The sequence below is a fragment of the Amblyraja radiata genome, chromosome 8, assembly GCF_010909765.2.
Source record: "Amblyraja radiata isolate CabotCenter1 chromosome 8, sAmbRad1.1.pri, whole genome shotgun sequence".
Taxonomy (NCBI): domain Eukaryota; kingdom Metazoa; phylum Chordata; class Chondrichthyes; order Rajiformes; family Rajidae; genus Amblyraja; species Amblyraja radiata.
In genome coordinates, this window is record NC_045963.1 from 47,129,391 (window position 1) to 47,249,422 (window position 120,032).

The following is a 120,032-nucleotide window of genomic DNA, read 5'->3' on the forward strand; positions in this document are numbered from 1 at the left end:
CTTGTCCATGCCAAGCAAGATGCCCCATCAAAGCTAGTCCCATTTGCCCACATTTATTATGGTACTCTATGTGTGACATGTACTGAGGTACAGTGAAATTCAGTTTGGTGTACAGTTCAGTACGTATCACTATGCATAAGCACTTAGATACATCTTAGATAAGCATCTCAGATACACGGCAGTGCATTTGGCTCATGTCCGTCTATGCTTTTCCTATCCATGTACCCGTCCGTGTTTTTAAAAGCACTGGGCTGAATGTGGGTCACCAGAGCTTGTGAGACAGCTGCACTACCTGTAACGTCATTGTGAACCTTTGGCAACCTCTTCCCTTGATAGCCATGGAGGCCCAGTCACTGAATATAGCCTGGAATAAGATAAATAAAAGTGGCATTCAGAGGATCTAAAAATACAAGGAAGGATCTGGCAGGAAAATGGTGAGGGAGAGTGACTGTACTAAATGGTAGTGGCATCGTGAGGGGCTGCACTTGTTTCTATTATGGCCCTATTTCAGGCTACGCTGTTTACAAATTATTTTAAGGATCCAATTTAAGAGATCAATATAAGTACAGCGGACTTTTGTAGATTTCCAACAAGACAAAATGAAATGTGATATGATATTGAGGAGCTTTGTTTATCTCACAAATAAAAGCTTTGTTTTGCATGTAAAATATCCCCTTCTAGTGGAGAATGCTAAGGCTTTGTTCTGTTTTCCTTTGAAACATTTCCTGCCTTTGCTATTTATCCCAGGCAAAATGAAAAAAAAAAAAATGTGTGGTAGTCCTATTTATAGTTAGGTAAAGGAAAAAGGCTGTGAATTCAGCAGGAAAGGACTAAGTTAGGAAAGAATAGGAGGAAGTGTGACTGCCACTACACCAAGCAATCTGGAGCCAATGCAGCTCAGAACTGTTGGAAACGACGTGCAAAACCCTCTACCGAGTTGTGTGATGTGGGTCATGCTACAGATCGATCTCTTCCCAAACAGACCCGATGCTTTATTGTGAATTGTGATTTTGGTCTGGCCTACCGTCACAGGAGGTTGCTCCCTGCTCTGTTTGCTGCTGTGGAACGTTGGAGTAAATCTCTGGAAATAAGTGTCACCAGCAAACAAAGAGGAAAAAGGTAAGTCTAAGAGATACTGTGATCTGTTCTGCGGATATTTTGAAAGGCAGAGGGCGGAGGGGGATGAAGAGCACGTGAGTCCACACGCACGCACCCACAAGCCACACACACACACACACACACACGGACGTACACACACACCACACACACACACACGCACCACACACGCGCGCACACACACACACACACACCACACACACACACACACACACACACACCACACACACACACACACACACACCACACACACACATACACATACACACACCACATACACACGGACGTACCCACACACCACACACACCACGCACACACACACACACACACACACACACACACACACACACACACACACACACACACACACACACACACACACACACACACACACACTCACACACTCAAACACACACCACATTACACACCACATTACACACACACTGAGATGGATGCAATTACTGTTGTCAAGTTGGGCCGAAGGGCCTGTTTCCACACTATATCACTCTATGACTATAACTATTATAGCTTGTCTGTCGATTTTGTTATATCTCTTGGATTTATTTGGGGAGGTAAGAATTTATGAATTATTAGCACAGAGCAAATTCTGCATGATCTAATTGAACAAGGTAGTAGGTAAAATGTGGATGGGAGAGTGTCTTTCCGCATTTATCTGATCAAGAGACAGGGAAATGTTTTGTTTTCGTTTTAGAGATACAGCGTGGAAACAGGCCCTTTGGCCACTGAGTCTGCACTGACCAACGATCACCCATTCTCGAGTTCTATCCTACACACTAGGGACAATTTATGGAATTCAACTAACCTACAAACCTGCATGTCTTTGGAATGTGGGAGGAAACCAGAGTACCCAGAAAAACTCACATGATCACAGGGAGAACGTACAAACTCTGTGCGGACAACATCTGTAGTTAGGATTGAACATTGTAAGGCAGCAACTCGATTACAGCAACACTGTGCCATTTGTTCAATTCAATTGTATAATCTTTCCCAACTTGACATGCAATGTTTGCTCACACAAACTAAAATTGTAGATTAATAAATGAAAGTTCCCTCTTTTTTGCCAACAATCTATCCGCATTCCTTTGACTGAGACTAGATCAATAAGTTGAAGGATAAATAAGGAGAGAGAGATTGGATTACTCTGCTGAGAGTTGACATCTCAATGGGCCAAATGTCCTCCTTCTGTGCTTTAGTAAGTAAGGTCTGATTGTTCCAGGTAAGGAAGTGATTTTGAAAGAACCAGTGAGAAATTGCCACTGGTCAGATTATTAAAGAATCTGTGTGAGCCAAGAATAATTTCCCAGGTTGCAGAGAGTGGTCTGTAGGCAAAAAACCCAAATAAAACATATCAGGCCTGTACATGAAGATGGACTTCCCATTGTTTCTATTGCCATCAAGCTCACACACAGAATGGCCTTATGTTCTGATGTATGTTGGTAGGCTGGTCATCTACATCTTCAGAGTACAAGGTCTCCTAATGGCCTTTGTCTGTGGCTGTTTCTCCACCCCAGTAGAGATGAATGTCTTTATAAATAACACAACCCAGCATATAGGGAGCAGCCTGGTTCTTGGTACATGTATGGGAGTAGGGGCTGGCCTACTATAGAGCACAATACTCTCTGATGTTACAAACAGGGGCTGGCGTTTGTAAATAATGGGGCGGTGCCAGGGGAAAATTATCGGTTTAATCAGGGGGCGTGTACAGCATTATCAGCCCAAGATAATAATTGTCATCTTGTTGAACTACCCACTCATAGCAATGATCAGCATTGTAATGGCCCTGTCTCACGGTGCGAGTCCACCCACGAGTGATCCCAAGTTTAAAACAAATCAAACTCGTGGTAATCACGTAGAATTAACGTAGCGGGAACGTCGGAACTCGTAACGCTAACGGCAGGTACTCGGGAAACTTGTTAACTTGTGAAAATCTTTTAACATGATGAAAATTTCCACGGGTCAAATTTACTCTTGAAGTTAAAAATTTTAACTTTTAATCTCGTTGTAAGAACGTAGTAGCCCGTGAGTTTACCGTAGTGACTCGTGAGTCTACCATGGGCACTCTTTAACTCAGCGGTACAGGCAGCATCTCTGGAGAGAAGGAATGGGTGACGGGATGACGTTTCCAAAATTCTGCTGCGTCTTTGTGTTACTCCAGCACTGTGTGTTCACTTTTTGTCAACCAGCATCTGCCCTTTCTTGTGTATGACATTATTTGTATCCATGGCAGTTGATTGTCGCTCCCTTCAGTTTCCCAGGGGGTCGGGACAGGGGGGGGGGGGGGAGGAGGGAGATGCTGCCTAGTGACGATCTCATTTATCCAACGAGTTACGATCTCTTTAAGGATTAATTTCTAAATAACTCGCCAATTTCTCTTCGTTCGCTGTTATATCCGAGAACTGCTCCAGATGAACTCCTGGATTTGATTTTTTTTCCTCCCGGGGGTAAAAGTAAAAACAAATGCACTTAAAGCACCAGGGGTGGGGTAGAGCCGTACGACCAATGAACGGGGCGATATTATCCAGAATGAGTAAAATAAAACAAAAATTGGAGTACTGAATAATGGCTCAGATTTGAGAGGTGCAGGAAGGAACTGCATATGCTGGTTTAAACCGAAGATAGGCTCAAAAAGCTGGGGTAACTCAGCGGGACAGGCAGCATCTCTGGAGAAAAGGAATGGGCGAGATTTCGGGTCGAGACTCTTCTTCAGACTGCAGTCTGCGGTCGTCTAGTCCATTTCTCCACAGATGCTGTCTGACCCGCTGAGTTACTCCAGCTTTTCGTGTCTCTCTATGGATTTGAGAGAGTGAGATTCACTGCCAGACATCGTCGGTATATTAAATGTACAAGAGTCGTTTCACATGACCGTAGTCAAGGAAACAGCAGTGTACCAATAGTCCGATTATTGTAGCGGTATAGCAAAGACATCTCTGCTGTCCGTTTTTGGTGTTTCATATATTTGTTCTTCCCCCCTTCCCCCCCCCCCCCCCCCCCACCTTTCCCTCCCAGCTCGTTAACAAGTTTTCATGAGTTAACAAGTTTCCCGAGTACCTGCCGTTAGCGTTACGAGTTCCGACGTTCCCGCTACGTTAGTTCTACGTGATTACCACGAGTTTGATTTGTTTTAAACTCGGGATCACTCGTGGGTGGACTCGCACCGTGAGACAGGGGTTTAACTGCACATTTTACATGTTTTCAGTCAGGAGGAGTAACTGGCGATTTCAAATTCTGTTTGAAAATCTTTGAGGAATTAATTTGTTTTTACTCATTGACACCAAATACAGCACATGTGAGATTGTCAGCTGCAGATTGTAAGCACCTCCACATATTGACTGATTGACAATGAATGTGGAAGAAGTGACTACAGTCAACAGTTGATACTTTGTTAAATGTTTTGTGCTGGCAGAAAAACATCAGAATGCTCCGTGGCTCTCCTTATTTTGGACCTTAAATGCTAAATTACAAGCAATGGCAGATTTGTTGATGGGCCAGGTTTCGGACGTAACAGTCAACCCAGTTAATAGACACAAAATGCTGGAGTAACTCGGCAGGCCAGGCAGCATCTCAGGAGAGAAGGAATAGGTGACGTTTCGGGTTGTGACCCTTCTTCAGATTGAGAGTCAGGGGAGAGGGAGTCTAGAGATATGGAAGGGTAAGTTCGGAAAACGCCAGATCAAAGCAGTTGATGATAAGTATTTTATTGATAACTGTCAATGATAAGATTTTGGAAGCCAAACTTAATTGCCTAAGTGTATCACGACAAGTACCAATAATGTCTTTCCATGATAGGTACATATCTTCCAATTCTTTATTATAAACACAATGGGAAAACCAAACCTTAAATTGAAACTAACAATCAGGTGGATGGTATGTTGATTCTGTTTATTGAGTTACATGTTTGAGCATGGGCTAATCATTCAGATGACCAGATGTCAGCAATCCTGCCTGGTTAAGTTATTATCATATTCTCTCATGAAAATGGATTCTGTACCTTTTGTTAAAATACAATAGAAAATTGATCATACAGATGGAATTAATCTGCTGATGTAATATTCAGATGTTATGGAAAAGGCTGGCTGATTTGCATGCTCTTCCTGAAGTCCTAATCGGTGGGTAATCCTACGGGCTTCCTAAAGGGGAAAAAAAGTTGATTTACATTCTAGAGTTTGATATGTGACTCACCAAAGTACTTTGATATCAAACTTGAAAAGTTTGTTCTTAATTTTTCCTTTCAATGTATAATAAGTCTACTCATAACTCTCATTGTATCCTGTGAATCTCATACAATGGAAAACTGGATTCCTCAAAGTTTAGGATTTAAATTTCGTGACCATACAATAGTGTAGGCACTGGATATTTGATAGTGTTTGTTTAGAATTAAACATAGTTTTTTCTGGATTCTTTATTGAGTATTTGATGTGGATTACTGAGTGTTGGTGTTTGATTCTTGTTATGGAGTGTAGGGTTCTGTTTGTTAATCATTATCTATTGGGCTTTCTTCATTGGTGGCAAAGGCAGGTGAATGAGACCCTAAGGCTAAATGCCACCCTTTACTGCTAACTTACATTGGGTCTTGACTGACTATAGATAATTTCAAATCCTCAGCCTGATCATCCGGCCATGGCCTTGTTCGCCTTGGTTTCTGTAGCCTAATTTAGCTTCAAATATTCTATATAATCTTCTATTCCTCTCATTTTGGTTATTTCTACATCACTTTGTTCCTTCACAACAATATTAAAGGTGCAGAATTCAACCTCTTGCAACATTGCTCTGCTCACCTTCACTAAAAATCCTCTGAAAATCCAATCGTTCACCTCCTTCAAAGCTACTCCCCTGTAATATTTACACATTTAATAATTTCCATTAGATTTGTCAACTGAGTTTTTGAAAATAATGATTGTGAATATTATTTCAATATTTAGCATTGGCATTCAGATATTGGCTACATGGTGTTCGTTACAGTGTCTGTCTCCTATACTATATGTTGGTGAGCCTGGGGGAGGTGCTAGAAGATGGCTATTGTGCAAACTGGATATTTTATTTGTTGTGATAGACAAAAAAGTGCTGGAGTAACTCAACGGGTCAGGCATCATCTCTGGCGAAAAGGAACAGGTGACGGCCTCGATCCAAAATGTCACCTATTCCATTTCGCCAGAGATGCTGCCTGACCCACTGAGTAACTCCAGCACTTTGTGTCTATCTTCGGTATAAACCAGTGTAAATTTGATCCAGGTTCAATATATATTGTGTGTATATAATTTGGTATTATGCAAGCTAAATTTGAGGAAATAAATATCAGGATAAACAAAGGAGAGTCAGTGGATTTTGTTTTCCTGGATTTTCAGAAGGCCTCTGATATGGTGCTGCACGTGAGGCTGCTAAAAAAGATGAGAGCCCATGGTATCAGAGGGCAGATACCAGCATGGATAGCAGGTTGGCTGGATGGCAGAAGGCAAAGAGTGGCAATAAGGGGGGCTTTTTCTGGTTGTCTGCCACTGATTAGCAGTGTTCTGCAGGAGTCGCTGCTGGGGCCGCTACCATTCATGTTGTATGTCAATGATTTGGATGAGGGAATTGAAGGCTTTGTGGCCAAGATTGCAGATGATACGAAGATAAACTGGAAGGGCAGGTAGTGTGGAGAAAGCAGGGACTCTGCAGAAGGACTTGGACAGGTTGGGAGAGTGAACAAAGAAATGGCAGATGGAATACAGAGTAGCAAATTGTGGACTCATGCATTTTGGTAGTAGGAATAAAGGTGTAGATTATTTTCTAGACAGGTAGAGAATACAGAAGTTGGATGTGCAAAGGGACTTAGGTGCTGGTAGGATTCCTAAAACGTTAATTGCAAGTCGAATCGGTAGTTAGAAAGGCAAATGCAAAGCTAGCATTTATTTTGAGAGGACTAGAATATAAAAACGGGGATGTAATGCTAAGGCTTGATAATGCACTGGTCAGACTACATTTGGAGTATTGTAAACAGTTTTGGGCCCCATATCTGAGGAAGGATGTGCTGGTGTTGGAGAGAGTTCAGGAGAGGTTTACGAGAATGATCCCCGGAATGATTGGGTTAACATATGATGAACATTTGATGGCACTGGGCCTCTTCTTGTTGGGAGTATAGAAGGATGAAGGGGTTCCTCATTGAAATGTACAGAATAGTGAAAAGCCTGGGTAGAGTGGATGTGGAGAGGATTTTTCCACTAGTGGGAGAGTCTGGGACTAGAGGTCAAGGAGATGATGAGGAACATCTTTAAAATGTGGTGAATCTGTGGAATTCATTGCAACAGAAGGCTGTGGAGGCCAAGTCAACAGATATTTTTAAGGCGTAGATTGACAGATTCTTGATTAGTGCGGGTGTCAGAGGTTATGGGGAGAAGGCAGGAGAATGGGGTTGAGAGGGAAAGATAGAGATCAACCATGATTGAATGGCGGAGTACTCTTGATGGGTCGAATGGCCTAATTTTGCTCCCATAACTTATGAACCTAAATCCAGATTGCTCTATCTTAGATATCTGATACTGGCTACAGGAATCACAGAGGAGGTGTAGTGGGAAAAGTTCTCTCACTGACTTTTGTATGCTTGTTGCTGTTTGCTGAATGATTGATGTGTGGATATTTGGTGTTAGGTGAAAAAAATGTTTTGGATACTGAAATGGATATTCAAGACTGGCTCTTGGATTTGACTGGTTACTTGAACCCATCTTGGATATTTAGTACCAAATGCTGGAGGTTACAAAGATGAGATATTCACAATGTGTTGTCTAACATTTGCTGAGTATTACATGCAGTATTTAAGATCAAAACAGAAGCACTCAGCAGGTCAAGGAGCATCTAATTGAGAGAGAAACACAGTTAACATTGCGGGTCATTCACCCATCACCTAAATCATCTCCACAATCTTGACGATTTGCTTTTGAATCAGGCATTTGATGTTGGATGTTATCTGCTCAGTGTGAAATTCTTCCTTCCTTTCAGCCAAAGGAACTCATAGAAACATAGCAACATAGAAACATAGAAATAGAAAATAGGCGCAGGAGTAGGCCATTCAGCTCTTCGAGCCTGCACCGCCATTCAATATGATCTTGGCTGATCATCCAACTCAGTATCCTGTACCTGCCTTCTCTCCATACCCCCTGATCCCTTTAGCCACAAGGGCCACATCTAACTCCCTCTTAAATATAGCCAATGAACTGGCCTCAACTACCTTTGTGGCAGAGAATTCCAGAGATTCACCAGAACTCATATGCCACTATGCTCTGTACTTTTCCTCTTGTCTGTTATTAGCGATTGTTCTTATATTTGTTCAAACATTTGTGTCTGCCTTCATGGAGGAAGCCATCGGAAATCTTCCTGTTTTGTGGAGAAGAACAGATCTAGAATAAATGAGAAGCTGAAAGTAATTACTGAAAGTTTATTTCTTGGAGCTCAGGAGACTGAGGGGGATCTTATAGAACCATGAGGGACATAAATAGGACAAATGCGCACAATCCTTTTTCCCGGGCTTGGGGAATCAAGAACGAGATGGCATGGATTTAAAATGAGAGCAAAAAGATTTAGGAGGAACTTGAAGGGCAACCTTTTTTTACACAGAAGGAGGTGGGTACATGGAATGAGCAAGTAGTTGATGCAGGGCCAATAACGATATGTAAAAGGGATTTATGCATGTACAGTATATTGATAGGAAAGGTTGAGAGGGATATGGGACAAATACAGGAAAATTAGACTAACTTAGATCTTTTGACGACTGCATTGGTGCTACCTCCTGCACCCATACAGAACTCACTGACTTCATCTATTTCACCACTAACTTCCATCCAGCACTCAAATACATCTGGACCATTTCCGACATTTCCCTACCATTACTAGACCATTTCTATCTCCATCGCAGGGGATAGACTACTGACCGACATCTACTATAAAACCATTGACTCCCATAGCTATCTGGACTACACTTTGTCCCACCCTGCTTCCTGTAAGGACTCCATCCCCTACTCCCAATTCCTCCGTCTACGCAGCATCTGCACCCGGGATGAGGTGTTCCACGCTAGGGCATCAGAGATGTCCTCATTCTTCAGGGAATGGGATTCCCCTCCTCTACCATAGATGAGGCTCTCACCAGGGTCTCTTCTATACCCTGTAACTCTGCTCTCATTCCCCTTTCCCCACTTGTAACAAGGGCAAAGTTCCCCTTGTCCTCACCTTCCACCCTACCAGCCGTCACATACAAAAATAATCCTCCAACATTTTCGCCATCTCCAATGTGACCCCACCACTCGCCACATCTTCCCATCTCCTCCCCGTCTGCTTTCCACAGAGACCGCTCCCTCCCTAACTCCCTGGTCAATTCGTCCCTTCCCACCCAAACCACCCCCTCTCATGGCACTTACCCTTGCAACTCAATTCAATTCAATTCAATTCAATTCAACTTTAATGTCATTGCACAAATACTAAGTATGGGTACAACGAAATGCAGTTTTGCGTCAGTCCGTAGTAGTAGTGCATATAGAAATTTAAAAAAAAGAAGATACAGAATAATCAAAAATACAGAATAATTAAACAATGGGGACGGAGGGACCGGAGAAATCTATCGGCGGGACTCCGAGTTCAGCAATGTGATGGTATAATTGTAGAAGCTGTTCCTCATCCTGCTGGTACAAGACCTGAGGCTCCTGTACCGTCTCCCTGATGGGAGGAGGGCAAACAGTCCATGGTTGGGGTGGGAGGGGTCTTTAATGATCTTCCCAGCCCGTCTCAGACACCGTTTCCGGTGGAGGGCATCCATGGCAGGGAGCGGGGCACCGATGATGTGCTGCGCGGTTTTCACCACCCGTTGTAGTGCCTTCCTGTCCGCAACAGTGCAGCTGCTGTACCATACCGTGAAGCAGGTGGTCAGGATGCTCTCGATGGTACAGCGGTAGAAGTTGGTCAGTATCTGGGGGGACAGGTGGGCTTTCTTGAGCCTCCTCAGGAAGTAAAGCCGCTGCTGTGCCTTTTTGATCAGCTTGGAGGTGTTGAGGGACCAGGACAAATCCTCCGAGATATGTACCCCGAGGAATTTGTAGCTGGAGACGCGCTCCACCTCAGTCCCGTTTATATGGATGGGGGTATGACTGCCTCCTCTGACCTTCCTGAAGTCGACAATAATTTCCTTCGTCTTCTTGGAGTTGAGGACGAGGTTATTGTTGGCACACCAGGTTGTCAGGTGCTGGACCTCCTCTCTGTAGGCTGACTCATCGTTGTCACTGATCAGTCCTACCACCGTGGTGTCGTCAGCAAACTTAATGATGGCGTTGGATCCGTACTTAGGGATGCAGTCGTGGGTGAAGAGGGAGTAGAGGAGAGGGCTGAGCACACAGCCCTGTGGCCCTGTGTTCAGTGTTATAGTGGAGGAGGTGAGGTTGTTGACCCTAACAGACTGTGGTCTGTTGGTGAGGAAATCCAGTGTCCAGTTGCAGAGGGAGGTGGAGATGCCAAGTCCGCTGAGTTTGGTGATCAAGCTGGCGGGGATGACAGTGTTAAAGGCAGAGCTGAAATCAATGAACAGCAACCTGATGTAGGAGTTGTTGTCCAGGTGGGTCAGGGCAGAGTGTAGAGCCGCCGATATGGCGTCCTCTGTAGACCTGTTGGCCCGGTAGGCAAACTGATGGGGGTCCAGTGTGGGGGGGAGGCTGGCTTTGAGGTGAGCCAAGATCAGCCGCTCAAAGCACTTAGCAATGACAGGGGTGAGTGCCACTGGGCGGAAATCGTTGAGACTCCCTGTGGCTGACTGTTTGGGCACTGGCACGATGGTTGATGTCTTGAGGCAAGTGGGGACAACACCCTGGGCCAGTGAGAGATTGAAAATGTCGGTAAAGACTGGGGATAGTTGTCCAGCACATGCCCTAAGCACCCGGCCAGGGATGCCATCGGGGCCGGCAGCTTTGCGCTCATTCACCTTGCTCAGTGCATCTTGTACAGCAGAGGTGGAGAGACTGAGGGGTTGTTCATTCGGGGGTGGAGCAACTTTGATGGCTGGGATTTAGTTGTCCCGGTCAAAGCGAGCATAGAAATGGTTTAGCTCGTCAGGAAGGGTGGCGTTGTCTAGGGGAGGGGTGTTAACTTTCTGGTAATCGGCAAGGGATTTGATTCCTTGCCACATGCGCCTGGGGTCAGAGTTGTTTTGGAAGTGCTCCTCAATCCGCCGTTTGTGATTGAGTTTGGCATTCCTAATTCCCATTTTCAGATTGGCCCTGGATGAGCTGTATCCCTCAGCGTCGCCAGATCTGAAAGCGGCATCGCGAGCCTTCAGTAGGAGTCTGACCTCCCTGCTCATCCACGGCTTCTGGTTAGGGAAGGTCTTTATCTCTTTGTGGGTAGTGACATTATCGGTGCAGAATTTTATATAGTCCATAACTGTTGAGGTGTATGAGTTGATGTCCACTTGTGAATTGAAGGTGAACTGCAGGAAATGCTACACTTGTCGCTTTACCTCCCCCCTTGACCATTCAAGGACCCAAGCAGTCTTTCCAGGTGCGGCAGAGGTTCACCTGCACCTCCTCCAACCTCATCTATTGCATTCGTTGCTGTAGGTGTCAGCTGGTCTGCATTGGTGAGACCAAGCGTAGGATTGGCGATCGCTTCGCCCAACACCTCCGCTCGGTTCACAATAACCAACCTGATCTCCCAGTGGCTCAGCACTTCAACTCCCCCTCCCATTCCGAATCCGACCTTTCTGTCGTGGGCCTCCTCCATGGCCAGAGTGAGCAGCACCTCATATTTCGCTTGGGCAGATTACACCTCAGCGGTAAGAACATTGACTTCTCTAATTTCAGGTAGTCCAGGCTTTCTCCTCCTCTTCCCAGCACTCCTTCAGCCCACTGACTCCGCCTCTTCCTTTCTTCTTCCCGCCCCCCACCCTCACATCAGTATGAAGAAGGATCTCGACCTGAAACATTGCCTATTTCCTTCGCTCCAGAAATGCTGCCTCACCTGCTGAGTTTCTCCAGCATTTTTGTCTGCCTTGGATGGGCATCTTGGTCGGCACAGATGATTTGTGCTGAAGGGTCATTTTCTGTGCTCTATGACTCTAAATAGCATCAGTAAGAAAATCGCACCAGAGAAATGAATGGGACTAAAGGTCAATAAATCCCCAGGGTTAGGTAAGCTGCATCCCAAGATTTTGATTGAGTAGGTTCTGGTTGATATACTGGCTGTCATCTGCCAACATTCCATGGATTCTAAAAGGTTGCTCACAAATTGTGTGATACCAAACGCAACCTCCCAATTTACGTCATGGAAAACTATAGCTCAGTTAGCTTGACATCTATAGCAGGCAACATTGTTAAGTGAGTGATAACAAGGAACTGAGGAAATCTTAACAGGAACAGGCAGAGTCAACATGGACTTACGAAAGTGAAATCATGTTTCACAAATATGTTCACAAATTTTTTTCAAGGTTGTAACCAGATAATAGATAAGCATGGACCAGTGGATGTGATATAAAATCAGACTTTCAGAAAGCCTTTTATAAGTCCACATGCAAGAGGTTATTAAAGAAAATTAAATGTAATTAGCGGCAATATCGTGCGATGATTGAGGATTGGTTAACATACAGAAAACAGAAATAATGAATAAACCAGTTATTTTGGGGAAATGGATCCCACAGAGATTGGGGCATCAGCTATTCACAATATGTTAGATATAGCACTTAGGGTTAACGGAATCAAGGGATATGGGGAAGAAAGCAGGAACGAGGGACTGATTTTGGATGCTCAGCCATGATCATATTGAATGGCGGTGTGGGCTCGAAGGGCCGAATGGCCTACTCTATGTTTCTATCTTTCAATATATACACCATATATAATCTATCCATATTTGCACATACAAGACTATTGATAATATGGATTGTGAGACAGATGTAAAGAGGCTTCAGTGGGCTGTAGACAGATACGTGGGTGGAACATGGTGTAGATGTAGAAAATGTGAGGTCATCCACATTGACAGAGAAAACATTGAAACTAGGAATATTTTTTAACAGTTGGAAGCTGGAAGTGTCTTTGTGATCAGAACGATCTTTGGTCCATAGAACATAGAACATAGAGAAGTCAGCACGACTTTGTCCCACGAAGTCTGTGCCGAACATAATGCCAAGACCATCTCTAAACATGTACATAATCCATATCCCTGCATTCCCTGCATATCCAGTATGCCTATCAAAAAGCCTCCTAAATGCCTCTAATATGTCTGCCTCAACCATTAACCCTAGCAGCGCATTTCAGGCACTCGTCACCCTCTCTGTAAAACACATGCCCTGCACATCTACTTTAAACTTTGCCCCTCTCACCTTAAAGCTCTGCCCTCTAGTATTTTCCATGCTGGCAGAAAGGTTCTGACAGTCTAGCTTATTTTAGTTTAGTTTAGTTTCGACATACAGCACGGAAACAGGCCCTTTGGCCCACCAAGGTCACATTGACTTTCGATCACCCATACTTTAGTTCTATGTTATTCCTGTGTTGCATTCTACACACGGGGGTCAAGGAAAGAGCGTTCACGTCGCGGCCCTGTTTCCACCAATCTTTCCACCACCACGCACAAGAAGCACAAGAAGCGACAAGACAGACACCATTGTATGCAGATGAGGAGAAGTGTGTTCAGCTCTGGCTGAACAACTTCTAATCTTGTGAGTGGACTCAATAAGAAGAAGATTCTACACACGAGGGGCAATTTACAGAAGCCAATTAATCGTTAAACCTGCATGTCTTTGGAATGTGGAAGGGAACCGGAGCTCCCAGAGAAAACCCATGCAGTCACTGGAGAATGTACAGACAGCACCCATAGTCAGGATCAAACCTGGGTCTCTGATACTGTAAAGGGCCTGTCCCACTTACGCGACCTTTACAGGGTACTGCCGGCACACGTCATAGGTCGCCGAAATTTTCAACATGTTGAAAATTCAGCGGCGACCAGAAAGACGCTACGACTATTTGGAGACCTCTCACAACCACAGGCTGTATGGTCGTGAGAGGTCTCCTATGGTCGTGAGAGGTCTCCAAAGAGTCGTAGCTTCTTTCTGGTCGCCGCTGAATTTTCAACACGTTGAAAATTTTGGCGACCTATGACGGGTGCCGATAGTCGCCTGTAAAGGTGGCGTAAGTGGGACAGGCCCTTAAGGCAGCAATTCTACTGCTGCGTCACTGTCTATGCTGACATAATTATATATACTTCTAACAGGTTTCTCTGCAACCTCTGGTGTTCCAGACTAAAAACAATCCATCCCTGTAGCTAATACTCCCTAATCCAGGCATCATTCTGGTAAACCTCCTGGGCACACTTTTCAAAGCCTCCAGATTCTTCCTATTATGAGGTGACCAGAACTGCACGCAGCACTTCAAATCCGGCCTTACAAGAGACCAGCAAAGCTGTATCATGACTTTCTGACTCAATGCCCCAAACTATTAAAGCAAGCATACCTTATGCCTTCTTTGCCACTCTATCGACTTGTGTTGCTTCTTTCAGGGAGTTATGGACTTCAACCTCAAGATCCCTCTGTACATCAATGCTGTTAAGGATCATGCCATTAATTGTATTTCTTCCCGTTACATTTGACCTCCCAAAGTGCAACACCACACACTTGCTTGGATTAAATTCCGTCTGCCATTTCGCCATCCATTTCTGTAGCTGATCTATATCCTGCTGCATACCTTCAGAGCCTTCCTCACAGTCTGCGGCCACAGCAATCTCGATGTCATCTGCAAATTTATTAACCAACACACCCACATTTACGCCCAAGTTATTAATATATATATATATCATAAACAGCAGATTTCCAAGCACAGAACGGAAGGAGAAAGTTTACTTTATACAAATATAGCATGACCCTTAACAGCATTGATGTGCAGAGGGATCTTGCAGTCCTAATTCATAGCTCATTGAAGGTGGCAGCACAAGTAGTTGCGGCGGTAAAGATAGCATATGGTTTGCTTGCCTTCATTGCTAGGCCGCATTTGGAGTAATGCGTGCAGTTATGGCCATCCCATTTAAGGAAAGAATGGGAAGCTTTGGTGAGGGTGCAGAGGAGGTTTACCAGAATGCTGCCTGGATTAGAGAGTTTCAGCTACAGGGAGAGGTTGACAATAGACAATAGACAATAGGCAATAGGTGCAGGAGTAGGCCATTTGGCCCTTCGAGCCAACACTGCCATTCACTATGATCATGGCTGATCATCCACAATCAGTACTTGGATTGTTTTCTCTGGAAGGTCAGAGATTGAGGGGAGACTTCATAGAGGTATCTAAAATTATGAGATGCATAGATAGGGTAGACAGTCAGAATCTTTTTCCCAGCGTAAAAATGTCCAACATTGGAGGTCATAGCTGAGGGGGAAAGTTTAATGGAGATGTGCATGGTATCATGTTTGTTACAAACAATGTGGGCCGAAGGGACTGTTTCTGTGCTGAACTGTTCTATGTTCCATGTCTCCTTGGTCCCTGTGGGACCCCACTGGTCACAGACCTCCAGCATGAATATTGCCCTTCCATCACAACCTAGCACCTACCATGGGGACTTTACCAAATGCATGTAAAATCCATGTAGAAAACATCCACCGCACCCCCCGAACCAATCACACGGTTCCTACCTCCTAAACAAGCCAAGACCTTGCATGTACAAAGACATGCCGACTGTTCCTAATTAACCCATTCTCTTCCAAATGGGAGTAGATCCTATCCCAAAGAACCCTCTCCAGTAGCTTCCCTATCACTGACATGAACACTGAATGTTAGCAATCAGTTAGCAAAGCAAATGTAATATTGACCAATTTTACAGGAGGCAGTCAATATATTAAAATTAAAAAGGGCCCTGATGGGATGACATGCAATAATGTGTACACCAAAGATAGATACAAAATGCTGGAATAACAAGTTCACAACTTCACAAGTTATAGGAGTAGAATTTGTCCATTCAGCCCATCGGGTTTACTCTGCCATTCAATCATGGCTGATCTCTGCCTCCTAATCCCATTTTCCTGCCTTCCTCCCATAACACTTGACACCCATTCTAATCAAGAATTTGTCTATCTCTGCTTTAAAAATATCCACTGACTTGGACTCCACAGCCCTCTGACTAAGGAAGTTCTCTCTGACTAAGGAAGTTCCTCCTCACCTCCTTTCTATAAGAGTGCCCTTTAATTCTGAGGCTATGACCACTGGTCCTAGACTCTCCCACCAGTGGGACAGGCAGCATCTCTGGGTAGAAGGAATTGGTGATGTTTCGGGTCGAGACCCTTCTTCAGATTTTCTACTCCCTTCAGTGTAAACCAGCATTTGCAGTTCCTTCCTGCACAATAATGTGTACAGGTCTGGTTTCCCTACCCAAGGAAGGATACATTTGGAATTCTTCTTCTTTCGTGTGGCATGCACAGCTTAAAGTTGTAGGACAACTTGTTGTATTTGATCTTCTGTTTGTGCACGTCTAGTTGATTGCATTAGTCGAAACAGGGCGGACCACGTGAAGGTTGCAATCTTCCACCCCATTTGGAATAAGGGAATGGCATGAATGTCCACTAACTTGATTCTTGCGGTTGTGAGTTTGTCATAATATGATAAATTAAGTAGGCTGGGCCTATTCCCTGGCATTTAGACCAATGAAAGGAGATTACATTAACAGAGTGGATGTGAGGAAGATGTTTCACCTGGCTGGGCTCTTTAGAAACAGGTGAAAACACTCTCAAATTAGGATGTAAATACAAGGAACTGCAGATGCTGGTTTACAAAATAAGACACAAAGTGAAGTAACTCCACGGGTCAAGCAGCATCTCTGGAGTATATGAATAGGTGATGTTTTGGGTCAGGACACTTCTTCAGGGTCTACAAAAACCCTTCTCCCTTCTTCTCCCAATCTCCCCCATTCCCCCCCATTCCCCGATTCTTTCACCTACATTCCTTCCTCTAGCTTCCACAATTAGCAACTCTTCAATCCTATTGGCTCATACCTACTGTTATTTCAACACTGGCCTTTGTCCACCATCTGCTTATGAAAAACTCCCCTCATCTGTAAAAGCCTATTTGCCAAGCTTTGTCCTGCCCCTCCTCTCTTCCTGCTCCTCCCCCGCCCCCCCCCCCCCCCCCCGCCGCCCCTTCAACAGTCAGTCTAAAGAAGGATCCCGTCTTGAAACATCACCTATCCATGTTCTCCACAGATGATTCCTGACCCATTGAGTTACTGCAGCACTTAGTCTGTTTTCTATCAAAATAAGGGATAGGCCATTCACGATAAAGATAGTAAGACATTTCTAACCATGAGTTATGAATCTTTGAAATTATTTATCTAGGAGAGTCATGGAGACTTTTTTTTTTCCGTCCATGATCAATAAATAATTGAATAGTAGGTGAATCAATGGATGTGAGTGTATGAAAATAGCACTGAGGTAAAAATGTAGACATGTGATTATTGAATGGTAGTACAGATACGAGAGGATGAATAGCTGACTCCTGAGTCTATTTGTTATGTTCTTGTGTTCTTATGTACTTCAAGCTCAAGCTGTGCAAAGGATTGTAGATCAGTCGCAAGTAGCGTGTTGGTCTGCATCTTGGGAGGTATTAGAAGCTGGAATGGACCAAACATGTCCTGGTTAAACACATAGCGGTTGGGAGAGAAAATAAATTGATATCTCTTGGTGGAAACCAAGGAGGTAGCTTGTGGTGAAACAATTGTCTCCATCTGTATGTGCATCTGTATGTCATACATACACAAAGTGTGTCTATATGAAGTCAGTTTGTGCATCATGTGTGTGCGCATGTATGTGTATGCAAATGTGTATGCATGCATGTGTTAAGGAGAGAGGGTGATATATGTGTATGTTGGGGTGGCAGTGGTTATGTGGGTGTATATTTGTGCATGATGGGGGTGTTTCCATTTATGAAGGGAGTATGCTTGTACATGCATGTGTGCTGTGTGTGTGGGTGTATGGTTTGTGTGTGCACCTTGTGAGGGGGGTGAATGTGTATGCATTGTGTGTGTATATCTGAAGTGACTATGTGAATTATTCCAGCATTTCTGTTTTTCTATCGTGTACATGCATATGTTGGTGGGGATAGCTGGTGCATGCGTGTGAATGTGTGTGGAAGTATGAGTTTGCATGTGTATGTGTATGTATGTGCATGTATGTGCGTATTTGTGTGAGGCCGCTGGAGGTGTGTATGTGCATATGTGTATGAATCCATTCAGCTGAGCCTGATCTCCAGTTGTCTCAGCTTTTCTTGCCTTTGGACCAAGATCTCATTCCATCAAGACCATGAGATTGTGGTGTGCAAGTGCCCTTTTGAAAGAAATCTTTGACAAGTATCTACCACAGTTCAACAAGTTATCGTTAGCTCTGCGTGACTGTGTAAGAGAGATGGATACAACAGGATGATTAAAGCAGTGCTGTGGATGTAAAGACTCAATATTAATGAAGAACAGCACTCATTCCTGTGAAGATTGTGCATCAGATTAGACTTCATCGCAGATGTCAATGCTGACATTTCACCATGGTACTTAAATTCGTCATTGACTTGTAAAATCTTTAATATGGTGTAGAAATATCAACCTTTTTTATTGTCTTGACTGAGTTCTCTGCCTGCAGCATTGTGGTTGCAAAGTTAGCTTTTGCAGATTAGCAGCCTTTAATGTAAAAATAACTTTTAGTTTGAAAGTTTAGTGTATTCTTGGAATAAGGAATGAAAACAGTTTGCTAAAAATGACTTGTGATGGATATTACCACATGAGCTGAAAGATGGAGCCTGTACGATAAACAACAATTATGATGAATAAACCTATGATTAAAATTGCACTTTCCTCCAAATATTTTTGAAAGGTTCTTGTGCTATTTCAGCTGGAGAGAGATTGGTGATTTGGCATAAGAAGAAAACGGTGCACTCCACCATAAAATGCAGCACATTTTGTCTCATAACTTTCAAGGATGATACAATGAACTGCAGATGCTGCTTCAGTAAAAACAGACACAAAGTGCTGGAGTAAGTCAGCAGGTCAGGCAACATCTCTGAAGAAGAGTCCCGACCCAAAACATCACCTATCCATGTTCTCCAGTGATGCTGCCTGATTTCACTGAGTTACTCCAGCACTTTGTGACCATTTAAATGTTGATCATTATCTGTAAATTTGCCTATTGGCCTCTTCTGAGTCATTGAGTCATACAGCACTGATATAGGCCCTTTGACCCACCTTGTACATGCTGACCATCAAGTTTCCATCTATATTGTTGGGCCGAATGGCCTAATTCTGTTCATATTACTTATGATCTTATGATTATATTAATCCCATTTACTATACCAATACAGCACAGGAACAGGCCCTCAGCCCACAATGTAAAATGACTAACACTTGTGCTTTTTATTCCTCCCAAGTACTGCTCCCTCATTGCTCTGTCAACATTTGGCACCGATAGAAAATAATACCACTACCCAATTGTACACGTCACAAATGATCAATAGATCAAATAGCATCAGAAACAGCAGCTGGACGTACCCTCTGGAGTTTAGAAGGATGAGAGGCGATCTCATTGAAACATATAAGATTGTTAAGGCTTGGACACGCTAGAGGCAGGAAACATGTTCCCGATGTTGGGGGAGCCCGGAAGCAGGGGCCATAGTTTAAGAATAAGAAGTAAGCCATTTAGAACGGAGACGAGGAAACACTTTTTCTCACAGAGTGGTGAGTCTGTGGAATTCTCCGCCTCAGAGGGCGGTGGAGGCAGGTTCTCTGGATGCTTTCAAGAGAGAGCTAGATAGGGCTCTTAAAGATAGCGGAGTCAGGGGATATGGGGAGAAGGCATGAACGGGGTACTGATTGGGGATGATTAGCCATGATCACATTTGGCTCGAAGGGCCAAATGGCCTACTCCTGCACCTATTGTCTATTAAAAAATATGAGCATCAGTGCTATGATCAAAATCTAATTCAGAAGCTCAGAAGCAGTTATATAATTATTTTCCACACCTCTTGACATCTCTGCGGCAACTTACTTTGTTTGAATGATTGGCTAGATTGGCCCAAGACACTTTGCAAGGTCATTATAAAACAAGGTTAGATACTAAATGTAAGAAGTTCTTGCATTTATATTGCATCTTTCACTTCCTTGACAAGATGTCCTAAAGAGCTTTACATTTATTGAAGTGCATTTGTTGTGCCGAACAGTTGATTTGAAAGGTTTAATAGGAGGGTCAACTTTATTGCAGTGAGGGTGGTACATATATGGAACGACCTGCCAGAGGACGTGGTCGTGGCATGTACAGTAACAACATTTAAAAGATATTTGGACAGATATATGGATGGAAAAGATTTTATGGATGTGGGTTGAAATGGCATCTTGTCAGTAAGGACGAGTTGGGCTGAAGGCCCTGTTTCTGTGCATTATGACTCAATGATCTATGAATGTGTACGTGTGCATGCAATTGTGAGTGCACACGTATGCCTGAAACAGGACAAAAAATGAGGGACAAAACATCAAGGGTGCAGAAATTGTTGATGCTTTTCAAAGGAGAAAGAATGCATTTTACATTTCCTTGGCAAGGAAACACAATTTTGTTAGAAGGTATTTATTTTTCACTTCAGTATAAGTTTATGGTACAAGCTGTAGAAGAGAAAGGGGCCACATATGGAGGCTTCACTTACACCCTGACCTGATTTCCATGTTTTTCTCCCTGTTGTTGTTTAGTTTGGGGTAATTGACCCATGAAATTCCATTTAATGGTAGAATCAGAATCAGAATGTTTTATTGTCATTGCATGTGTCACATACAACGAGATTGCTGTGTCTCTCCATTTAAAAGAACTTCAAACATTCACATACTCATACTTTTTACACTCCCTCCCACCCCAAACCCACCCATGGATTCACATTTACATAAATTAACACTGTCTCCCACCCCCCCTCCTTCCCCATAACCCGCTCCTGAGACAGAGTTCAGTTCCAAGATTGCTGATGGGTAAAAGCTGTTCTTGAGTCTGGCAGTGCGTGACTTTAGCGACCTGTACCTTTTTCCTGAGGGCAGCAGTGTGAAAAGGTGGTGACAAGGATGTGTAATGTCTTTCACGATATTACAGGTCCTGCTGCGGCACCTGGAGTGGTAAATGTCCTCCAGAGGGGGCAGGGGGAGTCCAATGATACCCTGGGCAGTTTTTATCACCCTCTGGAGAGCTGCTCTGTCAGCTGCTGAACAGTTCCCAAACCAGGCAGTTATGCAGTAAGTCAGTATGCTTTCTACCGAACAGCGGTAGAAAGACTCCAGCAGTTTAGCAGACAGATGGGCCTTCCTCAGTGTTCTGAGGAAGTAAAGTCTCTGTTGCGCCTTTTTTACAACTACAGCAGAGTTCACAGACCATTTAAGATCCTCAAAAGAAGATTGATGCATGTTGAGGATCACATGCAAAAGGAATTTTGCAAGAAGAACTGACTAATAGTCTTATTACAACTGTAGAAAAGCTTTCATCAGACCATACCTGAGGTCCAGTTTCTGTCTATTTATGTAAGGAAGTGTATCTTTGTCTTGGGGAAAGTGCATGGATGATTCATTGGATTGATTCCTCGGGTGTGGATTCTTTTTAATAAGGAAATATAAAGTAAATTATGTCTGTAATTTCTGGCGTTTCGAAGATTGAGAGATGATCTGATTAAAACACGTACGATTTTGAAGTTATCGCTCCAAATCTTTGGTGCCTTGTGAGGCTGCATCTGGAATATAGTGTACAAGTTTGGTCTCTCTACCTGTAACAGAGAGTACAATAAAAATTCATCCAATTGATTCCAGGAATGGTGGGGTTTGTCATATGAAAGAAAAGTAAGCATATTTAGGCGTATAGTCTCATGAGTTCAGACAACTGTGAAGTGATCTCATTGAAATGTGCAAAATCCTTAAGTGGCTTGAAAGTGTAATTGTATTTTCACTGGTCATTGGGTCTAGAAAAGGCTGACCATTAAATAAAGAGATGAGAATAAATTTCTTCACACAAGAGTTCTGTGAGTCTTCAAAATGTTGTTAGGGCTTTCCAGGCTAAGTCATTCAGCAGATTTGAGAGGGAAGTAGATAAACATTTAGATATTAAGGAAATGAAGGGATACTGGATTAGTGCAACAAAGTGACACTGAGATTACAAAATCATACATAGAATATAGAACAGTACATCATGGGAACAGACCCTTCAGCCCACAATGACCATGCTGAACATGATGCCAAATTAAACTAATCTCCTCTGTCTGCATGTGATACTTATCCCTCCATTCCTTACATATCCATGTATCTTTGTAAAAGCCACGTAAAGACCATTATCAGATCTGCCTCCACCACCACTCCTGGCAGTGCATTGCAGGCACTAACCACTCAGTGTAAAAAAACTTTCCTCACACATCCCCTTTAAAGATAGCGCTCTCACATTAAAGCTCTGCGCTCTAGCCTTTGACATTTCCACCCTGGGAAATTGGGTAAAAGATTGCCCATTGAACTTAGTTTAATTTAGAGATACAGCGCGGAAACAGGCCCTTCAGCCCACCGAGTCCGCACCGACCAGCGATCCCAGCACACACTAGGGACAATTTTCATTTATACCAAGCCAATTAACCTACAAACCTGTACGTCTTTGGTGTGTGGAAGGAAACCGAAGATCTCGGGGAAAACCCACGCAGGTCACGGGAGAACATACAAACTCCGTGCAGACAGCACCCGTAGTTGGGGTTGAAGGGATCGAACTTGGGCCTCTGGCATTGTAAGCACTGTAAAGGGCCTGTCCCACGAGCATGCGACCTGCATGCGGCAAGTGCGACCAAACCGGAAGCGGGGGCCGCGCGGAGGTCGAGTGATCCCCGTACAGGGCCGGTCCCACCAGCATGTGCCTGCATGCGGCGAGCACGACCAAACCGGAAGCGGGGGTTCCGCGGAGGTCGAGTGAGTGACGTGAAGTTCGAGCGAAGTCCGCGGGAAGTTCGCGCGTGACGTACGGCGTCAAGACGCTGCGTACGGCGTCGAGACGCTGCGCACGCTCATCGAGGTGGTGCGTACGGCGTCGAGGCGACTGCGGGCTGGCAGGCCATTGCCGCGCGGAATTTTTGAACACGGTCAGTTTTTCGGAGCCCTGCTCGATGTTGGGACCAGCTCCGCACAACTCCATATGGCTCCGGCGATCGATGTGGGACCGGCCCCGCGAGGCTGTACGGCTCAAGCGACCACGTTAGGTCGCGCTTGCCGCATGGAGTCGCATGCCCGTGGGACAGGCCCTTAAGGCAGCAACTCTACCGCTGCGTAACCATGCCGCCATACTGTACTACTGTATCTAGTTTTTCCTTTTGCATCTTATATCCTAACAACCATAGAACACCCGCTCACCGTCACATTCTTGCCTGTTTTCATCAACATGTTTCTGTCTACGGTGATTACACTGCAAAAGAACAGTTTTAGTGTGCCTTGGGATAACCTGGGGTTATGAATGGCAATATATAAATGCACATTCCTTTTTTAATAATGGTCATTATCCTGATAATTTGTAGTTTAGTTTAGTTTAGTTTAGTTTATTGTCACGTGTACCGTGTACAGCTTTTGTTGCGTGCCTACCAGTCAGTGGAAAGACGAAGCATGTTCCAAGTCATTATACAAGTGGGTTATATAGCAATGTTACAAAATTTTGAGATTTAAAAAATCAAGTCTGCAATTTATCTCATCAGATAAAGCATAAAAATAAGTTTAATTTGACACCTAATTCACTTTCATATATTCAGTATTAAAAAAGTTATGGCCATTTTCATACTCTGAAATTAGCATCTTGTTCCCTATTGCTTTTCCATTGACTTAATTCAAAAGCTGTGATCAATGACAGTCAAAAGCCCATAACTTTCTTAAAAATTAAGAGAACTGAATGAAATTTTCAGTTATTATAGATTGAAGCATTCTGAAACAAATATGAAACAATCTTACTTGGATGACCTGAAATTAAAGCATATAATTATTTGTTACCTAATTGTAGCTAATTACAAAATTCAATTAGTAGATCTAAACATCTATCCATTTCTTAAGAAAAGGTTAACATTTTTAAATAGCCTAAATGTCCAAATAACATTCACACAAGAATTCACAATATAACATGATTTTAAAATCTCATTGTCATGAATTTATAGGCCAAATGGAAGGAATTTAATGTTTAATTCCCGTAAATTAATGGCCATTATAATCATCTTGCGAATGGGTTTTTGTAGAACGCGATCGATTGGAACGTTGCGGTTGCAGTGAATTTGAAACCCATATCGGCAGGAAAAATACTGCCGGTTTTATGGGGCCAAAATCACATTATCGCCAAGGAAATTTTGATTAAAGTCATCCTAAGAAGCAAGTTTATATGTAAAATAAATGACTTACATTTTGTTTTATCCCCTACGTGAGATCCGTCCCGTTGTAGGCGTTGACGGCGTTAGAAGTAGCTTTTTATTTTACTCCAGGGATTAAATTCCCGCGATTTAAAAAAAACTTCCGAGAACGGAGGTCGGAACGATTTTTCTGCAGCAGCTTAACAGCCTGAGGAAGTTCGACTCAGACAGGCAGGAGAAAACGTCATTTTAATCCCGCCCCCCCCCCCCCCCCAGGGCGCCAAAGTCGTGCACACGGCCAGTGGCAGAACTGCAGCGCCGCTGAAGGTAAGTATTGTAACATCGCTAGGTTATAGTAAGGCAAGGGTCCCCAACCTGGGGGTAAATTTCACCGACCCAGGAGGTAAATTTGTTGATTCTGGATTGGAACATATTTTTTTCTCATTGACTGACTGTGTTTGGTTCTGGTATACCAGAATCTGTTTATCATTTAGTTGTTCATAAATAAGTGAAATAATATTGTTATGTGCTACTAAAGTTGCCTGGGATAAACGGGACGAAAAAGGTTGGGAACCCCTGCAGTAAGGTCCTTATAAACCCTAGGGCAACGTAATATTGACAAGTTTGGCTGTACCTTTCTGCAGAATGATTAGATGCTCCATAGATGCTGCTGCACCCGCTGAGTTTCCCCAGCAATTTTGTGTACCTTTGATTAGAGTTTATGTTGGGTTGATTGGAGACCATTTCAGCTGAAGGAATTTATTAATTTTAGCATCACAAATGTGATTGTAATATTGAGCATTACTGAAGATTCATGCTGAGAAAGTCTGTAAGATTTCTGGACATGACAAAAACAAATAAACCTGGAATTCAGGGCAGTTAGAGCAGGATATATATAACATGTATTTAGATCTGAAATGGGAGAAATAGAGCAATACTACATGAGAGTGCTTCATTAAAAGACATCTCTGGAGAAACTATGCATGAGAAAATTTAATATTACGATCTGCTAGTTGATGATCAAAAATTTTATAAAAATCTGCCAATTTTGATTTTAGATTTGACTAATATTACATTTTATTGACCAATAGCACGTTTTTGGTTCTTGGATAAATTTAGTATATCCCACGCACCCATTGGAAATCTGATGCCAGTCCATTCTTCAAGCATTGCATCTTGTCGGGGTTGCTGGAATGGTGATTATATCCTTGTTCACCAGTAAGTGAGAAAATGTATCACATCTAGATTTGAAAACAGCAATTGATTGCTGTGAATGCTGTCTCCTACTCATGAGGACGCAGGTGTACATTGTTCGAGTTATATTTCAAAGCTGCTCTTGGGCTTATTCAAGGTCAGACCTCAAGCTGTTTACTAAATTTCAGGCAAGTGCAGTTTGCATAAGAGTTAGGGTTAGGCAAATGCATCTCCAAATATAGCTCTTTCTGTTCTTGCAAATGAATCACAAATCACTGATTTATACACGTGGCTTTGTACTCATCTGCTCAACTAAATCTTATTAAGTTCTTAATAAATGTTTGCAAGGCTCTGGAATTAATGGGTTTCTCCTGCCTAGTAGGTAAGATTAGAGCAAATGCCGAATGTGTTGTCAAACACAGAGAGCATTGTTTCTGCTAAGACTCACAGGATTTCCTCAACAAGGGGAAGTGAAAGATGTCGCCACTGGCCACCGAGAACTTGCGCAGCATCTAATCCAGGTGTTTACTGAGTTTGGGATGTTTAATCAAAGTCAACACTTCAGTTAGTCAAAGTATTCTGGAACTGCAAATATTTGCAATCTCTCACAGTTTGCCATTCACTCTTGCATAATAGACAATAGACAATAGACAATAGGTGCAGGAGTAGGTCACTCGGTCCTTCAAGCTAGCACTGCCAATCAATGTGATCATGGCTGATCATCCCCAATCAGTACCCCGTTCCTGCCTGCTCACCATATCCCCTGACTCCGCTATCTTTAAGACCCCTATCTAGCTCTCTCTTGAAAGTATAAGGGAGTCCAGTGACCTCCACATTTCAGTAGCTGCCTACATTTCACTCTCAGGGAAAGCAAAAGGCAGGGGGATTACCCAGCCCCCTGAGGTTTGCAGGCTTCCCCATTGTGCAGGGTGACATTGTCAACTTGTGTTATTTCTCGGACTGGAGGCCTGTGACTAGTGGTGTGCTTCAGGGTTCGGTGCTAGGCCCATTGCCATCTATATCAGTAATTTGGAGGAGAAAATGCAAGGCATGGTAAGCAAGTTTGTAGTTGACACTAAAGTAGGTGATATTGCAGGTAATGAATATGGTTGTCAAAAATTGCAGCAGGATCTTGATCGGTTGGGCAGGGGGGCTGAGGGATGTTGATGGAGTTTAATACAGAGAAGTATGAGGTGTTGTATTATGTGGTCCCACATAAGAGATTAGTATACAAACTTAAAGCACACGTTATTGGGGGTTCAGTATTGATGTGGATAGAGAACTGGCTGGCAGACAGGAAGCAAAGAATAGGAGTAAACGGGTCCATTTCACAATGGCAGGCAGTGACTAGTGGGGTACCGCAAGGCTCAGTGCAGGGACCCCAGCTATTTACGATATATATTAATGATTTGGACGAGGGAATTGAATGCAACATCTCCAAGTTTGCGGATGACACGAAGCTGGGGGGCAGTGTTAGCTGTGTGGAGGATGCTAGGAGGCTGCAAGGTGACTTGGATAGGTTGTGTTAGTGGGCAAATGCATGGCAGATGCAGTATAATGTGGATAAATGTGAGGTTATGCACTTTGGTGGCAAAAACAGGAAAGTAGACTATTATCTGAATGGTGGCCGATTAGGAAAGGGGGAGATGCAACGAGACCTGGGTGTCATGGTACACCAGTCATTAAAAGTAGGCATGCAAGTGCAGCAGGCAGTGAAGAAGGCGAATGGTATGTTAGCATTCATAGCAAAAGGATTTGAGTATAGGAGCAGGGAGGTTCTACTGCAGTTGTACAGGGTCTTGGTGAGACCACACCTGGAGTATTGCGTACAGTTTTGGTCTCCTAATCTGAGGAAAGACATTCTTGCCATAGAGGGAGTACAGAGAAGGTTCACCAGACTGATTCCTGGGATGTCAGGACTTTCATATGAAGAAAGACTGGATAGACTCGGTTTGTACTCGCTAGAATTTAGAAGATTGAGGGGGGATCTTATAGAAACGTACAAAATTCTTAAGGGGTTGGACAGGCTAGATGCAGGAAGATTGTTCCCGATGTTGGGGAAGTCCAGAACAAGGGGTCACAGTTTAAGGATAAGGGGGAAATCTTTTAGGCCCGAGATGAGGAAAACATTTTTCACACAGAGAGTGGTGAATCTCTGGAATTCTCTGCCACAGAAGGTAGTTGAGGCCAGTTCATTGGCTATATTTAAGAGGGAGTTAGATGTGGCCCTTGTGGCTAAAGGGATCAGGGGGTATGGAGAGAAGGCAGGTACAGGATACTGAGTTGGATGATCAGCCATGATCATATTGAATGGCGGTGCAGGCTCGAAGGGCCGAATGGCCTACTCCTGCACCTATTTTCTATGTTTCTATGTTTCTATGATGTCTGTCCCTCCAATTTACTCCAGCCTTTGATGGGATTTCTGGAACGAGAGACAAAAATTTATACTTAAATGTCACCAATCCAAAGTGAGAATTCTTTTCATGAGGCTGTGGGTATTGCAATCACTTATTGATATTCACAAGGCTGAAATTAATAGATTTGCGAGCACCAAGAGAATTCAGGGCTATGTGGATTGGTCAACAACAAAGTAGTCTCAAATGACCAGCTGCCTATTTCTGCTGGGATTCTATTTGGTCTGAAGAAGGATCCGAGCAAAAATTACCTATCCACGTTGATCCGCTGATTTACTCCAGCGCTTTGTGTCCTTTCTTTTGCCTGCTTCTGCCAAGAGATTAGTGTGCAAAATTAGAGAACATGATATTGGGGGAAGGGTATTGACATGGATAGAGAACTGGTTAGCAGACAGGAATCAAAGTAGGAATTAACAGGTCCTTTTCAGAATGGCAGGCAGAGACTAGTGGGGTGCCGCAAGGCTCGGTGCTGGGACCCCAGTTATTTATAATATTTATTAACGATTTAGATGAAGGAATTAAATGTAACATCTCTAAATTTGTGGATGACACAAAGCTGGGTGGCAGTGTGAGCTGCGAGGAGGATGCGAGGAGGATGCTATGAGGCTGCAGGGTGACTTGGATAGGTTGGGTGAGTGGGCAGATGCATGGCAGATGCAGTATAATGTGGATAAATGTGAGGTTATTCACTTTGGTGGCAAGAACAAGAAGGCAGATTAGAAGTAGAATGCCTTTATTGTCATTCAAACAAACAAAGGTTTGAACAAAATGTTGTTCCCTGCAGTCATAACAGCAAAGTAAACATAACACACAATTAGCACAGTTCCACACAAACATCCAACAGTGAATCTCCAAACACATCCTCACTGTGATGGAAGGCAAAAGTCTTATCTCTTCCCTGTTCTCTATTCTTCTCCCGCGGTCAGGCAGTCAAACTGCTGCATCGAGGTGATCGAGGCTCTTGATGTTAAAACCCCCGGCGGGCGTTGGTAAGTCCCGCGGCCGATTAAGCCGCACCGGGCGATGTAAGGCCCTGCGACGGGCCGATTCAAACCCCGCGATTCGGGGCGGGCGAAGTTGCCGTTGAGCTCCCATAAATCGGTCTCCTACCAGGGATCTGCGAGCTCCAAATTTTACCGTCCACAGGGCCTGCGGCCGAAGCCTCCGAAGCTCAGAAGTTGGGTCGCAACTGCCGCACCACCACAGCCTCCAAGTCAGCCAGCTCCGTGATGGTAAGTAAGTCCGCAGGCTCTATGAATGGAGCCCTCAGGTCGATTCCAGTTGGAGGCCGCCAGCTCCACGATGTTAGGCCCCAGCAAAATGGAGACACGACAAGGAAAAGGTCGCGTCTCCATTCAAAGGAAGAGATTAAAAAGTTTCCCCCACTCCCCCTCCACCCCCCACATATACACAACTAAAAATAAACCAAAAACATACTCCTAATAAGACAAAAAGAAAAGAAAAAAGATAGACGGTCTGCAAGTGAGCCGCAGCCACAAGGCACCGCCACCAAACTTGGTGTCAGATTAGGAAAGGGGAGATGCAATGAGACCTGGGTGTCCTTATACATCAGTCACTGAACGTAAGCATGAAGGTGCAGCAGGCAGTGAAAAAAGTAAATGGCATCTTGGCCTTCATAACGAGAGGATTTGAGTATGGGAGCAAGGAGGTCCTACTGCAGTTGTACAGGGCCATGGTGACACCACACCTGGAGTATTGTGTGCATTTTTGGTCTCTTAATTTGAGGCAGGACTGACATATGATAAAAAATCTACCACCAGGGGAGCCAAATTTATTTTCAGTGCATTTTATAAGTTTGTGTAGATGTTCTCCAGTTTGTTTTATGTGCGGGGGGGGGGGTTTGGGGGAAACATTTTTTGTTGTATCTTACCTTGCTGGAGACGCGATGTTTCCAGGTCACGTCTCCGGTCGCTTTGTGGCCTATCATCGATGGAGCTGGAGGCCTCCTTGGACTGACCTTGGGCCCCACTGCGGGGCGCGGACTTAATATCGGAGCCGATCCCTTGCCTGAGATTGCTCCAACGCAGACTTACCATCAAGAGCTTGCAGTCTCGGGAGTGGCTAGTCGTGAGCACCGACGAGCGCAGAGGCTCGACCAGCCCCGACGCGGGGTTCGATCGCTCGGCGCGGGGGAGCTGACATCCCCCCGATGTAGGAGCTGAATCGCCCCGACGTGGACAGCACAAAACGCCGCAGGCTACGGGAGTGAAGATCGTCCCGTCAATGGAGGGCTCGAAGCCCTTGACCGCGGGAGAGCATAGAAGAAAAGAGATTGAACTTTTTTTTGCCTTCCATCACAGTGAGGAATGTAGAGTCACTGTGGTGGATGCTGATGTTAAAATGTGTTTTGTGTGTTCTGGTGATTTTTATTTGTATAACTGACTTGGCAAATGAAATTCCTCGTATGTTGCAAAACATACTTGGCTAATAAAGTATTATTGTCATTGTGGCTGAAATAATGGACCGACTGGACTTAAATTCACTGGAATTTAGGAGGATGAGAGGGGATCATATAGAAACATATAAAATTCTTAAGGGATTGGACAGGTGAGATGCAGGAAAATGATCCTGTGTAGGAGTCCAGAACCAGGGGTCAAAGTTTAAGAATAAGGGGTTAGGCCATTTAGGACTGAGATGAAGAAAAACATTTTCAGCCAGAGAGTTGTGAATCTGTGGAATTCTCTGCCACAGAAGGCAGTGGAGGCCAATTCACTGGATGTTTTCAAGAGAGTTAGATATAACTTAGGGCTAACGGAATCGAGGAATATGGTTGGAGAAAGCAAGAACAGGGTACTGAATCTGGATGATCAGCCATGATCATATGAATGGCGGTGCTGGCTCGAAGGGCTGAATGGCCTACTCTTGCACCTATTTTCTATGTTTCTATGTTTTGCATCTGTTTCAAGCCGAGTTGGCCTGTTTACTAACGTCCAAAATTGAGTACGTTTTGCTGCCTATGCCTGTATACATTAGTAATGTAGGAAGATGAGTTGGTCATTCATCTCCTCCAGTCTATTCCGTCATTCAACTAATCCAGTCAGTGAAAATACTTATGGCTAGGGTCATAGGTGAACAATGTCCAAGTGGTGTATGATGCTAAGTCAATTGTAGATTAGTAGAAAGCAATAGTTCCTAAAAGGTAAGAGGGTGGGTTGGTGAAATGCCGTAAAGGAACTGAGGAGGGTTTATAAATGTGTATGTTTTTTTTAATTATGTACAGACCAAAGGAATAGGACCTGCAAACTTTGTGTTGAAAAAACATCACAAATTGATAGCCAGCATATAGGTGACACCAAGTTCCATTCATAAAGAGGATTTTTACAGTTCTGTGGCCCTGGGAATCCCATACATCGAGAATGACTGAATCCTCAAACTGGAATCCATTATTACTTTAGTGAAGATGCTGAAGCAATTTTCCCCTCATTATCTCCTTCCATTGCTTTTAGTTGGAGGTGGCACAACTGACTAAGCAGAAAATCCCTCCATCAGTTCAGTGATTTGCCTCATCAGATAGTTCCACAACTATTGGACTGATTTACACTATCAGGGAAAGCACTGTTCTCAGCAAAGCACCAGAGGAAAAATAAAACCGTTATGCATGTATGTATTATTAGTCTTCACAGCTATGCACTTTATATTTCTATGCATGTATGTGTATAAGTGCATGTATGTGAGTTTGGCTGTGTGCATGAGCTTGTATGTAATGGTGCGCGTGCACGTGCAAGTGCATTAGCATGGATATTTGTACATCTTTTATTCTATGTGTTTGCATGTGTGTGTGTGTATATGCCCATGATATTCTGTATTGAGGCAGACTTTGTGTCTGTGCATTGGGAGCACACAGGAGCTCCAGGTAAACAACAGAAGTAGTGCACAACCATACAGTCAGGCACCTCTTGCCCCACCTATGGAGAGGTCTGTGGTTCCTACATCGGCCACAGCAATCATCTCAGAAGCCACAGCACCAGAGTGGAAGCAAGTTATCCATAAACCAAGTGACTATCTCACAAGAGAAGAATGTATGTGTCAGCATGTGGGTGTTTGTGTGTGTGTGTGTGAGTAAGCATGCTTGTATATTTGTTGTGTACTTGTGAGTTTGTGCGTGTGAGCATGTATCTTTAGTTTAGTTTATTGTCACGTGTACTGAGGTACAGTGAAAAGCTTTTGTTGCGTACTATCCAGTCAGTGGAAAGACAATACATGATTAGAATCGAGCCATTTACAGTATACAGATACATGATAAGGGAATAACGTTTAGTGCAAGGTAAATCAGCAAAGTCCGATCAAGGATAGTCCGAGGGTCACCAATGAGGTAGATTGTAGTTCAGGACTGCTCTCTTTGTACATGTGTGTGCGTGCGTATAGGCATGTACGTTTGTGTGTAGAGGGGGTTGATACTGAAATGTAATGGCATTTAGTCTTGTGATGTTAGAAACAAGACATGAATTGCTGTGAGCCGCATTTACTATTTGTAGCTTATTGCTTCATGCATTCTAAGATTGTGGAGCTGGATAAATGCAGCATGGGTTATAATTAACGTTACAAGTTACCCACTACAGTAGTTCTTTCATTGGCCTTTTCATAATATACTCACATTTTAGGAACAACTTTAATACTGATATATATGCATCTTTTTGGGAGGTGTTGGGCAGAGTAATTTTGAGTGTGCATGTGTTGGGGGAGGGTGGAAGAGGATTTATTGTGGTGGTGGATAATGTGGGAAATAAACCTGTTGTTCAGAACATAGGCACGACTCAGATATTTTTTTAGTGTGTATGTTTATAAATAACTTTGGTGTCTGACTTATTTGCATGCAGCAAAAAGATTAATCATTGACAGGCCGCTAAGAAGCTCTTTGTTCTTTGAGAGAGATGCACTATTGTGGAAGAAATGTTCGCTACCAGGAACACACTATTTTCTCTCCCCCGACCCATTCTCTGTGTCTCTTTTTAATCGGTTTTGCTCACGGGATGTGAGTACGCCTGAGCCGGCATGTGTCTTTCTCCTTCAAACTATTTCAGGCATAAATGAAGTCTTTACTCATTCCGCTTACATAATTGACATGCCTAGATCATGACATCACATGATGCAGCAGCTTAGCAACGACCATAAGGAGTTTAAGGTCTATGGGTTTACGCAACATCAATATAACTGTGAGCTAGGAATATGTTTCTGCGCGGGGCAGTAGAGTGGAAAATGAAACGGTTCTTTACACCTGGTAAGTGTTTTGTTTTTGAAGTAACATCGTGTCTTTTTGATCACACTGAACGTGTCAGTTTATGTCAGTTTATTTGAGTAAAGATTAGTGAATATGTTCAGGTTGGTAAAGATTATAAGTTCATATTAAATAAATAACCTTTTGTTTTATGTATTCTCTGTCGCTCTGCCCGTATCACTCATGTCTCTGAGTCAGAAGCATGTGGGTTCACGTCTGAGTTCAGCCATTTGAGCACAACCCCCCCCCCTGCAGTGCTGGAGTTATTTTGCTCTACAGTGGGGACTGTCTTTGATCCACCAGTGTGGCATTAAAGGTGTGCTTCATATGTGTTTCAGATGGGATACAAATATATGTCTTGTCTGTTGATGGTAAAATAAACCAGGGCTCGTTTTCAACAAATAAGTGGAATTTGGTGACCTTGGGGTCTTGATTGAGATATTCATGCGTCTCCTTATCTCACACTTTCTGCCTTTTCATCCCGGGCCTTTACCCAACTATCTGCCACATCTGTATTTACCTATCACTTTTCAGACTGACTTTGTCCTACCCGCACCTCTCTTCCAGCTTTCTCCAACCCCCTCCCCATTCGCCACCACAATCTGAAGAAGGAACCAGACCCAAAACGTCACTATCCATGCTCTCCAGAGATGCTGCCCGACCCGCTGAGTTACTCCAGTGATTTCTGTCTTTTTTTGGTAAACCAGAATCTGCAGTTTCTTGTGCCTTCAGAAATATCTTATTGGGTTGAACAATGTTTGTTTTCTTTAGGCTTTGGGATCTGATAATAAATAAATCTGAACCTACTGCATAAGGGGCTGATGGTACAGACCAAAACCATTGGCAGCAGTTGAGCTCACCTAACGCTGCAAAGAAGCCAAGAACTGGCTGTCCAGTGCAAGGTGGTGAGATACATGGCACTCTACGCATGGGGAAGCATGTACTTTGTAACTGCATTTCACAAACCCCCCCTGGGAATGGTGCTCTGCTTGAAGAGATGAGAGACCTTTACGTTACATCCACTTCTGAAAGGGAGAAATCAGGCAGGTTTCTTACTCCAACCTGGAAAATGGCCTGAGCTCAATCTGGAGTTGTCACTTAAAAATTTAAAAACCAAACTAGCCAGATTCAGCATTGAACTTTAGAGGAAGATAGATACAAAATGCTGGAGTAACTCAGCAGGTCATATCTCTGGATATGGGTGACGTTTTGGGTCGAGACCCTTCTTCAGAAGTTTAGAGGTCTGGGATACAAACTCTCTACATCTCCTTAACCTAGGAGGTGGGAAGACACCCTGACTGCTGAGGCTGCATTAACCGGGCAATGTCAAGACGATAGCCTTGTCATTTCATAACTGGAGTTTAACCCAGGCAAGTGCAAGATGTTGCACTTTGGGAGGTTGAGTGTAAGGAGAGAGCATACAGTTAATGGCAAGACCCTTAACAGCGTTGATGTGCAGATGGATGTTGAGAGTTTAAGTTTAGAGCTCATTGAAGGTGGCAGCACTAGTAGATAGGGTGATAAAGAAGGCGAATGATATGCTAGCCTTCATTGCTAGGGGCATTGAATATAAGAGTCAGGAAGTCAAGATGCAGCTTTATAAGACGTTGGTTAGCCGCATTTCTAGTATTGTGTACAGTTCAGGATTATCAGAATGCTGCTTGGATGAGAGGGTTTCAGCTACAACGAGAGGCTGAACACAGAAAGTGGTGTGGTCTGGAATACATTGCCAGAGGTATTGGTGGAGGTGGGTACGAAAGTGGCGTTTAAGAGGTTTTTAGTTAGGCACATGGACATGCAAGGAATAGAAGGATACGGTTCATGTACAGGCAGATGAGATCAGTTTAACTTGGCATCATGTTTGTCACAAACAATGTGGAACGAAGGGCCCATTCCTGCGCTGACCTGTTCTATTTTCTATGTTTTGTGAACTATAGTTTGTATTAGGTCAGGAAATGAAGCTGTGATAACAAAAGGGATCCATTCATTGCTGGCCAAAGCAAGGTTTCATTGTTTTAAGTTTGCTCAACAGGTGTAGAGGAACACAAGCCCAGAGTCACTTAAGGCTCAAAGATGCTTTGTTTAGACAGAACAAGGCATTCAAGAGTGGCACCGTGGCTAGGCTGGTAGAGCTGTTCCTCCACAGTGCCAGAAAACTAGGTTTGATCCTGACCTTGGGTACTGTGTGGAGTTTGCACGTTTTCCCTGTGACCGTGTGGGTTTCTTCCAAGTGCTGCGTTTTCCCCCCCCTATATACCAAACATGTAAATTGTGAATAGGTTCATTGGCCACTGTAAATTATCCCTGGTGTGCCGTGGGTGGATGAGAACGTGGCATAACGTGGAACTAGTGAGAACAGGTCAGCAAAGATGGATCGAAGGGACTGTTCCAATGCTGGAAAAACTAAGAAGAGTTGGGCATTAGGACCTATTTCTATGCTGGATGACTATGACTATGACTGTGACTGTATGCCTGTGACTATGACTCTATGACATTGACTCTATGACTCTAGCTCCAAAGTGATCCCACCACATAGAGTGAAAAAGTCATATAGTCATAGAGTAATACAAAGAGTAGAGTCACAGTCACAGAGGGATACAGTGTGGAACCAGGCCCTGCGGTCAAACTTGGCCACACCGGTCAACACTTTCCCAGCTACACTAGTCCCACCTGCGTGTGGTTGGTCCATATCCCTCCAAACTTGTCCTATCCGTGTACCTGTCTAACTGATTCTTAAACGTTGGGATAGACCCAGCCTCAACTACCTCCTCTGGCAGTTTGTTCCATATTCCCCTCAGATTCCTATTAAATATTTTCCCCTTCACCTTGAACCTATGTCCTCTGGTCCTCGGTTTCCCTACTCTGGGCAAGAGACTGTGCATCTACCCAATTTATTCCTCTCATGATTTCATACACATCTATAAGCTCACCCCTCATCCTCCTGTGCTCCAAGGAATAGAAACCCAGCCTACTCAACCTCTCCCTGTAGCTCAGACCCTCTAGACCTGGCAACATCCTCGTAAATCTTCTCTGAACCCTTTCAAGCTTGACAATATCTTTCCAATAACATGGTGCCCTGAACTGAACACAATACTCCAAATGCAGTCTCACCAACGTCTCATACAACTGCAGCATGACCTCCCAACTTCTATACTCATGTCTCAACTTCCCCCTCCACCCATTTTGCTTTCTGTAGGGAATACTCACTCTGTGCCTCCGTGGTCCACTCATCCCTTTTTGCCCATCTCCCCCTGTCTCTGACAGGTTCCCCTACAACCATAAAAGGTGTAACATCAGATCTTTCACTTCCTCGCTTACACCATCTAGCTCTCCCAATTGAGGCAGTGGTTCATCCATTCCAATCTGGTCTACTGCATGTGGCCTCCTCTACATTGGAGAAACTCACAGGCTAGTCCACCTACACTTTGTTCACATTGGCCATCTTGAACTTCTAATTGTATGTTGTTTTACGGCCAAACATGCCCATACCTGCCAACATATCCCAGCTACACTAGTCCCACCTGCCAGCGTTTGGCCCATGTCCCTCTAAACCTGTCAATAGACTATAGACAATAGGTGCAGGAGTAGGCCATTTGGCCCTTCGAGCCAGCATTGCCATTCAATGTGATCATGGCTGATCATCCCCAATCAGTACCCCTATCCATGTATCTGTCTAATTCTTAAACGTTGCAATAGTCCCTGCCTCAACTACCTCCTCTGGCAGCTCGTTCCATACACCCACCACGCTTTGTGTGAAAAGGATACCCCTCAGATTCCTATTAAATCTTTTCCCCTTTACCTTAAACCTATGTCCTCTGGTCCATCAGTCCCCTACTCTGGCAAGAGACTCTGTGCGTCTTCCCGTTCTATTCCTCTCATGATTTTGTACACCTCCATACGTTCACCCCTCATCCCCATGCGCTCCAAGGAATAGAGTCCCAGCCTACTCAGCCTCCCCTTATAGCTCAGGCTCTCGACCCCTGGCAACATCCTCATAAATCTTCTCTGTGCCATTTAAAGCTTGACAACATCTTTCCTATAACATGGTGCCCAGAACTGAACACAAGACACTAAATATAGCCTCACCAACATCTTATATACTGTAACTGCCAACTTCTGTACTCAGATAAGTTACGGCTCCCATTTTTTGTTTATGCAAATGCATTTGTAGTTCTGTAATCTAGAAAGCTGTGGACAAAACTTTTTTTTTAATTTGCAAAATAAACATTATTCAGAATATATGCAAAAACAAAAACTGTGCAAAAAACTTCATACATTCTCAGTGTCTGTACATTCGTGTCATAATCAGTGATGTTGCACCTATCTTTAAAGAAAACACCATTGACACTCCTGTGGCCCCCTCGGGTGATATTCCTTCCTTTGTTTGAGGAGTGTCCCAGCCGGACTCTGTTCCTCAATCTCTGATAACAGAAGGATCCTAGACTGTGGTCCTCCCTCTCAGAACTTTCACATTGGCAGCACTAAGCTTCAGTAGATCCCTCAGCATGTACTCCTGCAGTCTGGAATGGACCAGTCGGCAACATTCCCTGATGGACATCTAGCTGTGCTGGAAGACCATAAGTTTTGGGCAGACTAGAGAGAGTCTTTCACAGAGTTGATGGTCTTCCAGCAGCACTTGATCTCAGGCTCCAAATGTGTCCCTGAGAAATGCCCATAAATCAGAGTCCTCTGTTATGGAGCTGTTGCAGGTGAATCATTACTAGGACTCTTGCATCCTTCTCTAAATCCTCTACGCAAATCCACAATCTGCGAAAGGATGGGCAACCATCTCTTCTCAATAACAGGCATCTTGAGGGCAGGTTGCATTGTAGGTAAGACAGTACACGGACGATTTGACCGGGAAGGCCCCTCTCACTGCCAGCCAAGCCAGATCTTGGTTCTTGTTGGTGAGTTCTAGTGATGAGGCATTTCACCAGACAAACTTGGCAGTCTGCTCAGGGAACCACGCCACAGGATCCATCGAGTCTTTGACCTGTGTTTGCAGGATGTTCCGTGCTGAACACTGCCCAATGGACATGTGGTCTAAGGTGTTGGTTTGGAAGAGATTTTTCACAAAGGATAGTTGGTGCGGCAATATCCAGTTGATTTGGTACAATCAGTGTGGCACTGGTGCCAGACCCATCCTTTCTAATGCCAGGAACAGGTAGAACTCAGTGGGTAATTACACTTGTAGCTCTCATGCTTCAGATCTGATGCAGCCACACATGAAGGTGGTCATCAGGATGAGGGCGATGACGGATATGCTTTTACTCGTTTGTGATTGTGGATGTGCATCATGACTCATTGGACCCCTTCCATCTTTGATTCCCAGATAAACTGGAAGATATACCAGGTGTTGGCCGGGGTCAGTGGAGCGGGAATGAGCTACAGCTGCGCATAGTAGCCCGAGAGTACCTTGCACCTGATGACCATTTTTTTTCTGATTATCATGAGGGAGCATGTTTGACCTTGGCAATACATTCTAGCCAATTCTTGTTTGACCTTGGCTATACGCTCGGACCTATTTTTGTTGCGTACATCGGCCCTTCCAAACCAGATCCCCAGCACCTTCATGTAGTTCGACTTTATGGTGAAGGGGTCGGACTTCACTGGTTTTGACAATGGAGAAAATATTGGCCCAACCGATATTTTTACCTTTAGAAATGTAGAACTTGAAACAGTGAATTTAAATATTGTTTCAGCAAGCTGTCATTTTAAGCTTAGCATTCTTTCTTTCCTCAGTTAGTTATTGAGCTGTCCTGACAGAAGTCCTCACTTGAGTGCCAATGAGACCTATTTGCAAGTTGAGATGCTGCTCTGGAAAGCGCAAATGACCTTCACTCTTTGATACCCTCACAAGGACGATGGGATCGATTAACATTGGAAAGGCTGCGACATTGAATGAACTGTTACATGCCAGCATTGATACAATCGGTAAGTGTACTTAGGTAGAGATGTCCCTTGCCTATAACAGCTACGATGTAAATGGATTGTTGCTTACTATGAAGGTTTAATCTTGAAATGCAGTGTTCTGAAAAGTATGCCTTTGGCAAATGTCAATGACTCCCTTGCCCAGTCATGCACTGTTAAATCCTGTTGTTGGCTGCCTCAGAAAATTAATTGCCTGCTTTTCAAAGGTAAGGTTTTCGTAAGGTTCTGCATGGTAGGCTGCTCTGGAAGGTTAGATCCCATGGGATCCAGGGAGAGCTAGCCAATTGGATAGAGAATTGGCTTCAGGGAAAGAAGCAGAAGGTGATGGTAGTAGTTTTTTTTCAGACTAGGTTTGCCTCAGGGATCGATGCTGGCTCCATTGCTGTTTGTGGTTTATATCAACGATTTGGGTGATAATGTAGAAGGCATGATTGGTTAGCTTACAGATGTCACTTCAATGGGTATATGCATATAGTGAAGATGGTTATCGAAAATTACAGCAGGATCTTGATCAGTTGGGTTGAGAAATGGTTCATGGAGTTTACTGCAGATAAGTGGGAGATGACGCGAATGGCATGTTGGCCTTTATAACAAGAGGAATTGAATATAGGAGCAAAGAGGTCCTTCTGCAGTTGTGCAGAGCCCTAGTGAGACCACACCTGGAGTATTGTGTGCAGTTTTGGTCCCCTAATTTGAGGAAGGACATTCTTGCTATTGAGGGAGTGCAGCGTAGGTTTACAAGGTTAATTCCCGGGATGGTGGGACTGTCGTATGCTGAGAGAATGGAGCAGCTGGGCTTGTACACTCTGGAGATTAGAAGGATGAGAGGGTATCTTATTGAAACATATAAGATTGTTAAGGGCTTGGACACGCTAGAGGCAGGAAACATGTTCCCGATGTTGGGGGAGACCAGAACCAGGGGCCACAGTTTAAGAATAAGGAGTAAGCCATTTAGAATGGAGACGAGGAAACACTTTTTCTCACGGAGAGTGGTGAGTCTGTAAAATTCTCTCCCTCAGAGGGTGGTGGAGGCAGGTTCTCTGGATGCTTTCAAGAGAGAGCTAGATAGGGCTCTTAAAATAGCAGAGTCAGGGGATATGGGGAGAAGGCGGGAACGGGGTACTGATTGGGGATGATCAGCCATGATCACATTGAATGGCGGTGCTTGCTCGAAAGGCCGAATGGCCTACTCCTGCACCTATTGTCTATTGTTGCATTTTGGAAATCAAACTAGGGCTGGACCTTCACAGTGAATAGCAGGGCCCTGGCAAGTGTTGTAGAGCAGAGGGATCTAGGAGTGCAGCTACATAGTTCCTTGAAAGTGGAATCACAGGTAGGTAGAGTGGTCAAGAAGGCTTTTGGTACATTGGCTTTCATCAGTCACGGTTTAGAATATAGAAGTTGAGATGTTACATTACCAGACATTGGTGAGGCTACATTTTAATATTGTGTTCAGTTTTGGCCACCCTGCTACAGGAAGGATGTTGTTAAACTGGAAAGTGCAGAGAAAATTTATGAGGATGTTGCCAGGACTTGAGGGACTGAGCTACAGGGAGAGGTTGGTCAGGCTAGGACTTTATTCCTTGAAGCACAGGAGGATGAGGGGTGATCTTGTACAGGTGTATAAGATCATGAGGGGAATAAATAGGGTGAATGCTCAGAATCATTTACCCAGAGTAGGGGAAACAAGAACCAGAGGATAAATTCATAAGATCATCTTCACAAGTCATTGGAGCAGAATTAGGTCATTCGACTTTTGGAGTCTACTCCGCCATTCAATCATGGCTGATCTACCTTTCCCTCTCAAACCCATTCTTCTATCTTCACCCCATAACCCGTGACACCCTTACTAATTAAGAACCTGTGAATATCCGATTTAAAAATACATAATGATGGCCTCCACAGCCCTCTGTGGCAATGAGTTCCATAGATTCACCACCCTCTGTCTCAACAAATTCCTCCTCATCACCGTTCTAAATGTTTGTCCTTTTATTATGAGGCTGTGTCCTCTGATCCTAGACTCCTCCACTAGTGGAAAGGTCCTCTCCACATCCAGGCCTTTCACTATTTGATGTTTCTATGAGAGCCCACCTCATCCTTCTAAACTCCAGCGAGTACAGGCGCAGAGCCATTTTTTTTGCCCACTCTCTCAACCTGTACAAGTCCTTTTTAGGTGCCCTGCTTTCTCTACACTACCTGTCCCTCCACCTATCTTTGTATCATCCGCAAACATGGCCACAAAGCCATTAATTCCATCATTGAAATAATTAATATACAATGTTAAACACCGACCAGCACCTACACCTGTGGTACACCACTAGTCACTGGCAGCCAACCAGAAAAAGCCCCCTTTATTCCTACGTTTTGCCTTCTGCCATTCAGCCAATCTTCCACCCATGCTAGTACCCTCTGATACCAAGTGTTTGCACAAATCCCCACTGGATTACCAGGCTGCTTTTTAATGATGAGCAATTTGAAACATTGGTGGTCAGAGGGATGCTGCTGTCCTTGTACAGATAGAAACTCATCCTTTATTGTAAGAGGATTTGTGGACCAGAGTAAAGACACGGTACTGAAGGGCCTCGACACTAAAAATCACCCATTCCTTGTCTCCAGATATGCTGCCTGTCCCGCTGAGTTATTCCAGCATTTGTGTCTATCTTCGGTTTAAACCAGCATTTGCAGCTCCTTCCTACACATTCCGTACTGCAATTTTACAGGGCTCTTGTAAACGATTACACCTGGAATACTGTGCACAGGTCTGACTCTCCACTTTTCAAAGAATATACTTGTGATTGAAGGTTCAAAAGATTGATTCCTGGGATCTAGAAAATTGTGCTACGAGGAGGGATTAGCTGACAGGAACATTACACTCTAGAATTCAGGTGATTTCTTGGAAACAGAGAACATTATTTCAGGAGCAACAGACGATCTGTTGGAAGAATTCAGTGGGTGAAGTAGAATCTGTTGGAGGAAACAAAGGTCAACGTTTCGGGTTGAAATCCTGCATTCTGATGGTTTGCTCCAGTTTTCAGCATCTGCACAGTCTCTTGAGTCTACACAATTCTTTCAGAACTAGACAGGAAAATCACAGGGGATTTTCTTCACTCCAAGCACAATTAAGATTGGAATTCTCAACCCAAGAAGGCAGAGGAGGCTCAGTCACTGAGCATCTTTTTAGATAATATGATAATTAAAAGAACAGAAATTATTGCAGGAAAATGGTCGTTAGGTAAAAGATCAGCTATCATCTTTTCAGATAGTGGAATGGGCATAACAGGACAAATGGCCTCACCTTGCTTCTGTTTCTATTTCTTATGTTTAGTTTAGTTTAGAGATACAGCACGGAAACAGGCACTTCGGCCCACCGAGTCTGTGCCGACCAGCGACCCCCGCACACCAACTCACATTAGGGACAATTATACCAAGCCAATTAACCTACAAACCTGTATGTCTTTGGAGTGTGGGAGGAAAGTGAAGATCTCGGAGAAAACCCACCCTGTCACGAGGAGAACGTATAAACTCCGTACAGACAAGCACCTGTAGTCAGGATCGAACCCGAGTCTCCGACGCTGTAAGCGTTGTAAGGCAGCAACTCTACCGCTGCGCCACCGTGCCGCCCAAATTATGTTGTTGTGTTCTTAAGAGTCCTGACTGGTGGCTATAACTTGCCCTAATTAGGACATGGGCCAAAGCCAGCCTTGGGCCTCTATTGTCAAGGAGAAACTTTTGGCCCATTCTTTGATTTTCCATTGAGTCCATGTTAAATAGCAATACCTGCTCCTTTTTACTTGAGCAAGACATTGAGTAGGAACTTAGTTTGAACAGAACAAATATTTAACTTCCTTTCTATTTCACTCCAAACATCTGGGAGTAGAGGCATTTTAGCTACTGCAGATGAATTGTAGATGTTTTTTCCCCAGGAATGTGAAAGGTCTGTACTCCAGATGCCAGCAAAGTACAAACGGGAGAACTGAAATGTCTGCAACTCAGCACCATAAGGGAAACATTCTGTTAGCTGCTTACATTTACAAATGTGGTTGAATCTTAGGAGTATCATCAACATTGTGTGGCTTGTTGCTGCTGACATTATGGGGATCTGTTTGTGGGTTGTGATGTTACTAGTTTTAAAATAACTTTAACTAATGGGTTCTGATCACATTGAGTCTAGACAGAGTGCAGTTGTGGATGTTCACAAAGAATGCCTGTTTGTATTTTGCAGAGACAGAGAGAGACATCAGTACAAACTAGTGGAGAAAATGACCCCATTGTTTAATATAGTTAAATGAGAACATGTTCCATTTGGATCATCTCTCGTCTATGTCCCCACAGCAATCACCACAATGTTACAGACCAAAATGTTTAGAGTTCAGAGAAAAACAGGCCCTTGCTACACCAAGTCCGACACACTTGGGGGGAAATTACAAAACCAATTAACTTACAAACCTGCACGTCTTTGGAATGTTGAGGAAACCGCAGCACCCAGTGAAAACCCACACAGTCACAGGCAAAACGTACAAATACTGCACAGACAGCACCTATAGCCAGGCTCTGAACTCGAAACATTTTGGTCTGTGCCATTGTGTCGCCCTTCATTGCCATTGAATCCAACCCTCATTTCTATAGAGATTCCCTCATTCCCGAATAATCCCCTGCAAATGCATACATTAGTTTCTCTTTCACTGCTTATTTTTCATGTATTTATTTAAAATAAAATAATATTAAAAGCTGATTTTACAATTATATACTAACTTTCACATGCACAGGATGGCGAAACAGCTTTATAAAATTAATGCAGTGCTCTTGAAATGCTATTGTGAAGGGAGCATATCTAAGCACTGCAGGATCCCACAGGCATGCATGCTTTGCTCCTTGTGGTATTGAGGATAGAATCATAGAATCACTATAGTCTTTACAATATCGCTGAATGTGGGAGCTTGCTGTGTATGAATTGACCATCACATTTCTTGCATTATTACAGCAACTTCTCTTCTCGAAAGCACGAATATGTTTTGGACATCCTTGAGATTGTGGAAATTGCAATAGAATAACTCCAGTGCAGTAAGAAGCTTGTAAGAGGCAAAGTCCAACGCACACATTGTCCACATACCTCGATTGCATCCTACCCCCCCCCCTAGTCGAATCCCTTCCCAACTATGTCCAAGATGCCTCACATGCTCTATGACCTTTTAATGACTCTCAGTTCCAGACCCCCATTACCTCATCTTTACTATGGATGTACAGTCGCTCTATGGTTGGTTGTCAGAAATTGCAGCAGGAGGTGGGCTGAGGAATGGATGATGGAATTTAATACAGAGAAATGTGAGATGTTACATTTTGGGAAGACTAACATGGGCCGGACCTACGCAGTGAATGGTAGGGCTTTGGGGAGGGTTGTAGGGTAGAAAGATCTAGGAGTGCTGGTTCGTCGTTTGTTGAAAGTGGCACCACAGGTAGTTAAGGTGGTCAAAAAAGCTTTTGCCACATTGGTCTTCATCAGTCAGAATATTGAGTATTAAATATTGAGTCTGAAGAAGGGTCTTGACCTGAAACGTCACTCATGCCTTCACTCCAGAGATGCTGCTTGTCCCGCTGAGTTACTCCAGCATTTTGTGTCTATCTTTGGTGTAAACCAGCATCTGCAGTTCCTTCCTACATATTGAGTATAGAAGTTGGAAGTCATGTTGTAGTTCTGTAAGATGTTGGTAAGGCTGCATTTAAAGTATTGTATTCAGTTTTGGGCACCACATTATAGGAAAGATATTGTCTAACTAGAAAGGGTGCAGAGAAGATTTACGAGAATGTTGTCAGATTCAGATTCAGATTCAACTTTATTGTCATTGTGCAGTGTACAGTACAGAGACAACGAAATGCAGTTAGCATCTCCCTAGAAGAGCGACATAAATACGAGCAATAAATAAATCTATTTACGTGCAAACAGTCATAGTATTTTTTTCCCTGGTGGGAGGAGTGTCCGGGGGGGGGGTGATTGGCAATCACCGAGGTACAGTGTTGAGTAGTGTAACAGCCGCAGGGAAGAAGCTGTTCCTGGACCTGCTGGTCCGGCAACGGAGAGACCTGTAGCGTCTCCCGGATGGTAGGAGGGTAAACAGTCTGTGGTTGGGGTGAGAGCAGTCCTTGGCGATGTTGAGCGCCCTTCGCAGACAACGCTTGCTTTGGACAGACTCAATGGAGGGGAGTGAGGAACATGTGATGCGTTGGGCAATTTTCACCACCCTCTGCAGTGCTTTCCGGTCGGAGACAGAGCAGTTGCCATACCATACTGTGATACAGTTGGTAAGGATGCTCTCGATGGTGCAGCGGTAGAAGTTCACCAGAATCTGAGGAGACAGATGGACCTTCGTTAGTCTCCTCAGGAAGAAGAGACGCTGTTTAGCCTTCTTGACCAGAGTTGAGGTATTGTGGGTCCAAGAGAGGTCATCGGGGCTCGAGGGCCTGAGCTATCGGGAGAGGTTGAGCAGGCTAGGACTCTATTTATTGGAGTGCAGGAGGATTAAAGGTGATCTTATAGATGCATACAAAATGATGTGAGGAATAGATTGGATAAACGCACAGAGTCTCTTGCCCAGAGTAGGGGAATCAATAACCAGAGGACATAGGTTTAAGGTGAGGGGGGGAAAGATTTAATAGGAACCTGAGGGGTAACCTTTTCACACAGAGGGTGGTGAGTATATGTAATGAGCTGCTGGGGGAGGTAGCTGAGGCAGGTAGCATTGCATAGTTTAAGAAAAACTTGGATAGGTGCGTAGACAGGACAGGTTTAGAGGGATATGGGCCAAACACCGGCAGGTGGGGCTAGTGTAGATGGGACATGTTGGTTGGTGTGGGCAAGTTGGGCTGAAGGGCCTGTTTCTACACTCCATAACTCCATGACTCTACACCTCTATCCTCCACCAGGAAGGCCTTAAAGCCCACCATTTCTTCCTCGATTGCAGACCTAGCCAATTTCCCTCTACCAACACTTTCCTCTGCCTAGTGGAGCTGGGACTCACCCATAAGAACTTTTCCTTCGACTTCTCCCACTACCTCCAAATCAAAGTTGTAGACATGGGCACTCGCATGGGTCCCCCACTCTGCCTGTCTCTTTGTTGAACAATCCCTGTTCCAGGTGTCCACTGGCCCTATCCCCGACCTGTATCTCTGCTACAAGTCAGTCCACCCCACGGCTGAAGGGAGAGGAGTTGTACAGTTTGATAGCCACAGGGAAAAAGGATCTTCTTTCAATTTTCCAGTTTTTCCAACACCTCGTCCCTCCTCCTTTCCAGCCCTGCAAATCTACGAGGCTTCTGTGTATTTGTATTCCTGCTCCTTGCACACACTGCATGTTAATCATTTGTTGGGGGTAACCACTCTCTGAGTTCTGGAATCCCCTCACTGTCATTATCCACTACCTCTCTTCTTGTAAGATGCACATATAAACGTTGTCTTTGGCCAAGCTTTTGATCACTTGCTCTAATACATCGCTTGAACGCACATTTTTTTTTGGGTGATGTTTGCAATATGTCAAAAGCACCTTTCTATCCATGGAATGCAGCACAGAACGCCACAGAAGATCCTTTCTCCCTGTGGCTATCAAACTGTCCAACTGCTCCCCCTTCTGTCGTGGGGTAGACTGACTCCACTTCCCCCCCCCCCCCCCCACGCCGCAGATGGTCCAAGTGAATTTGAGTGCAGGGTGAAAGTTAGTAGAGAAGTTAATAAAGTCCACGAGTACTGTATGGGTGCAAGAGGTAGCCCCGATGCAGTCATCAATGTAACGGAGATACAGTTTGGGGACAGAGCTAGTGCTCCTATACCATGATTTTATGATGATATCTATTCACACATCCGATTGTTGTAGTTAAGTATTAGCCATGCAGTTTAATGCCAAACGTTGTGAATGAGGGAGGGATAGCGTCAGCGAGTTGATTAGCGTGTTTACGGTAAGTATTGTGTGAATTTCAACTTTCAGTTAGAGGCTTGCATCCGATCATAAAGGAAGCATGGGCAGGCCACGAGGGTTAATATAGAGAAGTAATCGTGCATGAAAATGGTTTTGTATACAATGGGTCTTAGCCATTGATGAGGTCACTTCCAAGGACGTTACATTGCTGAATTGTGCCATTAAATGGCCGCTGTTAAAAAGCAGTTGCTTCCTGTATAAGCAAATACGAAATAACTGATCCTGACATAATCAGGTCAACGCACTTTCTGATTTTTTTCGCCTCTCTCAGTGATGAGCCCCCTCAGAGTAGAGTGTACATGCATGTGTGCATGCATGTGTGCGTGTGTGCATGTATGTGTGTGCGTGTGAGTGCGTGAACGTGAGGGGGGTAGGGAAGATAGTGTTGGTGATGTGAATGTGGCTCAAGAGGTGATGCAGAATCTGGAGAATATAAATAAATGGGTGGAAGTAGGTCAAAGAGCATCCGTGGAGGCAAAGGGGAGGTTGACATTTTGCAGAGCACCCCTGCTCTCTCCACAACAGCCATCTTCAGCTCTTGGTTACATGTCATTTAAACTTCCCTTCTTATTCTCAGACCAAGCTCCCGCTCCTTGGTCTTCTTTACTACCAGGACTAGACCAAACACAAATGAGAAGAACAATACTGCACATTCCACTCGGGTAACTTGCAACCCAATGGTATGATGCTGGTAGTCTGTCATCAGCAGTTGTTTCTGGCACCACAAGATAACTGTGAATAATGAAGTGACATTCATGAATTTATTTAAGGGACTGTGGGTTCCTTAAACATAATGGCTAAATCTTCTGTAAATAAGCAAACTGTACAATCTGGAGTTCAAGATCATCTTTAATCAGTACCCATAGTATAGCGGTACAGCAGGTTGTTAGTTGTTAGTTCACTGTTACCGCTTCCAAGACTGACCAGTATAGGGAGTGGGTGTTAGTATGAATCATACAGTAAGGTGGGGTTAGTGATGCTATTTCTACTATGATTGGTTCACATGCAATAACCAATCTACATCCTTCCCGGTAAAGTGCGAATATAGTTAAACACACATGCAGCTAGAATTCAAACATACTCGCCATATCTGTCAGGCGGTCTACTAATAGACCGCCTAATAGTTCAGCGAGCCCGTTACTTTGTGGGTATTCGGGGCTGCTCATGACATGGTGGAAATTCCATCGGTTGGCAAAGTGTTTGAACGCGTGGCTGGTAAATTGTCTTCCGTTGTCGGTTTGCAAGCGGACAGGTGCGCCGAATGTGGAGAAGTGTCTCTGTAGCATTTGAATTACCATTTCTGATGTGATGAGGGCAGTAAATCAAGTTCGAACCAGTTAGAGTAGGAGTTGACCAGGACTAGATAATGTTTACAGTGCCATTCGAAAATGTCTGCCGCCAGCGAGGTCCAGGGCAGTGCTGGTGGAGGTTGTTATAGCAGGGGCTGTCTCTGTTGGTGCGGCGCCAGGCTGTTGCAGATGGGGCAGGAGGCTGTCCTGTCCCTTATGTACTTGGCCATGCCAGGCTAGTAAAACATATTCTGTGCGTGGGCCAGCGTGGCATCGATGCCTGGGTGGCCGCTGTGTGCCTCTTTGTAGTATTCGTCACGTAAGGATGAAGGGATCACAACTTTGTGGCCCTTAACTATGACACCGTCCTGTATTACCAGTTCATTACCAGTCTCTTTTGATTATGGATGAGAGTAGCTGGAGAGTGGCGTCGGCAGCTGTGTGTTCGGCTAGACGACGCAATTGTTCCGTGGGAACGAAATCAATGCTGAGAACCGTAAACTCGTCCCGTTCCTAGGGTGTCGTTCATTGGATGCCCGTGGTGCACTAGAGAGGGTGTCAGCAACGAGCATGTCTTTACCCTTCTTGTAAACGATTTTGAAGTCGAATCGCTGGAGCTGCATCATCATACGTTGCAGACGTGCAGGTGCTGCGTGTATAGGTTTATTGAGGATGGTCACAAGAGGTTGCTGGTCTGCCTCGACCGTGAAAACATTCCCAAAGATAAAGTCCTTGAATTTAGAACATGCGAAGACTACAGCCAGCATCTCCTTCTCGATTTGCACGTAGCGCTGTTCGTTGCCTATCATGGTGCAGGAGGAATAAGAGACAGGTCGTAAAGTCCCATCGGCAGATGTTTGTAGGCAGGCGGCGCCCAGCCCGTATCGTGAGGCATCGCAGGTAACTGTAACAGGACACCTCAGGTCGAAGAACGTCAAGGTGGGAGCGCTGGTCAGCCTCGACTTTAAAGAGTCAAATGCTTGTTAATGTTGCTGGAACCAGGACCAGGCAGTTTCCTTCCAAGTGAGTTGTCTCAGAGGCGAACTCAGTTCACTGAGGTTCGGTATGAACTTTCCCAGATAGTTCACCATACCCAGGAATCGCTGCAAGCTAAACACGTCGGTGGGGGTTTTCTTTGGATCGGGTTTAAGACCGTCAGGAGTAAAAACATGTCCAACATATGTGACCTCTGGAACCCTGAACTTACACTCATTAGAGTTGAATTTCAGGTTGATATGATGTGCCCGGTCCATGATAAGACTTATGTTGTTGTCATGCTCCGCTGTATCTTTGCCATATACCAGGATATCGTCTACGATGATGGCACACGGGAGTCCCTAGAACAGCAGTTTCTCTGGAAGACTTTGCTGGCCGAGTTAATGCCGAATAGCATTCAAAGAAATTTGATTCTGCCAAACGGAGTGGCGAATGTGGTCAGGTTTGATGACTCGTCAACTAGTGGTATCTGCCAAAACAAGCTTTTTGTGTCGAGGACGCAAAATACTGTTGCTCGCTCGATCTGCGCAGCGACGTCCTCAACAGTCCTCATAGGATAATGTGGACGCCTGGTGGCAGCGTTTAAATCTTTTGGATTGATGCATACACGGAGCACGTTTTTGTCCTTCTTAAGGGTGGCAACCATGGTGGAAACCCAGTCAGTGGGTTCGCTGATTTCGGCTAGTACGCCCGAGGAGACCATGTTTTTTTAGATCAGACTCGATTCTGTCTTTCATAGCGTGTGGCACACGGTGTGGTGCACGGCCGACTGGGTCAACGTTGGGGTCAATGGATATCTTATAAGTCACAGGCAGCTTGCCTAGTTTGCCATCGAATAGATCAGGGTATCCTTTTATCGGGTCCTCAGATATTAGTAGCTTGTGAACGGACCGGTCAAAGGAGACTAGCCCTAAGTCTTGGCACGCATGGATGCCCAGTAGAGTTACAGAGTCAGAATTCAAAATATAGAAAGTTAGATTTCTTGTGGTGTTTTTCAGCACGCATTTGTAAGTGGTTCTTCCCAGAGGTTACAAGACCTCCCCCCCCATAAGCATGTAAGGTGGACTTGTCTCTAGTCAAGGCCTCATTATTCCTTATCTTGCACAGACATTACATTCACGCGGGCCCCTGTATCTAGCTGGCCTTCACTGGCTTGTTATTATTGTCATTATAACAGAAGGATCCAGAATCTTACCAGCTGTGTGAAGGAGTGAATGCACAGTCGACTCCTCATATGTGTTAATTGGATCATCATCGTGGGCAGAGTTGAGCTGGTCTTGAGATTCAGGAATTCTTTGGTTTTGTTGCAACAGGTACAGATTAGACGTTCGCCCCTTGTTGTGGAAGTAGTTACAATTAGGCATCTCCGAGGGGGCTCATTGGCGAATCCCCGGTTAGCCGGTTGAGACGACTCAGTCATAAATCTTCTGTTATTGGTCGGTGTTTGTAGTCTGTTGAAACCCGTCAGGTTTATGGTCTTCTCAGAGTCAAGCTGTTCGCTTAATGGAGCAACAATCTCAGACATATGACAGGCATGTATTGCTTGCTCAAGGGTTAATTCAGCATTCCGAAGTAACTCAGTCCTTAGCTTTTGATCAGCCTTACCACTGACAAGTTTATCCCAGATGAACTCATTTGTCATGATTTGAAAACGACATATTTGAGCCATATATTTCAAGTCACAAATAAATCTTTCTACCGGCTCACCAGGAAGCTGGTGTCTCGCAAAGAATTTGGCTCTTTCTGAAATGCGGTTCGATGGTAGGTCGCATAGTTCATGGAATTTACGCAATAAAACATTAGGGTCATGCATAGACTCGTCAGGCACAACTACCTGATCGTTGTCGTCATGGACGGCTGGTGCGTATTCAACGGTCCGAACTCTCATCATGGCTTCGGGTCCCGCCAGGGTAAGTAGGAGGGAAGCCTTTACAGCGTCTGGTTCATTTCGGTGGATGATTTAATGTAGTGTTCATAGTCAATTTCAAAGAGTCTCCATCGTTCCCCGATGTTGGAATTGAAGATAAGCTGTGCAGGCTTTCTGCATGATTGAGCCATAGTGAAGCAAGAAAAACTGATGAACAGAAATAAAAACCGATAAATGGACGCAGTAGGTTACTCCATGCTTAATGACACCATGTAAATAAGCAAACTGTACAATCTGGAGTTCAAGATCATCTTTAATCGGTACCCATAGTATAGCGGTACAGCAGGTTGTTAGTTGTTAGTTCATCGTTACCGCTTCCAAGACTGACCAGTATAGGAAGTGGGTGTTAGTATGAATCATACAGTAAGGTGGGGTTAGTGATGCTATTTCTACTATGATTGGTTCACATGCAATAACCAATCTACACCTTCTTTATCCAGTCGGGTTTTTTTACTGCTACTGTCACCATCCTGGAACCCCTGTCGGGTTTTCAGAACCAACTTCCATCTGATGGGACAGCACAGAGCCAACACCACATGTCACACGATAAGTACAGATGCAGTAATGAGTCAGATATGAACCTGCCCCTTTGCGAGAGTGTGGCGCCAAGATCACAGCCTTGCAATGACTACCTCATTCCGGCAATGTAGTGTGTGACAGCATCATGCAATATTTCCCTTACGTCTGGGTCTGATATATATGCTCCAAGCAAACCTGGCATTGTGGCCACTTCTCTTCCCTTTTAAATTAATTTTAAAGAGATGGTCGTTAGACTTTAATTTTCACTTTATGTGTGAAAGAAGTATTACTCTTTGCCAATAAGTTATATCTTAACATACAAAGAGAATAGAGTCATGAGTCATAGAATTATAAAGCCTTGTACAATGGTACCCTTCAATCATCATGTCCATGCTTACCATGCTCAGCCATGGTCATATTGAATGGCGGTGCAGGCTCGAAGGGCCGAATGGCCTACTCCTGCACCTATTTTCTATGTTTCTATGTTTTAGCTCCTCTACACCAATCCCATTTGCCCACATGTCCATTTCCTTATATGCCTTGCCTATTTAAGTGTCTGTCTAAATGTTTATTAAATGTGATCACATCTGATTCTGACACCTCCTCTGGTGGCACATTTCAGATACCAATTTTTCATTCTGTAAATCATTTAACACTTGCATTCCTTTTAAATATTCTACCTCTCACCTTAAAATAATGCCACCTTGTTTTCCCTACCATGGGAAAAATAATTTGACCATAACCTTTCTTTAACTCTCATGAACTCTTTTGATATCATCCCACAGCCTTCTTTGCTCTATAAGATCATAAGATCATGTGATAGGAGTAGAATTAGGCCATTCGCCCCATCGAGTCTACTCCGCCATTTAATCATGGCTGATCTATCTCTCCTTCCTAACCCTTCTCCTGCCTGCTCTCCAGAACCTCTGACAACTGCACTAATCAAGAATCTATCTATCTCTGCCTTAAATATATAGAAACATAGAAACGTAGAAAATAGGTGCAGGAGTAGGCCATTCGGCCCTTCGAGCCTGCACCGCCATTCAATATGATCATGGCTGATCATCCAACTCAGTATCCTGTACCTGCCTTCTCTCCATACCCCCTGATCCATTTAGCCACAAGGGCCACATCTAACTCCCTCTTAAATATAGCCAATCTACTGACTTTACCTCCACAGCCTTCTGTGGCATATAATTCCACAGATTCACCACCCTCTGACTAAAGAAATTAGTCTCCAGATAAAACATATCCAGCCTATCCAATCTCCCACCATAACTAAAGTAATCTAATCCAAGCAACATCCAGGCCGAAGGGCCCGTTTCTGGTGCTATATTGTTCTATATTCCATGTCCTATCATCTGGTTGAATGGAAGAGCAGGCCTGGGATTTATTACTACTTTATCTTCTGTTCATGTTCAGCATCACCGCTGAGGCTTCTGCGAATATTAAAGACATTTAAAAGTAACAAATGGCTTGTTTTTTGTGGATTAGATATCATTATTCCTAAAATTAAATAGAATCTAATAACATTAGATTACTGTTTGGAATTTAGTTGGATTTAAAAATATATAATTATCAGGATTTGGGGAACTGTTGGAAAGAGCAGCATTTATTACCATGCTAAACTGCCCTTGAATTAAATGGTTTACTGATCCGTTTGGGCAGTAAGGGGTTAATCACATTGCCCCTGGAGTGATATGTAGGTCAGGCATGACAAGGACGGGAGAATCCATTCCCTAAAGGACATTCGTGAATTAGATGGGATTTTATGACAATCCATTTTTTCCCCTCTCTCTACCATGGTGATGTTTAAATGGAGGCACTCCGGACAGTTAGTCAAAATCCCATGATTGAAGGTGATGCAATTTATCTACTGTGCCACCATTGTATTGCACGTTGGGTCTTGAAATACAGAGGCTTGGAGCAATGGGTTTAAATGTTGCCACAGGTAAATAGAGTCTGGTATTCCAATATAGTTATGACTGTGAAACTAGTGGGTTAATTTAAAACTCATGTTGCTCATTAACATTAATTGGAGAAGATAATCGGCCCTCTTCACCTGGCTGGCTTCCATTGGGTTCTCCAGTTTCCTCCTGTGTGTCAAAGATGTACATTCAACAGACAAAGGTGTATCGGTTGGTAGGTTAAATTATATTGTGTATGTGAGTGGTGGAATCTGGAAAGAGAATGTGGGAGGAAAAAAAAAGTGGATTGCTGTAGTATTAGTGTAAATAGGAGGTTGATGGTCAGTGTGGACTTGATGGACCAAAGGGTCTATTTGTGTGCTGCAATTCTACATGCCTCTCTGACTCGATGACCTGCTCTCATACAAGCCTGAGGAACTGAGAGCGGTTCATGAAAATGTCCACTTTCTCAGGGCTATTAGCAATGGGCAATAAATATTGGCCTTGCAGTGGTGTCCATCTTAGAGTTATGAATGAAATACTCCAAAGGTAACAGTTTTTATTGGTGCGGACTTTATACCTCCATGTTCTAATAGTCAATCTGTGCCTGTTTTTCAGATAATGAAGGAGAGTTGAGTAACAGCCAAGTGCCAAGAATGGTTCTTCTCATGCATCGATGGTACCTCCCATCCACTGAATTGGCAGGAAAACTTATACTTATATATCCTTTCTAACTTTATTAAAGTTACACCTCGGTAGCGATCATGTTGAGAAAAAAAATGCTAGCATCGTTCCAGTTTAATCCCTCACAAAATCACATCTCGTCAGATCTATACTATCCTGGATATGCACTTGTACAGCAGCAGTACAGACCCTAGGAAACCAGTACTGTTGTGAATGCAGATTGGAAGTGAACCTTATGCGAAGGATGTCAGCAATAAGGAAAACAAATTATCTTTCTCGACCGGAGCCAAATGTGTTCAAGTTGTTTTTTTCATCTTGTCATCTGTGGAACTAATTGTTTGGTAGTGAGTTCAACCAGTGGCTGATACTCCAGCACGAGTTTCAGGCAAGCACTGGATCCTTAGTAGAGTCCAGGTAGACAAGGAAGCATTTGTTGAGGGTGTGGATCTGGCGTAGACTGAAGTAAAGTTGGGGTCCATTGCAGGTCTGGGTGAGTGGGGCCCGGAGCTGCTGGATAAGTTAAGGGCCTGCTGGTGCCGGCGCATCGCAGCCAGTGTAGAACACAGGGCACGGAAGGAGAACCGTTGCAAAAATGGTGGATCGACTGTCGGTACCTGTGGACAAGGAGGGATTTTGTCCTGCAAGTGTTGCAGTATTAATGAAGAACAATCATGAAAATCATATAGGGATAAATTGATCAGAAGCAAATGTTCATTGGGGACTGTAGTGAGATACACAAAAGGTGTATCTGGGAGATTTGTAAATTGATGGGCTCTCATCTTGTTCAGTAGCCCTCACCTGCGGCACTTTGTCAAAGGGCCTCTGAAAATCCACCCTCTGTCAGATTGAACCAGGGTCTCTGGTGCTGGGAGATAGTAGCTCTACTAGCTAGGCCACTGTGTAGACAAGGAGAAACTACTTTAGTTGGCTAGGATGTCCTGGACTCGGAGCCTCATTTGAAAGGAGCAACGTTGATCTTTCAGGCGTGAGGTTAAGAAACACTTTTACATGCAGTGGATATGGAAGTCAGAACTCTCTTCCACAAACGGCAGGTGATGCTGGGTCATTGTCTGTTTAAATTACACTTTTGTTATTCAAAATTATTAAGAGATGTGAGACAAAGACAAAACATTTGATTCAGCTATGATGTCATTGAGTGTTGCCATAGATTCAAAGAGCTGAATATCCTACTCTTTTAACTCTTCATCAGTACTTTTCCAAATATATAAAGACATTTCTCTTGACTTTCAAACGTATCGTGAAGCATGTGGTGAGGATTGCAGTGACTTTCGCCTCAAAATCTGTTATTTAATGAGGTAAGAAATTACACTAATCTTCTCCTCAATGAACAAAAATAAAGACAAATGAACCATGTGAATAGTTTATTTATTTAGTTTAGAGATACAGTGTGGAAACAGGCACATCAACCCACCAAGTCCACATCGACCAACAATCACCCCGTACACTAGTTATATCCTACACTACTGGCACAATTTACAGAAGCCAATTAACCTACAAGCCTGCACGCCTTTGGAATGTGGGAGGAAACCGGAGCATCCGGAGAAAACCCATGCAGTCACAGGGAGAACGTGCAAACTCCGTACAGACAGGGTTTTCAAGGTCTGTCTATTGTCACACCCATAATCAGGATCGAACCCGGGTCTCTGGCGCTGTAAGGCAGCAACTCTACTCCTGCGCCACTGTGCCTCCCATATGCCATATTGCCCATATACACTCAAGCCTCCTACAGGATCAAAGGCATTATGATCGGCCTCACCTGAGAGAGTAAGGTATGAAGAGTTTTAATTTTTAGATACTTCAGGATTCAGTGAGGATAAATCCTTGTACTTGCAGTAGGATTCAAATAGAGGCTGAATTAATATCTGTCGATAGGCAATCTAACATTAGATGGTTTCAGGGGCAAGGAGTATGCTGTCCTGTCATGAAATATACCATTCAGTAGGAGGATACCACACTACCTTCTGCTCAAAGTTAGAATGCTGGTTAATTGTTGCCAGCAACCTGGATTATTGATCCCCATTAGACCCTTTGTGCTGACTGCTATATCCAGATTTCGCATTTGATATGTTCATGATAAGATCAAATGGTGATCTTGCCAGCAATCTATGAACAAGTTAAAATTGAAGAGTAAATGATGATCATTCTGAAGCTGTAAATACCACATATTACAAAACTGAAACAGACCTCCTTTGGTACAAAGAAGATTGTGTTTGACTTCAGGGAGCGAAGTGGTTGGTACACATGCTCTGGTGTACATTGCGGGCGCTGAAATAGTAGATGTTCTGCGGAATTAATACCACCAGCAAGTTGTCATGGACCTCATCGAAACAATGCACAAGAAGGCCACCAACACATCTACTTCCTTAGAAGGCTTGGGAAGATCACTTCACACTGCCTCAGCAAGGCCACCAGCATTATCAAGGACCAGCCTCACCCCAGTCACTCCCTCTTCTCCCCTCTCCCATCAGGCAAGAGGTGCAGAAGTTTGAAAACGCACACTTCCAAATTCAGGGACAGTTACTTTCCAGTTGTCAGCATACAACTGTAATGTCCTATCAACAGACAGAGAGCGGACCTGACCTCCCATCTACCTCACCGGAGACCTTCAAACTATCTTTAATCATACGTTATTGGAGTTTATCCTGCACTAAATGTTATACCCTTCTTCCTGTATCTGTACACTGTGAACGGTTTGATTGTAATCATGTAGTCTTTTCGTCGACTGGATGGCACAAAACAAAAAGCTTTTTACTGTGCCTCGATACATATGACAATTATAAAGTAAACTAAGCTGAAACTAAACTTAAATGTTTGATTTGTCTCTTGGAATGAACTTCCATCCTATTTACTCCAGCTTCTTTCCTGTAATCTTTTGTTATCTTTAAATACATGTCCATCTGTGTTTTGAGACCTAATTCCATGGCTTCACATGGTGTTTTCCAAATCTTAACAACCCCTAGGTAATAATGTTTTGTTTTATTTCTTCATGCACTTTTTACAATTATTTTAGATCTGTGACCTGATTAATGCCATCCCAATGGAGAGAGGTTTTCCTCTGTTTTCCCTTTTGACATCCCAACATTTAAGGAGCTGATAGAAGCTTAACATTTTTAAACAATCGAAGTATAAGGATCTGATGGAAGTTTCAAATTTCTATTATTAAGCAGAAAAGTCCAAGTTTCTCCAGACTCTCCACAGATGTTCAGCATACTTGTAGTTGTCCTGGTAAATCTCCTCTGCACACATTCCAAAGTCTCAACTTCACTCCTAACATCTGAGGAAGTTGGGAAAAGATTGACCAGAAAATCCTTCATCAAATCAGATAGCTGAAAGCAGCCCATATAATCCCACGTGTTAGAGGACGTGTCCTATGGATTTTGTATAATGCAATCTTTTGTTAAACAGATCCTAACCTCCCTCTCTTTATGCATGTGTGTATACAGGTACTGGATCTCTGAGTTCCCTGCTGAGTTTAACTTGGACCTGGGTTTGGTGCATCTGACAGAGCAGTTTCAGGAACTGGCTAGCCAGCTAGGCTATGAAGAACACAGTAAACTCCTCGACATCTCCAGCATGTAAGAGAACTCCTTTACTTTATGATCTGAGATATATCTTAACAATCAACAATGAATGATGCCATGGATTTGTGATGGTAACCTGTGGCACTGTCTCATGGCATTGATGGGAGACACGGACCAGTGCCACGTGACTGATGGCACTGCCTGATGGCATGTCTTGCGTCATGGATTGACTGGTGTCACCGACTGGGAACACTGACTAATGGCTCTGACTAGTGCCATGGACTGGCTGGTAGTATTGACAGGTGGCAGTGGCTAGTGGCATTGATAAGTGCCGCTGGTTGGTGTCAACAATGGACGTCTGAAACAGTTGCCACTAATTCCTGGCACTGATGACCAATATTAATGATAACGAATAATGACAGAAGTGGGTGGTATTGACTGACGACGCTGTTTGATGGCAATGACTGGTGGTAATATCAGATGGCACAAATGGGCTGTTGACTCAGCATTGAATGATAGTGCTGTGTTATGCCAATTATGGGTGGTATTAACGGATGACACTAGTTGTTGGTGTTGATACATGGCACTGAATGTTGGCTGGTACATTCACTCTGCAATTTCTGATGGGGTTGGTATTGGTTTGGATCAATGGTGTTTACTAATACCACTGGCTTTGATGGGCAGCATTGACTGAAGGTGTTGGGAGATGTGGTAGGCTGGCAGCAATGTTCAGTGGTAACAAGTGATGACTCTTTCTGCTGGCCCATACCCATGACACAGACTGATGCCACTGGCTACTGGCTGGACTGCAATGTATGCTCAAAGTGACACACAATTGTTACCTTGAGTTGCACTTCCAGTGCAGGCATGTCAATGTATCCCTGAAAGACAGCAATGACCAAACTTCACAACGACTGCTTGATTTACTGAAAAGGGCTTGGAGGTTTTGGGGAATGCATTGAAAATTATTGCCAGGGGAAATTGGAGTTATTCAAATAATTGATCGCTATGTAATGACAGTTTTAATCACATGAAACAGCACAGGAAAGCCACTTTTCTTAAACTAACTAATCATTGACTCTGCCATTATCTTTTGGATCAGTCCGTCGTACGACTGGATGAGACGTGTAACTCAGCGTAAGAAGGTGTCCAAGAAGAAGGGCAAAGCTTCTCTGTTGTTCGACCATTTGGAGCCTCTCGAACTGGCAGAACACCTCACCTTCCTGGAATACAAATCCTTCCGCCGGATATCGGTCAGTGATTCCCTGTTTTGCAGTTGGATACACTGTGTGCATTTGTCATGCTTTTCAAATTTCACATTCACCGCCCCGAAACCACCATCACGTGCCCCCACCCTTCACATCTTGGTCCCTACCCTTGTTCACTGGGGCTGCCCATATTCCAATTTATTGTCCCCCTTGTCCCTCCTCCTTACTGAAACATGTCGATCTTGAATTTTGATCAGCTGTTAGAAACATAGAAACATAGAAAATAGGTGCAGGAGGAGGCCATTCGGCCCTTCGAGCCAGCACCGCCATTTATTGTGATCATGGCTGATCATCCCAAATCAATAACCCGTGCCTGCCTTCTCCCCATATCCCTTGATTCCACTAGCCCCTAGAGCTCTATCTAACTCTCTCTTAAATCCATCCAGTGATTTGGCCTCCACTGCCCTCTGTGGCAGGGAATTCCACAAATTCACAACTCTCTGGGTGAAAAAGTTTTTTCTCACCTCAGTCTTAAATGGCCTCCCCTTTATTCTAAGACTGTGGCCCCTGGTTCTGGACTCGCCCAACATTGGGAACATGTTTCCTGCATCTAGCGTGTCCGGTCCTTTTATAATTTTATATGTTTCTATAAGAACGCCCCTCATCCTTCTAAACTCCAGTGAATACAAGCCTAGTCTTTTCAATCTTTCCTCATATGACAGTCCCGCCATCCCAGGGAACAATCTCGTGAACCTACGATGCACTGCCTCAATCACAAGGATGTCCTTCCTCAAATTAGGAGACCAAAACTGTACACAATACTCCAGATGTGGTCTTACCAGTGGTTCTTTAAACTACTTCCATCCAATAACAACACCAATTTGCCTTACCCCAATTCAGTATTTCCCCCCAAAGTCCAGACATATCCTTACTCATAATTATCTTAAAACCTAAGGAGTTATGATCACTGTTCCCAAAATGCTCTTCCATTGAAACGCCAGATACCTGGCCAGAATCATTTCCCAATACAAGGTCTAGTATGGTCCCTATTCTATCCACGTACCGTTAATTTTAGTTACGTTTAATTTAGTTTAGAAACACGGTCCTCGGCCCACCGAGTCCACGCCGACCATCGATCGCCGATTCATACTCGTTCAGTTATTCCTCTTTCTCATCCGCTCACACTAGGGGCAATTTACAAAGGCCAGTTAACCTGCAAACCCACACATCTTTTAGATGTGAGAGGAAACCAGAGCACCCAGAGGGTATCCTCGCGGTCACAGGGAGAACGTGCAAACTCTACAAAAATAGAACCTGGAGTCAGGGTCAAACTCAGGTCTCTGGCACTGTGAGGCAGCAGCTTTACCAGCTGCACCACTGCAATGCCCTTGCTGTTTCAAGAAAGCTTCATGGATAAACCTAACAAATTCTGCCTCATCTAAGATATCCCAGTCAATATTGGGGAAGTTGAGGTTCCTCGCTGTGACATCTCTGTTGCTATTACATCTTTCCATAATCTGTCAGAATATCAGTTCCTCTGACTTCCCCTGGCTATTTGGAGGTCTATTGTACTGTATAATCCCATCAGAGTGATTGCATCTTCCTTATTTTTGAGTCCTACCCATATTGACTCAGTGGTCACATCCTCCATCATATGCTCTCTGAGTGCTGCTGTAACATTAGAGAGGAGATTAACGCAATGGAAAGGAAGGACATTAGTTTGCAGGATGTGGAATCGGTATGGGTAGAGCTGCGAAACACTAAGGGGCAGAAAACGCTGGTGGGTGTTGTGTACAGGCCACCTAACAGTAGTAGTGAAGTTGGAGATGGTATCAAACAGGAAATTAGAAATGCGTGCGACAAAGGCAAAACCGTTATAATGGGTGACTTCAATCTACATATAGATTGGGTGAATCAAATTGGCAGGGGTGCTGAGGAAGAGGATTTTTTGGAATGTATGCGGGATAGTTATCTAAATCAACATGTAGAGGAACCAACGAGAGAGCAGGCTATTTTAGACTGGGTATTGAGTAATGAGGAAGGGTTAGTTAGCAGTCTTGTTGTACGTGCCCCCTTGGGCAAGAGTGACCATAATATGGTTGAGTTCTTCATTAGGATGGAGAGTGACATTGTTAATTCAGAAACAATGGTTCTGAACTTAAAGAAAGGTAACTTTGAGGGTATGAGACGTGAATTGGCCAAGATTGACTGGCAATTAATTCTAAAAGGGTTGACGGTGGATATGCAATGGAAGACATTTAAAGACTGCATGGATGAACTACAAAAATTGTTCATCCCAGTTTGGCAAAAGAATAAATCAGGGAAGGTAGTGCATCCGTGGATAACAAGGGAAATCAGGGATAGTATCAAAGCGAAGGATGATGCGTACAAATTAGCCAGAAAAAGCAGCATACCGGAGGACTGGGAGAAATTCAGAGACCAGCAGAGGAGGACAAAGGGCTTAATTAGGAAAGGAAAAATAGATTATGAAAGAAAACTGGCAGGGAACATAAAAACTGACTGCAAAAGTTTTTATAGATATGTGAAAAGAAAGAGATTAGTTAAAACAAATGTAGGTCCCTTGCAGTCAGAAACGGGTGAGTTGATCATGGGGAACAAGGATATGGCGGACCAATTGAATAACTACTTTGGTTCCGTCTTCACTAAGGAAGACATAAATAATCTGCCGGAAATAGCAGGGGACCGCGGGTCAAAGGAGTTGGAGGAATTGAGTGAAATCCAGGTTAGCCGGGAAGTGGTGTTGGGTAAATTGAATGGATTAAAGGCCGATAAATCCCCAGGGCCAGATAGGCTGCATCCCAGAGTACTTAAGGAAGTAGCTCCAGAAATAGTGGATGCATTAGTAATAATCTTTCAAAACTCTTTAGATTCTGGAGTAGTTCCTGAGGATTGGCGGGTAGCAAACGTAACCCCACTTTTTAAGAAGGGAGGGAGAGAGAAAACGGGGAATTACAGACCAGTTAGTCTAACATCGGTAGTGGGGAAACTGCTAGAGTCAGTTATTAAAGATGGGATAGCAGCACATTTGGAAAGTGGTGAAATCATTGGACAAAGTCAGCATGGATTTACAAAAGGTAAATCATGTCTGACGAATCTTATAGAATTTTTCGAGGATGTAACTAGTAGCGTGGATAGGGGAGAACCAGTGGATGTGGTGTATCTGGACTTCCAGAAGGCTTTCGACAAGGTCCCACATAAGAGATTAGTTTACAAACTTAAAGCACACGGCATTGGGGGTTCAGTATTGATGTGGATAGAGAACTGGCTGGCAAACAGGAAGCAAAGAGTAGGAGTAAACAGGGTCCTTTTCACAATGGCAGGCAGTGACTAGTGGGGTACCGCAAGGCTCAGTGCTGGGACCCCAGCTATTTACAATATATATTAATGATCTGGATGAGGGAATTGAAGGCAATATCTCCAAGGTTTGCGGATGACACTAAGCTGGGGGGCAGTGTTAGCTGTGAGGAGGATGCTAGGAGACTGCAAGGTGACTTGGATAGGCTGGGTGAGTGGGCAAATGTTTGGCAGATGCAGTATAATGTGGATAAATGTGAGGTTATCCATTTTGGTGGCAAAAACAGGAAAGCAGACTATTATCTAAATGGTGGCCGACTAGGAAAAGGGGAGATGCAGCGAGACCTGGGTGTCATGGTACACCAGTCATTGAAAGTGGGCATGCAGGTGCAGCAGGCAGTGAAGAAAGCGAATGGTATGTTAGCTTTCATAGCAAAAGGATTTGAGTATAGGAGCAGGGAGGTTCTACTGCAGTTGTACAGGGTCTTGGTGAGACCACACCTGGAGTATTGCGTACAGTTTTGGTCTCCAAATCTGAGGAAGGACATTATTGCCATAGAGGGAGTGCAGAGAAGGTTCACCAGACTGATTCCTGGGATGTCAGGACTGTCTTATGAAGAAAGACTGGATAGACTTGGTTTATACTCTCTAGAATTTAGGAGATTGAGAGGGGATCTTATAGAAACTTACAAAATTCTTAAGGTGTTGGACAGGCTAGATGCAGGAAGATTGCTCCCGATGTTGGGGAAGTCCAGGACAAGGGGTCACAGCTTAAGGATAAGGGGGAAATCCTTTAAAACCGAGATGAGAAGAACTTTTTTCACACAGAGAGTGGTGAATCTCTGGAACTCCCTGCCACAGAGGGTAGTCGAGGCCAGTTCATTGGCTATATTTAAGAGGGAGTTAGATGTGGCCCTTGTGGCTAAGGGGATCAGAGGGTATGGAGAGAAGGCAGGTACGGGATACTGAGTTGGATGATCAGCCATGATCATATTGAATGGCGGTGCAGGCTCGAAGGGCCGAATGGCCTACTCCTGCACCTAATTTCTATGTTTCTATGTTTCTATTTCCTGGATTAGTAATGCAACTCCTCCACCCCTTTTACCTCCCCCTCCATCATTGAAGCCCTGCATTGTTGAATGCTCAAACCTAGTCCTTTTGTAACCAAGTCCCTGTAACAGCCTTACTTATTATTGTTTCAGAGTGGCCCTCTAGGCTGTGGTAGGGAACCTAGTATTCGGTGGGAACCAACATGGTCTCCCGGAGAGCGTTCAAATTCCACACAATGCCACCCAAGTTCAGGTTCGAGCCTAGGTCAATGGAGCGTTGAGACAACAGCAGTCTCTGTACTATGTGACCACCTCCATATCTACACGGTGCCCTTGTGACCTCCAATGTTGCTGCAAGCAGCAAATTGGGAGGCAATGCAGATGTCTACTGCACCCACTTTGACTGATCTCGAGGTGAGCATTTCCATGGAGAATGCAGTTTAAGCACAAAAGTACATAGAAACTAGGTGCAGGAGTAGGCCATTCGGCCCTTCGAGCCTGCACCGCCATTCAATATGATCATGGCTGATCATCCAACTCAGTATCCTGTACCTGCCTTCTCCCCATACCCCCTGATCCCTTTAGCCACAAGGGCCACATCTAACTCCCTCTTAAATATAGCCAATGAACTGGCCTCAACTACCCTCTGTGACAGAGAGTTCCAGAGATTCACCACTCTCTGTGAAAAATGTTTTTCTCATCACGGTCCTAAAGGATTTCCCCTTTATCCTTAAACTGTGAAGTTGGGGAAGTCCTTGTCCTGGACTTCCCCAACATTGGGAACAATCTTCCTGCATCTAGCCTGTCCAACCCCTTAAGAATTTTGTAAGTTTCTATAAGATCCCCCCTCAATCTTCTAAATTCTAGCGAGTACAAGCCAAGTCTATCCAGTCTTTCTTCATATGAAAGTCCTGACATCCCAGAAATCAGTCTGGTGAACCTTCTCTGTACTCCCTCTATGGCAAGAATGTCTTTCCTCAGATTTGGAGACCAAAACTGTACGCAATACTGCAGGTGTGGTCTCACCAATACCCTGTACAACTGCAGTAGAACCTCCCTGCTCCTATACTCAAATCCTTTTGCTATGAATGCTAACGGTATTGGTGTTACTGAGGTACAGTGAGCTTTTCATTTGTGTGCTATCTAATTGAATTAGATCATACTAAACATGAGTACAATTAAGCCGTACACAACAGATAGTACAAAGAGAAAAATACCAGAGGGCAGAACATAGTTTTAAGCATTGTCGTGTTAGAGTTACAGAGAAAAGGTCCAGGGTCCACAATGAAGGTTGGCTGGAAGAAGGGGACTACCCCATAACTTATGGGAGAACCATTCAGTACTCTGATAATGAAGGGGAAGAAGCTGTTCTTGAGTCCCATGCTATGAGCTTTCAAGCTTTTATATTTCTTTGCGATGGGAGGGAGTAGAAAAGTGAGCGACCGAGGTGAAAAATGTCCTTGATTATGTTGGCTGCTTTCCCGAGGCAGTGTATGGTGTGGATGGAGTCAATGGTGGACGATGGACTGGGCAAAATCCACAATTCTCCGCAATGTCATGGATGAAGACCTTTCCATAAAGCCTGTTAGAAAATCTGTTCACTGGAGGTATCCAGATAGAACATGGTGTCCCTGAACACTCAGTGCCTTCAACTCTAGGTCATTGTCCCACTATGTGTGGTCGGTCGTTTATATGTGGATGCCTTCTCTTGTGCCACTAGATTGCTACCAATCGTTACTTCACCGAGCATTCACTGAATGAGGCATCTCAACAGCTGACCTCTGGAGAAAGGACTCTTGTTTGTGCAGCATACTTGAGGAACCTTGAAAGTGTTTGTGCAACCTGCAGTCACTTCTGATTCTGCCTCAAAACTAAAATCAAGGATGGAGAAGGGTGTGGCACAGGTAAAGGCATCATTAGGTGTACACCTGAAGCTGGAATAGCCTTAGACGCACTAATGTGAATAGCACATGGAAGGTCCTGGTGCCTCTTCACAAGGGCACTGGAGTGATGAACTGTGGGTTAAATCATTTGTGCAGGATGATACCAAATGGTCCACTTTCTAGGCAAGAGGGTGCATCAATATAGCACATGAGCTTTTGCTCCACTCCATAATTTCTGCCATGTAGAGCTATGACTATTCCATTCCAAAACATGGTTCAGAATAGACAGCAATTATCACAGATTAAAACACAAATCACCAAAGCAAAAAATAAAGCAAAGCCGAGCTTTAACGAATTTGCACGAGGAATTTATATAACTTTTGACTTTTGATTAACTTTTGAAATGGATTTCCAGTTTACAGATTATCAGAGTTACGTCACACATCGCACCTTAATGGATAACCCGACCCTTGAAAGATCCATCGCTCTCTTTAATGGCATTTCCCAGTGGCTCCAGTTGATGGTTCTTAGCAAGCAGACACCTGTGCAAAGGGCAGATGTCATCACCAAATTTATTAATGTGGCTCAGGTGAGTAATGGAATCACAAATGTTTTGGGGTTTTTTGGGGAGGTGGATTCCATAGTGTGCCTACTTGTTGGTTCACTCAGGTGACTCATTGGTGTGGTTCGTGTGGTACACAAGCCCAGACAGATCCGAGCCAAGGCCACTGCAACAATTCAAACCTTTAGTGTGACACAGGACTACAGAACAAGCAAGGCAGGGTGATTGTGTAAGAAGGAACTGCAGATGCTGGTTTAAACTGAAGATAGACACAAAAAGCTGGAGTAACTCAGCGGGACAGGCAGCATCTCTGGAGAGAAAGTATGGGTGACGTTTCGGGTCGAGACCCTTCTTCCGACTGGTTAGAGATAAGGGAAACGAGAGATATAGATGGTGATGTGGAGAGATAAAGAACAATGAATGAAAGATACTCAAAAATGTAAGGATGATAAAGGAAACAGGCCATTGGGAGCTGTTTGTACGGCGAAAATTAGAAGCTAGTGTGACTTGGGTGGGGGGGATAGAGAGAGAGAGAGAGGGAATGCCGGGGCGACCTGAAGTGAGAGAAATCAATATTCATACCACTGGCAGGGTGATTATCTTGGAATTACGCTGACAGAGGGCTAGCAAAAGACAAAGGACTGAATGACATTCTTTGCCACCCTATCTACTTCACCTTCAGAGAGCTATGAACTTGGACTCCAAGATCCCTCTGTGCATCAGTGCTGATAAGGGTCTTGCCATTTACTGTATACTCTTCCCTAACAGTCAAACTTCCAAAGTGAAACACTTCACACTTGTTTGGATTAAACTCTACCTGCCATTTATCTGCCCATTTCAGCAGTTGATTAATGTTCCGCCATACCTTTTGAAAGCTTTCCTCACTGTTTGCTACTCCTCCAATTTTGGTGTCGTCAGCAAACTCACTCACCAACTCAACTACATTTACGTCAAGGTCATTTCACTCTTCATAGAAAGCACTTTTGATCAGAATCGAACTTGAGTCACTGGAGTTGTGCGACTACCTGCTGTGCCAGATGGCCTGGATGTGTTCAGAACCTCCGGGACAACTATCACATTGCATTTACAGACAGCCTGGTGCATTTTCAGACAACTGTCAAGTGGAGGGATGGAGGTGGAGTCTGAAAGGAGAGTGGGCTGATTAAATAAAAAGCTACGGTCTTTACTGCTTCACAATTGTAACTGTAATATATCATAATTTAGCTTAGTTTATTGTTACATGTACTGTGGTACAGTAAAAGGCTTTTGTTGTGTGCTAACCAGTTAGCAGAAAGCCAATGCATGGTCACAATCAATCTATTTACAGTGTATAGATACTTTTATAAGGGAATAATGTTTAATGCAAGGTAAAGCCCGCAAAGTTTGATCAAGGCTGTGGTCTGAAGAAGGGTCTCGACCCGAAACGTCACTCATTCCTTCTCTCCAGAGATGCTGCCCGACCCGCTGAGTTGCTCCAGCAATTTGTGTCTACCTTAAAGTCTGATCAAGGATAGTCCGAGGGTCACGAAAATGGTAGATAGTAGCTCATCACTGCTCTTTGGTTGTGGTAGGATTATTCATTGCCTGATAACAGCTGGGTAGAAACTGTCCCTGAATCTGGTGGAGTGCGCTTTCACACTTCTATACCTTTTGGCTGATAGGAGGCGTCAATGGAAGGGAGGTTGGTTTGTGTGATGGTCTGGGCTGCGTCCACAATTTGCTGCATTTTCTTGCGGTCTTGGATGGAGCTGTTGCCAAACCAAGCTGTGATGCATCCTGATAAAATGCTTTCTATGGTGCATTTACAAGCAGGAAATATATCTAGTTGGGATACTAATCATATTATAGAATGGAATGTTCCATTATGAGGGAATTTGTGACTCAGCTGTGGCGACAAATGGATGACTAATGTTATGGCTTCTTAACTGACCTCTACAAATGTGTCTGTCTCTCAGCACTCAATGAAATGTTCCTCTATTTATCTGAGTGTAGTTCTCTGTTATTTCCTCTGTTTTTTTCCCTATCGTTTGTGCTCTGTGTTGGTGCAGGAAACGGGTCACATGAAAGGAAATGGGTAAAAGTAACATAGGTGGGAATGAATCATGATTTGGATTAACAGTACGAAACTAAACATCCCAGGTGGCGAAGGGTATGGATGGAAGTTTGTTTAATGGCCTATAAACAACAACCTCCTGAATTCACATAAAATTAATGCTGGACTGGGGAAAGTACATTTCCAAAGCTCAGGTTAATGAATGCCACAAACAATGTGCAGCAAAACTTAACAATTTCATAAATAGCTATAATAACCAAAATAACCTATTTGTAATTACACTGTTTGGAATGACAGTTGTTTTGGATCACCATGATCGTTCCCCAATTACATTAATGCCTTGGTGTGGCACGGTGGCGCAGCGGTAGAGTTGCTGCCTTACAGCACCAGAGACCCGGGTTCGATCCTGACTACAGGGGCTGTCTGTCTGGTGTTTGTACGTTCTCCCCGTTACCGCGTGGTTTATTCCCGGGTGCTCTGGTTTCCTCCCACATTCCAAAGACGCACAGGTTTGTAGGTTAATTTGGCTTAGGTAAAAATGATAAATTGTTCATAGTGTGTAGTATAGTACTAGTGTGCAGAGATCGCTGGTCGACACAGACTTGGTGGGCCAGTTAAGGGCCTGTTTCCACACTGTATCTCTAAACTCTAAACTAAACTCCAAACTCTAAACTTAAATTGGTTTATTAACTGTCTGGGTGTAAATGGAAGCTTTAGGAAGGAAATTACCCTGTGCCATTAGTTCAGCACAAAACACCAAACTATTACCTCAGATTCAGATTCAGATTCAACTTTAATTGTCATTGTCAGTGTACAGTACAGAGACAACGAAATGCAGTAGACAACGAAATGCAGTCTACCTTCACTCGAACCATAAATTGGAAGCATAATTTTACTGAAATAATTTAATTTGATGTAATGCTCATTATAACACTCCAAATGTAAATCTATGATGAAAGTGTTTCTTTAACATCTACTGTGTAAAGTGCTCTCAACTGATTTGTGGTCTATCCAACATAAACAAAAAACTGCCAAAAGCAAATGACAAGTTTAAAACCGAAGCTGATATGCAACAGAAACATAATAGTGGCTTTAAATCTATATTTATCAATGCTTGAAGATAGAGAGTAAGACTAGAATTGTAACAGTCTGTCATATACAGTATTAATTGTGATATATCCTTGCTTGATATCATAGAAAGACACAGTGTGGTGTGGCGGCGCCTAACGGCAGCGGCTCGACTGCAGTCCGTCTATCTTTTAAAAACTTTTGTCTGGTTAAATGCATGTTTTGATTCTAGTTTTATTTATTTTTTAGCTGTGTATATGTGGGGGGTGGGGGAAAACCATTTAATCTCTTCCCTGTTCGTGGACCTGACTTTTTCCCTGTCGGGTCTCCGATGTCGTTGGGCCTAACATCATGGAGCCAGCGGCGGCCTCTGGCCGGAACCAACCTGAGGGCTCCAGTCGCAGAGCCTTGGGTTTTTTTGTAATTGTTAAGACTGTAGAAAATGCAATTTCGTTCAAACCAAGCTGTTTGAATGACAATAAAAGGCATTCTATTCTATTCTATATTAGTAATCTTAGAGAAGATAAGAAATAGGGACAGGAGGAGGTAATTTGGCTCCCAAGCCTACTTAACCATTCAGAAAGATCATGACTGATCTTTTACTTCAAACATTGTTTTCCTGCCTTATCCTCGTATCTTTGATTACTTTTAATACTTAGATATCTATTAATTCTTGTTTTGAATGTAATCAATAATTGAGCTTCCACAACCCTCCAAGCCTGAAAATGCAGAAGATTCATCACCTTTGCAGTGAAAAAATCTAGTCTTAAATGGCTTACCCTTATTTTGAGGCTGTGACCCTCTAGTTCTAGACTACTCAACAAGGGGATCAAGAATTCCATGTTTCAATGAGGTCACCTTCCATTCTAATACAGTCTGAGATGCAAGATCAAACTTACTCAGTCTATATATACCAACTCACCATCCCCACAAACAGTTTGGTAAATTATTGTGTCATTTCCTCTATACCAAGTATATTCCATTTTAGATAGAGACCTAAACTGTGGATAAGATGTGGCCTCACCAAGGGCCTAAATAATAGTAGCGAAACGACTTTTCTCTTTTACTCAAGTCCTCTCACAATAATACAGGATGCAGTATTCAACTTCCTAACATCCCAACCCATCCTAACATCTTGCTGTAGCTGTACATTAGATTTTAGTAACTCCGTACTGCAAATGAAAAGTCTCTTTGGCCCAACAGGTATGTGCCGGCCATCATGCCAATCTAAATTAATTACATCTATCTGCATATGGTCTATACCTCACCAGTCCCAGCCTATTTATTGCCTTCTACTAGAAAGTTACTTTACATAGTTTAGCTGAGATAGTTTCCATATTACAAAAGGGACCACTAATCAAAATGAAATTACTTCATTGGAACATCCCGAGGTAGCACATGATCGAATTCTTTCAATGGAACTTTATGAATAACTTTCAGAAAGAAAAAACAGCTTTCTACCTCACTTTTGATTACTTAAAAATATGATAAAGTATAACATTTAATGCAAAGATATAACATTGAAGTCCGATAAAGTTCGATTAGAGATAGTTCCAAAGGTCAGGACCGCACTCCAGCTGATGAGAGGACTGATCAGTTGCGTGAAAGCAGCAGGGAAGAAACTGTCCCAGAATCAGGAAGTATGCGTTTTCAAACTTCTGTACCTGTAGCCTGATGGGAGAAGGATGAAGAGGGAGTGACCGCGGTGAGACTGGTCCGTGATTGTGCTGATGGCCTTACCAAGGTCCTAAGGATGCAGACAGTGACTCCATCTGGATGTGTTGCTCTTCATGGGTTCCCCCTCATGAAGGCCAATTGTACTTCTGCAACAGTAAGCATGGGAACAGGCACACTCAAGTCTCTCGGGAACGGATTTCATTTCCCTGGTGGCCTTTAACTCAAAGCCAGCATGGAATGCATTAGGTTCAAAGGGATGGACGCACTATCGCCAGTGATACTGCCTGTGGAAACATGGTGGGGGAAATTAATCCATGCTGTCCCCACAGTGATTCTCTTTGGCCTCTCCTGCAACAGCCAAAAACACAGCCACAGATCAGGATCTCTGTAAGGTAACAATCACACTCCCTGTGGGCCCCTCCAACCCCATGACATTGAACCCTCTCGAATCCACTGGTCTCATTAACCCAACTACTTCTAATCCAATTGGCCTAGTCACTGACCTTGCACAACCAAGATCTAGTCCAGAAATCTATGGGGGTTAGTGGGTTTATGGTAGATGTCAGTGAATCCTTGTGCCTTAAGGCCTGTTTACCCAAATCTCTGAAGGCCCTAATTTCGACCCCACCCTCTTAACCTGGATTTAATCTTTGATGGTAAAGCACTGGACTTTTATGTCCCTCACTCCACAAATCCCACCCTATTCTCAGATGGAGCTTTTCTTTCATGTACTAGCAGTATAGACATTGCATCTTTGACTGTGATGTGGAGGTCATGTTACATTGTGACATCTTTCACAACTGGCCCTGTACTTACATCTATTGCAGAAGCTGTTGCAGCTCCAGAACTTCAACACGCTGATGGCTGTGGTAGGAGGTTTAAGTCATAGCGCCATATCCCGCTTGAAGGAAACCTTCTCACATCTTGCACCCGAAGTTACAAAGGTAAGGTTACATAGATCCATTGAGTACAAGCAAAGATGCGTAACGAAAGGTACGCTTCAGAGAGATACAAGGAACTGCAGTTGCTGGTTTACAAACAAATATATATATATAAGGACTGGAGTAACTCAGGGGGATCAGGCAGCATCTCTGGAGGATATAGATAGGCAACGTTTTGGGTCGAAACTCTTCTTTAGAAGAATGGTGGCGCAGCGATATAATTGCTACCCTATAGTACTTGAAGCGTCAGAGAGGCAGGTTTGATCCCAACTATGGGTGCTGTCTATACGGAGTTTTTACGTTCTCCCGGAGGCCGCATGAGCTTGCTCCGAGATCTTCACTTTCCTCCCACACTTCAAAGACATACAGGTTTGTAGGTTAATTGGCTTGGTATAAGTGTAAATTGTCCCTAGTGTGTGTTGGATAGTGTTACTGTGAGTGGATCACTGGTCGGTGCGGACTCGGTGGGCTGAAGGGCCTATTTCCGCGCTGTTTCACTAAACTAAACTAAACTGATTGCGATAATGGAAGAAAGCTGGAAAAAAGGAGGAAGATGTAATCTTGGGGCGGGATAGTGAGAGAAATGGGTGTGCACCAGCATGGGGCAAAGCGAAGAGACAAGGGAAAAAAGATCTGTGTGGAAGGAGCGGGGCGGGGGTTACCTAAAATTGGTTAATCCAATGTTCATTCCTTTGGGCTGTAAGCTACTCAAGCGGAATATAAGGTGCTCCTCCTTAATGTGGCCTTACCCTGGCAATGTTGGAGGAGCAGGATAAGAAAGTCAGTATGAAGATGGGAAGGGGAGTTAAAATGGTTAGTAGCCGAGATCTCCAGCAGGACTACGTGGATCGAGCGCAAGTGTTAAGCAAAAAGGTTGCTTAATCTATGCCTTTATCTCGGTGTTGTAATGGAGACGGCATTGGGAGCACCTAATGCAGTAGATCAGGTTCGGAGAGGTGAATGTGAACCTCTGTATCACCTGGAAGTGCTACTAGGGTCTCTGGAAGGATGTGAGGGAGGAGAAGGTATAGGGTGTTATATCAGCGGAAAGTATCTAGGAAGGGGGTGGCTTGGGTGGGATGCGAGAACTACAGCATGGAAACAGGCCCTTCAGCCTAACCTGCCCACACCGACCAACATGTCAATAGACAATAGACAATAGGTGCAGGACCCAGCACCGCCATTCAATGTGATCATGGCTGATCATCCCCAATCAGTACCCCGTTCCTGCCTTCTCCCCATATCCCCTGACTCTGCTATTTTTAAGAGCCCTATCTAGCTCTCTCTTGAAAGCATCCAGAGAACCTGCCTCCACCGCACTCTGAGGCAAAGAATTCCACAATCTCTCTGTGAGAAAAAGTGTCTCCACGTCTCCGTTCTAAATGGCTCACTCCTTATTCTTAAACTGTGGCCCCTGGTTCTGGACTCCCCCAACATCAGGAACATGTTTCCTGCCTCTAGTGTGTCCAAGCCCTTAACAATCTTATATGTTTCAATGAGATATCCTCTCATCCTTTTAAACTCTAGAGTGTACAAGCCCAGATGCTCCATTCTCTCAGCATATGACAGTCCCGCCATACCGGGAATTAACCTTGTAAACCTACGCTGCACTCCCTCAATAGCAAGAATGTCCTTCCTCAAATTAGGGGACCAAAACTACACACAATACTCCAGGTGTGGTCTCACTAGGGCTCTGTACAACTGCAGAAGGACCTCTTTGCTCCCATATTCGATTCCTCTTGTTATAAAGGTCAACATGCCATCCGCTTTCTTCACTGCCTGCTGTACCTGCATGCTTACTTTCATAGACTGATGTGCAAGGACCCCCAGATCCCGTTGTACTTCCCCTTTTCCCAACTTGACGCCTTCCTGTTTTTGCTACCAAAGTGGATAACCTCACATTTATCCGCATTATACTTCATCTGCCATGCATCTGCCCACTCCCCCAACCTGTCCAAGTCACCCTGCATTCTCATAGCATCCTCCTCACAGTTCACACTCCACCCAACTTGATGTCATCTTCAAATTTGCTAATGTTACTTTGAATCCCTTCATCCAAATCATTGATGTATATTGTAAATAGCTGCGGTCCCAGCACCGAGCCTTGCGGTACCCCACTAGTCACTGCCTGCCATTCTGAAAGGGACCCGTTAATCCCTTCTCTTTGTTTCCTCTCTGCCAACCACTTCTCTATCCATGTCAGCACTCTATCCCCAATACCATGTGCTCTAATTTTGCCCACTAATCTCCTATGTGGGACCTTATCAAATACTTTCTGAAAGTCCAGGTACACTACATCCACTGGCTCTCCCTTGTCCATTTTCCTAGTTACATCTTCAAAAAATTCCAGAAGATTAGTCAAGCATGATTTCCCCTTCGTAAATCCATGCCGACTCGGACCGATCCTGTTACTGTTATCCAAATGTGCGGCTATCTCATCTTTTATAATTGACTCCAGCATCTTCCCCACCACCGATGTCAGGCTAACTGGTCTATAATTCCCTGTTTTCTCTCTCCCGCCTTTCTTAAAAAGTGGGATAACATTAGCCACCCTCCAATCCACAGGAACTGATCCTGAGTCTATAGAACATTGGAAAATTATCACCAATGCATCCACAATTTCTAGAGCCACTTCCTTAAGTACCCTGGGATGCAGACCATCAGGCCCTGGGGATTTATCAGCCTTCAGTCCCATCAGTCTATCCAACACCATTTCCTGCCTAATGTGGATTTCCTTCAGTTCCTCTGTCACCCCAAATCCTCTGGCCACTACTATATCAGGAAGATTGTTTGTGTCCTCCTTAGTGAAGACAGATCAAAAGTACCTGTTCAACTCATCTGCCATTTCCTTGTTCCCCATAATGAATTCACCTTTTTCAGTCATCAAGGGTGCAACTTTGGTCTTAACTAATTTTTTCCTCTTAAGCTTTTACTATCCTGCTTTATATTCTTGGCTAGCTTACCTTCGTACCTCATCTTTTCTCCCCGTATTGCCGTTTTAGTTATCTTCTGTTGCTCTTTAAACATTACCCAATCCTCTTGCTTCCCGCTCATCTTTGCTACGTTGTACTTCTTCACTTTAATTTTTATACTGTCCCTGACGTCTCTTGTCAGCCATGGTCATCCCTTTCTCCCCTTGGAATCTTTCTTCCTCCTAGGAATGAACTGATCCTGCACCTTCTGTATTATTCCTAGAAACACCTGCCATTTTTGTTCCACTGTCATCCCTGCTAGTGCATCTTTCCAGTCAACTTTGGCCAGCTCCTCCCTCATGGCCCCATAGTCCCCTTTATTCAACTGCAACACTGACACCTCCGATCTACTTTTCTCCCTCTCCAATTGTAGATTAAACCTGACCATGTTATGGTCACTGCCTCCTAATGGCTCATTAACCTCGATGTCCTTTATCAAATCCGGTTCCTTACATAACACTAAATCCAGAATTGCCTTCTCCCTGGTAGGCTCCAATACAAGCTGTTCAAAAAATCCATCACAAAGGCACGCTACAAAGTCCCTTTCATAGGGTCCAGTACCAACCTGCTTTTCCCAGTCTACCTGCATGTTGAAATCTCCCATAACAACCACAGCATTACTTTTGCTACATGCCAATTTTAACTCCTGATTCAACTTGCACCCTATGTCCAGGCTACTGTTTGGGGGTCTGTAGATTAGTCCCATTAGGGTCTTTTTACCATTACAATTCCTTAGCTCTATCCATACTGACTCCACATCTCCTGTTTCAATGTCACCCCTTGCAAGGGACTGAATTTCATTCCTCACCAACAGGGCAACCCCACCCCCTCTGCCCACCTGTCTGTCTTTTCGATAGGAGGTATACCCTTGAATATTCAGTTCCCAGCCCTGGCCCTCTTGCAGCCATGTCTCAGTAATTCCCACAACATCATACTTGCCAGTTTCTAACTGAGCCTCAAGCACGTCCACTTTATTCCTTATACTTCGCGCATTCATGTACAGTACTTTGACCTCTGTATTCACTTCCCCCCTCGCAGTTGGCCCTGACCTTACTCTGTTGTCCATTCTCAAGCTTTCCTTCCCATTAATTCGAGAATCTTTTGTAATTTTTCCTGTAGCCACTTCCCCTTCAACTCCATCTTTAACTCCCAATTTGTCAATCCCTCCCCCCCACTATTTAGTTTAAACCCACACGTGTAGCCCTAGCAAACCTGCCTGCCAGAATGTTGGTCCCCCTCCAGTTAAGATGTAACCCGTCCCTTTTGTACAGGTCACCCCTACCCCAGAAGAGATCCCAGTGGTCTATAAATCTAAATCCTTGCTCCCTGCACCAGCCCCTCAGCCACGCATTCAGATCCCCTATCTCCCTGTTCCTGTCCTCACTAACATGAGGTACTGGAAGCAATCCAGAGATAACCACACTAGAAGTCCGGCATTTCAGTCTTCTTCCCAACTCTCTGAAGTCATGTTGGAGAACCTCCTTCCTCTTCTTCCCGATGTCGTTTGTGCCCACGTGCACAACTACTGCCGGCTGTTCACCTTCTCTCTCTCTCTCTCTCTCGAGGATGTTCAGAATTCAGTTCATGACATCCTGAACCGTGGCACCAGGGAGGCAACAGACCATACTTGCGTCTCGTCTGCCGCCACAGAATCTCCTGTCTGCTCCTTCGACAATGGAGTCCCCCACCACTAGGGCACTGCCCGACATCGGTCTCGCCGGTCGAGTCCCATCTCCAGGATTGGAGCCACCGACGTGTCCGCCGCTCGGACTGGAAACATCGTCTCCCCAGACAGTTCCCAAGAGGGCGTAACTGTTTTCATTAGGCACAGCCACCGGAGTCTTCTGCACTCCACGATTTCCACCCTTTCTCTCCGTCACACAACTTGGTTCTTCCCGTAACCTCGGCGTGACTACCTCACTGTAGGTCCTTTCTAGGAAACTCTCGTTTTCCCGGATGGCCCTGAGGTCATCCAGTTGCTTCTCCAGTGCCCCAACACAGTCCTTTAGGAGCTGAAGCTGGATTCGCTTGCCACAGTTGTAGCAACCAGAGGCTCCATCTGTGTCCCTGGGCTCCCACATTCTGCAAGCCTCACACTGTCTCATCTGCCCCGACATGTGTTCACCGCGTTCCGTCCTCTCGCACTTTATGTGTAGCCTCCTCTCCTAAGACTCTCGAGCCAAAGACTCACACTTTACTCACAAGCATTTCCCTCACTGCCGCTCCCTAAGAGCCGTCTTGCTTATATTGACCGATAAATTGGCTAATTTACCAATTTACAAACCAAATTCCTCAGTTTTAAACTGTTTTCCCCCTCTGACTCACTTCTAACTCTCCTCCCACTCTGGCTAGAGCCAATCAGTGCTTTTCCCTGCTTCTCTTTGTTGCTGTTGCTTCAAAATCCACGGGAGCTCTGAGTTAAGTCTGCCTGCACTTTGCCCCTCCTTTTCAACTGTTTTCCCCCTCTGACTCACTTCTAACTCTCCTCCCACTTGGGCTAGAGCCAATCAGTGCTTTCTCCTGCTTCTCTTTGTTGCTGTTACTTCAAAATCCATGGGAGCTCTGAGTGTCCCTTCTACACTAGTCCCACCTGCCTGCGTTTGGCCCATAGCCCTCTACTCTGGGCAAGAGACTCAGTGTTTACCCGATCTGTTCCTCTCATGATTTTGCACACCTCTACTAGATCACCCCTCACCCCGCTGAAAGAAATAGAGTCCTAGACTGCTCAACCTCTCCCTATAGTTCAGGGTCTCGAGTCCTGGCAACATCTTCGTAAATCTTCTCTGCACTCTTTCCAGATTTTCAACATCTTTTCAATAACATAGTTTCTCTCCACATATTATATGTGAATATCCACTGGAGGTATTGCATTATTAAGGTTTAATTATAATGTCCAAATATTCAGAATACAAAACCCTGTCGATTTATATCAGTTTTGTAGATTTGATTGATTACTCAGTTATGGGATCTGGGCAAATTTGCAATTGCCTCTCCCTGATAACTCTTGAGAACATGGTGGGGAACCAATGTCTGGAACTGCTGCAGTTCTTTGGCTGAAAGGTGCTTCTGCAGTACTGTTGGAAAACAGTAATTTATTTCCAAGTCCAGATGATACATGTCTTGCACTTAATGCCAATGTCACCAAGTCTTGCACTTGCACTTAGTGCCAATGACATATATTTACTACCTTGTTGTACCAGGTAATAAGATCACATGTTTTGTAGGTACCAGGGTGTCTGCAGGAGCACTGGAATATTTTTTAAATCACACCATGCTATTTAGAATAGAAAAGCTCTAATTTCCTTTAATGTCACTTTCTATGTTTAGGCTTTTACTTTAGATATATTTGACTTATTATCCCATTTATTGTTCTGTTTGCTTTGCCAGGTCTGGAATGAAATGACTGAGCTGGTCTCTTCCAATGGAAACTACTGCAGCTATCGAAAGGCTTTTGTTGACTGCGAGGGCTTTAAGATTCCAATTCTGGGTGTTCACTTAAAGGACCTGATTGCAGTTCAAGTGGCTTTTCCAGACTGGACAGACGATAATAAAGTGAACATCGTCAAAATGCAGCAACTGTATGTTACATTTAATGAACTGGTTTCACTTCAGGATGCAAATCCTCACTTAGAACCAAATATGGATTTAATACACCTGTTAACAGTAAGTTTGGTCAGATGAGATTATATGTGTCTGTATGTGTGCCAACATATATGCTTATGTATATGTGTGTGTGTGCACAGTATATATGTTGGCCTGAAGTAAATGGGCCAAATGGCCTTTAATCTATAATTATTGCTTGTGTGTGTGTAGCTGGCTCTTGGGGTTAGCGGAATCAAGGGATATGGGGAGAAGGCAGGAGCGGGGTACTGATTGTGGATGATCAGCCATGATCATATTGAATGGCGGTGCTGGCTCGAAGGGCCAAATGGCCTATTCCTGCCCGTATTTTCTATGTATCTATGTGTCTGTGTGTGATGCATGTATTTACGTATATCTGTACCATTTAGCTATCAAACCAGCACTGCAGTAAGCGCTTAATATGAAACAGTGAGTAAAAGACTTGCCCTTTCCTCCGAATGATGAGCCTATGTTTCATGTAACATATCTGAGTTGTCAAATTGATTTAAGCTGGAATTTCAGCTCTACCCCATTGTGGACATTGGGCTTTGTCTATGAAACTGTTGTGCTACAATGTTGAGAACTATATTCTACACTCTGTAGATAGACACAAAGTGCTGGAGTAACTCAAACACAAATGTTACCGAGTGGACTGGGGGGGGTGGGGGGGGTGGTGTCTGCAATTGCCAATTGTCCACTATAACTGATGAGGGTAAAGTTTAACCTAAGGCCAGGATAGAAGAAATGGGGCATTGGGAGGAGGCAGGGGGGGGGGGGGGGGGGTTAAAAAAGGGAAAATTCCCAGGCCCGTTCACAGGCCTGGGACAGGTCCGGTGCTCGTGATACCTGCTCACTCTCTTCACTCACGCGGCTGGAAGTACGTCATGTGGCGCCAGGTCTTTGGGTAACTGGTGGAAGTGAGGGGGGGGTGGGGTGCAACCGGGGCTACATTCCGCTATAACTGAAATCCGCTATATAGAGGGAGGTCTGTCATTCTGAGGGTTTATTGCACAGAGCACATGGAATTCAACTTAATGTTCCCTTGTGTTGCAGATTTATCTCAATTTCTGGGCAGTTTTACAGTGTGCTCCGCAATAAAACCTGCAAACCAGAAATGATAGTTATTAACGAAAATAGACATATAAATCTGGAGTAACTCAGCGGGTCAGACAGCATCTCTGGAGAAAAGGAATAAATGATGTTTCAGGTCGAGATATTACCTCCTTTACATTGGAGAGACCAAGCATAGACTTGGTAATGTTTTGTCGAACATTGGCCAGTCTGCCAAGACTGACTGGATTTCTGGATTGCTACACGTTTTAATTTCCCTTCTCATTCCCATACTGACATTTATGTTCTGGGCCTCCTACATTGCCAGAGTGAGGCCACATGAAAAAACTGGAGCAATAGCATTTCATATTCTGCTTGGATAACCCCCCCTTCACCTCTATCCACCTGTCACTCACGAGCCTTTGTTGTGTCCCTTCGCTCTTCCTACTTACTCCCCCCACCGCAATCAGTCTGAAGAAAAGTCCCAACCCAAATGTCATCTATCCAGATTATCCAGGAATGCTGCTTGACCTGTTGAGCACTTTGTGTACTTTGTTGTAAACCAGCATCTGCAGTTCCTTGTTTCAATATGATAAATATTGCATGCTTTAAATGAACTTTACGGACCCTATTAATTGTGTTTTGTGCAGCTGTCCCTGGATTTATATCATACGGAAGATGAAATCTATGAACTGTCATTACTCCGTGAACCGAGGAATCCAAAGTCAATGGTAGGTGGGGACTTCACTTTGCTATTGGTAACTTTCATGGGCATCATTGCCATTGAGCTGAGTAAGTACACACATACCAAACTCCTCAGCAGATGAACGTCCTAGTTACATATGGGATGTACCCACTGGCGATCCCTCCCAACTCCTGATCTCACCCCACAGTGTTTGTTGTGGACATGGCATTCAATTAAATTAGATTTACCATAAGCACCAGGCGCAATGAAATACATTGTTCACATGCCGCTCAGAGTAAACATTATACATACAGTAATAGTCATAGAGCCGTACAGCATGGAAACAGGCACTGGCCCACCTTGTCAATGCTGAATAAGTACGTATTCTGGGCTAGTACTATTTACCTGCATTTGGCCCATAGCTCTCTGAACCCTTCCTATTCATATATCTGTCCAAATCTAATGATAAATACAACAAGTGTAAAGCAGCAGAATACAGCAAGATTGTGTTGCAAAACATTAGTGGAAAAAATATTGAAGTACAATAACAGAATAAGTTAATGAGCGAGGGTTAGGAGTAAAAGCATGACAGCACCAACGGGAATGGGGTGTGAAAGGTGATTGAGTTGGATAGCAGTGGGGAAGAAGCTGTTTTTAAATCTGGATATTTGCATGGAAGGAATAAGAGGCTGCTGATGTTTGAATCGAGCAAAAATCTAATTGCAAGAGGAACCCAACGTGTCATCCGTGGAGAGAAATGGACAGATGACGTTTTGGGTTGGGACCACTCTTCTGTTGCCTTATTAAGAGTTGAGTGGAAATTAAAGCACTGTGGATTGGAGTTGATGCACCAACTTGGATGGTTGGCATACAGGAAAAAAGGAGCGGGAAGAAACTGACTGACCCTCATTGATTCGGTAAAATTGTAAATTGCCGGATTAGGAGAAGGGGAGGTGCAACGAGACCTGGATGTGCTTGTACATCAGTCACTGAAAGTAAGCAGCAGGCAGTGAAGATTGGCCTTCATTGCGAGAAGATTTGAGTTTAGGAGCAAGGAGGTCCTAGTGCAGTTGTACAGGGCCCTGGTGAGACCGCACCTGGAGTATTGTGAGCAATTTTGCTCTAATTTGAGGAAGGACATTATTGCTATTGAGGGAGTGCAGCATAGGCTCACCAGGTTAAGAATAAGGGGTAGGCCATTTAGGACTGAGATGAGGAAAAACGTTTTCACCCAGTGAGTTGTGAATCTGTGGAATTACAAAATCTGCCACAGAAGGCAGTGAAGGCCAATTCACCAGATGTTTTCAAGACAAAGTTAGATTTACCTCTTAGGGCTAAGGGAATCAAGAGATATGGGGAAAAAGCTGAAACGGGGTACTGATTTTGGATGATCAGCCATGATCATAATGATCACTCGCTCGAAGGGCCGAATAGCCTTCTCCTGCACCCATCTTCTATGTTTCTATGTCCCTAGTGTGTAGAATATTGCAACGCTGGTGATTGTTGGTCATCACGGACTTGGTGGCCGAAGGGCCTGTTTCCGTATTTCTAAAGTCTAAAGTAAAATCTAATAGACACAAAATGCTGGAGAGGTTTCAGGCCAGAACATGTCTTCAGACCAGTCTGAAGTAAGGTTCTAGCTCGAAACAACACCTATCCATGTTCTCCAGGGGTGCTGCGTGTCCTGCTGCGTGTCCTGCTGCGTGTCCTGCTGAGTGTCAAACTGCACAGTATTTTGTGTGTGTCAGCTTGATTTCAATCCCTGCTAACGCATTTCCTCCTATACGTTGGGCTCTTAATTTATGCATCAGCCACCTTGTCAAATGCCTTTTGGACATCTAATGACTCTACATTACTACCATTCCACAAAGATTTGCCAATCAGTTCTCTATACTATTGTGGTTAAAATAGCACAAAAATAGCAAGCAGCTTTCTGTAGAAAAGGCAGTGCGAGAATTCCCACACTGCATTGTCCATTTGATATTATCTGGTGGTATCACAGTGCAAAAGGGAAGGTAGGTAGGCAAACAAGAAATAATGGAAGGTGAGAAGAAGGTGAGAAAGTGGGACAAGAGGATTATGTGTAGCATTTGGCCAAATGACCAGTATTTGTGCTTATGTACTATGAAATATAATGAGGCATTGTAATGTAACATATCGACGTAATGCACTAGAATGCATGGAATATTATGAGCTCCACTTGGATCTGTGTCTTCATAGCCCAGCACACCAACCACTCCAAACAAATCTGTGGCACTAGTGGACTGGGAACCTGGACTGACACCAAAACCAGATCCCACCATCATTAACAAGCATATCCGAAAGACAGTTGATGTAAGTACACATAAACCAAACCAATATACCTGTTCTTTGTACTGTGCTGTACATTTCTATCTCAATTTATGGTGCCTGATATGAAATGTAGCCCAATGCTATGCAAGAGTAGTTTTCTTCTTGAGGTAAAATGATTGTGAAGCACTAGTAATTCTGCTCCATGTTAAGAAGACTATTTCACAGGGCTGTTACTTCCACTCAGGATGGGCTTCTGAAGGTGTTGACATATATTAAGATATTGATCCATGGTTATGAGAACCTCTCTGGGAAATATATTCCTGTGTGAGTTAAATTAGTGAATGTCAGCAAACTGAAGGTGGGGGGAAAGAACTGGGGTTGTTGGTGGAGAACAACAGAATAGCACAACTCTGAACATGATCCTAACAACAACAATCTTTATTTCTATAGTGCCCTTTCTGGATGGCCATTAAATGCAATTAGATGTCAAGCCACAGAAGGAGATGTTAGGACAGTTGACTTTAGACTTTATGGTCTTAAAGAGGAAAGAGAAGGGAGTCAGGGACATTGAAGGACGGGTTTCCTCATATCTTAGCTAATTTGTAAACGTGATTTGTCTCCTCAATTCCAGGATATTGGACTGAATTATTAAAAACGTTAAATGGGGGAAGCTTTATTTTTGAAAGGGGATCCCTAATTCTAGATTATCCTTCAAGAGGACACATAATATCCACCTTTTCAAGACCATCAGGACATCAGGACTGATTCTCTGGACATTAGCAAACATGGTGATGGCCAGATTCGGTATAGAAAATTTGGCTCAGCTCAGGTTCAGATTGATTGGGTTTGAGTTGGACTTTATCTTTATATCTGAGCAGATCCCTGCTTGGAAGAAGAAGACTGAGGTACAGAGGCAGAAATGTTCAAAGAGGGAATTCTAGAAGTGTGCAGCAAAAGAACTAGGGTTACAGCTGACATTGGTGACACAGTTACAATTGTGGATGCTTTTGGAGCCACATTCCAAATGAATGGATTATTGGGAAGGGTGAGGCCACAGAAGGGTTGTAATGAAGGTGAAAATTAACTAGGAGCCAGCAAAGACTATTGATATAGGGACATGGTTTGATGCAACAGTAGTGGTGCTTTGGATGATCTCAGGTTTACAGTGTAGAGTGAGGGAGGCAAACCAGGATTCCTTTACAACAATTAAGGACCAATTTAGGAGATATAGGAATATAAATGATTGGGTTTTATTGATGGCACAGCACTCCCAATATTTGGAGGGTTTCAAGCAAGACACAGTGTGGCCAAATCAAGCCGTGTCTTGAACTAATTTCTAGCAACCAAACATTGCAAGTATTGTAATGTCACACAGACAAAACACACTGCAAATACACATTTGGTCAGCGAGCATCTGTGGAGAGAGAAACAGTTAGGTTTACCTATGTGTCAAATATGGGGAAGATGAGAAACTTATTTAAGTATCAAAGAAGCATGCAGGGCTTCATGTGGTATCAGATCAGTTTCCCATTACAAATGGTTTGTGTAAATATTGAGAATGTAACAGTCTCCTGCATCCCACTATTTTGTTAGTTAAAATATTTGCCACTTTCTTTCCATGCCTCCCAGTGGAATTTTAGTGAGTAGGCAGACACTCCTCTAAGCGGCCTCTTGAAGTGCTGTGGAGTGGAATTGGGAAAGAGACCATCTTACTTAATGTCAGATATTTCCAATTCTGCAGTACAACATACTCTTCACTGCCTATTGCTTTCCCCTCAAGACCTCACAATGTGGGGAGCCCAGGGCGCGTGATTTTATAATTTAGTCTTGGACTCCTGTAGTGTCCTTAGATGGAAATTTCATGGGAATTCGCAGGAGAATGTTGGCAGTGGTGTACCTTGACATGGAGCTGAGACCATATCTCACTGCAAAGGTTCTCTGATGCAACTCCAACATTTCACCATGCTCTGCACAGGACATTGAATTTCTGAGAATTGGCCAACTTATCTTGCTTGCCCATGTCATTTCCATCAGGCAAGAAGCTGGTGCATTTTTGCTGTGGAATCTTTTTTGCTTTGTTTGTTCTGTCTCCAATGAAAGCTCATTAGAGTTTTTAGTCTGTATTTAGGAACTATGATCATGACCATGATGGTTACATCTCCCAAGAAGACTTTGAAAGCATAACTGCCAACTTCCCATTCTTGGACTCCTTCTGTGTTTTGGACAAAGACCAGTAAGTGGATAAAGAGGGCAAATAATTTGCCATACTCTTTTTGTTTGTTCCTTTAGATAAATTACTCATAGTTACAATGTGAAAATCCATACAAGAGGACAACTTCCTGCAGGCATAATCACTTAAAAAAAAACTTGGCCTGCCCTCAGAGCTTCACCTTTATTACTTAAGAAGCATCTCTTGCCCAGAGTAGGAGAATCGAGGACCAGAGGACATAGGTTCAAGGGGAATGGGAAAAGATTTAATAGGAATCTGGGGGGTACCTTTTTCACACAAAGGACGGTGGGTGTATGGAACAAGTTGCTAGAGGTAGTTGAGGCTGGGACTATCCACCATTTAAGAAACAGCTAGACAGGTACATGGATAGAACACGTTTGGAAGGATATGGACCAAGCGCAGGCAGGTGTGACCAGTGTAGCTGGGGTATGTTGGCCAGTGTGGGCAAGTTTTGCCGAAGGGCCTGTTTCCACACTGTATCACTCCATGACTATCTATCTAGATAGACACTTGAATCTTCGAAGCATAGGTAATGGGTCTAGTTTGGATAAATGGGATTAGTATAGACAGAAGTTCATATGCACCTCATCTAACCTCAGCTAATATATTTAGTGCTTTCCATGTGAATTTCTTTACATCAGCGAGGCTTCGTAGACAAGCCTACCGTTTTGCTGATCACGTGTGCTCGGTCCGCCTAGGCCTTCTGGATCTCCCAGTTATTAACTATTTTAATTCTGCTCCCATTCCCATACTGACCTTACTTTCCTGGGCTTCCTCCATTGCCAGAGTGAGGTCACGCGCAAACTGGAGGAAGCAGTTACGCTTGGATATCTAACAACCCAACGGTACAAATATTGAATGTTCCAATTTTAGGTAACACTCCATAATTTTTTTTGTCTTCTACTTCCCACTATCCATCCCCTCTCTTACCTGATCCTGATGCACTCACACTCTCTCACTATCTCAACTCCCTTCCCCTCCCCCTGTCCACTTTCATCTCTATCCCTCCCTCAGGCTTTACATTTCACTCCCCTTTCCATTTCTCTTCTCTTCTCATCAATACCCTTTGTCTCCTGGCCTCCTTTTTGTCTCTAGCCTTTCCCCCCTCATTTGCCACTCAGAGACCCCCACTTACCTGTATCCACCTATAAACTTGCCAGGCTTTGCCCTGCCCCTATCTCTTTTCAGTATTCTCTCCCCCGCTACGGTTAGTCCCCGACCCAAAACTTTGCCTATCCATGTCCTCCTGAGATGCTGCCTGACCCACTGAGTTACCTTTGGAGGAAAGAGCTGCAGATGTTGGTTTAAATCAAAGGTAGACACAAAATGCTGAGTAACTCAGTGGGACAGACAGCATCTCTGGAGAGAAGGAATGGGTGATGTTTCGGGTCGAGACGTTTCGGGTCGAGACCCTTCTTCAGATTGAAGAACTTTGTGTTTTATTTGGTTTTGCAGTGGTAGATTAGTATAGTAATGGTCAGCTTGGACATAATGGGCTGAAGGGCCTGTTTCTATGCTGTATGACTGAATGACACTATAACTCTAACTGCTGACTATTGGACTCAGAACCAACACTCGTTTGGAAAAGGTTTCTCACTTAATATCAAACCTGCAGTCACTTTTGGTTGCAAAGTAGAAGGCAGAGGAGGAAAATTCACCTTTGGTCAGCAACACCTGTGAGATTAATGACCAATGAATATACTCACATAGTCTCCCTCTGTGAACAATACCATCAAATGTCTGTAGCTGAGGACAACTGGTAGCACATACTCTTGCAAATACACGGGCCGGATACGGATTGATAATCTTCAGTCTTTGTTTTTGCAATGGTTCAAATTGATTGTTTTTTTTCTCCATAGAATTTACGATTTATTTGCTTATTCTCATGTTATTTGATAGAAAAATAGAATAGCAAAAAAAAGACCTCCTGAACCTATGACACTTAAGTGGGTGGTATTGTAGTTAACGAAGTTTACAGCATGACTTTGACCAATTGGGCAAGTGGGCTGAGGAATGGTTAATGGCGTTTAATTTGGATAGCAAGTAAAATGGATGGGTTCCTGTGGATGTAGTATATCTAGACTTTCAGAAAGCCTTTGATAAGGTCCCGCACGGGAGACTGGTGACTAAAATTAGAGCACATGGTATTGGGGGTAGGGTGTTGACATGGATAGAAAATTGGTTGGCAGACAGGAAGCAAAGAGTAGGAGTGAACGGGCCCTTTTCAGAATGGCAGGCAGTGGCGAGTGGAGTGCCACAAGGCTCGGTGTTGGGGCCGCAACTGTTTACCATATATATTAATGATTTGGAAAAGGGAATTAGGAGCAACACTAGCAAGTTTGCGGATGACACAAAGCTGGGTGGCAGTGTGAGCTGTGAAGAGTATGTTAGGAGGTTGCAGGGTGACCAGGACAGGTTGAGTGAGTGGGCAGATGCGTGGCAGATGCAGTATAATATAGATAAATGTGAGGTTATCCACTTTAGCAGCAAAAGCAAGGGGGCAGATTATTATCTCAATGGGGCTAGATTAGGTAAGGGGGAGGTGCAGCGAGACCTGGGCGTCCTTGTACACCGGTCACTGAAAGTTGGCTTACAGGTACAGCAGGCAGTGAAGAAAGCTAATGGAATGTTGGCCTTCATAACAAGAGGATTTCAGTATAGGAGTAAAGAGGTTCTTCTGCAGTTGTATAGGGCTCTGGTGAGACCACATCTGGAGTATTGCGTACAGTTTTGGTCTCCTAATTTGAGGAAGGACATCCTTGTGATTGAGGCAGTGCAGCGTAGGTTCACGAGATTGATCCCTGGGATGGCAGGACTGTCATATGAGGAAAGATTGAAAAGACTAGGCTTGTATTCACTGGAGTTTAGAAGGATGAGGGGGTTCGTATAGAAACATATAAAATTATAAAAGGACTGGACAAGCTAGATGCAGGAAAAATGTTCCCAATGTTGGGCGAGTCCAGAACCAGGGGCCACAGTCTTAGAATAAAGGGGAGGTCATTTAAGACTGAGGTGAGAAAAAACCTTTTCACCCAGAGAGTTGTGAATTTATGGAATTCCCTGCCACAGAGGGCAGTGGAGGCCAAGTCACTGGATGGATTTAAGAGAGAGTTAGATAGAGCTCTAGGGGCTAGTGGAGTCAAGGGATATGGGGAGAAGGCAGGCACGGTTTATTGATTGGGGACGATCAACCATGATCACAGTGAATGGCGGTGATGGCTCGAAGGGCCAAATGGCCTCCTCCTGCACCTATTTTCTATGTTTCTATGTTTCTATGCAGATAAGTGCACGGTGTTGCATTCCGGGATTCAAACTAGAGCAGGACCTTCACAGTGAATGACAGGGCTCAGGGGAATGTTGTAGAGCACAGGGATATCCTTGAAATTTACGTCACAGGTGGACGGCGGTCAACAAGGCTTTCGGTACACTAGTCTCTTCAGTCAGGGCATTGTGTAGAGAAGTTGGGATGTTATGTTACAGTTGTACAAGATATTGGTGAAGCCACATTTGAAATATTGTGTTCAGTTTTGCTCACCCTGATACAGGAAAGATGTCTATAGTCATAGAATCTTAAATAGGCCCTTTGGCCCAACTTGCCCACACGGCCAACGTCCCATCTACACTAGTCCCACCTACCTGAGTTTGGCCCATAACCCTCTAAACCTGTCCTATCCATGTACCTGTCTAAATGTTTCTTAAACATTGCGATAGTACCTGCCTCTACTCCCTCCTCTGGCAGCTTGTTCCATACAAAGGGGAAAGTATACAATAAATGGCAAGACCCGTAACAGTAATGATGTGCAGAGGGATCCAGGACTCCAAGTTCTTAGCTCATTGAAGGTAGCAGCACAATTAAACAGCATGGTAAAGAAAGACGTATGGTATGGTTGCTTTCATTGCTTGGGACATTGAATCAGGAAGTCATGATGCAACTCTATAGGACTTTGTTCAAGCTGCATTTGGAGTATTGTGTGCAGTTCTGGTCTTCCCAATACAGGAGAGATGTGTAAGCTTTGGAGAGGGTGCAGAGGAGGTTTCCAGATTGTTGCATGGATCAGAGTGTTTCAGCTACAAGGAGAGATTAGATAGACTTGGATTGTTTTCTCTGGAATGTCAGAGATTATGGGGAGACTTGATAGAAGTATATAAAATGATCAGAGGCATAAATAGGGCAGACAATCAGAACCTTTTTCTTAGGTTGGAAATGTGCAACTCTACAGGGCATACAGTAGCTATAAGGTGAGAGGGGGGAGTTTAATGGAGATGCGCGGGGCAAGTCTTTTACACAGAGAGTAGTGAAGGCTGGAACGCATTGCCAGGGGTGGTGGTGGAGTGTATGATAGTGGTATTTAAGAGACATTTAGATAGGCTCATCGATGTGCAGGGAATAGAGGGACATGGATCATGTACAAGCATCTGAGATCAGTTTAACTTGGTATCATGTTCAGCACAAAGATTGTGGGCCGAAGGGCCCATTCCTGTGCTGTACTGTTCTATGTTCTATAACTTCATCACACAGCAGGACAGGTGGTGTTTGTGGAAACAACCTGAAATGGTAATTTTGTTTTTATCTCCGCACATGCTGCCTGACCTGCTGAGTGTTTCTATTTTTTTTCTCTTTTTATCCCTGATTAGAATCCCTGTTGCATTCTTGTGCACAAACGTCTTGTGGATTTTTGTACATGGAAACCATATTGCTTCTTCTCTCACCTTTTTGATTAATCCTTCTCAAATCCAAAGGCCCCCCAATTATTGTCAATGAACGCCGCCTCCCATAGTAATTCCTGCACCCCACGGCTAATGTTGTAATATAACCTTCCATTCCCAAATTCATGCTGTTTACAAATTTGGATATGTGGATTTCTGGTTGAAGTCATTGATATGGAAGAGTAAAACTGATGGTTCAGTTCAGATCCCTGAGGCAACATTGCCTTTTACATACCTTCAATCAAATAAACACTCCTTTTCCTATTCTTTGCATTCCACCTTCCAAACCATCCCATGATCATAGTGCTTTGCCGAACATTTTCCTTTTGCTCATATACTTATTCAAATAGTTAACTAATGCCTTCTGGAGGTCTGTACAGAATCTGCCCAGAGATTGACCATGATGGTAATCTCAACTATATGAGTTATGCATGATCTGCCCTTTCTGATTCATGACCACCTGATACATGCTCAGGCACTGAACCTCTGACAACGTTCAGTAACGGCCCCAAATTTGATGGAGCCGTTACCTAAACATTTATTTCCTCTTTACTTAAATAACAGAGTGATACTTATAATTTTCCATTTGTTGCCACGGTTCTAGTGAGCCTTGTAATATTATGATTCATATATCTGCAATTTCTTCACTGCTCCTCCTCAGGCTTGTTAATACCCTGGGACATTCAATCTCAGAGAGAACAACTGTGTGCTATTTCTGTTACCAGCATGATACACATGTGATGCATCATTCCTATCGCTTGTAAACAAATATAATGTTTCCAATGGAACCAGTGCCCCATTAAGCTTGAGCTGAATTTTCATTTTTCCTCTACTCTTGGGATTATTAAGGGGCCAGTTTAAGCAGCTACAAGAGGCAGGAAACAAAATACTTTATTCCTGGATCTCACTCCTGGGTTGAATAACATGGCTCTGTTGAACTGCTGGATAGGGCTAAGGGCAGGCGAGCAATAGTGAAAGTGGACTCCAAAGTCAGGGGTGTAGACAGGCAAATCTGTGGCCGCAAGTGAAACTTCAGGAAGCTGTGTTGCCTTAGTGCCAAGGTCCAGGAAGTCTCAAGTGGGCACAAGGCAATCTGAGATGGGAGGGTGAGTAGCCAAAGGTCATGGTCCATATTGGTATCAATGACAGGCAAGATACCTATGAGGTCCTATAAAGAGAATCTAGGGAGTTATGTGTTCAAAAGGGAACTGCAGATGCTGGAATATCGAAGGTACACAAAATTGCTGGAGGAACTCAGCGGGTGCAGCAGCATCTATGGAGCGAAGGAAATAGGCGACGTTTCGGGCCGAAACCCTTCTTCAGACTGAAGAAGGGTTTCGGCCCGAAACGTCGCCTATTTCCTTCGCTCCATAGATGCTGCTGCACCCGCTGAGTTCCTCCAGCAATTTTGTGTACCTAGGGAGTTATGTGGTAGGTTGAAAAGCATGGCCTCCAGATTTGTAATCTCAGGATTACTACCCATGCCACATGCTGGTGAGTCAAGAAATACAAAGATTGTACAGTTCATAAATTATAGTTAGTGATAGTCTTGGCAACATGTTCGGCATAGACGTTGTAGGAGAAAGGGCCTGTTTGTGTGCTGCACTGTTCTATGTTCTATGTTTTAAATGTTAAATGTGGTTGCAGAGCTGATTCAGGAGGGAATGTTTCAGTTACATGTGGATTATTGGGCTCTCTTCCAGGATAGATGAGATCTGTAGAAGAACGATGACTTTCACCTGAACTGGAGGTGAACTAACTTTCTAGCGGGGGGGAGGGGCAAATTACAACATTATTAGGCAGGAGTTAGGGCTAATTTGGGAACAGCTGTTATTTGGGAACAGCTGTTGGGAACTTGGGAACAGCTGTTATTTAGGTAAGTCCACATTTAACGCATGGGAGTTGTTTGGAGTCCGGCTGATCAGAGTTCAGGGCTGGCTTGTCCCAGTAAGGAGGAGGGACAAGGGTGGAAAGATAAGGGAATTTTGGAGGTCAAGAAATGTTGGAAATTTGTTCAAAAAGAAAAATGAAACAAATCTAAGATTTAGAAAATCAGTGGAATACAAAGAAAGTATGAAAAAAACTCAAACAGGAAATTAGGAGGGCCAGAGCTAAACAATTTCATTGGCAAATCAGATTGAAGAGAATCCAAAGGCATTTAATACATAAATAAATAACACAAGGGTAACCAGGAGAGGGTAGAAGAGAAGACTCCATACACCTTGAAGGAGGGTACTGAAGGCTGTATTTGGAGTATTGCAATTCTGGTCACCCCATTACAGGAAGGATGTGGAGGCTTTGGAAGTTGCAGACGAGGTTTACCAGAGTGATGCCTGGATTAGGGCGTATGAGCTACAGGATGAGATTGGATAGACTTGGATTGTTTTCACTGAAAAGCTGGAGGTTACAGGCAGACCTGATAGAATTATATAAAATTATAAGAAGCATAGATAGGTTAGATACTTTTTCCTCAGGATGGAAAAATGAAATATTAGAGGACATGGCTTAAATGGCCTCCCCTTTATTCTAAGACTGTGGCCCCTGGTTCTGGACTCGCCCAACATTGGGAACATTTTTCCTGCATCTAGCTTGTCCAGTCCTTTTATAATTTTATATGTTTCTATCAGATGCCCCCTCATCCTTCTAAACTCCAATGAATACAAGCCTAGTCTTTTCAATCTTTCCTCATATGACAGTCCCGCCATCCCAGGGATCAATCTCGTGAACCTACACTGCACTGCCTCAAACACAAGGATGTCCTTCCTCAAATTAGGAGACCAAAACTGTATGCAATACTCCACATGTGGTCTTACCAGAGCCCTATACAACTGCAGAAGAACCTCTCTACTCCTGTACTGAAATCCTCTTGTTATGAAGGCCAACATTCCATTTGCTTTCCTCACTGCCTGCTGCACCTACACGCCAACTTTCAGTGACCGGTGTACAAGGACACCCAGGTCTCGTTGTACCTCCCTCTTACCTAACCTAACCCCATTGAGATAATAATCTGCCCCCTTGTTTTTGCCGCCAAAGTGGATAACCTCACATGTATCTATGTTATAATGCATCTGCCACGCAACTGCCCACTCAACCTGTCCAGGTCACCCTGCAACCTCCTAACATCCTCTTCACAGTTCACTCTGCCACCTAGCTTTATGTCATCCACAAACTTGCTAGTGTTGCTCCTAATTCCCTCTTCCAAATAATTAATATATATGGTAAACAGTTGCGGCCCCAACACCGAGCCTTGTGGCACTCCACTCGCCACTGCCTGCCATTCTGAAAAGGACCCATTCACTCCTACTCTTTGCTTCCTGTCTGCCAACCAATTTTCTATCCATGTCAATACCCTATCCCCAATACCATGTGCTCTAATTTTAGTCACCAGTCTCCCGTGCGGGACCTTATCAAAGGCTTTCTGAAAGTCTAGATACACTATATCCACTCGCTCCTCTTGATCCATTTTTTCTTGTCACATCTTCAAAAAATTCCAGAGGATTAGTCAAGCATGATTTCCCTTTCATAAATCCATGTTGACTTGGACTAATCCTTTTACTGCTATCCAAATGCCCCATTATTACCTCTTTAATAATTGACTCCAGTGTGGCGGCACCTGATAATAACCCAGGGTCATGACGAACCATCGGCTCTAGAGGGCTGCGTCTTGGTGGGGGGGGGAGTGAGTCACGGGGTCGGTATCTGAGTTTTTATTTAAGGCCGGACAATGCCCGTGTCAGCTGAGGAGTAGGGAGCTGTAAACAGAAGAATGAACACGTCTAGAGCACACAACTTGTGTCTGACTAGTTTTTGGCTGGATTCCTGTCAGTTCCCGCCACACCAGCATCTTTCCCACCACCGAAGTTTGGCTAACTGGTCTGTAATTCCCTGTTTTCTCTCTCGCTCCTTTCTTGAAATGTGGGATAACATTAGCTATCCTCCAATCCACAGGAACTGATCCTGAATCTATTGAACATTGGAAAATTATCACTAATGCGTCCACTATTTCTAGAGCTACCTCCCTGAGGACCCTGGGATGCAGACCATCCGGCTCAGGTGATTTATCATCCTTCAGTCCCATTAGCCTACCCAATACTATTTCTCGCATAATAAAATTTATTTCACTTCCTCTACCCCCTTAGATCCTCTGTCCTCCAGTACATCTGAGATTTTGTTTGTGCCTTCCTTAGTGAAGGCAGATCCAAAGTAGCTGTTCAACTTTTCTGCAGCAAAGTCAAATGTGGGTCCCTTGAAGGCAGACACAGGCGAAATTATTATGGGTAACAAGGAAATCCTTGTTGCCCATAATAATTTCACCTGTGTCTGCCTTCAAGGGACCCACATTTGACTTTGCTACTCTTTTTCCCATAAAATATCTAAAGAAGCTTTTACCGTCCTTCTTTATATTCCTGGCCAGCTTCCTCTCGTGCTTCATCTTTTCAGCCCGTATTGCCTGTTTTGTTTCTTTCTGTTGTCCTATGAAAGGTTCCCAACCCTCTGGCTTCTGGCTACTCTTTGCTGTGATATACATATTTTCTTTTAGTTTTATTCTATCCCTAACTTTTCTTGTCAGCCACAGTTGCCTCCTACTCCCCTTAGAATCTTTATTCCTTTTTGGAATGAAATGATCCTGCGTCTTCCGGATTATACCCAGAAATTCCTGCCATTGCTGTTCCACCATCATTCCTGCTTGGATCCTTTTCCAGTCTACCTTGGCCAGCTCCTCTCTCATGCCTTCATAGTCCTCTTTGTTCAACTGCATCACTGCCACTTCTAATTTAACCTTCTCCTTCACAAATTACAGAATAAAACTAATCATATTATGATCACTACCTCCAAGCAGTTCCTTTACCTCGAGTTCTCTTATCATATCTGGTTCATTGGACAACACTAAATCCAGAATTGCCTTTGCTCTGGTCGACTCCATTACAAGCTGCTCTAAGAATCTATCTCGGAAGCACTCTACAAACTCTCTTTCTTGGGGTCCTGAACCAACCTGATTTTCCCAGTCTACCTGCATATTGAAATCCCCCATCATCACAGTGGCATTACCTTTGTTACATGCCAGTTTAACTCCTGCTGCAACTTACACCCTACATCCGGGCTACTATTTGGGGGTCTGTAGATAACACCAATTAGTGTCTTCTTGCCTTTACAATTCCTCAACTCAATCCACAGTGACTCTATCTCGTCAGTCCCTATGTCTTCCTTCACAAGGGACTGAATTCCATCCCTCACCAGCAGAGCTACCCCCCTCCTCTGCCCACCTGCCTGTCCTTTCTATAGGATGTATAACCCTGAATATTAAGTTCCTGGGCCCAATCCTCCTGCAGCCATGTCTCAGTAATCCCCACAATGTCATATCTACCAACCTCTAACTTAAGCCTTAAACTCATCTACTTTACTTCCTATACTTCGCGCATTCATATACAATACTTTTAATTCCTAACGCATCTCACCTTTCACATCGATCCCTATTACACTTGGCCAGGTGTGCAGGGTGGGGTTTTTACACAGAGGGTGGTCAGGGCCTGGAAAGTGCTGTTGAGGCAATTGATAGTAACATTTGAGAAACTTTTGGATACGTATATAGTATGCAGGGAATGGAGGGATATGGATTATCCGCAGGTACAGGTATATAAGAGATGATCTTAGTATCATGTTCAGCACAGACATTGTGGGCTGAAGGGCCTGATCTTGTACTGTACTAAGTTCTAAGTAGGTGAGATACTAAAGGTGTACATGACATCGGTATTCTTCAAGGAGTATGACATGGGATCATTGTAGGGTATGCACATATGCTAGAGCATTTTGAGATCAAGAAGGAGTTGGTGTTAGATATCTTGAAGAACATTAAGGTGGATTAGTTCCCTGTGCCTGATGGGATTGATCCCGGGTTATTGAGAGAGACAAGAGAGAAAATTGCTGGAGCCTTGATGAAGATGTTTGTATCATCGCTGGCAACATGCGAGGTCCCATAGGACTGGAAAATAGCCAATGTTGTTCATTGGTTTAAGAAGGGAAATAGGGATAATCCAGGAAATTACAGGCCGGTGAACCTCACATCAGTGGTAGGGAAGCTATTGGAAAAGATTCTTAGGGATCAGATTTACTCACACTTCCATAAAAACATAGAACAGTAGAGCACAGGAAAGGCCCTGCCTGTGCCGAACACAATGCCAAGACAGGAAAATAGACACAAAATGCTGGAGGAACTCCGCGGGACAGGCAGCATCTCTGGAGAGAAGGACTCAACCTGAAACGTCACACATTCCTTCTCTCCAGAAATGCTGCCTGTCCTGCTGAGTTCCTCCAGCATTTTGCATCCAACTTAAACTTAAATCAGCATCTGTAGTTCCTTCCTACACAATGCCAAGACAATTCCTTGTCTGCCTGCACATACTTCATTGCCCGCCAATCCCTGTACATTCTTGCGCCTCTCCAAAAGTCACTTAAATGTCACTATTGTATCTGGCTTCATCACTACCCATGGCAGTGCGTTCCAGGCAACCACCACCCTCGGTAGAAAAAAACTTGCCCAGCACGACTTCTTTAAAATGTGCCCCTCTCATCTTAAAGATATGCCCTCCAGTTGTGATATTCCCATCTTGGGGGAAAAAGTTCTACCTGTCTACCCTATCTATGCCTCTTATACTTTTATCATCCTCGATCAGGTCTCCTCCAACAAACTGCATTCCAGAGGAAACATTCCAAGTCTATCCAACCTTTCCTTGTAGCTAAGACCCTTTAATCCAGGCATCATTCTAGTAAACCTCCTCAGCACCCTTTCTAAAGCCTCCTCATTCTTCCTGTATTGGGGCACCAGAATTGCATGCTGTACTCCAAATGTGATCAAACCAAAGTCCTATAAAACTGCAACATGAAATTCATTGCCACCGTTTTCAAGATATTAAGAGAACATGACAGGGTAAATACAGAGAAAACATTTTCGTTGGATGGGAAGACATATGATGGTAATTAGGGCCAGACCTTCCAGAATGAAATTAGTCATCGGATCATATATCACAGAAACAGCCCTTTGGCCTAACTTGCCTGTGCTGACCAAGATGCCTCACCTAAGCTAGTCCGATTTATTTGAGTTTGATCAAGATCACTCCCTACCTTTCCCATCTATAAACCTGTCCAAAGATCTTTCAGATGTGCCTCAATTATTTCCCCTGGCAGCTCGTTCCATATACCCACCAGCATCTGTGTGAAAAAGTTGCCTCTTGGGTTCCTATCAAATCTCTCTTCTCTCACCTTAAACCTATGTCCATTAGTTCTTTATCGTGGAGAAAAGATTGTGTGCATTCACCTTATCTTTTCCCCTTATGATTTTAATCACCTCTATAAGATCACCCCGCAGCCTCTTGCACTTCAAGGTATAATGTTCAGGCTTGAGGGCCTGAGCAATGTTCTGTAGCTCAGGCCCTCAAGCCTTGGAAACAGTGTCATAAACTTTCTCTGCACTCTTTCCAGCTTAATGGCATCATAATCTCCCAACTTCTAGATTTAAGTCCCTGACTGATGAAGCCTGCAAGACTACTTTCAGGAAATTGTGCACTTTTACCCCTTGGTCTCTCCGCTATACAACACCTCCAAGAGGCCAACTGTGGGTGTATGTTTTTGACTTTGCAAAATGCAACGTATCCATATTAAACTTCATCAACCATTCCACAGTCCACCTGTCCACTGATCAAGATCCTGCTGCAATGTTTGATAGCCATCTTCACTATCTACATTATCATTGACTTTTGTGTCATCTGCAAACTAACATTCCAGAATATTCTACCGTGTGGAACCTTATCAAAGGCCTTGCTGAAGCCCATATGGATTATGTCTATGGCCCTAATGGTCTTCATTAATCTTCTTGGTTGTTTATTTAAAACCCAATCAAATTTGTGAGATACCATCTCCCACACACAAAGCCATGCTGACTGTCCCTAATCATCCCATCTTTCCAAATGCATATATGGATACACCTGAAGAAGGTAATGAGACTTCAGAACTCTGTTTCATTAGTGAAAATTGTTACCAGGCCAATCTTTCATTTCATATCCATGTCTGTTTTCATTTTTTGATTACTAAAGTGTTAGGGAATGTATGGGAGAAACAAGGATATGGAGTCAGGTATGATCTTGCCTAAAGGCAAAGTGATGCTGGGGGTGGCAGGAATGGTTTCCTCCTATTCCTCCATTCACTTGCTCCTTTGGTTTGGTATAAGTTGGTGATATCATGTTGCATCGTTAATTATAAAATATAGCATCTATGCAAGAAATAAACGTGTTTTCCCCCCACTTATCTTTGCCAGGGATGGGCGGATCAGTAAAGATGAAATGATGGCCTATTTTCTGAGGGCAAAATCACAGCTCCAGTGCAAAATGGGACCAGGCTTTATTCACAATTTTCAAGAAATGACATATCTCAAACCAACATTCTGTGAGCATTGTGCGGGATTTGTAAGTACATCCTCTAAATATATTAGTTTTGCATTAGCTGCCCCATGGGCAATGTTTTTTTCCCACTCTGTTTCAGTCCGATGCCTTCCTTAGGAAATGTAATCCACATAAAAGCTTTGCACGGGAGAGTGTAGAGAAATCCCAGGCCTGCAATATCTAAATACCTGTCAGCAGGTGCCTGACACTGGAGGAACCCAGGAAATCCAGGGAAACCAGGACACCATGTGTATGGGAACTTATTTGCTGGATAGGTCTACTTCCCTCTCCTCCCTCATATCTTGAGCTTGTGCAACGCCTCAACAATATTCTTCTTAGATCCATGGCTCATGCACAGTACTCGAGGTAATATTTAAAGGCCTGCTCAGTTAGACTAGCCTCACGTTTGAAGCAATGTATCCTGGATAGACGAAAAGTGTAAATAACACTAATAATGCATTTCAAAAACATGAAATTCTACAAGTTTATAAAAGTAAAGTATTGATTTGGATAATGAGCATCATTAATCTAGAGATTTTGTACTAGATCTAGGAATATCCCCTTCCTCAGCATAAGGTTATTCTATCAATGAGAATTATATTGGAGAGCATTACAAAAGGCAGTAGCGGTAGTGAATATAAAACAGTTTTTATCCTCGAGTAGTTGCTCTACTCAACAACCAACAATCTGTAGCCTCCCTTTGATCTGGTATTTTGTTCGTTTACATGCTTGATCAATGGTGTTTTATCATTAATATTTTATTATTATTAATGTTTCATGTTTTCTGAGTCATTCGTAACTGTCACTGTATGTCATGTTGTTACTTGTGGGCGGAGCACCAAGGCAAATTCCTTGTATGTGAATACTTGCCCAATAAACTAACTTACTTACTTTTTACTGGAATAATCCCTAATTATTAACTGACCAGCTATCATCTTCTGATCTTCAAGAATTAAGAACTAAATGGATATCCCAAAGCCTAGTATTGAACTACTGAACACAAAGCTAACTTCTGCTGGTGTGGCTTTGAATGGGGCGACAGAGGCTGTGTGGGAGATGCCTGATGGTGTTGGGTGTGCAATTGAGAAGTGACTGTTTTTCATGTCAGTCCTCCTGTCCCCACCAAATGTATACAGGAATTCTCTAAAGTGACAGTCATTAGTGCATATGTTTCATGGTATCTGAACATTTCTTCACTGATCCTCCGCATGTCTGAATCATGTGGCTCTGAATTATTGGGTGAGTGACGTGAGCAGTGATGAACTAATTGAATGAGTGATATGAGCAGACAAGAATTAAGCAGTCCATGTTGGTGGGTATGGACACAAGAAAATGGCGGCAGGGAGTAGCTACAGGGGCCCTCAAAGCTGCCCCACCATTCTATAATCATAGCTGATGTCCACCTTTGGTATAGCTAATGATTTGGCCTCCGTCACACTTTTAGTGATTATATACCCTCTGAGAGATTTCCATGCACCTGTCGTATATGTCTCGCCACATCCTTCATCTCCACCATTTTTGAAAAGCTGCTATCAATAATCTTTTGCGGTGGACATCGTGTCATATCAAGTCCACATCCTGTCACATTACCAAGCTGTGTGGCAGAGGTGACCTGTCTCTGCAGGTCTCTGATACTGTGCTCTCTGTTAAATCAAGCTGGGTGCTTTCAACCACAGCTGTTCATTCACAGCACCTGCACTTTACTCCCCCACACCACTTTCCGCTTTGCTTCGTCCCAACTTCACCCCCCCCTCATTTTAAGCTTCGCTCCACCATCAGAGAGGAGTAAACAATAATCGTGTTTAATGGAAACACCTGCAATGAGACAGATTAGTAGCTAGGGTGTTAATCATGACCCTGCCACGTTATCCCATCCCTCCCAACTGATGTAGACCGTTTGCTAGGATGAATTATCATTGATTTCTTTTACGCCATTGATCATTTTCAGTTTAAGTTTGCTCCATTCTAAGAGAGGTTGGGGGAAGAAGTGCAGAAGACCACATTAGGCCTGAAATAATTATTCCCATCTACAAGTGGCAGGAAGGGTGTTGTGTGCAGCTCCATCCTGTTTGTGCTGCGACAGGCCATGGGTCCTTCCTCTTTCATTATTTCACCTTCCTTCCAGTTTCCTTACCAAGTCATTAACATTCCTTTGCTCTCTTTGCAGCTCTGGGGTATAATCAAACAAGGACACAAGTGTAAAGGTAAGTAAGAATTCACTCTTACTTGTGTTAGTACTGGCAGAGGGAGCTTTAGGGATGTGCAACTGAGGGATCTAGGGCCTTGTAAAGCAGAGCCCCGCAACCCTAGTGACACCTTTGGTCTGCTAAGACAGGGCAAAGGGGACAGTTTATTTCTGCAGAAGCCACATTCATTTGTTAACTTTCTTCTCTCTGTGGGGATAAAGGCGTCATGATGATAACCTGTTGCATGAGACAAATTATGAAATTGTTAAGGTAGACACAAAATGCTGGAGAAACTCAGAGGATGAGGCAGCATCTATGGAGAGAAGGAATCGGTGATTTTTCGGGGTCGAGATCCTTGATCAGACTAGTGTCAGGGGAGGGGGAAGGACAAAGAAAGAATTTAGGCGGAGGCAGTGGGACTAGTATCTCAGGATCGAGGATAACTTGCTTATACCACAGTTCTTAGAGTTGTGAAGTAGTTGATGAGGTTGATGTGGAAACTGCAGAGAGGGCAGGACTTGCTTGATGGGACAGGTGGGAATAAACCATGGGAGATGCTGCCCTCCCACTGCTGTTTACACTGGGCTTCCATTTGCCCCTGAAGAAGGGCCCCTCATGTTCTCAGTACCTTCCCAAATGCTTTCCATTAAGAGGTTGATTGCCAAGGTGGAAATGACACAAGTTTTCAAAAGATGGCATTGAGAATATTCCTGAATAGTTTTCAATGTTCTCCTGGCAACCTGGTGCCATAAGAGAGCTTGCGGTAGACCCAGTGTCAGTCCGGTGTACGTTGTGGATCAGCCATGGTCCGGGCTCAGTATAATTTGAGGAAAGGTTATAATGAGAGATTGGTCATGTTGGGATGGGAGAGGATACTGGTATTGCTTTATTTACCCTTCCAATGAGTTGCTGCTCACGCCGCTTTGAACTGGGTTTGAGCTTGACCTTCACTTCTTTCTGTAGCGTTTTGATGTTCTCCCTGTGACTACATGAATTTCCTCCACTTTCCTCCATACCCTAAAGATGTGTTGGTTGATAGATTCATTGGCTTTGTCAATTACGCACGGTGAAGGTGGAATTTTAGTTTAGAGATACAGCGCTGAAACAGGGCCCACTGAGTCCGCACTGACCAGCGGTCCCCCAACATTAACACTATCCTACACACACACACACACTAGGGACTATTTGTACTTGTACCAAGACAATTTACCTACATACCTGTACATCTTTGGAGTGTGGGAGGAAACCAAAGATCTCGGAGAAAACCCACGCGGTCACAGGCGAACGTACAAAGTCTGTACAGACAGCACCCGTAGCCGGGACCGAACCCGAATCTCTGGCGCTGCAAGTGCTGTAAGCAAGCACCTCTACCACTGTGCCACCGTGCCAAAAAAAGGTTTAATAGGAACCTGAGTGGCAACAGTTTCATTTAGAGGGTGGTGTGTATACAACTGTTTCATTTAGAGGGTGGTGTGTATACAACTGTTTCACTTAGAGGGTGGCGTGAACAAGTTTCCAAATGTAATAGTGAGTCAGGTACAATAATTACATTTAATAGACATTGAACAGGTACATGGTGGGGAATGTTCAGAGGGATATGGGCCAAACATAGGTAAATGGGATTATCTTAGATGGGGCAATTTAGTTAGCAGACAAGTTGGATTGAAAGGCCTGTTTCTGTGCTGCATGACACTGAGTGTAAAGTTATGTTGCATTGGTGGGAGACTTTTAATTATGCTTGATACTGTGAAGTTGGGTAGCAGTGGTGGATTATGGTGGACATTATCGGTTATATCTGTTATATCAACTTTGTAGTGCTCAGAGATGCTGACACTCATATTGTCTCACTTTTACTTCCTTGTTTAACAGATTGTGGTGTCAACTGCCATAAGCAATGCAAAGACCTGCTGGTGTTAGCATGTCGGAAACTGCGAAAGAGTACCTCTCTGGAGAGTTCTTCACCATCTTCACAGAGCCACGGCTCCCTGCCCAACAGTCCGGCAATCCTCTCCTGTGCAAATGGTAGGCACAACTGATGTGATCCATGGAACATTGTTGACTTGAGAATGCACACGTGTTTTATTCCCTTTTCTCTTCCTCTCCCCAGTGGAAAATACACCTTCACTTTGTGAAATGATGCAGTTATTAAGTGTTTAAGGCTTTTGGCAACATGAGAATGTGCATTCATCTGCCTGTTATTAAAAAGTGTTTGAATTAATGACTGGTACCACTGATATAAGAGAGAGTCATAATCATGTTAGCATTGTCACTAATGTCAATCACTCTGATTAATGGATGAGCATTTTTAGGTGGCAGGCATAGTTCAATGGCAGTGAACGCGCCTTTTCACTCAGAAGGTTATAGATTCATGTCCCATTCCAGAGATTTGATCATAAACAACTGGGCTAATACTCCAGATATTCTAAATAGGGAGAGGATTCAGAAATCGAAGGTGCAAAGAGACTTGGGAGTGTTGGTGCAGGATTTCCACAGGGTTGATTTGCAGGTTGAGTCAGCAATAAGGAAGGCAAATACAATGCTAGCATTCGAGGGGACTAGAATAAAAAAACTAGGATTTAATGTTGAGGCTTTATCAGGCCTTTATAATGTGAGGCCACATTTTGAATATTGTGAGCAGTTTTGGGGTCCCATATCTGAGGAAGGATGCATTGCGTTTAAGAAGGAACTGCAGATGCTGGAAAATCGAAGGTAGACAAAAGTGCTGGAGAAACTCAGCGGGTGCAGCAGCATCTATGGAGCGAAGGAAATAGGCAACGTTTCGGGCCAAAACCCTTCTTCAGACTGAGGATTATGGTGGACATTATCGGTCTGAATTATTCAGTCTGAAGAAGGGTTTTGGCCTGAAACGTTGCCTATTTCCTTCGCTCCATAGATGCTGCTGCACCCGCTGAGTTTCTCCAGCACTTTTGTCTACTGAAGGATGCATTGTCGCTGGAGAGGGTCCAGAGGAGGTTTACTAGGTGATCCCAGGGATAATTGGGTTAATGTATGAGGGCTCTGGGCCTGTAGTTGCTGGAGTTTAGAAGCATGATGGGGGATCTCATTGAAACTTACAGGATAATGAAAAGCCTGTATAGAGTGGACATGGAAAGGCTGTTTCCAGTAATGGGAGAGTTTAGAACTAGAAGGCACAACCTTGGAATACAAGAACATACCTTCAAAATGGAGATGAGGAAGAATTTATTTGGCCAGAGGATGGTGAATCTGTGGAATTCATTGCCACGATCAACTGTGCAGGCCAAGACATTGGGTAACTTTAAGTCGGAGATTGATAGTTTCTTGATTAGGAAGGGCATCTTGATTCGGGAGGGAAGTAGTAAGAATCCAGAGAGTAACAGGCCGGTAAGCCTCATGTTACGGGTAGGGAAACTATTGAAGAGGATTCTTTGGGATAGAATTTATTCCCATTTGGAAGATAATGGGTTAATCAGGGACAGTCAGCATGGCTTTATATATGGCAGGTCGTTTCTCACCAACTTGATGTGAGTTTTGTGAAAAGGTGACCAAGGCGATTAAAGAGGGGAGGGCTGTGGATGTTGTCTACATGCATTTAGTAAGGCATTTGATAAAGTCGCCCATGGTAGGCTGATCCAGAAGATTAAGATATACGGCTTAATAGTGACTTGGTTTTATGGATTTGGTTTTATGGGTTTACAGATAGAAGACAGAAGAGTGTGCTGGAAGGACAATATTCAGGCTGGGAGTCAGAGACCAGTGGAGTTCCTCAGGGATCTACGTTGGGACCTCTGCTGTTTGTGATACACATAAATAATTTGGATGTAAACATAGATGGGTTTGTTAGTAAGCTTGCAGATAATACCAAGATTGCCATGATCATGGGCTGTGAGGAACAATGCTAACAGGTCAGCTGCTTAAATAGGCACAGAAATGGCAGATACAAGCATATGTGAAGTGTTGCGTTTTGGAGGTCAAATATAAGGGGAAGATATATATTTAATGGTATGACCTTTTTACAGCATTGTTTTACGGAGGGATCTTGGGGTCTAAGTCCATAACCTGCTGAAAGTGGCAACACAAGTAGATAAAGTGGTAAAGGAGGCATATGGTATGCTTGTTTTCATAGTCAGGAGGTCATGATGCAGCTTTATAGGACTTGCATTGGAACGCATTTGGAGAAGGGTGTAAACATATTTGGAGTATTGCGTGCAGTTCCGATTGCCCCATTACTGGAAGGATTTGGAGGCATTGTAAAGGGTACAGAAGAGGTTTACCAGAAAGATGCCTGGATATGGGGAATTAGCTACAGGCAAAGGTTGGACAGGCTTGGATTGTTTTCTCTGGTAAACGCCGGAGGTTGTGGGGAGACCTTATGGAATAGGGTAGATTGTTAGAATATTTTCCTCAGGATGGAAAAAATCAAATACTAGATGACATAGTTTTAAGGTGAGAGGCGCAAATTATAAAGCAGATGTGCGTGGCAAGCGTTTTACATAAAGGGTGGTGAATGCCTGGAACGCTCTGCCGAGGGTGGTGGCTGATGCTGATATGTTAGTGGCATTTGAGAGACTCTTGGATAGGTACATGGATATGCAGGGAATGGATGGATATGGATTAGGAGCAGGTAGATAAGTGATGGTCTTGGCATCGTGTTCACAGATATTGTGGGCCAAAGGGCCATCCTAGCGCTGCACTGGCCTATGTTCTGTGCTCTAAATCAGCACTTCCTACCATTGCATTATCTGTGTGCACCGTTTAACCAGTGGTTTTCCTTCACCTTGGTGGGTCCTCAAGTCCAGCTCGACAAAGGCCCCCTGCAGTAAAACAACATGTGCTTTTCCTTCAATCACATCAATTCATTTGAAATGTCTTGCTGTTTTGAAACATAATGTGATGTTTGCCTCATGGTTACACAGCTCTTTTGTAGTCAGGAATGACTTGTTTCTGAAAGGCTGGGTTGCATTCTCAATGCAGTGTTCTTGAACTACATGATGTTTAATCTGGCAGCACATCTGTTGCCAGTGGGTGTGCCAGTTTTCTCCCACTTAATCATTTTTTATTTTGACCTATTATCTTCCAGGTTAGGATTAATAAATGTGTTTGCTTTTCCTGGTTTTCAAAATTTTGAATCCGGTTCTATGCTATCTTAATCTTTAATTCTTCAGCTTGATTTTGATGATTTTTTTCTCACAATTTAAACCATGCTCTCCTTTGCAGCTGAAGATGGAGTGATGTTCAACTTCCCACAGAGCGCCAGTAACCATGCCATCGACGGCAGGACGATCACATTAATGACTGGCTCGGCCCAGAAGATTTCAGTGCGTTTACAAAGGGCCACAGCCAGCCAAGCCACACAGACGGAGCCCCTGTGGCAGGAGAGCGGATGGGCCGGAGGCGACTCGGGATCACACACCTTCCCAAAAATGAAGTCGAAAGGCGGGAAGAGTAGGGGCTTTGCCAAGTGGGAAAATGAGAAGCCCAGCAGATGTGCCAAGACAGAAGAGGAATGCGAACCACTGCAGAATGGAACAGAGATAGAAGAAGAGGAGCAATGAAGGTACCTTCCTCAAGGTAAAAACCAAGTATGCACAATGCATCAGCAAATAATAGGGCAATAACAAGCGATTATTAGTATTAATAGGTTATTTAATATTTTGTCCATTCTTCATCCTGCACAAATTGCTCAAATCATTTTTGGCCCAGGGTCATCAAAATGATGAAGCTCTGGACATAGAGCATGGGAAGCAGCCCTTCAGACCAACTCTCCCAGAGCGAGCAAGATACCCCATCTACACTCGTCCCACCTGCCCTCATTAGACCCATAACCTTTTAAACATTTCCTATCCATGTAGCTGTCCAACTGCCTTTTAAATGTTGTTATAGTACCTGCCTCAACTATCTCCTCTGGCAGCTGGTTCCATATGCACGCCACCCTCTGCGTTAAAAAGTTGCCCCCTCAGGTTCCTATTAAATCTTTCACCTCTCACCTTAAACCATACAGCTTGTGTAAAATCTGTGGTTCCTTCACTTAATAATCACAATCTTCCGGGCCTCAAATGTCCACACCACCAATATCCCAACTGTTATACGTCACAAGTATAGCACATAACAAGTGTACAACTAATTGAATATGAAGTCTGACCATGGAAGGCAGAATTCAGAACTGAAAATGTTTTGAACTTTTAACAGTAATAAAGAGTGAATGCAGGTGGAAACTCTTCAACGGGAAGCCACAAGCAACTGTTTCTTTCCTGTACTGCTCTAAGTTCTCTATGCACCCAGCTATAAAGGGTATGTGACCATCAAGGTCTCCCAAGAAAATATCACCAATCCAGTGTTTGTTTTCGAATGGGATTCCCATTTTTAGGGCATTGATACAGAGAAAATTATTCTAGTATAAAACAAAAAAGCTAAGGCATGAACCATACAACTTCTTCTGAAATAATTCAGCCAGAACAACAATATGGATTACTTTATTCAAGAGGATGCTATACGATATTCTACATGCAAGGCCAGGCTATTTAAAGATGACAAGGTAGTCCAATAAAATTCCTTGTCCCTTCCTCTTCTCATGACAAATGTGGATGTTGTAGGACATTGCATTCCCTGCTTCCAGCATTTCCAAGGTGCGCCATTTAGAAAATACAAGATGTAGGTCAGTCACAGCACACTGTCCTGAACATAGTGTGATTATGAATTGTCAGAACATTGTCAGAACATTTCACACTGTATATGACCTTATTTTCCAGTGTTTCTATTGGTATCACTTCCAATTTAGTTTATTGTCATGTGTACCGAGGTACAATGAAAAGCTTTTGTCAGCAGAAAGACAATACATGATTACAGTTGATCCATTTACAGTGTACAGATCATAGTTAAAGTAAGAAATGTTGCTGTAGGAATAGAGATTTAAGAGTGTGGAGCGATTGTAATACGAGTTTGTAGATCTCCTTCTGTGGCTCGCACACAAATAGTCGCCCGGGTTGGGCACCATCTTGTAAATTCTGGTAATGTTGGTACTGGTGGAATCGCCTTCCCTGTGATCCTCCTTTGCTGCCCCACCCGTGGACAAAGTGACATACCCAAAGATGGTGTTCTACCCTCAAAATGGCTTCTCACTAGAAAGTTTGCTCAGTGCATCCGGGCAGAAGGAGGCCGACTGAGCTGTTGACTAAAAGCAGACAGACTGTCTGAGGGAAAACAATGGACCAATAGCCCAAAACAAGAAACACATCACAGATAAATTAATCAATGTCACTATCTACTCAATACAATTTTCTGGTGTGGACAGCACCAGTCATCACCCCAGGCCAGGAGCTGCTACATGCCTTCTCACCAGCTTGTTCTTGCTGACTTGTCAAAGACAATGCAATACAATATGTAGCTCATCAGAGGAGTGTTCATGTTGAAGAAACAGACCTTTCTAAAAAAAAATTTCAGGCCCCATATCTCAATGGTTCCAAGTCATGAAGGAGAAAACCTGGTGCAGATTAAAGCATTAGTCAATAATACACGCCTGGGTAGCTTACAGCCCAGTGAATTTTGATTTCTCTAACTTCAAGTAACCCTGGCATTCCCTCTCTCTATCCCTCTCCCACCCAAGTCGCACCAGCTTCTCGTTTTCACCCAACAGCTAACAATGACCTGTTTCCTTTATCATCATTACTTTTTTGCATATTTTTCATTCATTGTTCTTTCTCTCTCTACATCGTTGCCTATCTCTCATTTCTCTTTCCGGTAACTTTCAGTCAGAAGAAGGGCCTCGAAAGGTCACCCATTCCTTCCCTCCAGAGATGCTGCCAGTCCTGCTGATTTACTCCAGCTTTTTGTGTCTATCTTCAGTCAATAATACACTGCAGGCCGAACTAGAGTAGGATGCCACCTACTGCATCAATGTGGCATTGTTTCTATTAAATAATCATGCCATTCTGTACTCTCGGAAAGAATGCAACTTGTGACAAACTTAGACTTTTATCGTCTACATAGAACTGGATTGAAATCATGAACACTTGAAGATAGCATATGCGTGTATTACACCAATCTAAGCTTCATTAAAACTCTGATCCCCAAATGAACAGCCTTTACTTAACCACAGTGATATTTGATTTGCATCAAACTGGATCTTTTTTATATACATTCCTGGTTAGTGTTACCTTTTGATCCAGCTGCTTAGATTCTCAAGCAAAATTATTTCCAGGCAAGTTCAGTTGCTACAAATGAATGGATACCAACCTATTGAGTAATCTTATGTTATCTGAAGAGGTCTCACTGAACTGGATGTCCATTCAAACGTTTTGTTAAATGTTTCATGGTTACAACATCAACAGAGTTTATTTGCTTCCAATGGAAAAAAATACTTGTTTCTTTCATCTCAGCACATTTAGAAATTATCAATTAAGTTCACTCCATAAACAAAACTAATGGCAGCATGAATGCCTGTAATACAAACTGATGTAGGAGCATGGTTGATATGCCACATATAATTGCAGAATAAGTGATTAGAAAGTAACTTGTTAAAGTTGATTGGGGTAGTGATTAAAAGTGTGATAGTGAGAATTCAGGGCCTACACATTCTTGTTAGAATGAAGAGCAAGGCATAAGGAAGCCTGGATGATAAGGGCACTGGAGGAAGTTGGAGAAGATTTGCAGGAGCCCCAGCTGATGGTGAATCTGTGGAATTCATTGCCACAGACAGGGCCAAGACATTGGGTAACTTTAAGTCCGAGATTGATAGTTTCTTGATTAGGAAGGGCATCTTGATTCCGGAGGGAAGTAGTAGGCCAGTGAGAATTATAGGCCAGTGAGCCTCATATCATTGGTAGGGAAACTATTGGAGAGCATTCTTTGGAATAGGATTTAATCCCATTTGGAAGAATTTACTCCCATCAGGAACAGTTAGCATGGCTTTATACAAGGCAGGTCGTGTCGCACCATTGTTTTGTGAAAAGGTGATTAATGAGGGTTGGGCGGTGGATGGTGTCTACATGCATTTTAGTAAAGCATTTGATAAAGTCGCCCATGGTATGCTGATCCAGAAAATTAAGATATACGGCTTAATAGTGACTTGGTTTTATGGATTTGGAACTGTTTACAGATAGAAGACAGAAGAGTGTGCTGGAAGGACAATATTCAGGCTGGAAGTCAGAGACCAGTGGAGTTCCTCAGGGATCTACGTTGGGACCTCTGCTGTTTGTGATACACATAAATAATTTGGATGTAAACATAGATGGGTTTGTTAGTAAGCTTGCAGATATTACCAAGATTGCCGTGGTCATGGGCTGTGAGGAACATAATACAATGGCAACAGGTCAGCTGCAAAAATAGGCAGAGAAATGGCAGATGGAGTTTAATCCAAGCATGTGTGAAGTGTTGCACCTTTGGAGGTCAAATGCAAGTCAAATATACAATTAATGGCATGACCCTTACCAGCATTGTTTTATGGAGGGATCTTTGGGTCTAAGTCCATAATTCGCTGAAAGTGGCAACACAAGTAGATAAGGGAGTTAAAGAAGGCATATGGTATGCTTGCTTTCATAGTTTGGCGCACGGAGTATAGGAGTCGGGAAGTCATAATGCAGCTTTAGGACTTTCATTGGGCCGCAAGTGTGAAACCGGTAGATAAGGTGGTAAAGACAGCTTTTGGTACATATGTGTTCATCAGTCAAGGTATTGAATATAAAAGTACAGAGTCTTTTACTCAGAGTAGGGGAATCAAGAACCAGAGGACTAGGTTTAAGGTGAGAGGGGAAAGATTTATTGGAAACCTGAGGGGGAAATTTTTCACTGATGGTGGAGGGATTTGGAATGAGCTGCCAGAGGAGATAGTCGAGGCAGGTACTGTAACAGCATTTACAATCCACTTGGATAGATACATTAATAGGAAAGGTTTAGAGGGATAGGGCTAAATGTGGGCAAAAGGGATTTGCCTAGATGGGATATCTTGATTGGCATGGATGTTAGGCTGAAGGGCGTTTCTGTGCTGTATGGCTATGATTTTCTGAAGAGCCAATGATCACGAATCGTAGTTTAATTTAGGTTAGAGATACAGCATAGAAACCAGCCCTTTGGTCACCAAGTTCATGCTAACCATTAATCACCCGTTCACACTAGTTCCAAGTTATCCCACTTTCACAAATTAGGGGCAAGTTACAGAGGAGCAGATAACCTACATCCTGCACATCTTTGGGATGTGGGAGAAAATCAGAGCACCCAGAGGAAACCCATGTGGTAACAGGCAGAACATGCAAAGCCTACACGCACAGCACCTGAGGTCGGGATTGAACCGAGGTCTCTGGCGCTATGAGGCAGCAGATGCAAAAGAGGAAGAGAAATTGAAAGGAATAGAATCCTTACAAGAGACCCGGTGGGAGGAAGTACAGTCGAGGTAGCTGTGAGGATATAAACTATGGATAGTTTATATCCTGAGATGGGAGATTGGATGGTGCGTGTGTTCAAGGATTTGAGTATAAGAGCAGGGAGGTTCTACTGCAGTTGTACAGGGTCTTGGTGAGACCACACCTGGAGTATTGCGTACAGTTTTGGTCTCCTAATCTGAGGAAAGACATTCTTGCCATAGAGGAAGTACAGAGAAGGTTCACCAGACTGATTCCTGAGATGGCAGGACTTTCATATGAAGAAAGACTGGATAGACTCGGCTTGTACTCGCTAGAGTTTAGAAGATTGAGGGAGGATCTTATAGAAACTTACAATATTCTTAAGGGGTTGGACAGGCTAGATGCAGGAAGATTATTCCCGATGTTGGGGAAGTCCAGAACAAGGGGTCACAGTTCAAGGATAAGGGGGAAGTCTTTTAGGACCGAGATGAGAAAATCATTTTTTACAGAGTGGTGAATCTGTGGAATTCTCTGCCACAGAAGGTAGTTGAGGCCAGTTCATTGGCTATATTTAAGAGGGAGTTAGATGTGGCCCTTGTGGCTAAAGGGATCAGGGGGTATGGAGAGAAGGCAGGTACAGGATACTGAGTTGGATGATCAGCCATGATCATATTGAATGGCGGTGCAGGCTCGAAGGGCCGAATGGCCTACTCCTGCACCTATTTTCTATGTTTCAAAGGGACTTGGGTGTGCTTGTACTCAAGTCATTTAAAACCAACATGTAGGCTCAACCAGCAATTTGAAAAGCAAACAGTACATTAACCATTATTGTAATAAGACTTGGATAGATAAGGAAGGAAGGCTTATGGTCATTCTTTAGGACAACTGGAATATTATGCACAATTTTGATCATCTTATTCAAAAAAAGATTTACTCGTGGTCAAAGCAGGACAAAGTAGCTTCAATAGACTGATTCCAGGAATGGCAGGTTTGTCATGTTTCGAACTGCTGAGTTGCCCAGGTTTGTAATCCCTAGTTTAGGAATGCAAGAGAGCTCAGTGAAACTTATGATATTCTTATGAGGCTTCACGTTTGGAGGGAAATTGCTCCCACAGCTGAGGAGTAAAGAACCAAGGGACATTCTCAGAATAAGGGGCAAGCTGTTTAGGATAGAGACGTGGTGGGGTGGAGGGAGATTTCTTCACTCAGGAGTAGTAAATCTCTTGAATTCTCTACTTCAGGAAGCTGTGGAGTTGCAGTTACTGAGTTTATTGAGAAGGCCGAGGGGTTTCTGGATATTAAGATACCCAAGGGATATGGAATAGTGCAGAAAAATGGCACAGTCAGGTCAGAAATGATCTTGATGAATGATAGAGGATTAAAGGTGCAGACAGCCTACACCTGCTTCTACATTTTTTCCATTGGGTCTGATCGTGTTCCTATTTCTTATATTCTTAATGATCACTTTATGAACAACTACCATTAGAAAATGTTGTTGGAATAAACTACGAGAGAAAATCTTTGAGAATTTTATAGCATTTGGACACCCACAAAGATGGAACATCACTTTTAAAACTGGAAATCAAACTCAATTCTAGTTGCTTAATTTTTAATATTACTCTTTAGTTTCCGTAAATATTCTTGTATTGAATCTTGCCAAAGAGTTATGTAGAGGGCCATATATTAGTCTATAAATGTGGACATTAATAGACCGAGAGGTGATCTCATTGAAAAATAAGATTCTGTAGGGGCTTGCCAAAGTACATGCTGCATGATGTTCAAACCGATCTAAATTTAGAACCCAATGCCACTGCATTAGGAGTTGCCCGCTTAAGACTGAGAAGACAAGTATTTTGTTGGTGAATCTTTGGTGTAAAGCCAAATAAATACCAAAAATAGTTAAGAGGTCAGGCAATGCTTGTCGGGAAGAGAACAAAATTAAGGTTATAGGTCAATGTTTTATCCATTTTGGTGGCAAAAACAGGAAAGCAGACTATTATCTAAATGGTGGCCGATTAGGAAAAGGGGAGATGCAGCGAGACCTGGGTGTCATGGTACACCAGTCATTGAAAGTAGGCATGCAGGTGCAGCAGGCAGTGAAGAAAGCGAATGGTATGTTAGCTTTCATAGCAAAAGGATTTGAGTATAGGAGCAGGGAGGTTCTACTGCAGTTGTACAGGGTCTTGGTGAGACCACACCTGGAGTATTGCGTACAGTTTTGGTCTCCAAATCTGAGGAAGGACATTATTGCCATAGAGGGTGTGCAGAGAATGTTCACCAGACTGATTCCTGGGATGTCAGGACTGTCTTATGAAGAAAGACTGGATAGACTTGGTTTATACTCTCTAGAATTTAGGAGATTGAGAGGGGATCTTATAGAAACTTACAAAATTCTTAAGGGGTTGGGCAGGCTAGATGCAGGAAGATTGTTCCCGATGTTGGGGAAGTCCAGGAGAAGGGGTCACAGCTTAAGGATAAGGGGGAAATCCTTTAAAACCGAGATGAGAAAAACGTTTTTCACACAGAGAGTGGTGAATCTCTGGAACTCTCTGCCACAGAGGGTAGTTGAGGCCAGTTCATTGGCTATATTTAAGAGGGAGTTAGATGTGGCCCTTGTGGCTAAGGGGATCAGAGGGTATGGAGAGAAGGCAGGTACGGGATACTGAGTTGGATGATCAGCCATGATCATATTAAATGGCGGTGCAAGCTCGAAGGGCCGAATGGCCTACTCCTGCACCTAATTTCTATGTTTCTAAAGTTCTTTCGTTGGTGCTGGTGCAAAGGAAAATCATCAGGGTTGTCAGCGGAATTTTGTTTGGATGAAGGGATTCAAAGTAACATTAGCAAATTTGCAGATGACACAAAGCTGGGTGGCAGTGTGAACTGTGAGGAGGATGCTATGAGAATGCAGGGTGACTTGGACAGGTTGAGGAAGTGGGCAGATGCATGGCAGATGACGTTTAATGTGGAGAAATGTGAGGTTATCCACTTTGGTAGCAAAAACAGGAAGGCAGATTACTATCTAAATGGTGTCAAGTTGGGAAAAGGGGAGGTACGGTTGGATCTGGGGGTCCTTGTTCATCAGTCTATGAAAGTAAGCATGCAGATACAGCAGGCAGTGAAGAAAGTGAATGGTATGTTGGCCTTTATAACACGAGGAGTTGAGTATAGGAGCAAAGAGATCCTTCTGCAGTTGTACAGAGCCCTAGTGAGACCACAACTGGAGTATTGTGTGCAGTTTTGGTCCCCTAATTTGAGGAAGGACATTCTTGCTATTGAGGGAGTGCAGCGTAGGTTTACAATGTTAATTCCAGGGATGGCGGGACTGTCATATGCTGAGAGAATGAAGCAGCTGGGCTTGAACACTCTGGAGTTTAGAAGGATATAAGATTTTTAAGGGTTTGGACACGCTGGAGGCAGGAAACATGTTTCCGATGTTGGGGGAGTCCAGAACCAGGGGCCAGTTTAAGAATAAGGGGTAAGCCATTTAGAACGGAGATGAGGAAACACTTTTTCTCACAGAGAGTGGTGAGTCTGTGGAATTCTCTGCCTCAGAGGGCGGTGGAGGCCGGTTCTCTGGATGCTTTCAAGAGAGAGCTGAATAGGGCTCTTAAAGATAGCGGAGTCAGGGGATATGGGGAAAAGGCAGGAACAGGGTACTGATTGGGGATGATCAGCCATGATCACATTGAATGGCGGTGCTGGCTCGAAGGGCCGAATGGCCTACTCCTGCAACTATTGTCTATTGTTTATTTCAAATTTTCAACATCAGCAGTATTTTCCTTTTAGATTTTCTCCCACCAAGTGATCATGACTCAATCCATATATTAAAGGTTAAGATACAAATTAGGATTACAGTAGACTACTCTGATCCATTTGATGCCAAAAACGATTGAAGAATAAAGTTTTCCAAAAGTCATGAAGAGCCACATGGTCTTCTGCTGTTCTTACATTTCTTCATTGTAATGCTTTGTAAACATGTATTGAGTTTTATGATTGCCAGAATGTAATTGGAAACTGAACCATGAACGCGGTGACAGTTAACAGTCATTTCAACTTTGCTTATTATCCATCATATTCTTTACATTTCAGCAATTCTGTAATCAGATCAACAGACAAATGCAATCTTATTTTATTCTTGGGAATATGCTTATCAACATTTATTGTCAGTTTGTTGTCAAACTGGAATGGGTAGAGAGAAGATTTATGTGGATGTTGCCAGGACTAGAGGGTCTGAGCTATAGGGAGAGGTTGAGTAGGCTGGGTCTATGCCTTGGAGCGCAGGAGGCTGATCTTATCGATGTGTTTAAAATGCTCTGTAGAAGCACAGTCTCTTGTCCAGAGAAGGTGAATGGAAGACGAGAGGACATTGGTTTAAGGTGAAGGGGAAAAGATTTAATAGGAATCTGAGGGATAACTTTTTTCTTACAAAGGGTGGTGAGGGTATGGAACAAACTGGAGGAGGTAGTTGATGCAGGGACTATCCCAACGTTTAAGAAACAGATGGACAGGTACATGGATGGGACAGGTTTGGAGGGATATGGATCCCAATGTGGGCAGGTGAGACTAGTGTAGCTGGGACATGTTGGCTGGTGTGGGAAAATTGGCCCGAAAGGCCTGTTTCCATGCTGTATCACTCCATGATTCTATCACTAATTGTCTTCACCCTATTGAATCATTGCATTGTGATGCAGTACACGTTGCAAGGTTTTGACAGTGAAAGAGTAAGGGCAATATAACTCCATGGCTTGCAAACTGGAGATCGTGAAAAATCATGAAAATCATTTAGCGGGTCAGGTAGAGTCTATGAAGACAGCAGTGATAATATTTCAGTCAGTTCTTGTGCAGAATCGACAATCCAACACATTAATTCTATTTCTTTCTTTCTAACTAGCAAAAAAAAACCCCACTTAGGATGAGGGAACTTACCTTTACCAATTGTCATTCCTCACCCACCGCAAAAGATTGTAATACCTTTTAATATTTCAAGTGGTCTTGTCACAGCTTGGGAATTTAACCTGGTAGTCAATTATTTCCTAACTTATTCCAAAAGCATTCCGGTTACTGATCGGACTAATTCTCCACAGAACATTGGTTTCTTGACTACTGAATGGGATTGCACAGCCGAGTATTTCTCCTGTAAAATGTCAACTTAGCACAGTTATGTTGTAAGAATACAAAGCTACCACCCCTTGAAAAAAGCTTTTATTGGCCAGAAATCAAACTAAAAGTTCCCTGAAAATATGGCAACAAAGGAACATTGCAAATAACACCTGTACTTGATGGTAATTGGAAACTTGCTAAACTTTTAAATAACAAATTCTTCATTCCATTACTTTCAACTTTACACCTTCATAAATGGCAGGGCTCTGGGGAACAGAGCAGAGGGATCATGGAGTGCAAGCACATTATTCTTTGGAAGTGGTGTCACAGGTAGAGTGGTCAGAAACTGACTGATTGAGGCACATTGGTGTACAAAACATTGGTGAGGCCACATTTGGGGTATTATGTTCAGCTTTGGTCATCCTGCTATAAGAAATTTGTTAAGCTGGAAAGGCTGCAGAGATTTACGAGGATGTTGCAGAAGTTGGTGGCCTGTGTTATAGGGAGAAATTGGGCAGGCTAGGACTTTATTCATTGGAGCGCAGGAGATTGAGGGGTGATCTTATCGAGGTGTATAAGATCATGAAGGGGATAGGGTAGATGCACAGAGCATTTTACCCAGAGAAGGGGAATCAAGAGCCAGAGGACATAGGTTTAAGGTAAGAGGGCAGATTTAATAGAAACCAGAGTGGCAACTTTTCAGATGGCGGTGGGTATATGGAGCAAGCTGCCAGAGGAGTTAGTACTATAACAACATTTAAAAGGCATTTGGGCAGGTACTTGGATAGGAAATGTTTAGAGGGTTAAGAGGTGATACTAGAGTAGATGGGGCATCTTGGTTGGCATGGGCAGGTTGGGCCAAAGGGCCTGTTTTCATGCTCTATGACTCAATTTACAATTACAATATCCAGTAACCAGAACACTGGACCGGATAAAGCAACACTCGATTGTGGGATTTAAAGTTTCCTTAGAAATACTGTGCACTAACATGTGCATCTAACTTGATTACCATCCCAGAGGTAAAACTGCGAGATGACAATTTTGCCGTTTTTTTTTGTGATTATTTAAACAAACAGATACTGATGCAAGAATTGTAATCAAGAAATTACAATCCTTACTTTATTATTTTGAGTTTAGTTTACTGTCACGGGTACCGATACAATGAAACGCTTTTGTTGCGTGCTAACCAATCCTAGTGACACGGTGAGATCTTGCCCTCTGCTGGTTGCTCCAGCATTTGCAAGGCTGGCAGAGGAGTGATTTAATAATTTCCAGAACTGTTCCCTCTCTTGCATCACCTTCCACAGAGTTGAGAGCTAGTGGTGTACAGGTCCAATTCCAAAAAATATTTGCCACCCATCTGTTGCATTCTTAAGGGATTCATGTTGCTTGCTTACGTCAAAGAATCATTAGTTAGGCTAATATTTATTTCTGTAAATTTGCTCCACACAAATGGTACCAGGTACTACTCTCCAATTGACGCAATGGTGATGCACGAGTTTGAATTCGATTTTGAATTTTTGGAGAGGGGATGTAAAAGGCTAAGCAAACTGCTGGAAGCTTGTCTAAATACAGCATTGTCAAACTGTATGCAATATCATTATATTTTGTTAATCAACAGATGAAACCTCCATCATTCTTGTCTTCGAATGACCTTTGGTGAAACATCAAGGACAATGAATACAGTAACAGTTTCAATTCACCCAATAAGAAAATCTCTATTTTACTGCCAATATGTGCATAAGACTAATGTATCTACAATCAAATGTAAATTATCCAGTGAAAACTGCTGATGCTAATATTATTCCATTCTTCTTGAAGATTTGAAAATAGACCATATTTCTAGTTGGCATAGACCATGATAAAAAAAAACCTGGACAATGTAGAACCAGGCTGCTGTTTATCTCATACACATGAAGATCCAAATACACAAGTCACTGGAATAAGTTATTCAACGCAGGAGGAGGATCCAATTGTGCGAGTTTAAGCAGCGGAGATGAAAAACGTTAAAAGGCATCAAACCTATGGGAGTTTGAAGATTACATCATTCATGTAAGGAACACATTTCTGGTTGCGGTTTTTATGATTCGACACAGAAGAAGATAACTTTTCTGCAGAGGAAACAATATATCAATATTACTTCCTCTATATTTAAAATTACATCAATGTGGTTGTATGTTAATAATGAAACATTTGTGTTTGAAGCATCAGTATGATTGTAATTATGTGCTTCATAATTGCAGGTGTTAAAGGGAAACACTAAGAAAACACATTAACTGCTGGCTGATGTTCGTAGGTTGATCATTTAACATCTGTAACCTTTATCACCAGGCAACAACTTTCCATCTCCCTTCCATTAACCGAGCATTGTCAAATCAATTTGCCGAGCATCAGCAAGTAAAAATTCTTACTTAATTCCAATGTAAGACTACATTAAGGCGATTGAAATTGGATAAGATCTGATGTACATACAGATCTATCCATTGGAGTTTCCCTTTAATCAAGCATTTTCAAATTCTATAAAATTCCATTAATGATTTAAGTTTTGTTTTGTTGTTTTTCATGCTTTACAGATTCTTAACAATTTGCCTTTAATTGCAAAATTCTTTACTTTAATAGGTCCAAAACTCAAACAGTATTAGCTGCAGCTTTATTTCTGCTCTGAACCACTGCATCCTCAATCCAACTGCAGCTGAATGTATGTCCTAAGTGAAGTTTCTTTGTTTAGGTTTTGAAAGTAGCCCACCATCTAAGTATTTTAATGCAATAAAGATGGTGAATTATAATGTGCAGTGGATAAAATGTTGGCATCTTTAGAAGATATGCTATTTATTAGTCCTTTTGTTACATGCACTTATTACTGATAAGCCATAACTGAAAATTTAGCAACAACCCATTTTGTCATCATCCTCCCATAACCCAAAAATACAGCTAATTGTTTCCCCAAGGAGAGCTCCAGCAGTTTAATCCCATAATACACTACTGTCAAAATAATTGTGTTGGACAATATGAACCTGTTGCTTCATGAATTGTTTATTTCTTAAATTTAATCCTCATCCAAAGAGATGCGAGATAATTTGTTGGTGAGATTAGTTGTTGGCTGGTGTGTCCTTTTGATACCTTGACTTAAATTCAAGCCCTATGTTCATAAGTTCTAGGAGCAGAATCAGGCCATTTGGCCCATCAAGTCTACTCTGCCATTCAATCATGGTTGATGACAGAATAATACATTCACTTTGCCAAATTTCAGGGCCCATTGAAATAGAAATATCAGTTGGCTTGGTCCAGCACTTTAATCAGCATCTAACAATGTTATGTCTGAGCTCGAAGTACTTACTGATAGTTTGTCACAATGTTCTATGAACTGAGCACCAATTCACCCACGAAGCACAAGAAAGGTTTAATTTGCAATCTATTTACATTTTATGATCCTCCCAAAAAAGGACAGAATGCAGAACTGGAAACTTTAATTTAGCTGAACTTACTTCACCTTAAAGTTTTTCATAGCACTCTATTAAATTTCACATTTCTTGCAATCAAAGAAAGCCTCGTGTATTTTTGTCACTGACAAAAGGCAGAGATCATTTGGAGTTAGCTTAGTGACTTTTGGAGCAGAACCCAACAATAAAATGTTTCAAATAAATTTACAACAATTTCAACAATATATACTAGAATTCATGATAACTGACTGCTAAAAACTAAATATGTGACAAGCTAAATCCAGGAATGTCATTAGCTGGACACAGATTTTCAGGGTAAATGCATTTGAATGGCACAGTAACAAACGTTTTTAGATAGACACAAAATGCTGGAGTAACTCAGCGAATCAGGGAGCATCTCTGGAGAAAAGGAATAGGTGACATTTCGGGTAGAGACCAGCATCTGCAGATCCTTCCTACACATCGAAAGCTTTTACTTGGGCTCATTGCAATATGTTCATGGTTCCATAAAAGATTTCAGCCAAACTATTATACAATATGTCTTTCATTGAAGGGAGGGGAGAGAAGATGTTGATGACCTCAAACCATTGTGTTTATATTGAACACGTCTACTTCCTTAGAAGACTGGAAAATCCAATGGCTTTTACAAATGTCTACATATACACCATAAAAAGTTTTCTATTGTGATGCATCACAGCCTGGTATAGCAACTGCTCTGCTTAAGGTTACAAGGAATTTCAGCGAATTGTGGACGCAGCCCAGTCAGACATTTATTCACATGTGGTATGATTTGCCCGGCTGCACAAAAACAAATTTTCTCTGTATACATGACAGCAATAAACCAATACCAAATTCCTCATTGCTTAATAAAATCGATCATTCCCACGTGATCATAAACATCCACACCATGGATCAAAGACTATCCATCAAGACTGGGAAACCTAGCAGGCTCTCACTTATTGATCTGGGCTTTATTTAAATTTCCCCATTCCCAGAGGCTTTTTACCCTTTGAGAATAAGATCAGCTCAAAGAACAGATTAACTCCATTTAGTTCTCTGTACTATCAAATAGTCACTTGAAATTCATAATTTTATAAGGCTACAGGTTAACAGCCATTCTATAACATGGTTGGTTGTACAAATCAAAACTGCAATACTAAATCACAAAACACAACCCATGGCTATTAT

At 43.4% G+C, this 120,032-nt stretch overlaps 1 protein-coding gene across 2 annotated transcripts; it reads left to right on the forward strand.

The window, feature by feature from the left end:
- Positions 1-801: 801 nt before the first annotated feature.
- Positions 802-118,945, forward strand: rasgrp3 (RAS guanyl releasing protein 3). 2 transcript variants are annotated; one of them, XM_033025825.1, is made up of 17 exons: positions 802-1,119; positions 39,042-39,233; positions 54,450-54,552; positions 55,769-55,831; positions 57,980-58,111; positions 59,160-59,310; positions 65,928-66,101; positions 71,700-71,816; positions 78,173-78,448; positions 80,107-80,187; positions 82,362-82,475; positions 84,551-84,666; positions 97,679-97,826; positions 99,970-100,006; positions 101,858-102,010; positions 105,185-105,538; positions 117,026-118,945. In XM_033025825.1, exons 2-16 carry the CDS (start codon positions 39,164-39,166, stop codon positions 105,520-105,522), a joined length of 2,073 nt encoding a protein of 690 aa, XP_032881716.1. In that variant the 5' UTR covers positions 802-1,119; positions 39,042-39,163; the 3' UTR covers positions 105,523-105,538; positions 117,026-118,945. The 2 variants fall into 2 exon arrangements, with proteins under 2 accessions (XP_032881716.1, XP_032881715.1); XM_033025824.1 differs by lacking the exon at positions 802-1,119 and adding an exon at positions 33,002-33,302.
- The last annotated feature ends 1,087 nt before the right edge of the window (positions 118,946-120,032 follow it).

Excerpts from the sequence above, each read along its gene's own strand:
- rasgrp3 (XM_033025825.1), top strand. The coding sequence starts at position 39,164 with ATGGGATCGATTAACATTGGAAAGGCTGCGACATTGAATGAACTGTTA. Across the intron at positions 39,234-54,449 it reads TGCCAGCATTGATACAATCG|ATAATGAAGGAGAGTTGAGT; the intron begins GTAAGTGTACTT and ends CCTGTTTTTCAG. Across the intron at positions 71,817-78,172 it reads TTGCACCCGAAGTTACAAAG|GTCTGGAATGAAATGACTGA; the intron begins GTAAGGTTACAT and ends TTGCTTTGCCAG.